At 36.5% G+C, this 144,179-nt stretch overlaps 2 protein-coding genes and 1 long non-coding RNA gene across 25 annotated transcripts in view; 1 reads left to right on the forward strand and 2 right to left on the reverse strand.

Moving 5' to 3' along the window:
- Positions 1–36,743: 36,743 nt before the first annotated feature.
- LOC136854587 (uncharacterized) lies at positions 36,744–54,185 on the reverse strand. Its single transcript, XR_010857739.1, has 3 exons — positions 53,958–54,185; positions 42,456–42,507; positions 36,744–36,874 (listed from the first exon to the last, which is right to left on the reverse strand). It is a non-coding gene; the product is annotated as an uncharacterized lncRNA (long non-coding RNA).
- Positions 54,186–63,921: 9,736 nt separating this feature from the next.
- Positions 63,922–116,416, forward strand: Zn72D (Zinc-finger protein 72D). Of its 23 annotated transcripts, none has more exons than XM_067130995.1 (15): positions 63,922–64,090; positions 73,152–73,477; positions 74,617–74,799; positions 77,437–77,804; positions 80,646–80,910; positions 81,143–81,333; positions 84,186–84,410; positions 85,831–86,042; positions 88,654–88,831; positions 98,106–98,253; positions 99,342–99,439; positions 100,694–100,789; positions 111,112–111,324; positions 113,721–113,877; positions 115,325–116,416. In XM_067130995.1, the coding sequence occupies exons 1-15, from the start codon at positions 64,071–64,073 to the stop codon at positions 115,393–115,395; spliced, it is 2,751 nt and encodes a 916-aa protein (XP_066987096.1). In that variant the 5' UTR covers positions 63,922–64,070; the 3' UTR covers positions 115,396–116,416. The 23 variants fall into 23 exon arrangements, with proteins under 23 accessions (XP_066987096.1, XP_066987102.1, XP_066987105.1 ...); XM_067131001.1 differs by having other exon boundaries at positions 63,924–64,090; positions 84,201–84,410; XM_067131004.1 differs by having other exon boundaries at positions 63,924–64,090; positions 84,201–84,410; positions 111,115–111,324.
- Positions 116,417–132,106: 15,690 nt separating this feature from the next.
- LOC136854590 (methylglutaconyl-CoA hydratase, mitochondrial) overlaps positions 132,107–144,179 on the reverse strand; it is a 50,285-nt gene continuing 38,212 nt past the window's right edge. Inside the window, exons 3-5 of the mRNA XM_067131023.1 lie at positions 142,533–142,622; positions 141,628–141,759; positions 132,107–132,926 (exon numbers count right to left, since the gene is read on the reverse strand). Coding sequence (XP_066987124.1) covers positions 132,772–132,926; positions 141,628–141,759; positions 142,533–142,622 — 377 coding nt within the window. The 3' untranslated portion in view covers positions 132,107–132,771. The remainder of the gene's footprint in view (positions 132,927–141,627; positions 141,760–142,532; positions 142,623–144,179) is intronic.

A 144,179-nucleotide genomic window follows, 5' to 3' on the forward strand; every position in this document is an offset into this window, starting at 1 on the left:
TCTCTCTTATTCTTCCTCTCGTTCATCTTTTTCAAAATGATGCATGCAATGTTAAGTGGCGCTAAGTGCATGCAAAGGGTTTAATTCCACGCATGTCACCTTGGCTTTAAGTATGAAATTCCAACCAGTGCCTTCCCAGATGGTCAAGAATTCCTAAGCGCATAATAAACGAGCACCTAAAAGATTACATGTACATTGGAATTTCTTTACATACACGACGCTTGGTTTAATAAAGGAATTTTTTTATTTTAACTTGCCAATTCGCAAAATTAAGTATTTTTCAGTCCTTAGCGAAGTATTCGCTATTCTCGGAAAATGAATTAACGGCTGTAATTCCATTGCTATGCAGAGGCCGATGGGACTGTCAATCAAATGAACTTCTGAAATAAACAGGGAGAAAGCTGAACATGAAACTCAATGGAGGTTGAGTTGAATCCGTATAATGCGAAAGATTGGAGACAAATGTCACAAGACGTCATGATCAGCTAATTATTTCAACTTAAGGTCTAATCCGTCGAAAAACTTCAAATGGCCGTAGAAGATTTCTTCACTATGCCTTCAGAAATTACCAAATTCAAATTGCAATTCTATACATACTTTTGTGTTCCTCCATTCCTACAATTTACTTCTTTTAAGAGGCGGATCTTTTGATCCTCATAAAGTTAAACTCGTTTATCGTTTTAAACTCCTTTTTCTTCAAGCCTAAGGAGATAAGGGTCATTGCTGAGATGGGTGACCACCTCTGAAGCCACTGGCGCATAAGCTAACGTGGCCTTGACCGGAGTTCTCCCCAGACCTAAGGGTCATAATGGATCCCAAAAAAAACCTTTCGTCAATTTGCCAAAATTAAGCAAAATAAAAGTGAAGAGAATAAGCGTATCATCACAATCAAGAGAAGTAATAAACAACAGACAAAACAACCTAAAAAAAGGAAGACACTTTTTAGTTGATTCTAACCTTATGCCAGGGAGAGATAGGTGGCCCACCTATGGACCTCCTCCGTGAACTAAAACCATTTGGTTCTATATTGATTTTAGATCTATTATAATATTAGGAAATGAAAGCCAGTAGGGAGGGGTAAGGTTAAGGGGGTGGTGAGGAGATGGGAGGGGGAGAGAGGGACTAAAGCGATTTTGGCGAGATACGAAACGTGTTCCCGAGATGGAGATTTCGGAATTTTTCGAGACCCGAGAAAGTTGTAACGACTTTCTTGGATTTTTTTTTTTCTTGATTTTTTCCCCCCCTCATTCTCGATCGATTTTACCTGATAAAGAAGAATGAACGAAGCTTTGTTCCCGGTTTCTTATCTTGTGGTTATTTTTTCATTATGGACCAGCTGCACCTGTTTCGGAAAACGGACGAAATGAACACAGTCTTGATGTTCGTTTTCCATTTTTCATTTTTCGTTTTTCATTCTCAATTCATTGTAAATAAGAAAATTAGAAAATTTTATCTCATTTTTTCTGTTTTTCGGTATTGTTATTTATGAACAGGAATTAACAAAGTCTTTTCTTGACTTCTAGATTTTCCATTCACGATCTAATATTTGCTGGGGAAAAACTAATGAATAAGACCTGTTCTTTATTTTTATTTCATTTACTTATTATTAAATTTTTGTACAATAAAAATTCGTCGGATAAGTCCTTATTAATTATACTTTTGATGGCGTTTTTAATGAGAATTAGAAAGCGTAAACTTTTTTCTGCTGATTTTCCATATGACAACATCATTACGATGAAACTTTTCTCCCATTTTCTGTAGTTTATCATTATCATTACCGTCATATTAATATTATGACCATCAGTATCATCATCATCATCTTCATCACATTATCCAGTGCATTATGAAATTACGGGAAATATCATTACTCAGATGGAATAATAAAAGGACAATAAATTTCTCAGACTGATTACTTGCAGAATTGCGTAGCACCTCAGACCAGGCGCGGGGCTCAACACCTTTAATGTTAAAAATCCCCATTATTTAAGAACACTAACGTCTCAGATGTACCTCTGACGTCACCCCATTGGCAGCGCATGCCTGGATGACGTCACATTATATTCTCTCCCGCTTCTCAGTCTCACGGTAGGAGGACTGTCACCGTATTTCAGTCTTGGTAATTGAAAGGGCGTCAGGATTTTGCTCTCTCAATCATTATTTACGAGGGCGGAATGGGTCTCGCTGAAGCTGTCAACCTCGATTCCACAGGGGTGTTGTATTTTATTTGCTGTCCTTTCACGTCTATCGATGTTGAAATGCATTTATTAAAGTCTCTGACTAAAACTGTTCGTCGTTATCCTGAAGATTAACTAAAAAACAGTTCCTTTCTGAAACTGTGCTTCGTTATTCCATAAAAGCTGATGCAGGTAATTCACGGCACCGCGCTAAAAATGTAATTCATAAAAAAAAAAAGTATATCTTAGTTTAACCAGACCACTGAGCTGATTAACAGCTCTCCTAGGGCTGGCCCGAAGGATTAGATTTATTTTACGTGGCTAAGAACCAACTGGTTACCTAGCAACGGGACCTAGAGCTTATTGTGGAATCCGAACCACTTTGTACCGAGAAATGAATTTCTATCACCAGAAATAAATTCCTCTAATTCTTCCTTGGCCGGCCGGAGAATCGAACGCCGGGCCAATAGCGCGCTAGCCGAAGGCTCTACCCACCCCTTCAATGAAGAACTGTGCTCATAACTCCCCTGATTTCCTCAGGTATATGCTTCCCGGGCGAACTGTTCAGGGATGAGGTTGAATATTTTTCTCTTCTCAAAATGGAGGAACGGGCATGAGGATGATCGCCATCACCGACCTCATGATGTTATAAATGGCATGATATGCTATTATGATTATTCTTTGCAACATAACACAAAGGATGCCGTCCACCTAGGGAGGAAGTATGAGGCCGTCATGCCAAAAATCAAGCAGCAACGCTCTCCCTATGCGATAGCCCGTGTCTTCTGTCGATGCGTGTATTAAATTGCCTTCACGAAATTTATGATTAATGACTACGAAAGTACATGACGGAAAAGAAATAAGTTCTTGAAAACCGTAACTAATTTTCGCCATATTCAGCATCAGTCAGAAAGTAGCTATTTTCCTGCTTCTGTCGACTTTGCAGCACAACTTTGACCTTAAAAACGATGTCCAAATTCATATTTGATATTTAAGATAGAAGAAAGTTGCCTAATTATGGGACGTGTATAATGCAATTGAAAACAGAAGTAGACATATTTACAGCACAAAAAAAAACCTACGTTTTCCCATTGGTGAAAACTATCGCCATAAAAATTAACACCTGTTATAACACTTAGAAAAAGAAATTATTGTAAGCCATAGGTTTAATATTATTAGATTTTTAAATACCCAGATACTGTTTTGAAAGCCCTCTAAAATGAGATCAGGTGGAAGATTTTTAGAGTAGTAGATGTTGTTTAAGTAGCTTACCATTGCATGTTGAAGCCTGAGATAAGTATCCTAAGTAATTATATGCACGAAGAAATTTAAATTAAAACCCGCAATAAAACTGGAATCCCACTAATATCTGAAGATTTTTAGATTTTTTGTAGTAAATGTTTTTTAAGTATCTTACTAATGCACGTTAAAGCCTGAGAGATGCATTCTAGGTAAATTAATGCACCGCAAAATTTAAACTAAAACCCGCTTTAAATCTGAAAGCAACGCCAGTATCTGGAAATCACGCATTAACTACAAGATCTGCGAAAAATGCAATTGGTCCCATTAGAATGATAACAATATACAGTCGCAATCCCGGATAAGGTGAGGCTGCTTCAACATACAGCTCAGGAGAGGCACAGAAAAGAGGCAGCTGAATTTAACAGTAATTGATCACAATCACTCCAAAAGCCGACACCGGTATCAGGTGCGCCGAACCTCTCGTCTCTCTCATTCAGTGAAGCTGAACAACACTGGACTTGGTCAGCACCGCTCGTCTCTTGATTAGTGGCATAAGCTACGTTGGGTCTGGTCAGTGCCTGGGTAGATTACTGAGAAAGACTTCCAGACCCGTTTAGCATACACCATCACCTTCCGATAGAGTGACTAAAAGTGGATCTTAGTCTTCGATGTGGGGAAAATAGAATGTATTGAGTCGCTAATTACGTTTTCATTGCAGAATTGCAATATATTGCAATCCGATTGCAATAATGTAATCAATGCCAATTTTGGATGAGGAGCGCTAGACCGTCGGAGCAACTGAGTTGGGAAGGCCGGTAGAAGTCGATGGGCCGGAAAAAAAAAAAAAATCGTATCTTCTTTTATCCCAATACTTATTCTTTTTATTCACAGTTGTAAAAAGTAACTCTAGCGTTCATCATGCTGCTAATAAATACTATCATGAAATATCTTTCCTCTGAAGAAAAAAATTTCCGCCTCATTGTCCTACTCAAAAATACTGTTATTGGAACTTACATCTCTGCTTTTGGCACCGATATTAATTCATCTTCATCCCCATATTACTTTGTCTTACACTTGCCAAAACGGGGTACTAATATAGAATATCTTGCACGCAGGTCACTTTCGCTTAGCGTCTACCCCCTTAAACCACGTTCTGATTCACTAATTCAACTTCGATATTAGTTTACCATCTCTCATTTGTACAGAAAGATCAAAGTTACGCAAATAAGCACTGATGAAATCCTATTATTATCAGTAATGTCGCTTTCATTTTTGTTTTATTATAGACCCGTTTAGATCGGTATATTAATGTTTTGTATTGCATGTTGATCACGCGTGAACCGATGCCACAATATAACGTTATCGTGCTATTCAATGGTATTACGTTTATCTTGTTAGTCGGAATCTTAGGAATACGATTGCTTAAGGTTTTCCTTAATTCCACTAAAGATAAGCTGCAAATTACCTTAAGGGGCATCCACTAGCGGCAGTTGCATAATCGTTTATTACACAGTCTAAATACAGAAGGTATTTCCATAATTTATCCATAACCGTATTACTAACAAAAACAGATCTAAACAACGTAAACATGATTTCTTTACTGTCATTAACAAATTTATATTCCAATCAAATGACTTTATCGTCCCCATGTAAATATTGCTTATATGAAAGCATTTTCCTATTATTATTATTATTATTATTATTATTATTATTATTATTATTATTATTATTATTATTATTATTATAAGCCATACATAATAATAAGTGCCAGGTAATCTGAAACCGTTGTTTTGTTGGCATTGTTCATTTATCAGGAGACTGTCGGGACCCATATTTAAATAACGTTATCTATCCAGACCGAAAAGAGAAAAGAAAGAAAAAGGAACGAATGAGGGATAAAACGACTGAGATAAAACTCTTAAAAAGAATTACCCGTAGAAATATGAGAATAAGTTAGGAGACAATCGTAGCCTGAGGGGTCAATGGGGACAATAGTGGCTGTACCGACTGATCTGGGCTTTATTGACCTTCAGTCTTGAATTCCAGTTTCCAAGTTTCAAATCTGCATAACTTTTAATCTTCAGTTTTCAGTGGTTTATACTGAATGCCAAGTTTTGAATGTCGAATCTTCTGATATCTGATTTTTCAACTCTGATTTCCAGCCCGCAACTTCCGGTCTCAGATTTTCAGCCTGTAACTTCCAGTCTCAGATTTTCATTCTGTAACTTCCAGTCTCAGATTTTCATTCTGTAACTTCCAGTCTCCTTCCAGTCTCAGATTTTCATTCTGTAACTTCCAGTCTCAGATTTTCAGCCTCCATTTTCTATCTGTGGTTTCTGTCTCTTCTCTTAATCTTAGACTTCCCATATATAGCTGAAATTCAAATTGTAATTTTTTTCCCTACAATTTTCAATGACCAATTTTCTGAAACTGACGATTATTATATATGTGTACTAGTGTAATCGCATAAACTCTATCTACTGGAGAAATTAATAAGCCAAATTAGTCTCCGACTGCTAATGATACCCTTCCTTTCACTATTTTTTACAGTAAAAAGTACCTGTTATGTGTCCTATATTTCTTCTCGAAAATCACTTCGGAAAATAAACATTTTGTACTTTTCTTGCTAAAATTTAATGCTTAGATTTTGTACACAAAACTAAAAATAAGTTCTTTTGATGTGATTTCCAATGTCAATAAAAAACTTTGGCTTAAAAATGCCCAATCCAGTAACACACTTAATCTTAATCTTGTTACAAAGTCTTGCATTTATATGTCATTTAAGGACAACTGGGGCTTGGAATCTGATCATTATATGACAAAAAAATAAATGAAAACTAAATATATTCTCTGACAGAACAGTACAGGAAAACAATAAAAAAAAAAACCACTAGTCCTAAAAAATACTGTAAATCACTCCATTGTTAACGCTTAAGTCGTCATCCAAAGATGCTCTAAGCGATCGAGAAATCCAGCAAATGTCAGAACAACAGAGATATTTTCCCACGTGAAAAATTGACGGCGGAATCCATCCCTGAAAAGTTGTCTAAATAACAAAGAGTTTGTCAGCATATCCGATTGAACTACTGTGACTCTCAGCATCCCGATGACGCGAAAACAAATAAATAATCAAGAGACCAATACAACTCTTCGTCAATATGTTACTTTTTCATTGTGACCTTTTCTCCGATTTTTTTTTCTTAGATTATTCTGTATTTCTATTGGTGTACTAATTTACTTACAGGAGACAAAGAGAAAAATTATGTCTTTCTAGATACATTTGCTTTGCGTATAAGTAACGGAAGGAATATTTGACTTGAAGGACATTCTATTGAAAAGTTATGCACCAGCGGTAGCTGTGATCAAGGAAAGACTTGCGGAGAACCAGTAGGTTCCATCATTCTATATATATATATATATATATATATATATATATATATATATATATATATATATATATATATATATATATATATATATATATATATATATAAAATGAGAATATCTTTAAGACCATGCCCAGCATTAATCAAACGATGCATCAGTGATTTGAAATAAATAAACGAAACACTTGCATTGAGTCAGGTTTCCAGTCAATAAAAATGTCACGTCATCAGATACATACACAATCATTTTTTATGCTCTCCTTTTCGATCGTATTTTCATTTTATTATCCTTTATTTCTATCATTTTTTCCAGTCCTGGCTATTCTTGGCCCATGAAATTTGTAAGTGAATTATTGGTGAGTTTTGAATAAACATTTGTCTATTAGAATTTCAAACGTCATATTTATAGCCCGTGATATTTCAGTGGGTAACATTTGTATAAAATGCATTCGTTATTTTTTTATTTATGTTATTGATTGGTTTTCTTGTTTTATTGTCTTTATTTTAAGATAGATAAAGTGAAACCTTCCAGCACCGATAAAAGGTCAGTAACTATTATTTTCGTCCCTTGAAAATTTAAAAGGCAAAATATACGTTCGGTTTTTATGAGACTCCATTTACTTTTAAATTATTACCCCCTTTCTTTGCATAAGTATGTCCTACAATGGTTGCAGAGCTTCTTGTAACTATATCTTCAAGAAAGAAATGAACCGAGGAACTTTAGCATTATTATTTTTATGCCACTTTCAGTCAATTAACGTAGTTGATTAGTTTCTTGTTGTCAAGTGGTAAAATTGAGGTAGAAATTAATATGAACAACAACAAGAATTTCAAGATCAATCTTTGTTTAGGAAACAGTCAGCAACTCCGCAGAGAAATGATGGAAGGCGCAGCAATAGTGATGCACGAATAATGACGATAAATAATTCGTGTGAATTACATGCTTGTAATATAATGCGTGTGCTTGCGTGCACTCAAATGGCAATCCGAGATTGAGACGATCTCGAAGTTCCGACGAAATTATCGAAATATGTATAACTAGATTGACGATAGCACTTTATGCGTAACTGCACGAATTTATCTATTACCATGAATTCCAAATACGATCAAATAATTGCCAGTTATAACACTATGGCTTCAGAAATGGTAAACAAGCCTCTTAATGCCTATCTGCAAGCCATGAATCGCTTCATGACCACGAAATTATCAGAAATAAAAATGCAAAATACACAAATTAAAAAACACTGGAAAAAATCTTTGAAAACTGCAGGATGATTCGCCCGGTCTTATATTCCCATCAGCAAATGACAAGATTCAATTTTGCTCTTGGTAACAATCTGAAATAAATTCCAGGAGAGACTGTAATTTGATAAGTTTCGACATGGCGAGCAAAAAATGCAGATATACCTATTTGATCAATCTCCTGCATCGAACCTGCGACAATTTTCCCAAAATTTGGATATTCGATGGTTCTCTCGCTCATCTGTTGGCCCCTCTGCGCGCATTTGCCCCAGTGAATGATTCATTAGATTTGGTATCAGCACTGGAATTGCTGAATCAGCGTAAAGACAATAGTTGCCATATATTTATCAAAATATCAACCATATGCATACATTATATTATTTCATATTTTGTCATTTATCTTTGTTTTACAGATCCTATATTCTACCGCCTCTTCAGTCCTACTCTTCTGTGAATTTTTTCTTTATTATCAATTATATAATCAATTATCAGTTATCAGCTATACAATGTCATTTCAGCGTTCCGTCCATTTAAATGTTCATTACTTATTAGATACCTTCTTCACGTCGATATTGTACTGTTGATTCTTTTATGGAAATGATCTTTTCATATGAGTTCTATATAATATAATGTCCCATATTTTAGTACGGACTTAAATATTCTCCATAGCTACTTCAGACATTAAATCTCGCGCCTTCCTAACGATACAAGATTTTAAAGAACTTTCTTTTGTGTTTCTCTATGTGACCAAATTTGTTATTGTAATTTTATGAGAACTGAAGCATCTCAATATGGCTTATGACGCATAAGTCAAAAATATTTATAATTCTTCTTCTGCAGAAGTCCCAAATAGTAACTTGCAACCCCTGATCTGCCAGGGACACAAACACCCTAAAATTTCCCTAGACTCTCCTTGCCCATCATTTGCTTCCCATGTGCTAGGGCTACGAAATTTCCCTAGCAATTTCTCTCATCCCTCCCTTGCCGTGGCTCTTATTCCATCATTTATGATTGTGCTGTTTTAACATTTCAACTCCAGGTGTCAACTGTGAGCTGACGACATTTCGAGATCAAATAACACCAAAGCCTGTCCTAATGTCACGGCCGATTTCAAAGATTTCTCTGGGAAATATTTGATCAGGTTTTCTCTATGCTGTTGTGTTCTCTCTCTCTCTCTCTCTCTCTCTCTCTCTCTCTCTCTCTCTCTCTCTCTCTCTCTCTCTCTCTCTCTCCCCAACCTAGAGATGACAAAAAGAACCAGATGTTTTTCTATTATTTTTATTTTGCTAAGCTCCGAGGTTCGTTCTCTCTCTCTCTCTCTCTCTCTCTCTCTCTCTCTCTTAGAGAATGACTGAATCAAGGAAGGTGGTTGCTCATATGATCGGTTCTTTACGATTCAGTACCACTCATAAAATATCTAAGAAACCGCCATCTGTGTACAATGAGCTACTTGAAAAAAGTATCAGTTTTTGTAGTCCTGTGGTTTTTAATCTAGGTCATGTTGAAAGTTTAACACAATCTGGTATAATGTAGCTTTCAAGATACTAATCCTAAATCTTACGACAAATCAACGAAAAACATTTCCATATTTTTTACAATTTCAGTGATATAGTAAATTTGGTCATAAGAATGACATCAACTCAACAACATAATATTATGCTGTTGATGCTCGATTATATTAAGAATAAGCAAGTTGAAGAGATTTCTAACAAGAGACAATTGAGCACTGATTATGACCGTTCAGACATTTGCTTAGTGCTACAATTTTTACACGAACATGAAAGCGAAGTTCATACACACAAGCACACACTCACATACATACACACACACACACACACACACACACACACACACATATATAATATATATATATATATATATATATATATATATATATATATATATATATATATATATATATATATATATATATATATATATACTATTGGAAATGCATCATCATTAAAATCCTAACTTTCTTTCATGCAGTAAATGTTAAATTTTTTATTTAAAATAATTTAACGAATTTTCCCCAGTCTTCGCTATTTCTGTTTCCTCTCTCGAATCATTCTTTGGTCTTCTGCAACCACCAGACACTCCACCGTCCATTTGCACTCTCTCATAGTTTCAGCTGTTTATGAGAGGTGAAGGGGCTTGAAGTAATTTAAAACTCCTCTAATTCATTCCATTACATTAGATATATTTTTACAAAGGTTTCCTGGTTAGTCACGACGGCCGTGCAGGTTTAGAGGAAAGCTGAGAATGTATGGAATCCTGGAGTCTAGTGAACACACGATATGAAAAACTGGTATTCGAGCGTACACTCTTGACACTGCTTATCGAAGCAGTTCTAACAGCATCGCAAAACTTAAGTCTGAACAAACAAAGACAGAAGCAATTAACGTTCGTAAGGAAAAGAAGCGACTCATGACTTGAAGTAACGATTATAATTATGACTTGCATTAAGTTCAAGCTTTTTAATTTCAAGAATAGTGTTAGGCGGAATACTGCCTCAGATAAGGAAACAATATTAGATAGACAAAGTATGGCAATACCGCAATGTAATAGGAAGCCATCGAGACAATTTAAAGTTTTTTTGGTGAGCAGGGGAGATGAAGTAGGGAATCCAGATATATATATATATATATATATATATATATATATATATATATATATATATATATATATATATATATGTATATATATATATATATATATATATATATAATATATACATATATATGTTTGTATATAAATATATATATATAGATGGAACATTGCTAATATAAACGTTAGCCCTGGTGTTCTTGTTTCTAATTAGAATTAAATTTATCGGGAGAGAGGCATTACCAACGTTTTAACCTTATATATATTTATATATATACATCACATATATATATATATATATATATATATATATATATATATATATATATATGTGTGTGTGTATGTTTGTCTTTATATATATATGAGTACATGAAAGCTCAGGTTAAGAATTAAATGAAAAGTAAAATTCCCATTAAAGTAGATATATATATATATATATATATATATATATATATATATATATATATATATATATATATAAAAAGAATTTTCTATGTCGCCCTGGGATCAGGTACATAAAATATACACGTAGGCGGTAGGTACAGCTGTCACACAACTTGTGTAGCACCGTGGTTCCGTGGCTCTTGTGATACAGGCGCTTAGGTACGTACATAAATTATTACAGTAATGTCCTATGAATCCCCGTGAGTATTATAGAGTAATACTTATCTTACCGAAATGTTGATAACGACAGGGCTGATTTTTTTTTTCACGCAGAAAAGTATTATTCGAAATACCAAAGAAAACTATTATTGCCATTTAGCACTCAAGTTCTTGTGATCAGAGAAATGTGTTTAAATGTAAGTGCAATTTACACGCGTATATACGTACATGCACACACACACATATATATGTATATATATATATACATAAATATATATATATAAATATGTATATGTATGTGTACATATATTACATTTTATATATATATATATATATATATATATATATAATTATACAATGTATGTATATATATATACATAATGTATGTATACACATACAAATAATATATATATATATATATATATAAATATATATTTCCACTAATCTTAGACGTGGTATTTGTCATCTTTAGACAATGTTAATTCGTATTAGAGTAGCGCAAATGATTTCCATTAAAATACCCTTTTAAATAAACGTGATATTTAGATGCAGCCTCCATAACAACCAACTTTCCACTACGTTAAAACCACATTTACATCAACAGATATGACTTCGTTATGATTTACCTGAATTCTGATTTGCTATATTTTTGGTTCCTCCAGATATGCGTTCGATGGCGATTATTATAATTATATACTTCAGATTAACAGTTCGATTCAGAGCTGAAATGTCCATGACGACCAGAATATTAATTTCTCATATAAAATATTTCATCAAAACCTATATTCGCTAATATATTTACATGTACACGCGCATATTTATCATATCGCTACAGCCATACAGATTTCTACTATTAATATGAATTAAAGCTTAGAAATTATTTTTTAAATGAAATATATGATTTTGACATTCAGGAAATGTGACGTACACATCTGCAGTCACATGCACACATACACACTCTCTCTTTCTCTCTCTCTCTCTCTCTCTCTCTCTCTCTCTCTCTCTCTCTCTCTCTCTCTCTCTCTATATATATATATATATATATATATATATATATATATATATATATATATATATATATATATATATATATATATATATATATATATATATATATATAATGTAATGTACACATTAAAACGGTCTGATTTAAACAGCCTGAGAAATAAGGTCGGGTTTGAAGGATGGAGGCTGCAGTGTTACCATGACAGTCTCTCCAGCCAACGTAGATGTGGCGGATGTGCCCCGTCCGAAAGGCCACATCGCCTCCACGGCAAACACAGACGTAAAATTATAGAAAAAAAACCGTTCTAATATTCCGCTCCAAAGGCAAGTGACGGACACCGGTCGTCGTAGGACGAAAATGAGCTATCTGGAAATTTCACTTCATTGCGAATTTAATTTACCTCATTCTCGGATACTCTATTAATCTCACGACGATAACCGCTGATAGTGAAGTGGAGGTCAGCCATATCTTCAGAGGATACACCTTTAAACTCTCTATCGTGGTGTCGTGTATGAGCGCGTGTCCGTGTGTCTGTCTGTGTGCGTCACAGAGAGAGAGAGAGAGAGAGAGAGAGAGAGAGAGAGAGAGAGTAGGCGGGCAAAGAGGCGGTTCCCTTCCAGGCCGGCGGCATTGGGACAGAGCACAGTACCTGGACCGGCGGCCGGCCGGCCGGCCAGCCAACCCATCCCCGACACCCTAAATTTCATCCACTTATAGGGTCCACCAGGAATCAATATATTGGGTTCGTGTAGGACTATGGCGGCTATTTCTTAGGGTACGGATCATTCTGCCACAATCGATTTCAGGATCGGTTGGGTTCAGCCCACATCGACTTTGGGTTTTTCTTCCTTTCTTCATGCGCGTCCTCCTCGCCCTCTCCTGCTTGCTCCTCACGGGCTCCTTTCTTGAAACCTGAACTTTCTCGCCTTGAGACTCTCTTCTAACCACTCCTTCTTGTCTTCTTCCGTTTCTCTATTGTTTCTCTTTGATCGCCCCTTTTCCTAAGCTTACTCTTCCTCCGTGTTCCTTTCTCTATCCGTTTATTTATTCATTCTCATAGTTCCTTTCTGTCACTTCTTCATCAGCCCCTTACCTTCCCCTTTCCCCTTTACTGCCATTCGCCTCCTTCATCTTTCTTCCCATTCTCATCCTCCCAATTACTCTTCACTCATTTTTTCTCCATTCTCCTACCATTCACTTCCTCTCCCTCCCCGCCCCCTTTTCATTTCTCCACTCTCCTCGTTGTAATCTGCTTCGTAATCCTTCTTAGCGCTGTATGCCATAACTCACGAGATCTACAGTGGCTAGGTTGTACAGGTTAACACTTTTCAGAGGGGACGCAAACTAGTCGCCGTCCCTTCTAAGGGAGATGTCGCTTACATTGTGGCTGTGCTTTGACTCGGAGGCCTGTCATTCCATTGAAGCTGTCATTCCACTCCCCATTTTTTTTATTTGATAGAAATGCTTCACATTTGATGAGAAATGTTATTCCTGAGTCTTGATACACAGCAGCATTGTTTCTATTTTTCTTTTATCGTAAGGATTTTTTATGTTTTGGTACATTTTTTAAGTACATCCGCCAGGTCATAGCTTTTGAAAACTGGTCATTATTCCGGTAAGATTAAAAATCGCGGTAGCTTATCAATGTTAGTTAAACAAATTTCAATGCTTTTCAGTAAAGGAGAAATTCCATACTTAAAATTCTCATAGTCACCGCCTTGAAAACTGGAAAGATTGCCTTTGCTCAATTTTCTCAAAAAAATAAAACAAGCAAATATCGGATGGCACGGAGAGTAGATTATAAATAACTGCACATTTGTGTTATGGAAGGAAACTATCATCCTTGTGTATGTATTTTCCTTGACCGTAGATACATGCGGACGTTCATGTGTTCGCAAGTGCATATACAGATAAATAAAGAGACAGACACCATCTCTCTTCCATATATCTAACCCCATAGAAATCAACTAGAATTGGTCATATAGAATTCGCAAGAACAAATGGATCTTTTTCTGGTGCGGCATTTGAATGCGGCCGTTCCTTCCTCGGAGCCCTCCGCTCTCTCTCTCTCTCTCTCTCTCTCTCTCTCTCTCTCTCTCTCCTCTCCCGTCCCAGGTAGCAGCCATTTTGCAAGCAGAAAGGCGAGAGCGGGAAGGAAGGCAGTCCATTTGCTTGAGACGTCAATGTTTGCAGACGTACCGAAGATGCATCGCGGAGACTAAAAATAGGGGAGGAGAGAAAGAGAGTTATTCTTATGGGGGATTTGAGAACTGAAGACATAAAACTATTTTAATACCCTCCGTGGAAAAGGGAAAAAAAAGCGTATTGAAATAGGGGGAGAAACAGTTTTTCTCTCGGAACTCCATGGGTATATAAGAGCTGTTTTCGACGTTAGGATAATTGTATTCCAATATCCTCTGTGATTTATCAATAGACAGATGATAACGGTGTTTGTTGCTGAAATAACTATCTAAAATCAACCAAAGTACAAAAATCGCATTTTTTTATATTTCTGATGAATTTCATAACCAGGCGAGGAATGTTGCCATATATAAGGTACGATGTTGCATTTCAACATCGTGTCTACTTATACTGAACAGAGTGACCTTCCTGGGTCATATCTGCGCCGAAATGACCTTTTGCGATCGTACATTGACCGAAATGACCTTTCAGGATCCTGCCGAACGGTACAGAATCCATTGAAGTAAATTTTTTACATTATTTTTCTGTCTACGCTAAAGAGCGACACCTATTGTCAAGAAAAAGAAATATTTTCGCTGCACATATGTAAATGAGACATCCCCCAGAAACACTTGCAAAAAAACAAGAGTGATTTCTCAATTTCACGTTTTGATGTAAACGAGCATTGTCGGAGATCAAAACAACAATGACCCCGACTATAACAAATCATTTAAAATCACAAACACTCGCGTGAGAGTTGGATCAAAAGTTTGTTCATTAACGTTTACGTTAAAAAGTGGATTTCAGGTGTTGGAAATCACCCTATTAATGAGAAAACAACGTAACCATCCCTTGATAAACGCCATAACGCACAGGGCGTTAATTGGCAGGCCAGGGAATTAATAACAATTCGATAAATACGAATTCCCATGTGGCAGAAAAGGAGAGAAGGAAAAATGATGGATCATTTGCATGCTAAATGCAAGGGATGCGTGGACACGCATAAATAGTGTATTGGGAGCTTACGGGTCTTGTATAAATGGTGTAAAGGGGGTTACATGTTCACCAATGAATACTGAAGAATGAGGTGACACAAAAATAATGTGGTAATGAATTTTACATAATTCTTCATAAACACCAACAACATAGATAAAAGGAGCATCTAAATTACGAGTAAAAAAGAACCCGAGTGCAACTTCTCGTAGGTATTTTCGATGTGCATAGCGAGGTTCTTTTGTCGAAAGCAAGTAGTGATTCATTGACTGACTGATTGACAACTCTGGTGTTGCAAGGTGACGCCATCAAAGCTAGAAATAGATTATTAGCTGTCACAGAATATCAGTTTAAGAATACTGCAGCTGCGATATCGGCCGTATTTTCGTATTCTAGTAAAGAAACTGGAGCCAAAACAAAATCAAAAAGCAACTTAGATGTAACGAACTCGCAGAATAGCGTCGTATTTTTGTCGCTTACCTCGAACCATCTTTTAAACTGCATGGAGACGGAGTCAGCAACTCAAAATTCCACCAACAGAATGCATTAAATGGCCGCGTTTCTGGAAAGCATCGCTTAATATTCAGTTTGTTTGTCTAGGATTTTAGGAAAGCTACCAGGAAACAACAGGCTACCGCTGATTTCACCCAGATGGAGGTTTGGGTTTTACTAAGAAATCCGATTTGAAGGATTATGAACGTAACTGGAGGAATCTGAAAATTTTACACAAAAATAACAGCAATTCTCGAAAATAAAAAGGTGAAGCATCAGATTTTTTAAAAATGCCTCCTAAAAAACAAATATCTTTTCCCATGACATTTCTCCACCGCTAGTTCTCGGGAAACAATCAAAATGTAAATAAAAATCTGCAATAAGGTCACATGATTTCTAAAAGCTTATGAAACTGAACTTGGATTTAGGTTATCTCTGCCCTGTACATTTCTACTTGTTGGTGTTTTCCGCGAATGCAGGCGACCCCTTGATTATCAAATTTAATGTCTAAAGTTTCTTTTCATATTAACGAGTTTCGCTTGCTGTAAAAACCCGCGGTTCTCTCAGTTATTCTCCTATTAAAAACCTTTCTGACCTGTAATATTTCGCCAAACAAGAGACATTATATTCCCTTCCTCTTTACTGGCGAATAGCCAGGGGAGAGAGAGAGAGAGAGAGAGAGAGAGAGAGAGAGAGAGAGAGAGAGAGAGAGAGAGAGAGAGAGAGAGAGAGAGAGAGAATGATGATGATGATGAAATGTGTTTACTAAGGGAAAAGAAACCCAAACAGTCATAACTTTGTGCGCAACAAGTTGTACCATTTAGAACCTGTTCTATTCCGTAGGCTTATGGCCAGCCCTAAGACCTATTGTAGCCTTGGGCCAAGCCACCGGTGTTAACTGACTTCTGGGTGGCTTTGTATATGTTAGTGTGTCCATTCGTGTGAGAATTCGTTTATGTTTGAATTTGTTTGATGGATTCGTATCAACTTTGTTCATAATCCATCTGAAGATGAGGACATTTAAAAATCACATCACGTAGAAATAGAAAACATGGTATGCAATTTTCTTGATTTGTGATTTTGTCACTAATATTTAAGATTACGGTGTTCAGCTGAAGTTATTCGATGTCTTACGGAGCCATCTTACAATGGCTATCCTCTTCTGGTATTTTGTATGGGAAAACGTAAATTTATTAGTCGATTGGCGATTTCTTTTTTCTGAATACTCATAGGCAATGTGGCACTCTGGCGCATTTCGCCGGAAATTAGTGTTAACAGGATTTAAAATTGTATTCGCTTTGATTAAAGAATAAAATGTTGGTTATATTGCTACCGCCATTATTACTTGTATAACCTGTGAGAGAGTCAGTTATTTTCAGAACTTGGTCATTTAAATGACAATTACAGCCCTGTAAGTAATAATTATGTTTCCGCCACAATGATTTATTCATAACCAATAGAGCAGTAATTCACTGTGCTGTAATTTTCACTTCTTTCGGCGCTACCGCAAACTTCTGGATTCTCTTTCAAATGCAACTGAAATATCAGTTCCACTACGCCTAAAAAATCATGGTTTTAATCAAATTGAAATTCCCTTTAAAAAGAGAATTTTAACTTGACTGTGGTAATGTGTATCTGCATTTCCGGTTACAGCTTTGGTCCTCAACTACCTTTGTTCATTTACCCTGATGGCATTAACTTTATGTGACATTTTTCGTATGATCAGTGAACCAAAATTGTGATTTTGGCAATGCAAACTTCCAATCTGGGGTTTGCAGCACCGCTTTAATTTTTCCTAATGGACAAAATTAATTATTTCCTTGGAGGGAAGAGGAAAGGGTCCTTGAAAATAATGATTAGAAATGGCGATGACGTGATCATTATCATCATTATTGTGATTATACTCATTAGTGATTTCGCCATTCCTGCCGCCAAACTACTGTTTCTTTGCTCTAATTTTTGTTGTTACTTTTGCTTGACAAGATCCAGAAAATTTATTAAACGGTCAATGACTTGGTAGGTATATTAAAATAACGATTTGATTTACTAAGCTAATAATGTTCTTCGATGGCCTTTCATTTATAAAACAGCGATTTTTAGCAGAGTGGAAACAGATAATTGTGCTTATTTAACGTTAAAAACCCACGGTAATAAACTATGAATAATACAGAATAAAAATTAATTAGGTGAATCAAAGATATGAAAGACCAATTTGGATCATAAAAACATTATCTAATACGAATTTGAGTCATAAAAATATTATCTGACATAAAGCAATTGAATCAAAACCAAAACTAAATATAACAAGATCAGAAATATTTCAGTTATGAAAAACCAAAAAATCTATTTTTTTTTTTTTTTTGTCTGTCTAAACTTCGTTCTGATACCCCTTGAGTACTTTTCATCTAAACGCGCGATTGATAAACAAAAAACTGAGCATAATGAAACATACCGTTAGACGTTGTTGAAATAAGTAATTAAAATCATAAGTGATTTAAAAAAATTAATGATGAACGGGATTATACATCTAGTTTTAATTACATGTAAATTCTAAAACATGAAAAACAAGAGAATCTGCTTAACCGCCGCAGTATTCCAATAAGTACATAAATATAAAAAAGAAAACAAAATGATAAAGAGCGCAGAGTTGTAGAATCCTTAGTGGGACATTGACAAGAAACCAGAAATCTAAAAGAGATGAAGTTAGGAGGAGGAGGAGGAGGAGGAGGAGGAGGAGGAGGAGGAGGAGGAGGAGGAGGGAGGAGGAGGAGGAGGAGGAGGAGGAGGAGGAGGGATAGTAGGAAGTAATGGATGAAGGTGGGAGGAAGAGCGAGGGGAGAGAACACTAAATGGAGAGGTCATCTCATGCCTCTGCTATCGGTCAGGTAAACGACTTGAAAAAAGAGAGAAAAAGAAAAACGACGACAGACCGACTATAATAAAGAATAAATAAAGAGAGAGGATTTGGAAACAGTGCCTTTTACCTGCAGTGTATCTTACTTATATATAAATATCGTCATTGCCTTATGAAGTACCAGGAAGCCGGTTTTATTCTATGGTGTATATGGTGCATGTATGGTGTATGGTCTCTAGTTTACAAATGTAGAATTATTTGAACGATAGCAAAAGTCTCTCTCTCTCTCTCTCTCTCTCTCTCTCTCTCTCTCTCTCTCTCTCTCTCTCTCTCTCTCTCTCTCTCCTGTGGTTATTACAATTACATATGTATCTGGTAAAAAGTGACAAGTAGATTCTAAATATATATATATATATATATATATATATATATATATATATATATAAATATATTTATATATATATATATAATATATGTATATTATATATATATATATACATACATACATACATACATATATATATACATACATATATATATATATATATATATACATACATATATATAAATGGACGCCTTCATAACTGGCTCTTGTATAACTTTCACATAAACGCATAGACTGTTGTAATATGTTAGTCTGTGTACACACGTACTTTTTCAAATTTATGTAAAAATAGTTTAGGAGCACCGGTGGCAACGCGCCCATGTAACCAGCATCAAATAACAATATATACCTATTTACAGATATGATCATGTTACGATGAATGTGGGTATTCTTTTATTGGGTTTGGCTTCCAAGAAATCTAATTTGAATGGCAGACTGGATATATATATATAATTATATATACTATATATATGATATATATAGGCATATATATATATATATATATATATATATATATATATATATATATATATATATATATATATATATATATATATGTATGTGTGTGTGTGTGTGTGTGTGTGTGTGTGTGTGTGTGTGTGTGTATCTGAAATTTGGTCACATACACCGTGACAGAAATATTATGCCAAAAATATCGTTTAATATCTAGTTCACTATACCTCGGGAATGACTTACACCAAAGGGGAATTATAATTGATAAGTGTTTCGTCACCAGTTGCATTAGAACCGCTGTTTCGTTTAGAATCAACGATGTACAGTGTCTTTGACCACCGAGCCGTCAAGAGAGACTCAGAGGTAAAACCACTGTTTAACGTCGTTTCTAAACCAGACAGCGATTCGAATCCCGCCGGTGACGAAGTATTTATCAGTTATAATTCCCCTTGGGTGTTAATTATTCCCGGGGTATAGTGAACTGGATTTACACGATATTTGTGGTTTCCTATTTATGAATATAAAATAGTTACGCGTGTATAAGTGACAAAAATATGTTATGTATACGGACATTGCTACGCAAATAGCGTTTCGAACTGCATTTCCATTTAGCAGTATTTAGTTTTGTCTCATATCATCTACCCAAATCCCATTAAACTTAAATGAATTTCCATAAGCAAATGACGATTATTCCAAGCAATCCTGCTTTGATTGCAATGTTATCGGCGTAGTTTATATGAGTCAAGAAAAACGAATTACTATGCAAAGAGCAAATAGTAAGCAGACCATTGTAAAGAGTTAAAAGCATTTACCAACAAAGAAAAAAATACTGATTCGTTGGCTTCCTGTAATCAAACGTTGCAACAAGGCAGATAATACCCTCAACGCAAATTGTAATTTTTTTCTGTATTGTTTAGAAATGTACCCAGATTTAAACAATGAATTCCTGCAAGGCGTATAAGGCTTGGAGATGTGTTACAGAATCGCAAATGAGCACTTAGACCGTGACTGCAATATGTAATTATTTTAGGAACTGTTTCGTTATTTTAAACAAATTACTTTTTTTTTGCATACCTTAACTGGTTAGCCAAGGTTGCTGTACTTAGAGAAAAGGTGTATCTTACCTAAGAACTCGAAGTATATCGTCAATTAAATAGATTAAATTATGGTTCGTGAGAGAAGTTCAATAGAACTACAAAGACATGACACGCGTTGATACCTGATATTTCTTTTGCGTCGATGAACATGACTAATAAATTTTCCAACGAAGTAATGTTTTATAGTTTCTGGAAAGGATGTAACTGAGGCATGTGCATCGCACAAAGTTCCCGATTAAAACAAATTGTAATTTGTGGTATACGAAAAAGAAAATGAAAATGACCTCGTACTTAGTGGACAGAATTTTCCCATAGACGTTGCGAAATTAAAAAAAGACCAATAAGCTTGAACAAGGCTGAAATAAGTACATAAAGTATATAAGTATATAAATAAGTATATAAAAGTAATCAATTTTCGTCTATCACCGACAGTTGGCGCCATCACAGGTTGCGAAAATTACGTTAAAGTGAGTTAAAATATCAAATATGATCAGGGAAAAGAGTACCTCCTAACAAGGCTCTTGAAATTAAATGTTCTTGCACTTGTAAACAAGAATTTCGATTGTTTATATCTTCAGCGAGAGGTCTTCAAATTCATCATACTGAAGGGAATTCGTTAGAGAAAGAACTACCTGACTAAAATGATATCTAGGAACGACTTCATCCAAAACTGGAAATCAAGAGGCTTCTAAATACAGAAAAAAAGTGTGTGGTGACACAAGTGCTTAGCAATTATATGAATATAATTACTGTTAAGACCAATATACATCAACTTTTCCTGTGAATGAAAAATCAAAAACAATGAAGATGACGCTTTTATCCGTGAGAGGAAGAGATGAAGTTAACAATCTTAATTTGTTTAAAAACTTCATATCCGGAGAGCCAAGATGAAAAAGTATACAGCGCCAGAGGCCAAGAGAGAGAAAGTACTATTAATTGCTTGAGACAAATAGGAAGAATTTTGCCTTTCAGCCATTCTGTCTCTACAACTTGAAATCATAAACAACACACTGCACATAAAAAACAGTAGTAAAAATAAGATGCACTAGGAAACCCGATGAATAAGTGAAGTTCATAAGAAATGTAGTGTGGTACTAATTGTTACTAAGTTCTAGGTCATAGCAGTTAATGGATTAAGCTGCAGACATTCTTTAGGTATTAAATATGTGTATATATATATATATATATATATATATATATATATATATATATATATGGTACATAAGTCACCTAACAGCAAAAAGAACAATTAAAATTTAATGTAACCCTAACATCAAAAGAATAATTAAAATTTAATGTATATATATATATATATATATATATATATATATATATATATATATATATATATATATATATATATATATATATATATATATATATATATATATACAGTATGTATGTATAAATATATACATGTGTATATATATATACAGTGGTACAAAAGTCGCCCTAACAGCAAGAGAACAATTAAAATTTAATGTAATATGTATCATATGGAAAACTGAAGCAGGTTATGTACAGAAGAGATATGAATAATGGTAAAAATTCAGGCGAATGATGCAGCGGTAAGTCTGTGAAAATTTTTACATTGATTTCCACCTTGGTTCAGTACCGAGTAGATCGAAGTGGTTGTGATAGGTTTCCGATGATAATAATTATAATAATTAATATTTTCATTACGGTATACAACATTTAATAACAAAGATCGAATTACTCATGCTGATCCGTTAGCATACAGTTATGTCATCAATCTAGCGCCGGTAACAAAGGTAAGATTGTGAAAAAAAATATTTGTCATTCATGAAGGCTTTCTAGGAATATTGTGGTGTACGCTTAACATTTTTTTTTAATTTACGTACCGTAAAACAAACAAAACTGAAATCAGCGTTAACAGAATATTAACAATAACATGACAGAGAAGATCGTCTTGTAATTACTTGATTTATCAACATGACAATCCTACCCATACTGAAAGTGTTATGAAGCAGCATCCTGGCAAATAAAATTTTCCTAAAACATCCTGTGTGAGGACATCATTCAGATTTTTTTTATATTATGACATAGAAAACATAAAAAAATATTTTCAACTATTACAATTACATGGAAAGGAACCATTCAGAAGTTGTCTAAACTAGCAGCACATGACAAAGGGAGCCGTTCTAAAATTGCCTGAACCAGCAACGTCATGACATCAAGAAAACTATTCCATAAGCATTTAAACTAGCAACTTCTTGACAAAGAAGACTTTTCTTGAATTATTTGAACTAGCAGTATCATAACAAAGGAAGCCATTCCAAATCTGTCTGAGGTAGCAGTATCATGGAAAAGAAAATTATTCTAGAATTATTTGAGCAAGAAACATCATGATCAAGGAAACCAAAATTGTCTGAATGAAGTAGCACCATTACAAAATAAATTTTGAAATAGTTTGAATTAGCAGCATCAAGAAGAAAATTTTTTAAGCTATGTAAACCAGCACCATCATGATAAAACAATTAATTAATTTCTTTTCAACTAGCATTGTCGTGACATAGAAAACCATTTTAAAATTGTCTGAAGTAGGAGCATTGTACAGGAATCTATTCTAAAAATGTTTGAACTGGTAGCATTAGGGCACAGGAAAGTATTCCAGATTGTTTGAACTAGCAACATCCAGATTTAATAAATTAAAAATAAAATTATTTGCACAAGCAGCACCACGACAAAAGACCCCCTTCAAAAATTATTTTAACTAGAAACGACCTAATGGTAGAAACCATTCTGAACTTGTCTGAACTACCAGCACTGTGGCAAAGGGAAAAGCTCTAAATTTTTTAACTGAAAGCACCACGCCCAAGGAACCTCTCTGAAGCAGTTTCACCTGACAGTGGTACGAAAAGGTAAATCATTCTGGATTTATCACCTTCCAGACATTTAAAACAGATGGCCTTAGAACTGGCTAAAAATATATGCTGAAATATTTGAGTTAAACCTCATGTCAAAGACTTCTCTTGAAGCACAGTTATGACATGTCACCATTTCTGAACACAGCTGACCCAGAAAAGCCAGTGAAAGGAGAAAGCGAATGAAAAATGAAAAGCAAAAGATGAAAATTAAGGTCAGAGCAAGGAAAGCCACTTACGCTAGAATATCAAACGATCTTGAATGAAAACGAACAGCACATTAGCCCTTGACGTTTACAGGAGTATTCCAAGTGATCTTTGTAGTATTCTGTGAGGTCACTGGAGTAATGTTGCTTTGACTTTGGTGTCATCAAACTGTGGAAAAAGTGAATTTAAAAACTGACATTCTGTACTTACACAGAGAAGTTAGTATCAGGCCTTACAGAGCATGGGTGGGTAACCCAACGAAAGCCAGATGCCAGTAACATATAATCCCAGTAGGTGATCTATGGGAGGTGTGAAAGGAGTTGATGGGGTGGGTAACCTCATCCATAGTATGTAATACTCGAATGCTTAATAACGGAAGGAAATTGATCTTCGGAAACATTTCCTCCAAGAAGAAAAGGCGTTATATATATATATATATATATATATATATATATATATATATATATATATATATATATATATATATATATATAAAATAAATATATATATATATATATATATATATATAATATATATATATATATATATATACATAATACAAACGATATATGTATGTACGTGCAGGTGTGACGGAGAGATTATGCTTTAAATATGCTTTCAACCTTTATATTTAAATGCATCTATACGTAGTGCATATGACATGTATAATACTCCTGAGCATATAATTTTCAGTGAATTTCTTTCTCCGTGTTTACAAGTACTCCCGGTTTAGTAAGTGCAGAACAGCGTTTCCTCCACATAAATTAGAGCTATTAAGCTATATATTTAACTATAATTCATCTTTAAAACAATTAGGCATAATTTTTCAATACAGCCTAAGAACTACACAAACTAACTTGATATGTGCTTCGCAAAAGTCGGTACTATTGATTATATCTTTTCCTATAAGGAATCATTTTTTTTTCAAACTAATAGAAAGAAATAAAGACAACACCAACGAATGACTGAAATTAGGAATAAATCAAAAACAGATTATATACTGAAAAACAGAACGAGTAGACGAAAAGTAGAACCGTTTAATTTGGGGGAAATAGATGAAAGAAGAATAAGGCTGAATAAGGCCTAGCCTAAAGAACAAAAGACGAAAAAAAGGACTGAATGAAAGAATGAACAAAAATTATAAAGAGCATCCGGGAGACAAAATGGGTTGAACAAAGAGACGATAAAAGAACGAACGGGTGAAGGAAAAACTAACGAAAAAGAAAAAAAAATGTTTAAGATGGAACAGAAGCGAGAGAGAGAAAAAGACTAAATAAGGAACAAACTCAAACAGGAATAGAAAGTAGACGGGGAAGACGAAAGCAAGAACAGAAATCAGAGAAACGGGACACGGGAAGGAAAAGATAAAAGGAGGAACAAGGCCCAAGAAGGAACAGATGAAAGAGGGAACAGACGGGAGATGTTTCTTTTAGCAATTTAAGCATCCGATTCTCCACCCATCGAACGGAGAGAGGGAGAGAGAGTGAAAGTGACAGAGAGAGAGAGAGAGAGAGAGAGAGAGAGAGAGAGAGAGAGAGAGAGAGAGCGAGAGAGAGGCTGACTGGCTGCTGCTACTCCAGCCTTCAACGGCGCGCGCTTTTTCTTCTTCTTCTTTCTTCTGACAAGGAATTTAGCGGTTGTGTAGCTCTTCTGTGTCGTTGTTTTCCTCCACTCGTCGTAAAATGTGAACTACTCTTGTTTATGGCTGTTACGAATGCAAACAACAGACCGGCCGATGGTTTCCGTCCTATGACAGCGAGAGCCATAAATCGGATCTCCGCCTGATCAGCGTCTTTTGCCTTAATTCTACGGCTGGTATATTTCATTTACACTAAAACATGTCAGTAATGGCACATTCATTCATGCACTGTACAAAACTAGTCGCGTAATGACCCTAGAAGCGTACACCATCACGAAATTTGATCCTCCCCCCAAAAAAAATCTATATTTATCACCACATTAAATGCCGCAAACAATCGAATACCCACGATAATGAGCGAGAATAAACGTGTCTTAAACACCCCCGAAGACACAGAACGATGTCAGCGACAACTAGAACGTCGCTTCCACAAAAAGGGAAGCGGCAGCGGGCGGGAGATGGCAACGGAATCGGAGAAAGGATAAAACTGGGCGGCGGCTGAACGGCAGTCGCCGCTGATGATTAACCAGCGCTGCTTCTTCTTCTTCCTTTTCCACGAATGGGTGTGGAGACTCTGCACTGGGGTCGGATCTATCTTCCAATGACACCAGAAATGATTTTAGAGCAGAGACGAACACAGGAATGGCCGTCATGCCTCGCTATCCATCAGAGAACTGCACCGCTGTTTCCATTTTTGCACAATGAACCGACAGATGAGGATATATACAATACTGGAAAGAATTTTAGAATGTCACAACGTCGCTTTTTATTCGTTCCTTTGACTAAAATACGTTGTGTCCGATTTCAATTTTTTCTCAATGCACCGCTGCAGATATGTCGAACTTTTATACACCACTCGTTCATATCTCATTTTCACCTGCATTTACTTCTTTCTCTGCAACACCCTGAGTGTTTTTCACACGAAACAGTGACTTCACCGTAACTCACATATCGGTATCCACTCGGCTGAAGGATCTCTTGAGCCTGCAGATTTGCAGCGACAGAATCGGCACAAGTCCATCGGAGACTCATTGTTCCAGGAATCACAACTGGAATTTGTTCTTCTTAATCTTCTTATATATTTTCACTTCATTTTGCAAGTATTCTGCAGGTCACCGGGCGCAACTATATAACTGATTCTTATCATACACAGGAATAAGAAAAGAAAGAAAATTAATTCATCATCATCTTCACTAGAATAATGATTAAAACAATAATAATGAGTATCCTCTAAAACAATCATTAAATGATAAGGAAGGTGAGATTTAAAATAAAGATGACTGTTGTCGGCACACAATTTCGCAGACTATATTTACGGATTATTTAGATAATCTATTTTTAGCCCACGAAAACAACAATATTAATAATCACTGTGATGAATATTTGGATAATAACGATATATATTTTCCTGTCATCAGTATAATGTTCCTGATAATAATTATATCTAATGGAGATGCTTTGCAATAATATTGGTTTCGTTTTATTATTTTTTTATGTTTTGTTGTGATCATTTTTGTAGATATGGATGTCGTCATTACAATTATTATTATCAAAAATTTCAGTAGCTATAATAATAACTGATAATAATGAGAATGGATCAACATCATTTTTAATTGCAAACGATATTTAAATTTTGCAATATTTTTCAAAATAACATATGATACATAGAGCAAACATTAAATCCTGTTCTACTTCTGTCGCTACTTAACTTCTTAATTTCCTACGACATTTGTAAGAAATTATCAAATAAAAATATTTCTCCAGACTTTAGGAAAACCAATAAAAGCAATCCTATTGTAGTTTATCACCAACCAAAGCCAAAAGAAATACACACAATACATTTACATATAGAACACAGTCAAAATAAAAGATGTAACAAATAAGGCGAAAAAAGGATTTTGGATGTTTAATAAAAATTCGTATAAATAGCATATACTAAAAATACTGGGTAAGCTTTGTACTATTGCTTAATCGAATAAGGATCTTATGCATAATTTTGGAGAAAAAAAATATGCAAAACTAACAGTGAAAATTTAACGGTCTAATCATTTGTTTTCGAAACAGTGACGTGAAGATTACGACGCAGGAACAGAAATCAATTTGACCGAATTCATACTCTCAAAAAGCAGCTGTTATGGAAAATTAATTATGATTACGAATACGAATCCGTTACACAATTCCGTTTTCGGGACGACACAAAATGCGCTCGAGAAAAGCAAGAAGGCGACTCCATTGCATCACTTCCATTTTCGAAAAGAAACGCAAACGCCTCGATGGAACGCGGCTCTGTTGCATAATTCCAAGTTTCGGAAAGCAATACAAACAGCTTCGAAAAATAAGTTTCTTCGAGTATCATGGGGGTGAGGTGGGGGGGTGGGGTGGGGAGTGGAGGTTGAGGAGGGAGGGAAGGAGGGGGGGAGGGGGTATGAGATAAGTTTATCCAAACAGAGCTGCAAGTAAATAATTCTCCTTGCCAAGTCAAGCGCTTTAATAAGTAAACAAACTGAGCGGCTTATTCCGGTAGCAATATTAATAACTTTTGGATGGCGATTGTCGATACTTCGTCAAATATTTATGAGTTGTGCCTCTGCGGCCACGACAAACTTCACCGAAAAGATCCGATAATCATCCTGATTAATTTGTTGCGTTTAATTTGTGTCATTGATTCCGACGGTTGTTTTATTTGTGTTTGGTTAAACTGCGATGGGAGATGAGATGGTGAAGTCGGCTGCAGTTTCTAGTGGTTCCGCTCCGTCCTTAAATTACTTTGCGATATTTTATTTATGAATGATAAGGTAATATGTGTAAGTAGGCAAATTCACGCATGCCGGGAGTATGCTTTTCTTATATAGATAATTATCCGTTTTGTAACTATGTATACACAGAATTTATTATGCTTCTATATATAAACATACATACATACGTCTATATATACATATAAATATATAGTATATATATGTGTGTATATATATACATATATATATTATATATATATCTGGGATTTATTATGCTGCTTCCCGATATTCAAACAAATTATCGAAGTATTTTTTCTTTGTTATTTTGTTCTTTTAAATAATTATAATTAATATTGTCACCTACATATTAACGACCTTTTCCCACGCTTGCCCGATTTTCACACCAAATAAACTCTTCATCCTCAATATCTGATGTTCAATAACAGCAGTATTTATAAGTTCAAAATCATGATACAAGTTTATCTTTCAACATAAGGCTTTCCTTTGCTTCCACTAGTTGCTTCCTTTCTTTTACATTCATTTCTCCGCTTCCTCTCCTACATTCAACTCTTCCTTCTTTACTCTTTCTCTCGCTCTCTCTCTCTCTCTCTTTCTCTCTCTCTCTGTCTCTCCTTCCCTCGTGACCTCACCATTTCTGTTTTCTCGTTAGGGATAATAAAATACAGAGCGACCTCTGACGGTTATGTTGATAGATCCGGCCTGGTCACTCTCCTGGTTCCGTCTTCTTCCTCTTCTTCTTCTTCTTCTTCTTAAATATCTTTAACGTATCGCTGCTCCATTTCTGAGTTTATCATGACCGGCCATTTCAATCTCCCTCTGATAACTCCTCCATAAAATAAAAATGAGTCAACTCAAAACAACTGGTCTTTATTTTCTCTTTATTTCAGTATCATCCTAAAGAGAGATGTGAAATCATAGGCATACCAGGAAATAAGGTGTAAGTAAGGAAATGAAACGAGGCGTTTTGTCATAGAAGAGAAGAACACACTTTGAGGAGGGCGTGCAAACAGCGTCACACTACACGGATTACATACACCACGTGTTAGGTCTGGTCGCAGTTTGTAAACGCGTTGCCTCTTGCTACCAAGTCAGAGAAAAGACAATGAAAAAAGTGATTGGCAGTGAAGGAAAACTAGTTATAACACATCAAACTGTACGAAGAAACATCCAGAACCCTCACATGAGCGACAAGAAGTGTTTAGAGAAAACAATTTTCATAGCAAAACCATAATTTCATTATCTACCGCACGGGAGGGGGAGGGGAAACATGCGAGAAAACTTGCCGGACTGACCTGGCAGCGAGGGTCGTGTGGCTCTGCCGGCGTCTTGACGCGCACTGAACCTCCCGCCATAAATAACAACATCACATCACAATGCGCATGGCCAGACCGCCACCGCGCGCCACAGCCACTAAGATAACTACGATAAATATGTTTTTTCTAATCCTAAATTAAAGATATTTTTACAAGATTTGTAATCAGGCGAAAATTATTGTACCATCGTCGATGGAAAAGTCCCCAAGATGAATGTAATAGTTTAATAAGGCAAATAAGATGGCGATGGTATAGGTGCTGGGATAAGAGTACCGGGCCACACTGGCACCTGGTCCTCCTGGTGTTAACTGGCAGACAAGAGAAACGCCAGTGGCACAAAGCTCTCTCAAGAACCTCGTTGACAACCACCGCGAATTATGGCGTACCTGTAATGACTAGTTTTGGTAAGCATCGCTGCTCTCATCTCCTCAATTACTTTGCTTTTATCGAGGATTTTTTTCTTTTTCTTTTTCTTTTTCCTCTTCTCAAAAAGTTCTCTAATTAATCTAATCTTATCCTCGTGCCTTAATGCCTTTCATATAATTGCCAATCGAAAAGGTTGTTCCAAGATTAAGCTGTTATCGGCCAATCACCAATCCGACTGAGAAACGAAGATCCTGTATCTTTCACTCATATCCATCAGAGGTAGTTGTACATAATTATGCTGAAAATAACCGACTGATGATGGCATTAGCATTTCCTCGTGTAGGACGGTCATTAAAATAAACATTTTCTTATATTTTTCCTAAGATAAAAACAATCGATGCAATTAATCTTCCGAGTTCTTTAAAGTTCAAATTTGGATGACGATCTCTGTGGAACATGTCTTTAGTTAGAAAAATACTTGCGTTTCATCTGTTGCCTTTCTTGTAGAAAAATGTCTGATAAAATTCATGGGCTGATAAATATTTTGCAGTAATTTGTATCATCAAATAAAAATAACCGTAAGAAAATACTAGTGTACGTAAGAGAGTTCCCGTACAAAAAAAGAATATTGCGAGCCAATAAATGAACTCTGGGTTGTATTGACCGTAGAGTTTCAAAGCACTCGTTACAAACCTAATAGATTTGCACGTAAAAAAATATAATGTGCATTGTATCAACTCCATTTAATTACTAATGCTTAAAATTCTTCTTTCAAATTTTAGGTGACATTAAATCTCGTTTTTCTTGGCAAACCTTAAAAGTGTACGCTAAAGCTCAAGATCTCTGGTACTTTTGATTACTTTACACACATATCAACTCCGGCTGTGCGTATGACCATTTAAGAAAATATTTATATAATATAATGTATGATGCGAAACAGGAACAGCAGAAAGCAATCCAAAGCCTTAAAATGCTGATCTCACTATATTCAATATGCTTTCGTTTTATTTCTAAAAGTATAGAACACGTACGAACAGATATCATAGAAACGAAGTCAAGAGGGAGTTTGATTTTAGTGTTGTATATTCTTTAATACCAAACTTACTGTTATTGGCTTAATATTTCTTTGGTTAAAAAAGTTGATTTACCTGAATTATTATAACAGCGATTTTATAAAGAGGCTTGAAACTAAAGTTAGGTTAGATCACATGGCTTTGTCTTGTTTATGACATCGAGTGACTTGATATAATTCAAACGAAGCAAGACACGTTACAGAATGAGTGATCTATTAAAAATAGTCAAGATAATAATTTTGTCCACTTTACTGAATAACGTACAATCCTGTACAGTGACTGTAACATTATTGCTGACTCGATTTCACCCTTTTAATAAAATTCACTGCTTTCATTATTATTATCAAAATTATTTTAAAATGGCTTCTTCCATATGCCATGGTCTCATGACCTTTAATCTTATAAAACGCGGTCTGTCGTTGTATTCTTGGCTTAGTCGTACATTTCACCCACCCGTACCTCCCCACCCCCTTTTTTTTCTTACTGGCTTAGGCTACTTGAAGGAATTCTATTTCATATATCGTCGACCTCATGATAAGTAAAATAGCCCATAAAATAACACACCCGCTTAAACCCTAATTAACTGTTTATGACGTAATTATCAACGGTATAAACATTAATTTATCTGTTATATACTGTTATGTTCAAGCACGTCATTTTTCTCAAGTTGGTAATTATGAATAGCCAGGAACTGTAAATTTCCGTTCATTTCGTTTTCATTTAAATTTCTTAAAACGGAACGATCTAGAAGTGATATTCCTTTGCTTTAATAAATTATATTCTCGCATAAGGTTGGATATAAGCACTGTACCGTTGTTCCTCTTCTGGACATGGTAGGAAGCCCCCGTGAAACAGAACCAGAGGAAAGCACACACAGAAGACAAGTTTCGATGCCAATAAAAACAAGTCAAAAATGGCTGAAGTTTCTTCGGCGCAATCGACTTTTCTGCCCGGTGGTGGCCTATGTTACTGGTACCTATAGCGCTGTCAGAAGTACGATTATGGCTAACTTTAACATTAAAAATAAAAAACTACTGAGACTAGAGGGCTGCAATTTGGTATGTTTGATGATTGGGGGGTGGTTGATCAACATACCAATTTACAGCCCTCTAGCCTCAGTAGTTTTTAAGATCTGAGGGCGGACGGACGGATAAACCCGGCGCAATAATTTTCTTTTACAGAAGACTCACTAGTTTCCTTGAGGAGGTGTCACCTAGGTTGGACACAGGTCAAATCATTTGCTATTGTAAACAGGCATTTACTCTCTTCAGGCAGTTTATCTGAGTCATACATTTGACACCATACATTTCCTAAATGGTTATCATTTCGAACGTCAGACAAAACGGACGATTGCTATTTTTTCCATGCATTTGGCTGCATCGCGTTAGTACAGTATACATGACTTAGTCCTAGCCTAATTCTAAAACTGTAAGTTGTCATACCACGGCAGTTGTTAGAATAAAACTCCGTTCACAGAATATGCTACATGAAATAAGCCTTCAAACGCATGTCAGTCATACACCACTGCTTGAATTTTATAGGTACTGCTTTCATTTGGGGAAGATTTGGGAGACCTTTCTCTTCCACTGCCAACGCGTAATCGAAGGTGATGATCGCGGGCGGCAAGACGAAGAATACGCCAAGTCTTTAGGTTTGTCGCCTTTGTTGGATGCTTCGTATATAAAATCTAAAAGCTGGATGCTATAAAGATGGGAGAAAATGTGCCGATGTGACTTCTCCTGTAAACTATAGGTTATGTACTTGAAACTTTTGACGTCCGTCTTGTCAATCTGATTTTCACTTATTCGACGAATATCTCTTACAAAAGTTTAGTCTGTGTTATTTCTTTATGGCGACTTGTGAACATAAAAATAGGTTATTTCAAAACACTGCCATCGATTGGCTAATAGATATAGTCAGTGAGCAGCGTGTCTAGACATGATTCTCTCTCTCTCTCTCTCTCTCTCTCAGGAAAGGGATCTGAGTGTACATTGATTTCCTTCGATGCTATCTATTCAATCTCTCTCCATTTCTCTTGCCCTTTTTTTCACTGTCTTCTGCTTGAGGATTGCTTGATGTCGATTTTTATCTATACAAACATATATATATATATATATATATATATATATATATATATATATATATATATATATATATATATATATATATATATATATATATATATATATATATATATATATATATATATATATATATATATATATATTATATATATATATATATATATATATATATATATATATATATATATAAGAGAGAGAGAGGGGGCGCGCGCACATGCATGTTTGTACAGTCCCGGACATTTACTTGCGCACCTGCACGCATGAACAGGTCTAGCATAGGTTTTCGAAATTAACGAAAAGTGAACAAATGTTGCTTTACTAATAAGATGTCAAATGGCATGAATAATCTTACCGTCGGGCAGACTGTGTTTAGCAAGGCCTTTGGTATTTCAGACATTTTTAAGATATATATATATATATATATATATATATATATATATATATATATATATATATACATACATACATATGTACATGCAGTTTTTTTCTACTGCAAACTTTTATCCATGGTTAGAGCCCCAACACACAGCATACAGTTTCACTTACAGACTTTCGTAAAGGGGTAAACAAAAAGATAAATAAGACCACTACTCATAAGCCTACTATGTTAAAGTATCCTTGTATGCATCTGAATGAACTAATTGGTTATTATATACAGGTTTTTCCATTTTCAAATTAATTGTTATGCCTACCTATTTCAAACTTGTTATATGTTGAAAATACAGTACTTTATCTCATCTCCCCACCTCCATTAATGGATATTTTACGGAAGTTCGTTGTCCCTTTACAAGTGATATTTATTGTAGATCTTTCTTATATCCAAGCCGTTTGTAAATTCGGCCGCTCATTCACCGACAGACTGCTTTCATAATCTAAAACAAACAAGTAAAAAATGCGCCGAAGTTTCTTCTGCGCAATCGAGTTTTATGTACATCGTATAATCAAGGCCAACAAAAATAGATCTATCTTTCCGTGGTCTCGATATAATGCTGTATGAGCCACGGCCCATGGAACTTTAACCAAGGCCCGGTGGTGGCCTGGCCTATATCGTTGCCAAACGCACGATTATGTCTAACTTTAACCTTAAATAAAATAGAAACTACTGAGGCTAGAGGGCTGCAATTTGGTATGTTTGATGATTGGAGGTTGGATGATCAACATGCCAATTTGCAGCCCTGTAGCGTCAGTAGGTTTTAAGATCTGAGGGAGGACAGAAAAAGTGCGGACAGAAAAAAGTGCGGACGGACAAACAAAGCCGGCACAATAGTTTTCTTTACAGAAAACCAAAACGTCAGTACCATGTTCTACGGTTGTGATAAAAATCAAAGATTTCTGGTGGCTGAAAATTGTGATATTTGACACCTAATCATAATAAGGATGGCAACACAACGAAACGAGTAAAGCGTATTAACTATAGGGCCTAAGGTATAGAATTAAAGTAATATACATATATATATATATATATATATATATATATATATATATATATATATATATATATATATATATAGTGTATGTGTGTGTGCCCATTCTTACTTCCACGCTATATTTCTAACCTTTCTCTCCTCGCCTGCGAAAACCTATAAAACCAGCTTTATGTTTTTCCTGCAATAATATTCAAACTAACCATAACACCACCAGGTATCCAATTTACAATCACCAGTGTCTTGGCTGCTCTTCTTGAACAAGGACTGAAATTATTATGACTTTATTTTTTTATTTCTTGCTCATGATGGCTGAAATAAGAGCACGACTCCTGCCGTGAACGAGCTTGGGGGAGGCCTTGTTGTTCTGCAACCATACCGAAAGCCCTTAATCCCTTAATATAATCGTAAGTGAGACAATGAGAAACGTTTGCGCCTTCCTCTAGAGGCAATACCAAAAGGGGCAATTATTTCACTGTCAGATAAGTAGTTTTCCTCTAATCGTTTCCATTACGACATCAAAACACAAAAACACGCTCATAGAACATCTTTTCAAGAACATTTTTGAAATTGCTGCGGGATTTTAAAAAAACTTCTGATTTCTTGAAACTCCCAGAGATTCAAGGGTAACTTCGGTCTGTAAAACCATCTTTTCAATTGTTCTCTTTCTTTCTAGATACTCCTCAGTTAAGAATCATAAAAGCATTATAGTTAATCAAATAAGATACAGCGCTAAAATCAATTTCGGCGGGTAGGATCTTATAGCGACTCTTCAGACTGGCCTAAATGTCACCAAGTGCATTAATATGAATTTCACAAATACTTAGTAAATATTTTCCTCTAAACAACCTGGCTGCCTAACCAGGGCATAAATTCCATGTTATCTTGTCTAGAAGGTGACCTTTTTCTGCAACTTTAAAGTCACATTCCTGAAGGACGGAAACTAACCTGCGGTTACTACGGTCCACACTTGTACCACCCTGTGGAACAGGTATAATACCAAATAATTTTCATTCAGTTGTGGTTCTATTTATCGAAACGAAATTTTTCAAAACGTTCCGAAAGTAATAGAAGGTAACAACATCTTTTTCGATAACAGGAAATCCCTATACAAATCTTCTCTCTCTGAATACTGTAGGTTGTCTAGGAATCTTAATAGTCCTACAACGAAAAGCGATATGGTGAGACGTAGCTCAGAATGGCAGGTTTCTGGAAGACGAAAATTAATTAAAGATCGTTCAGCCTCAAAGTGCTTTTGCGGTTGCTTTGCTTTGTCCTTGGTCAGTAATTTCTCATCATTTGCTAATGATGGTGGGTGGTGGATGTACTGAATCCAAAAATGGACGCTGCTACCGTAGTCCAATGTAACGTGAGGTTGAGTTGTTTCTATTCATTCAAGTTTAGTTTATAATTACACTCGTCAAACCAGAAAGATTAAAAGGGCTATTTTCCCTGAAAAGGGCGAGCGGATGATCAAGCTAATTTCCATACCTAGCCCATATACAAACTGAGAAAAAGTGGGTAAGGAAAAAAAGACCATAAAACCAAATAGAGCGATAGACCCGTATTTCTCAAAACGGAAAAAAAGGTAGAACTAACTGAACTACTCCCATTATCCTAACTAGCAGAATCTGACACATATGGCGTGAAAACCTGAGACGCAAAATTTTTCAAAAATTCCTTTTATTACATGGAACAAATAACTGGTACAGATAATAAAATGATGAAACTTATAAGATTCCCCTGTGTGTATATAGAAATCGCGTTTAACCTTGCGTAATTGGATATACTCTCGATGGTGTAATGTAGATATTTATGTATTCGTATTTTAAGTTATAATATTTCCTTCTACTTCGTCCTTTGCATTCTCTCTAATAATCGCAACATTCCCCCCCTTTTGCATTGCAAGTTTCAGGCTCCCTTTGAGATCAAGTCCCCCTCTTTTCCTTCACATTTATTCTTCTTCCCCCAGGCTTGATAAAGTCATTAAGTTCTCACACCTTATAAACTTAACAAAAGAAAAAAAAAACAGCCCGAAACGCGGAAGAGTGAGTGGCACTAATGAAATGCACCCATGGTTTTGGTCATGTTATTTGCTGACAGTTTATGCCAGAAATTAATGATAGCGGCAATCATTAAACAGTAGTGACATTTCACTTCACTCACCTGAACCCTCTCTCTCTCTCTCTCTCTCTCTCTCTCTCTCGCAATGGCAAATATAAAAAAAAGAAACTTTCTGAACTTACTTTCATGCCAGAGGTTAATGAAAGTTTGGCCGAGAGAATCACTATTGCATGAAGTGCAGTGTTGAGCAGAGTAACTTTTCCGTTTATTTTGCCATTGAATTCTTTATGGATGGATGTTCAGTGATGCCCCGTTCATTAAGTGCTTCCATTAATGCTTTCCGGATTCCTGAAAGATAGAAGAGTTTGAAGACCAATGTGATTCATTTTTAATTCTTTTCACTAATTTTAATCTTACTATATATATATATATATATATATATATATATATATATATATATATATATATATATATATATATATATACAATATATATACAATATATATATATATATTATATATATATATATATATATATATATATATATATATATATATATATATATATATATATATATATGTATGTATGTATGTCTCTCTCTCTCTCTCTCTCTCTCTCTCTCTCTCTCTCTCTCTCTCTCTCTCTCTCTCTCTCTATATATATATATATATATATATATATATATATATATATATATATATATATATATATATATATATATATATATATATATATATATATATATATATATAATGTTTTGCATCAACCGTTATTTCTTAACCTACTTTGACGCGGTTGTTTACCTGCAACTTGAAAAATAAAACCAGCTATATTCACAAGGTTCTATGATGTGACGACTGGATCGGCTATGACTGAGGATTTGCTCAGAATCCATTTTATAGATATGCAATAAGTTTTCTTAGAGCAGTGTTGGTAATTTTGCTGCGTGTATGTACAGGTAGTTTCTCGAAAGTATTTAAGCGTCAAGAGTCTTACTGATATGCTTTAGTCACAAATAATTGACTTTTGGCATTGTATGTAAATTTTCTCATTTCAGTTTCCCCATCATTAATATTTTTTTCAAGTTTGAAATAACGCTCTATTTTTATATATACACATATATAATATATACGTGTGTGTCTTTGTGTGCATATTGTATCAGCATCATGCACCATGTGTTTAGGAATATGAGAATTAGTTATGTATGTTTGCAAAAACGGAACTCTTTTGTATAAATTTATATATCGAGAGAAAGAGAGAGAGAGAGAGAGAGAGAGAGAGAGAGAGAGAGAGAGAGAGAGAGAGAGAGAGAGAGAGAGAGAGAGAGAGGTTGTAATGCTTTTAATAATTCTTTTGATTCGTAAATGAACTTTGGAGTTATCTTGAATTCTAAAATTTGTTAGACGAGTTTTCTCAACTTTAGTTGTTGAACATCTGATTCATATTAAACGCTTTCGGCAACTGACCGTTTTATTTTACCTTTCGATAATGTCTTTATGAATTAGGATTCTAACGTAAATCCCTCTTATTTAATAAAAGAGGAAATCCTTTGGATTCAATACAACATATTGAATAAAATAACGTAACCACAGTTTTATTCCAGTTTCCAGAGGTTTATTAACAGCAAACAATATTATGTGGGTCATTCCAATTTTAAGGTTAATTTAATTTGCCTGAGAGGTTTGGATTCCATGTCTTATATACCTCCTTATCAGGAAAGAAAATTTAAATTACTGTACAACCTATACGGCATTTCATAAACACTTAAAAAAAAGAGATCTCCATCATTTTGAGAATATTTCTGAACACATATACGAGTATAAGTTTTAAAAACGTTCCATTGCTGGAGTACACTTGCTTCAGTTCTAAACACTTAGTCATGCACACACACACACACACATACACACACATTGATTTAAGGAAAAATTGCCATCTCCGAATTTAGGGAAAAACCTGACATTTGTAAAACTAGACTTAACGAAATGTTAGCATCTGCACAAAACAGGCTAAATTAAAACAAGCTTCTCTCTGAGAGTTTACTTTAAGAATGATTAGAGTTCTACATATGTATCACACACCACCGAATACGGTAACTAAAAACATATCTTTTAAACTCTACTTTCTCTGTGAATTGAGGAAAATTATAATAAATTATAAGCTGTGTTAAAATTCAGTACAATTCTACACGAAGACGTATACGGAAATTAATTCATTAATAAAGGAGCCATGATTTGTATTGATAATAATTCATAATTGAATTCATCAGTCAAGTAATATATTTACTATTTTTGTAAATGCTCTAAATTCTAATATTCCGAAAGCCTCCATAGTTACCATGATAACTGAAGAGATCACAGCCATTTCTGCAAAAATTGTAGTGCCAAAAAATGCAGAAAAAAAGACCACTGAAATAAATGAGAATTCGTTTAATGAATCCTATGCCTAAGTTGTTGCGCTTATGATATTCCAATACGAATCAGGCGCATATTTCCATAGGTTTCACTCGTGTGTGTATGCTCACTAATCACTAACAAACTCCGCTGTGTTTGTCTTCGCATTACCCATTCCTTTTCTCCTCTTCCTCAAAAGTAGGTCCCAAACCTTGCGATCAAAGCCAATGACATAAAGAAAATGAAGAGTCGAAAGTATCTCCTAAATAATTTATGCGGCAGTTACTCATAAACCCGAAAGAAGAACAATGCGCGTTTTTTCCTTTCAATAGACATAATGAAAACTGTAAAAAGATCTGGGCAGCGTATTGTGACAAAGAATGTTAGTGTGTGCGCTGTTCCAAAGTGCTCATTTTTGTTGAGTCCTGAGAGACCGCTGTAACAAAGAGCGGCTCCAGGTGAAAGAAGGGGGACTGCAACAAAAGACAACACGGAGATGGCACGCGTTCACACTCCTCCAGATTTCGGAGAGAGAGAGAGAGAGAGAGAGAGAGAGAGAGAGAGAGAGGCTATTTCTCCCTGTATATAAAGGAAAGGAAGAGTGACTCTCTCTCTCTCTCCCCCGAAGTATTTACATCGTAAACTTTAAACCGCTTTCGACACAATGAGTGTTTAACGTTAAGGGAGTCAACTTAGCAGCAGTTGTGGCCCGGGTGCTAAAGCCAATTGTGCTGAAGAAACATTCAAGGGGCCTACGCACTTGACCCTTCCCTTGTCATTTGTAGTTGACTCAGAAGGGACATTGTTTCTTGTATTTGAGAACACACACACTCTGGAAGTACCGCTTTCTCTGCGACGTCACGACAGCTAAAAAAAAAAAAAGAAAAAAAAATCTCAAATTTCACTCTTTTGTAATTATGTGCTGTTACAGAGCGTTAATCTGCTTGTAATATCTACTGCGGTCACGAGATTATTCTTTCAATAAATGACATTGCACTTTATGTTTAAAAATTTATAGTTTGTCCAGCTCTGCTTGTCGTGTTTTAAGTGGGAAATATGCTAAACTGTAAGCATGGAGTACTCTACCCGAAGGTGGAAACAAATACTTTTATATATATATATATATATATATATATATATATATATATATATATATATATATATATATATATATATATATATATATATATATATATATATATATACAATGGAACCATAAGCTTTTATTTCCCACAAATGGAACTACAATAAACTACGGTACAAAATTATCTCCTGGAAGCAAAATTTTACTTTTTCTCCACCACATTGTCGGACTACATATGTCATTATGATCAATGAAAAAGATGTGAATTAATGTGACTCCGATAATTATTACTTATCATCAATGACCCTCATTACAGATTTGCTGTCTACCAGATTGTAGTCGAGATTATTGCTAGTCAAAAACACTTGTCCACAGGTTGTCAAATAAAGATTGCTAGTAGAACAATGTGGAGTAGCCCTGAATATTGTCCATGACAATTTATTTTTCTTAGGACGATATATACTTTAACTATAGATTTCGTTGCGACCGTTACTATATTTATTTACAAATGTTTTAATAATTCTTGGTTCTCAGAAATCAAGGGACTATTTTTAAGTGAGCATCTTCGGTTGCTCTTCTAAAGTTTACAAAATATTTAAGGTCGCAAATGTCATGATGAATTGCTTCATTTAGCTCCATGAGACTTAATGAATAACATTTAATGTGAATATTATCAAAATCGTTTCAAAAACTCTTTGGCAAGTACTACGTGTCTGCCCTGGAAACCAATATCAGTACTAACAACTATGAAAAAGAAACAGCCCGATACCTTGTGAAAAAGAATATGAGGCTCAAGGGGATGTGTGAGAACAAGAACAATGATTAAATGTACTGCTTTGTCTTCATGTTATTTAGGAGTACTCAGAAAATAAGTACAGTATTAAAATAAATGAGAGCAATATGCCAAAGAGAACGGAAGCATCAATAAGAAACCAAATTTTTTGGAAAGAAGGAAGGCGCTAAAGTCAACGAAAGGAAACCTGTTTTCTAAGATCAGACTGATTATTTTTAATTTTGGTTTTAATAAAGGTAATTCTGAATAAATTTCATTATCCAAAATTTTGATATAATAAAAAAAAAGTAATTTCATTTTCATAAGAAAAGATATAAGAAAAACATGAGGGAAAAGAATGAACTTTGCAGAAAATGCATTTTGAAGGGACTAAGATTCACTAAACAGAACACATGTGCTTTGAAGATCAAAGTCGGCAGAAAAAGAAAGAACAATTATATAGTGCCTAGGAGCGAACTCGTGCGGATGGCTGGGCTGTAAAAGTAGAGGATAAATAGGATGTTGAGTTATCAGCGAAGGTAAATAGATAAAGGAGTGAGAAACGCATTGATAAAGAAGAAAAAGAGGTAAGATAGAGAACAGAACCTTAATGAGTAAGCTAAAAATGAAAATGGAGATATTACAGATATCACGTCTTAAAGACATTGAAACTACTCCTAATGAAAACAGTAATAGATATTACAAATTTAGAATGCCATTCGAAATTAAAAACCATATTTCCTTCATTTTCACAGTAACATAATTTTCTTCAAATCTTTGAAAGTGTTGTGTTTAGCTGTCCTCAGTCCTTTGCATATTATTTTCTCAGTTAAAAAGTTAAGTAGACCTTAATTTTACCAGACCACTGAGCTGATTAACAGCTCTCCTAGGGCTGGCCCGAAGGATTAGACTTATTTTACGTGGCTAAGAACCAACTGGTGACTTAGCAACGGGACCTACAGCTTATTATATCAAAATAAATTACAGAGAACTTGAATCACCAGGTGGTACGAGAGTGACAACGTTATTTTCAGAACCAGCAGACTAACTTATAGGTGGTTGGGAATTCTTTTGCGCAGAAGATTTTAATATCATGCATTTCACTGGCGTTTAAGACTTCGTTAATCAAATATTTATGAATCACGTTCTGATCTTGCGACAAAAATGCCATAACTTTCAAGTTTAACAGATTCATGGCAGTGGTGCCGTGAGTTGTCCTTCAAAGTTTGCATCGCCCTCATTAATATTGTATCGAAGATGTTGCACAGGCTGCACCAGTTAAAGGTTACATCAGTGATGTAAATGCGAGCGGTATGCTCATGTGAAAAGGATGTCAAACATGACTATGATATTCATGTAACAAGAAGGTGCCAAATACGAATGGATCTCCCTCTCTCTCTCTCTGCTTATCGCCAATACTGATACCTCTCAGACTTTCGGGGTAATTCACAAAATTAGATACACTAAAATAAAACGAAGATTCCTTAGCTCTGCAAAACAGAAATCTCTCCACCCTGTCTCAATAGATTTTGTATATAAATGTTAGGATACAACAGTACCATTGGATTGGCCATCGCTTACAAAGAGCAAGAGCAAAAAATAACTCTAAAGCGACAAAGTGATACCAACGACAAAGATTATATTCTATAACTTTATGTTCTTCATTTACTGTTTACCACTTACCTTCTCCAGTGCGCATTTTCCCCGAGATGTAACAGAGTACCAGGACCTTCCCCTGAAAAAAAGCGGGACGCCATATATTAAAAATTAACCACAGAATTTTCTTGAAAATAATCTCATTATGTTTCCCACACCCCAATCACTCTTGTCATTCTAAACTAACCTAACCTATGGGCATGGCATAAAAACCGGGAAGGTGCAATACTAGCAAACATCTCAGGAACTTGCCTCCCGTGTACCTAGTCTCCCATCCTTGATTTTGTGACGACTCAACTCTCCATATTACTCTTCATTCACATCTCAGCCCTCTCCAGCTGAGTGCACTCAGTCTCGAACGGCCCTTTCCCCATCTATTAACTGGAGATTGTATGAATGGAGATTACGTAACTTGGTCAAATGCAAAGTTTTCTTGGTGTTATCCCACACCCATTGCTACAATCATCTTTTAAGAAATTTAACTGCATCTCACCACCATCAAAATTTTAGACGCCGGGGTTGTCTTAGACAGGCCACATTACTAAAGTTGCTAATCTGTCTCTAAAGTACCAGATCTATTGTTGAGATGGAGTAAATTCTTTTCTCCAACCAAGTGTTTAAAGTTTTATGTTGACGTTTTTCGTCCTCATTCGGAATATTGTTCTCGTTTTTAGGGTACTCTTTGTTCTGTTACCCATTTCGACGGATCGAATGTGAGTTAATTCGTTTCATCACCGATCCCACTCTGGCCCCATCTCTGAAACCTCTTCCTCCCCTTTCTGCGACTTTCGTCACGAACGCTTCCTGGGATTACTGTTGAGCTCAAGAGGGCCAATCATTTGTTTATCCTTACTCTTCTACCTTCTTTTCCTAATTCTCTTCGGGTCTGGGCTAGAAAAAGGGTTTATGATTATAAAAAGGAATCATTATAAGAAATCTACATTGTTCAAGCTAATGACCAATTGTCTCACATTTTCTGTGAAAATCAGCATTCCTGAAATTACGTTTTGGCAAAAATTTTCTGTCTCAATATTCTGATTTTTAACTGTTTTGATGGTGGTGAGATGTGATATCTTAGTTTTTATAATCATAAACCCTTTTTCTAGGATGTGAAGAATGAATAGAGTTTTACATTCTCTCAAGAAGTGTAACATACGTCAGGCCACCACAGGCTACTTTGTTTGGAAAGAGAAAGGGAGGAAGAGGTTTCAGAATTAGGTTCAACAACTGTTTCGAAGTTTAGTGCATCAATAATCCCACCCACTTCAAAACTTTAAACACTTGGATGAACTCCCTCCTGTTACTCCATTCCGGCATCAAAATTTTGATGGTGGTGAGACTTAAGATAAAATGTCACTTATTTTAAGAATGTAACATACGTCAGCCTTTGGATCAGGCAACTCCCACCCACTTCGACTTTGTTTTTTTTTTTTTTTTTTTAAGAATGGGCCCAGGCAGTTTTTTTTTTTCGGAATTATGCCTCATCCTTTTTCATGTCTTTATTGTTTTCCATTAACCTTTGACAGTTAGAAACTCGAGATAATCAAATTCCCCATTTCCCATCCGGAAGACTTTTTTTAATAAAGCGATACTATTTAGGGTTTTCTAACAACAAACAAAGCCTCTTTCTCCTCCACACGAAAGAGTATTGAAATCTTGGAAATAAGGGTTATTAAGAGAACCAGAAGCTGGGAAATAGAACATGAATGTCAGTAAGGTGGAAAAAACTGGACTTTGTTGGTTCGTCGAGATAATTATAAGCAAAAGATTATTTTAGAAGACAATTTGACTACAACAAAGGAAACCTACGATACTGTAAATAAACAAAAAAAAAAAGGCAGCAAGAACTTTGCAAAAAGTGTCACACAGCAGAAGAGCATCTAGTGAAGCAACAACTGGGACGTATCAGAGATTAGCTGAGCCAACTCTTCTAAACGAAAATGATGTTTTGCTATTGAATGTTAAAGAAAGTCGCGAAGTGAAAGCTGTTGAAATGAATTGCATATTTGAATATAATTAAGCACGGGTGACGCTGCGGTAAAAAAAAAATAAAAAAAGTTATCAGTAGATATAAAAAAAAAAGACTAATCCGGTAGGTTTTGGTCACGTAGCGAGGATGGGAGAGGATGGCTGATGAAAGGAGTGTTTATATCTAAAGAGTTTGGAGGATCAAGAAAAGGGAGTCCAGGAGAGTGAGTAGAAGAACGAGGTTGGTTGCAACCTATTTCACATTCCGGTTGTAAGCAGTAAGGGTGAAAATCAGGATGCTTTCGGAACAAGGCGCTCATCTTTGACCCAGTAGCTGGAAGACGATTGTATCTTGTCTTCCGCTGAAGCAACCCTCCGTTAAGAAAGAAAAAGCAGTAAATATTTCATTTATAATAACAAAAAGATGCATAAGTACAAAACTAAAGAGGTCTTCTGCTGAAAAGTTCAAGAGAAAAGGCAATGATCGTTGACGCAGGAGAGAGCGAAAAAATGACATGCCATTGAGCCAAGGTTAAAAAAGAAATAAAGGAGTGATAGCGTGTGTAGTTCTCGGTACGAGGTTCATTATGTGAGATGTACTGCCGTTGTTGAAGGTGACAATGAATCAGAGAGCGTGAGCATAAAGGTGCATAAAAATGCAAAGAATTATCGAAAGTTCGCCTTTCTCTTAATACAATATTCAAAGAAAAATTGCCTCTCTCTCTCCCCAGAGCACACACAAGCATATATGACATGAAATTGGTATGGTCAGAAGGTATCATTCAGAAAAAATTGACATATCTTCATTTTGACTTTAGATATGTTATAATATTCAAATTATCAAACAGATTACCATTCTGCACAATTAAGTCTAATTACAATTGTCTGTACACCCTCATATTTTCTATTTTCTTTCACTGACCGTTTTGGTACTGTGACCAAAGCTACCAATTTTTTTTCTGTATAAATTATAGTAATAACATCAAAGATTAGCTTAATCCTAATCTACCTTCATTTTATGCCGGAAAATAAATATCTCCTGACGGAACAGGACACTGACTTCTATGTAAATTCTAACAAATCGTTTTCCTTTAAAACTTCCTCTGTCGCTGAACTGAAAAGAAATTAACTGATTACGCTATAATTAGAGTCTATGCATAAAATGGAAACCTGATTTTCCCCTTTAACGACTGCATCCCATCTAGAGAGAGAGAGAGAGAGAGAGAGAGAGAGAGAGAGAGAGAGATGAAAATCATTGTTCTTGAAATACAACAAATCGTCGCGTCATTCTTTCTGGTGGCACTGAACGCTCCCCTCGTGCTGTTTCAGATGGATGTTCGACGGAGCTTCAAAAGAAGAGCAAGAAGGACGATAAAAAGAAACAGAAAAATCCCCTCTGAAAACTCTCGCAGGGGACAAAGCTCTTGTTCCTGATTGTTAACAAAAGTGTGAACTCTGCGTCGGGTTCATTATTGCTTAGAAGGCATCAACTGCAGCCAATTGTTGCCTGGCCGAGTTATTGTTGTGTTGAGAGTTTCATCACTCTGTCGTTCTTTATGAGCTGAGAGTCGACAAGTATTTGCCTTCAATTTAGCTCGGATGCCGGAACCCTATGTGTTTCTTTGTCGCGCGGGCACACACACACACACACACACAGACACACACACACACACACTCTCTCACACACACACACACACAGCAACGGGTAGCCAAAAGAGGTGGGAGGGTAGAAGGACTGAACGATGATTGAGGAAAGGATGGATTGTGGACATTTTTAGGGGATAGAAGAGGTTAAAGGGGAGAACTGATATGGAGAGAGAGATAGTCCTATGATAAAAGAAACAACAGAGAGACAAAGAGACGTACAGACAGACAGACGGGCATACGACAAAGACTGAGGATCGAATCAAACGTATAATTAGTCTTTTTAACATCATCTAACATTCTATACAAGAGAACAGTCATTCCGCAAATTAGTTTCACGTAAAGCCTTCCGCATTTAAATACGTTTCGAGAGAACAAGAAACTTAAGGATGCCGCTAGCTTCGTGTTGTAGGCCTATATCTGTTTTATCACATATAATTTCTTGATTCTGAATCAACTATATCCATTTCATGAAACCTTTATTAATATTTATGAAAAATTATCATCATCACTAACACATTCGCACATATAAAATGACGACTGATTTATGACTACTAAAACTGGCGTCACAATACCTAGGTTATTGACGCCGATACAACGACGAGAAGATTAAGTAATTTTAGTACCTTATGATATCTTTTTTTTTACATAGTAGCTGTTCCCGTACCCTTATCAACCTTTGCCATATCATATTTTATAACTTGATGGTTAAATTAATACCAGTAACAACATTGAATTTCCTCACAAAGTTACACACACACACACACACACACACACACACATATATATATATATATATATATATATATATATATATATATATATATATATATATATATATATATATATATATATATATATATATATATGTGTGTGTGTGTGTGTGTGTGTCTTCTAAAGAACTCTCCCGACAATACTAAAGGATGTGTTTATAAAATTCCATGTAAGTACTGTGATAACATTTACATTGGTTAAACTGGAAAAACACTGGAAAAGAACACAGAACAGCACAAGAAATGTGTAAGATAGGCACAGGTGAACAGTGGAATTTTGTGCATATTAGTGAAAAAAAAATCATACAAGCAACTTAGCAGGGGTAAAAATATATTGTTTATTTTAATACTGAGCTGAAAAAGGATATCATTGAGTCTAGTATTACATAAGAAAGTTTCGGTCAGAACATGAATATCATTCAAGGCAAGTATAAGCTTGATCCTATTATTTCAAAAGAAATTTGTGAAATATTTAAATTTTAAGGAAGGTAGTAAACATATATGGATAATTGTAATCATAGCACCTGGCCCTAGCACTAATGAGTTTAGTCCCATCTCCCCCCTTCGACACCTGTCGGGTGTGGAGGCTTAATCAAAGAGTATAGAGAAGTAAAGAGAGGACACTAGTGCCTTCAACTTTGTAACTGCGGGCGACGGTGGCGCCTCTACCGGCGGGCGTGTGATTGGAGTTCGAAGATATCAACAACATGGCAAGGGACACACTTCTGTGCTGCAGTTAATTGCCGTAATTCAAGAAAGAAAAGGCCGAAGTTATCATTTTTTCGATTCCCCAAAGACAAAGAAAGGTGAGTGATATGTTTTCAGTTACATTTTATCAAAACTAAGTTCAGCATATCTCATAGAGATATGTTGATGGTTATTTTCTCGTTGTTCCTTTAACCAAAGAGTACACTGTATTCTAAACTCTCTGCTTTTGTTGTTTCATTCACCATGTTTTGGCTAGACATTACAATGGTTACCGAGTGTTGTAGCGAATCAGGCATTCTCTTACTGCTCAAGCTATTTCATATAGCAGTGTTTGTTTGTTTAATTGGGTTTCCCCGGAAAACTCTCAGAGTCATAATCGCTGAGATTTCTTCTTTCTTGATTCTTCTTTGGGTGGTCTTCTTTCTTGTCTTTCTTTCTTGCATTGTTACACTATTCTTCTTCTGCTTCTTTTGTCACGCAAACTTTCCTGTAAAAATTGAATACTGGTGGTGTAGTGTGGTATGAGGAGAAATGTGCTAAGTAAAAGTTTTTATAAATTATTCAATTATTATATATTTAATTAATTTGGTTGATATGACACCCTTTCACAAACTGTCAAATGCTCATGCTGAGGAATGCATTGTCTGTTTATTTAAGAGTACACAGACTGTTGAGAAGATGGACCAAGTGTTCAACTGTTTCAACAGTGGAACTCGTACCAGTAATGAAGACATGCCATGAGTCTGAAAATCAGGTCACAAGGTTGGATGGTATCAAATCACTTGGTCCACGAAAGCTGGCCTGCCTCTCTGGATGGCAGATGGCAATCAAAGACCTGTTACAGTTGTGGGATGAGTTACATTCAAAGTACAAGCTGTCTTACCTATTAACCATTGTAAGGGACTGCATGGTGGTCCTAGGCCACACGTGCCTGTGAGTCAGCCAACAGACAAAGCATCCTGCTCTCCCCCCGTCCCATGTCAGCAGCGATCGCTCAAAGGAACGCAACTTCTTCCATAGGACATTCTTGTATATTTCTCTTGACCATTGTTGTCTCGGTTCATTTACAATCTCCACTTCTTGCATTGCCATGCAAGCATTCTGATCATGTACTCATAATGTTCTACTGAATCTTCTGTATCAAACTGTATTTGTTGGTGAAGACGCCAAACGCCTATTTCACATTATTGCGCTACTGCATTGTATTCATTAATCTGTCTCGAATCTCATGCAAATGTCCATATGTGGAATTTCCTGGCCTTTCTATTCATATATGTTTTATCATTGTATGTTTATTATGTCTCTCACAATCGCCATCTGTTTGTCTGTCGACAAGTACAGATGTCCAAACATAATCTCTGTCTTGTCTTGTCTGTGTGTAGAAACTACATTGCGGCTCACACCAGCCAATAACAGCCTCGAAGAATCTGTACATTCATAGTCAAGCTGCTAAACAATATCAACAAAGCAACACACCTCCAAGGAGGAAGGCTAGACCTAAGCTTCATATCCAAAAATCTACAGGAAAACTGCACATGGAAATTGCACCCAATATTAGCCAGCAATCACTTTGCAACAGAAACTGACATAAGGAAAACAAAAATACCTCCACCACCTCCAGCAGGTTGGAGACCACATGACCATTTGGGCAACACAATACATACAAGACCCGGCCCAAAACATGAACCAACTGCAAGAGGACTTTGTAAAGAGTCTAGACAATGCAGCAAATGCCTCCATGCCAAAAGAGAACCTTTGGTACAAACAAAACTCCCAACAAAGACAGCTGGTACTACAACTAGAGAATCAAAGAAATGAATTCGAGAGTTAACAGAACAAGGAAGCTCTTCAGGAAACAACCCACAGATGAACTATATGCTGTCTTAAGAGATGTAATAACCCATGCAACCCAAACATTCAGAGAAGTAAAGCAGGAAACCTGGCTATGTGGTGCTCTCAGATGACCCATCTAACTCCAATTGCAAAAATATGGTGGTGGTTCCACAAGGTATCAGGAAAGATCAGGCCAGCACAAGCACATCATCCCAACCCACAGGCAGAAGCAAACAGACTTGCGCAACATTTCGCCAACAGGACCAAAACAGCACGTCTGCCGCCAGCCACAAGGGAAAGGTAGGTGACACTAGATTCAGGGAGATGGCTAACTATCAATACAGTGTGCAATGAGCCTGACAACACTGACACCCCATTCATAATGAATGAGCTTAACAAAGCCCTCCAAAAAGGAAAGAACACAGCCCCAGGATCAGACATGATCACATACAGCATGCTGAAAAATATGGGCACAGCAGCCAAGGAAGTACATCTCCACATAATCAACAGAACATACACTGAGCAAGTCAGACCCACACAATGGAATCAACAAAACACACAGCCAATTCCCAAACCCAAGGAACCAAACTCCTACAGGCCCATCTCTCTCATCAGCTGCACAGAAAAGACTGCAGAGAGAATGGTACTAAACAGACTCCTATGGAAAACAGGACCGCTACATCATCAACTATATGGCTACAAAGAAGGTAATGGCACACAAGAATGCCTAGCAGATGTAATGTCAACAATTAACAACAGAAAAGCAATTGTAGTTTTCCTCAACCTAGAAAAAGCCTATGAACTAGCTAGCACAGCTGTCATCCTTGCAACCTTGGTGGACAAAAGAGTTAAGGGTAACCTGTTAGCATGGCCCAAAGGATACATGCAAAACAGACAAGCCAGAGTCACCTTCCAAGGAGCAAGCTCAGACTTTCTCAGTTTAGAAAACGGAACACCACAGGGAGGAATACTTAGCCCCTTCCTCTTCAATGTACTGATGGAAAATGTAGCACAATCACCCTTCCAAAGACAGTTGAAATTTTCATATATGCATACGATGTTTGCTTAGCGAGCACAGACAGATACAGATTCTACCAAATTCAATACTGCAAAAACCAATGATGATTAAACACGATCTAAAACCCAAACGAAATACAACTCATGGCTGAACCCATTGAACAGGTAGAAAACTTTGTGTGTGCCAAATGCAGGCAAAATGCCATAAATTATCAACAAACAACTCTTTTGCTCCACATAAAGAAATAGAAATACTCAAAGTGTTTCTTTTTCTCGGTATCAAAAAACTCAAATGCAGGCAAAATGCCATGAGAAGAATCACCTCTCTAAAACAAAACAAGCATACCATGCCCTCAGAACTTTCTACATACAGACAACAAGGTCAACTGTTGAGTATGTGGCACCTGTCCTTACTCGCCTCACAAACACAGAACAAAAAAGCTTCGAGGTAATCCCAGAACAATGCCCTAAGACTCATCACAGGTGCACCCATGTGGACTAACTTGTGTGCCTTGAGAAACAAGACAAATTTGCAGAGAAACGTATTCATACTGCTAAAAACCTTGAAATGTAATAGGAACTGCCCACTCAAAAGAGAAATCAAGAAAAACATTAAGCTTCACGAGGAACTGGACCCCCCCAAGACATATGCTGGTGACCTCCTAGCAGCTTTAAGGAGAGTAGACATGCAAAGTCACACTGCCGCAATCAAGGAAGACACGCATATCAAAGAGTACAAGGAACAAGCACCCTGGGAGCCTGAACTATTCAAAATAAACTTTACAATCCTCCCTGCAAGCAAAGAAGCATGCACTGCTCAGCAGCTAAGGCTAGCAGCCCAAGAGGCAATCAGGAAAACTGCAGCCACAAATGAATATTTCACGGATGGATCAGTAGATCTCAGCATCCCGGCAGCAGCAGCTGGGGTCCACTCAGCAACCCTTAAAGGATGCTGGAGGCTCTCTGACAATGCCTCCACTCTACAAACTGAGCTAATTGCCATTGCAAAAGCTCTGGAAGACTCTCAGCACAGGCAGGGAAACACAACAATTTATACTGACCTGAAAGGAGCAATACAAGCCATAACAAAAGAAAAAGCAAAAGAAAACATCAGAATCTATTGAGCATATGGGCAATCACAAGCCTCCATCAGAACAAAACAGGCAAATAACACTAAACTGGATTCCGAGCCATGTGGGAATCCAAGGAAATGAAGAAGCAGATTCTTTAGCAAAAAGTGGGTTACTACACAGCAACATTAGCATCAAAATCACCCCCTTGCTCACACAACTGAAAAACAAAGCAGTAGGATACTGCCAACTGCAGGAAGAAAGCAAAGTTAGAAGAGCTGTTTTCGGTGGCTCAAAAACCACCAAATGGTACACAGACACCGCAAAACCTAAAACCACACAATATAACCAAAGACATGTCATGGGCCCTAGCAGTCATAACCCATCAGCTAAGGCTAGGATACCAATGCACATGGCAAAGAATAGGAGACAACCCCCAACCATGCAAGCACTGTGAAACAATCCCTGAAGAACCCCTGGAACACTACCTTCTTGACTGTACAGAAACAGAACAGTTAACAAGATATGAAGGAAATGAAAGAACAGCTACCCAAATAACACAGCACATACTGGCAAACATTCACAAACTTGCAGGCTTCCTATGCTCCTACCCACCACCACGGCAACTCTAAAGAATCCTTACCTTTACCTACCCACTCTCCTTCCCAACCAATCACCTTAAAACAGACATGACCCCTACTTTAAACCAGACAACAAATCAAAAACCACTCCATCACATCTCTAACTACTACAACAAAGGCTGACTCTTTAGAAATCACTCTCTCCCCTATCAAAATCACCTTTTATCCACCACAATCAACACCCAACACATGCAAAAAACACACACACACAAGAAATAGGACTGGATAAGGAATATGGCTTTAGACCATCATGAGCTAGCATACTAGCTACCTGTGCCTACTACTCAAATTCTTTTTCTGTTGGCCTCTCCCACTAGCCAACACTCACTGCTATCATGCTTTTGTTCACATCTGATGGGTACCTTAGGGTTCAAAGAGGTTGCAACCTTGCCTGTTAAATCTTTTCATTTCAAAATCACCCACACCAAAATTACTTTCATGCATCATAATAAAGTTCTCATGTAACCTAACCATCTCACAGACTCTTCAACATAATGCTATGTGCTGCTCTAGGAGCAAGAGTCCGTGCTGGCACAAGGCCAGCTAAATCTGAAACAACAACAACAACAGTGTACATTCATTCAGTACGGAACCAATAACAAACTAGACAACACCCAGTCTGTATGCCACTTCCTACCTTCCTTACACCATCAGACTCAATCAAGGTTTGTTTGAATTTATTTTCAATGGGAAAGTAATTTTAATTTATTGGGAATAAAATTATTCTTCAAAGAAAGACAAAAAATAAAAATATCTGCTGAAACAGTAGGCATAGGCATAGCATCTGCTCGGTCAAGATACTTAGAATTGTTAAATAATGACTACCATGAGAAAGTAATTTTGGCTTATTTGGGATAAACTTGTTCTTCAAAAGACAAAACAATAAAAATGCTTGCCAAATCAGGGCGATAAGCCTAGCGTTTGCTTGGCCAAGATTCTTAGAGAGAACTGTTAAATAAGGACTACCACAAGAACGTAATTTTGCTTTATTTGGAATAAAATCGTTCTTCAAAGGACAACAAAATTTAAATTGCCGAATCAACAAGCGTAGGCCTAGCGCTTGCTTAACCAGGCTGCTTTTCCTTGTTGTTGCCATCCTTAAATGTTATTTTCCTTTGACATGATGATTCGATAGCTTTTGCCATAGAGAAATCACTTTAATATACTCGAAATTAAGCTGTACTTAGAATAAAGTTTAGATGATATGTCATTTTTCCAAACGAGTATTGTCTTTTGTTTAAGGGCACAGGTGTAGCCCAGGGCTGTCAAACTTTATTTTCTTGCTATCACCAATCTATGAGACATATCCATAGTGAACATAGGTCTGATGAAAACATTAATTAAACAAGGATTTATGAAAAATACAAATATATTCACTTTACATCGAATCATAAACGTTGTTTTCTGTGGTTTGTTTACGTCGTCCAGAAATACTCTCTCAGGTGTGACGTTTCGAATTGGTGGAGAAACCACGTTTGGTTAAAGCATATTGTTAAATAATTCTGACGCTGCCTTAACATGTCTAAAACTGAAAACTTGATGGTGTAGACAGTGTCCTGCAGGCCTACCTACTGTAAAGAATTCTTAATGACTGACAAAATACAGATTGTCCTTCTGCATCACAGTAACGTGTTTGAAAAGACTTGTCGACACAAGTAACCTGTAGTCCTAGGTTTACTTACCAATTTTCTTATATATAGCATAAACAAAATTAATGATAATCTGATTTCAAAATTAAAACCGCCACTGCTTTTATGTGCCGTAATAATATGTTAAAAATATAAAGCTTTATTAGCTGAGACAGCCTATCCACTGCTACAAGACATTGACTAGCACAAAATTGAGGGTAAATAAAATTCAGAATGCTTTGCTTACCTGTGAAATGGTATTCCACTTTCTCTTGAAGAATTCCTGTCCCACTTTCAGCAATTGTAAGCTGCAAAACGTACTATTTTGAAAATAATTAACGAGAAAAATTAGACACACCAAACACTTCGTCAATTTCCTCGTTTACCGGGTGTTTGAAGGATGAAATGGACAGTGGAGAACGTCGGGTTCCGGTGCTGCAAGCAGCGCCGCCCTGGTGGCGAGACCCTAAACTGCATATCAGTCGTATCAGGGACCTTGCATATGTCCCTCATACTTTATGTTACACCTCTTATGATTGACCCTGTATGGAAGAAACTAAAGGATGACAGCAGGCAAAGTTTAGCATCACAAATAAAACAGGAATATGAATCAAGACGGTTAAAAAACCTAAACGTTCAACAGTAAACAAAACCTGTCTTGGTATCACATAGCAGTTTATAATATAAAGATAATAATAAGAAGACGGATTATAGAAATATAGTGTTCTTAATAATAAAGACGGATTTTGAGTGGTAGAGTAAGAAAGATGGCAGAAGGTTTAATAGCGAAGTAGCAGCATGGGTTTTGACAAAGATGGTGAGTATTTGCAGTGAAGCTGAGTGTGACATTAATGGGTCAGAAAAAACTTTGATAGAATTGACATTCATGATGGGGAGTGTTGAGGATGCATGGTTTATATTATGATGACAGTAAAGCTATATGTGAAGGTATCATCCGTGAGTGGCGAGTTTGAAAGCGTGTCTCAGATAATGATGTAACCTCAGTAGCAGTTTTGATTACCTCTGAAAGCGTGTGGAGAAGTCACGGAAAGAACTGAAGGTGATATAAGACTGTGGTGTGGGAAATGGTTTGAAAAGTGTCTTATATTTATGGATATCGCCTATGGAATTGGGTGATAACAGTGAAAAGTTGGGGAAACAAGTAAAAGAGTTTGGAAGACTTTGTAAGGGGAGGAAGTGACAGTTAATATCAACAAGAGCAAAGCAGTCATACAGGTGAGTGAAGTGAAGGTACGGGTGGTTGAAAGTGGCAAATATTTACGAAAATGTGGGTTTCTGGAAACATGAATTACATAAGGTAACAAATGAGTGAAGAGTTGAATCACAGAATTGTTTAACAAGACCGCTCTAAAAAACTGTGGAAAAGTGAAGTGCTTGGGGAACCAATCTGAATGCAAGAGGGTCTTGGTGCTCAAACTTTGATTAAGGGAAGTGGATTGTGGTCGTTAAACGTGATATGTAAAAAGGAAAGATTGGTGCTGATGTGAAAAATTGTTATTGCAGTATAGGAATAAAAAAAAACGCTATGGTAAAATTGTTAAAACGTTCACAAAAGTTAAAAATGCAGTTACCATTGTTAGTTTAGTACGAGTGAAGAAGAATAGATTAGCCTAAATTTTTCATAATTCGAAAGAGTTGGGGTGGAAGATCTAGGAATTGCTTTGTTGACATGAGAGCAGAATTATTGCAACGAACATTTTAGTTCAAGGTTTTCTGTATATTTTTTTGTCATTTTACTGAGCAGTAGTCTTGGACAATGTAGATAAAGCTGTGCTGAATGCAATTATTCTCTCAATTCTGTTACGAAATTAAGTAGACACAGGCTTTAACATAAATCTGCAACACTTTGCCAATTAGATAATTTACTCTGCTTTGGTAAAACTGAGTTTAAGCTTTTAAAAATTGGCAATAATCAGTGCTACCTTTGACTCATAACGACACTTAAAAGCTATCATTCACTCTGCAACACTTGAAAACTAAGCATTATTTTGTTCGGTCTGTTTCCTTTGTTTACAGAAATGAAAGTATTAACCCATTGTGTTTCAGTCTTCTGTTCTACGAAAGTTGGAAAAATTTCCTCCTGTGTAGATGATAGCATCACAGGGCTTTTATCTCCAAACCAGATTGACATGGACAGTTTCTGTTACAACACGTGTGTGTGTGTGTGTGTGTGTGTGCGTGTTAGCAAATGAGTACTTCTAGAGATAGTGGAACCCACCTTTATATCCTATGATTCTGGGACCACAATGGGAAAAAGGAGGTTGTTGGGTGGGGGAGAACACAAAACTAGTTAAATACAAGGGCATTAATACTACTGATAGTTGTTATTCATATTAATGTAATTTTATGGAATTTTTTCAAATTAATATCAAGGACATGATACCTTAGGTAAGGTTACATTAGATGTAATTGGTTAGGTCATTTGCTAACAAGATAAATGTCAGAAACGTTCAAAGCACACATTAAAACATATATAAATAATATTTTCAAGTTCAAAAGCAATAATTGTTTAAATTAAAATCTTACAATTAGGGTTAAGGGGCGCAAATGAGCAGGAGGTGGTTGATCTCGACTCATCTAGGTTAGCTTGAGAAAGAAATATGTCAAAATGTGTGTTTTGTGTGGTCTCATCTAGGCTATAAAATTTTATGGCATCTTTTTATGTATAATAACTATGATAATATAAACTACAAAACCTCGGGGACTATTTCAAAGGAGGGGTGATGTGTAGAAAGTAAACGATAGCCAATTTAATTTAGTTTATCATAAAATTTCTCATTTTCTGTGTAATAAAATTGATGTTAGGGATGACTTAACTAGTTTTCAGCTTCCAATTTGCCTACTGTCTGATAAAAGTTTGGCAAACACTGTGGGGGTATTGCATCTGTGGAATTATGAAACAATTTTTGTTTAATTTACTGTTAATTATACTTTTTGATGGTTATGTTTTTAAGTTACTACTTTAGTTTGTATGTGTGAAATTAAGTAGGTAATTACAGTGATACTTAAGTTTGGTCATTAATTATGGACATGGATGTGCTAAACCAATAACAATCATATCCAGACCACCAAAGGCCAAAATAATGTTTTAAGACGTAATTTATCTCTATGCAATGAAAAGATAGTTGTTTCCACGGAAATCAGGTCATCATAGCCTATTAAATAGAACAGCACAAGTGCTGTTCTATTCAATAAGTGTTGTTTCCAACGTCCTTATGGCCCCCATATGCATTGCCGCCTGCATTTTATTTCTCTGTCTTTCATTTTGGTGTCGTTCCACCTAGATGACCAGTTTCTTTTGAAATTTACCTTATTCCAGTATTCATCTCTCATTTAAAGAACAAATCCTGTGCTCGACCTTGCAAGGGTGTTTAAATTTAACTCAGTGGCTCGAAACAACCACTCAATGCTATCGATAAAAATTCCCTCTGGAATCTTGTACTGTATTTGTTGTTGACTGGAAGTTAGGACGAAATGAAGAGAATAATGTGTCCCTTTAATTTTCATGTGTATGTTCAAATGTTGAAGTGATAAATTTGTACAGGATTATGGGGCAATTACAGTCGAAAGTTCTAAATAGAACACAAGACTGCAGGGTATGTTATGCTAACATTTTAGCCATTACAGTCTTCTTCCTTAAAGTAACAACCCATTCAGAAAGCCCTGACTTAGCTGCATTTCTTCAGGATTCAAATAGGTTGAAAAACTAGAACTAAGTGAGATAGTTGTGAAATCAGCTAAATTGGGGAAATGGTATAATATACTTTTATAACTTTTTCAGTACTGTGTTATTCTCTGGAACTCTTGAAATTTGGGAGTTTTCTTCTTGCTCCTTGTGATGTGCCTCTCTCTGTTTATTTCATTATTACTGTAGTTATGTATGTATGTAAGTATGTATGTATATATGTATGTATATATATATATATATATATATATATATATATATATATGTATGTATGTATATATGACAGAAGTACATATAATAAAAGGAGCCCATAAAAACGCCAAAATGTAGAAAGTTAATGCTATATTTCAGAGAGCAACTGTCTCCCTCTTCAGGCAAGTAATGCCTGAAGAGGAAGACAGTTGTTCTCTGAAATATGGCATTAACTTTCTACATTTTGGCGGACAGCCGAACCCCATTACAAAGGAGCACACGTCTTTTGCAGCAGAACCTGTCTTTTTATCCGCCATCGCATATGTGTGCACGTAGCGTTGTGGTAGTTGTCTAAAAATGTCTACGGCAGCGAGACAGAATTACATTTGGAATAAAAAGGTAATTATTAAACATAGTTCAAGGATTTAACCTTTATTAATTATGATAACTAATTTCGAACAATGAATACTAACTCTTAGTATCTAAGGCATTGGACCCCTAAACCCTCGTGAACGACAAACCAACAATGATTGCAGTCATTTTATAAACGTCACAAGGAATTAAAAAAAAATATGGAGTGCCGTATGGTAAAGATTTTCTATATTACAATAGCGATTTTGAATACATTATCAATATCACTTTAACACTTACGCTAAACAGTCCACTCCCAAAAAAGTCATTTCTCGCCGTATAGGTACCTTCCTGGCTCTCAAAAACTCCCACCTTGGGTCGAACTTCAGCAAAAATCCAGCCATGGCTTTTCGCGTGACCTTGGTAACAAACCGGCATATAACAAACAAACAGAAGCTACAACATAACCTTACGTCGGAGGTGAAAAGATGATTTTTAAACACTTGCTGACTAACAATCGAACAGTCGGTATCGTTATCAGAAAAGTTTCACGGCAAACATAATTCATTCCTTAAATAAATGTTACCTCTCAGACTTTAAAGTCATAACTCATAGCGCGTTCCATCCCAAGATAAGAGAGAAAATTAGACTTATTATCGACTTTGACTTGATGATCAACCGGATGCTCATACCTAATAAGCACAGAATATGACGACTACCAAACCACTGCTGAAAGTCTCCGCAAAGCAAATCCACTTAATAGATTTGCCAATTAAAATCATAACCTTAATTTGAAAATCAGGCTGAAAGAAATAAATCCTCAGCATGTTTGGCAGCCCAAGTTAAAAATAACCATCTTTGGATTGAGTCTACTCATCACTCAAACTCTTTTTAAGGATAAGAAGCTAATAAACAACCCTTAGTATAAAGAGCTCATTCAGCAGGCCTTTCGGGTTCAATAGTCTCATGCTTACGTTCTTCCTGATTCCTGGTATATTGACCCAGCTCGCAATAAGTTTGTTTTCTTGCGGAAGAGACATTAGCCTAGCCTGGTTGAGTAGAGAGGATCCCGATAAAGTTCTTCCGTTATCTTTAGGCGTCTGGAGTACTTTATCCTATTCTCAGTACTAATTTTTATTCTCATTTTGAAAGATATCTGTTTTTAGACGAGCATAGATTATATAATACTGATCTCACGAAAAAGGTCGTCAGTACCAAGGTCTAGAGAGTATACTCTCTAGACCTTGGTCAGTACTTTCAGCATTTATGCCCGTAACAAAAGATGGACGATGTTCATTAGCTGGCACTCGATCAGCAATCTGTATTTTATTACATATACATATGTAGCGTAAAGAAGCTAACACTTTTCCCCTTGTCACAAAGTCGTTCAAGGATAATGAAATTTAGGTTTCCCTGGCCAGGGAAGAGCTGAAAAATTTAAAAAGCTGCAAGTGCATAAAAACAACTTTTCTCATGAAACTGTAACTGCCACTGTGAGTGTGTAAAATTGCTTAAGGAGGGATAACTGTCAGCGGAAGATCTGACTGCGTTAGAAAGCAAAAATTATAATCACTTCCAGTTGTAAATCTAGGTTTTTTGTTTTCTGTTTTGAAATAAGTTTTCTTTTGTAGACTGCATGATTAGGGGTTATAAAAGACATCATATCGTGAAATTGTTATTTGCTGTGTTTCATAAGATTGATTAAAGCTGTCCTCATATGGTGTCACTGTTACAATAAGATATAATGAGGCTATATGAAATCATGTTATGACCATGTTAAGAAAATGAAAATATTCCTCATTTAAACAGCAAGTAGTATGTCATTTCGTTTTTCATGTTTCCACATCATAGAATTCCAAAAACACAAGATTTCTGGGGAAAATGGTGAAAAGAATTAGTGTAATCAATGTACGGCTTTTGTTCCAACCATATTCGATAGAAATTAGTATATTTTCTTTATTTTCATTGTTATGGTGAAATGAATACTATTTACGCAGTGAGACATCATTGAAACTACCTCCTTGCGATAAGCAAACTTATGATTTTTTTATGCATTATGTTGCACGTCATATAATGTACGACACTTAAATAAGGCTTCTGGGGTTGAACTGTCGCAATTGCTATGCGGGCCAGTTTCAGACGTGGCACCCAAATAGATATAGTAAACTCCAGGCGATCGACTGTTCCCTGCCTATGAGTCATTCATTAACTATCCATTGAATTACAATATCAATATCCATCATGAGTTTATATAAAGGCTAGTACCACTTCATTTCGTATCAGTGATAACACTAACCATATCTATAGCGTTTTATGAATGAATCACTGCACTGGCTTGCTGTATTTCGATAGAGAAACATGCGTATACAATCATTAATATTTGCCTACTAACCAACCTTAGTGATCCACCCAGCCCATATTTTTATCAGAGCCATATCTGGCGTTAGGGCGATGGACGCTTCCTTTGGTCTTTAAATCTATCAGCCAACGGTGAACTAAAGCATTTGCTTCGTCTGTATCAAAATATGATTCAGCATTTCACACATTTACTGTTAAATGATTTGTCTATCAGTAATTCTTTATCTGTGTCATGTCTATAATCATATGATCCTTTTTTTTCTTATCGTTCATGAACCTCAGTGGCGATGCTTCAAGTGACTTGCCCTAATGACTCGAAGAGGTCTCAAATGCAAAGTACGTGAAATAGTTATCAAATATTCATAATAAGACTGCCCACTTTCAACAATTTTTAACATTTGTAATATAAGCCCTGAACTTACTAATCATAATTTTCTTATGTGGCGTTCCTTCTGCAACAATGATAAAAAGTGCAATAATATCCTGAGGAACAATGAAGGGGCTTAAAGTTGATACCAAAATCCGATAGATTTCCCACGGATAAATTGTTTCTTCGGTACTTAATTATCATTACTGCATGCATGACATCCGGTGAGCAAATATGAGGTTTCTTTCCTTAAATCCTTCACCTTTAGATTCGAAGCGAAAATGTTGAATACATTTTCTAGATCTTGAAAATTATTTTAAAATAAATACATCAAGATCTTCATCCTCTGACCAGAGGTGTCTTCCAGAAGGAAGTCTATGTTAATCTAACAAGCATAAGCCTAAAGAAAGACTTCAGCTCCGTAACGCTTGGAACAAAACCGGTTTTATTAAAAAAAAAAAAAAAAAACTGTAGCATAACAAACCCTCCACCTGACAGTACGTTAACATGAGCACAGGGATATACTTAGTTTCAAGTATATCGTCATTTATTTCAAGTTATATCCGCTAGTTTTTCCTCGTTGTTTTTACCTTAATTGACTACTTCAAACGTAGCTCAGATCCCCAAAGCTTTCTCTGTATCACCGATGATGACTTTTGTGCAATAGTCTGATCGAACAGCATCAAACTGGATAATATCCCTTCACCCCAATGCCCTCATATGAGAACATTCAACGTATCATCAGTTTTAATAACATTTACTTTTGCAATTAACTTCATATATGAATTATGCTAACATTATTATTTATAATGCAGGCATCGTCACTAGTAATATTCGATGGAAAAGAACATCATGCACGAATTTATTATATTTTGAATCTTTACATGTTTCAGGAATTATTTTTCCTAAGATTTTGTTTGTAAATAAATTTCATGCATTTAACGCTTGTAAACGAAATTTTCCTGTCGATTTACAGTGTGATGCATCCTTCACAAAATAGTTTTGTACGACTAATAGTCACAAGGGAAATATTTGAATTCTCCTTAAGTGGGGACACTCGGGAGTACTAATTAGAAATCAACAAATTAGAAAGAATTTCACAATAGGTGACAGAAAGTCATATAAAAGAAGAGACGAGTATCATACCAATCCTTAAATTCAGAGAGAGTTAAAGATCAGTTTTCACTAGTCTCCAATGCTGAAAGCCTTAGTATATTATTAATTCAATATTTTAGCGTGAAAGCCGTCAGTGGGAGTGTTACTAGAAGTATTCATACAGTTTACATTAAGACGTAGGGACTCCTGAGAGGATATCTATTCCCAGAACATAAACACAGTAGCCTACAGTAGTCTAAAGTAGACTGATTTGCCTGATGATGAATATATTGAACAGGAAATGAGTAACCATCTCATCTAATTCTTGAAAGGTTATTATTCTCGAAAGTGTGGAGAGGAAACTCTCGAAAGAGACTTTAAACCAGAACTATCTAAATTTTGTGTTTGAGTAGTTCTGGGGAAGTCGAGATGCATCACGTTTTGCCGAGAGTGTACATCATTATTTGGCCATGACGAAGCTGATAAACAAATAAATAAATAAACAAAAACTGGGAAGCACAAACCTATCACTTATAGCTAACTATAACATACTGTCGGTACAACAGCGATGTTCATCAAAGCAGACATAACATGAAAGTCGTTATGATGTGTTTGATGTTTACAGCTCAACAGAACATGAGAGAAATGGGTGGCATAAAAGCAGTTTGCTAGAATTTTTTTTTTTTTTATGTTGTGGAGATGCCGTGGTTTACAAAATACAAATCTTTTTATAGGACATTTTCAACTGTTGTTCAAGTATAGATTTTTCTGTTTATTTGTTTACACCTCAAGGTAAAATCTTGAAAATGTATTTGAGCAAATTATGCAAAACTAAGCCTGTAGCTCACACTGATAGAAAAAAACTCGGCCTGTAGCTTACACTGATAGAAAAATATTTAAAAAAAACACTAATGTACTATTTGGAACCCAAGGCATTTCTTATAAAAAAGAATCTTGATTTTTTTAGATGTTGCAATGAGCCTTTGAAATTCTGAAGCGAATTTAAAAAGATATCCTTAAAATACATCAGAGATCTGATTTCTATAGTTCAAGGTCACTGTATAAAGAGCAGCTGTGTAAGATTAGACATTATTATGTAGGTTCACAACTGTGAATAAAGAAACGGCTAAACTGTGAGACCAAAACTGGACAGTTTGGCTTCTTTTCTTGAAATAATGAATAAAATGACCTCAAAATTTTCATTAACGCCTCCGACTCATATAATTATGAGCAAGATGATCCTGCAGTACAGATAGTCAAACCGAGAATGTGTAAGTAATGGTATTTTCTTTTAGTTGAAAGGTTTGGTGGGTGTGGTAACTGATACTCATCTCACAAGGGATTTAAGGGGTAAGTTAGTAGTACAACTGTTAAATGCATAACTATAAAGAATCCGATAGGGAAGATTCGCACTAACATAAACCGATTTTGACTTAATTTTTGTAAGCATCGTATAGGAAGGGGCGCACGAGCCAGATTCCACAAATTTTGATCATATGTCGTGGCATGAAATACACTGGCCGTGAAACTGGTGAATAAATGAACTTATATTTAAAAGACACGGCACTAACATCGCTCCGTGTTCCACATGGCATCTATTAAACGCACACATGAGCTTTTCTCGAACATAGCAGACGAAAATAGCCAACTCGATTAGACACCGCCCTCTTATATGACTATATTGGTTTACAGGAACTCAACATCGAGTTTGCATTCCTTAGCTTGATATTCTATTGTCTTACTAAAGTTTTACCAGAGAAAACGTTTAGAGAAGACAGACTAGATCCATAGAAATGTTGATTAGCATATTCTTCCGCTAATGAAACCTAATTCACTGAATGATCGGCAAGAACAAGTAGAGCACCATAAAGACTTGATTAGGTGGTGGGGAAGAATATCTATTCCCCGTGACAAACTTATAACTACAATGAAGAAAGACATTTCATAAGCTTTTTATTATCGACGTGAAGGGGGATGAGGTGAAACACCCATGGTCACGGATAAATGATTTTCGTTAAAACAACTCAAATGAATATGCATGTTGTTGCACCATTTATAAATCATGCATAAAGTGGGAGAGTGACGGTTGAATTAAAGATATTTAAACATTTTTTATAAAATTCCTTGGAACTACTTTGCGACGCGGAAGAGCAAGAACCACGCTGAAGGGGTGCGACGGTTCCTTCTTCCCCGGCTTCTGCTCGTCTCTCTTTGAGGCTTAAATAGCATTAGAAGTTTGAGGATTTAAACCAACGTTTATTTTATAGTTTTGTCTCGGAGTAGTCTCCAAGATGTATTGGAGTGGCCTCAGGTACGTACTGATCACGTTAATGGTTGATTAGGGGTTTCTGTGACGCTATTTACACTGAAAATTAATGGTTAGTATAATGCGCATCCCATCTCCGCGCATGGTAACTTGTAATGCTTATTAGCAAACAGAAAGCGGCTCTTTTATGTTGAATTCGCAATGCTTCAGGTTCATTGTGCTGTTCATTTGCATATGGCCTACCATTTTTAGACGCAAACGTTTAATGGCGACAGTAAATCGGCATTCCGTATGGCAACGGTGTTTTGGAGGTAACTGTCCTCTGATGACCATTGCTGGCCTATTGATTGTTCGCTGGAATTTCCCTCACGTTACATGATTATGCCTTTTCTCTTTGGAGTTTTATTCTCGTTATGCATATGACGGCAAGCCCCATCATTTTTGACTGAAGTTCCGCGGGTGGCCTTAGAATTTTGGCTAATTTGACTGTAGGCTGTCCTAGGCTGCTTTGCTCTGTACGCATTCTTGGCTTGGTCCCAGCCTGTAGCCAAGTAGCTGTGGGCAGTGTATGGAATTCCAGCCTGTTATTTTACTCCTGATAACCTAACGTGAGGAGTGTAAGCATTTATGGGCTTAATTTACCGATATTGTTGGACCATAGTAGGAAACCTTGTTTTTTGGGCAGGACTCTAGGGTAGGGTTACGTAGGGTTACCAATAGCCTAACCTAGCCAAAGCTATGGCTAAAAAATCCTACAGCTTAGTCCATTGTCTCAGATGATTAGTGTTACTTGACGTTGGGGGGGGTTCATGGGGAGCGAGGCCCGCTCCCCCAGCCAGGTCAGGGTATGGCGCCCTTAATGAGGGTAGGAAGGTAAAGTCTGGTTAGGTCAGGGCTTGGCATTCTGTGAAAGGTTAGTTTGTTTTTGTTTGCAGAACCTGTTCCATTCTTCTTACGCTACCCCCCCCCCTCTCACCTTGTAGGGGCTTTTTCTTTTAGTTCACAATTGGTGCAGTATGATGGCGACAGATTTGGAGGTTATTAAACGAAACTCTGAGTTTCCTTAACCTATTTATTGCATTAAAGTACAGAATGGAAACTTAACCAATAGAACTATATAGTTGCTCCGCGTCAGCGACTGCCTTCTAACTTAACTTTTTCTACAGTTTTTTGGTTGCTAATTATGAATTTACCTTTAATTTTTGGCGGTCAAGTGTAATTAACCCCTGAAGTCCATCCAACAAGGGGTTTCCATACGTGATCTTCACAAGACAGAGCACGGGTACGTCTGTTTCAAACGGTTCATATCCTGTCCGGCAAGTGCAATAACTTGTAAACGGATCGGTACCCAACCCCCCTGGGCCAGTACTAAACACAGCGAAGGGACATTCCATTTGGCTGACAACAAACATGCACTGCCAGTATCAGAACCCATAAAAGTGTAGAAATAACCAGTTGAAAACGTAAAAACAGGCGCGGAGCTAATATATAGAATTACCACTTAACCTAAGCACTATAGTTTTTCAAAAAATAATATCTTTTGTCTGAATACTATAGTTTTCCCCCCCCAAGTATCAAAAGAACCTCAACCTAATTAAAGAACCCTAATCTAACCCTCAGCCTTAATGTACAATCCTCCCACAACTATCAACAGAACCCCAATACTACAGTTTTCCCCCAACTATGGTCTTGGAGACTTCATCAGATTGGAAGTCACCTTGCTCAACATCAACCCAGTATTAGTTCGTCGATATCCTTCTTCCTGTTTGAGAGATCAACACTTGAGTTTTCTTCCTTTCCAACTGCTGTTGAATTTTCTTTGCTGAGTGTCGAGATCGGCACCTTTTAGGATTTAGCATTGTGTGTGGAAGAAAGGGGAGAAGATGACCAGACCAAATGTTTTTGTTTCTGCAGTCTGGCAACCTCATGTTCTTTCTCTCCCTTACCACTTCTCTGCTCTATCCCTTCCTCTGTTTTCCACTGCTCTTCTAATTGTCTCTCTTTTTTATTTCTTTCTTTTTATCAGATAGGTGAAGGGGAGTTCATCACTCTGTGCTAATGCACTCAACCAGACCAAGTAATAAAAGAAAAATGAAGATTAATAATCAAATAATTATACACTAGCAAACACTCAAAAATTAGATATAAAAAACAAAAAATTCAGTCACACAAACCCATTTTTCATACTACCACCACAACCACACCAGATCCCCTACTTGACTTTGTAAAGAGTAGAATGATTTTTGCGCAACTATCCAGCAACATTTTCCCCTTCTCTTCCTTTTCCGTATGGGGATGATACTGGCAGTACACCTCATTTGATGCACTGTAGGCATTAGCCTACATAAGGTTCTTTACAGTGTCCCTTCGGCCCTTAGCTGCAACCTCTTTCATTCCTTTTACGGCACCTCCACTCATATTGCCTTTCATCCATTGTACTTTCCACCCTCTCTTAACAATAGTTCAAAAGCGCAGCTGCCTGTTACACCTTGAAAACCTTTTTTAAAACTTTTTACGCTCAAGTTCCCATAGCACTGAAGGACCTGTTAGGTTCTAGTGCATTTTTGGCCTAAATTTTATATTCCATTCCAATCCACTCGTCTACAAGACCTTGCTTTTGGACTTTGCATGTACTTTTACTGCATAATTCAGTTAGACTTAGGCATCATCAGGCTATTGGTAATAAGGGCAAAAAATATAAGGCTCTTGTATTTTTTGAGAAATTAGGATATACCATTGCCCTGCTAACTGCCCACTGTAAGGTGTAGGTAGTTAAGCAATTTGCTAGCCCTTGGAGTTGAATATACTGTAGGGTAATTCTAAGGAAGAGCTCTGCACAGAAGTATTGTTGATTAATAAAATTTTTTTACAATTATACATTATGTAGTACAGGTGAGGTAATTTGAGAAATAGAAATAATTACTGAGTACAGTATATTGACAATGAAGTAGGCATCTTGTATGGATGCTCTGGAAAATTTTCAAAGTTCTTTACGTTAACACTGTCAAAACACCAGGAGCCTCTGATGGGGTTTGTTTTTGCGAGTGCATTGTGGGTAAGCATGGATTACATGTCGGGAACATCTCTTGGAACTGTATGTAATAAATTGCTCTTGGGACACTATTATTTCTGGTGTGTACAAGCAGTATGGTGGTTGGCCTTGAAAACAAGATGGTTCAGTATACAGATAATGCAACACTTGAAGAATATAGTAAAGTCTCCACTTATGAGAAATGAAGCTGCCCTCAGTCTCAATCGGGATGTGGACCGGATCAGTGAATGGTGTAGTTGGTGGGGTATGAGGTTGAACTCCAGTAAAACAAAAACTATTGATTAGCAGATCTTGTACCAATTTTCCACCTCATTCTTCCCTTTCAGGTGGATGGGACTTTGCTGAATGAGTCTAAAGCTTTAATTATTCTAGATGTAACTTTTGATTCACATCTTACTCTTGAGAAACACACAATGAAAGTTTCAGCAGATGCCGCACGAAAAGTTAGGTATTGTTTGTAAGGCATTGTGAATTTATTTATAAGTGATAAAACCAGTGCAACCTGTTGTAGGTCATTTATTATTCCCATTACTAGAATACTGTTCTCCAGTGTGGATGTCAGCTTCTGCCAGAGATTTATCTCTTTTAGATAGAATTGTTCTGTTTCCTAATATTAGCGGTTAGGATGGTCTCGTGTTTACCACTTTTTTATAAGTTGTATTTTAATAGAACTCTTTCATATTCATAATTTATCCCTGATCCTCTTTTCCTGCCGAGAGCAACTAGATTTGCTGAACAGCATCATAAATTTATAAGTGATAAAATCAGTGCAACCTGTTTTAGGTCATTTGTGGTTCCCATTACTAGTGGTAGAGTTGTTCGTGGTAGTAGGTTTCTGTTTCCTAAATATGCCTCGCTGTCAAACTTCGCAGTTCCAAAGGTCCTTTATTCATCACACCATTGGACTGTGGAACAGTCACCCAGAGGATGTTGTGCAACTGGAACTTCAGAAGTTGAAGTGAAGATGCAATGCATTACTACCCTAATACTATTCTCCTTGCATTTTAATACATTTTTATCTATTAATAAATTAATATTTTTCTTTTTTTTAATAAGTGAGATATCCTCACTGTATTTCCCTTTACCATCTCTTATTTCCTAATGAACACCATATTGTTTGGAGGCTTGAATTTCAAGTGAGAGGCCCTTGTGGGCTAAATGAACAGTGTTCATTTTCTGAAAATATTAATTTCTTCCATCCAACTTTTCCACCTTCACAGTGCAACTGCAAGATTTTCCTCCTGTTACACCTTTCAAACCATCTTACTGTCAGTTTCTCTTTCAGCACTGAATGATCTCATAAGTCCCAGCACTTGGCCTTTAGCCTAAGTTCTATACTCAGTTTTTCCCTAGCTACAGCCCCTTTCATTTCTTTTACTGTACCTCTGTTCATATTCTCTCTCTTCCATCTTACTTCCCCTCTCTCCTAACAGTTGTTTCAAAGTGCAACTGCGAGGTTTTTCTCCTGTTACACATTTAAAACCTTTTTACTCTTGTTTACCTTTCAACGCCAAATAACTTCATGGGTCTTAGTGCTTGGCCTTTGGCCTAAATTTTATTTTCCATTCCATTCTGGAATATTTTGGATGTGTTTCTAAATCCATGCCAAATTTCGTTGTTCTCCCACACACAAACGCTCATTACCCTTTGGGAACATGTTTTAACCTAATTCTTTACAGTGTCCCAAGTGTAATTCTTCCTTGAATTATAGGGATGTAGATAACGTTCATTAGGCTGATGACATTGTTTGACTGGACAATGTAGGAAAGCTTGTAAATATTGCAGTAATGGTGAGATAATTTGAAAAATTTGCCATCTTTAGTTTGAACTTAAGTTCATCCCCTTGTGGTTGGTACTGAACATGGTGCCCCTTGGGGTTTTTGGTAACGTAAAAACATAAAGGAAACACAGTCAGTTTCTCAAATTCTGTAATTTCGTGAAATTATCTCCCCTGTACTGCATTATATACACCCTTTTCTATATTGTTCTGTCAAAACGTTTCATTAATAAATGTCTTCATGCAGAGCTCTTCCTTAGAGTTATTGAGTCTTGGATATACCAAGATGAGTCTAAACTTGAAATACTGTATATTTGACAACTTAAAAATGAAAAATGACAATGGCAGATTCCATAATTGTCCTTTTGTAAGGGCAGTTAGTCTCTCTCCTCCAATTTATGGTGTTGCCAGTATCCGTCATATGAATGAAAATCCCAGGAATCTCTTATCCACATATTACTGATCATTCATGTTTTACTGTTCTTTATGAAACGGGTCAACCAGTCACCCCAACTTAAATTTCATTACAGATAGCACATTGCCTAGGGTTTTATTAATGCTGGCATCATGTTTTTTATTTGAGTTTATATTGAGTGAACTACTGATGGATTGAGGATGATGAAATAAAAGGATTGTTAGATTCAAGGTGTTCAATTACCCTTTTGACATTGTTTTTGTTGTTAGACTTGTTGAGGTGTAATAGCTGCAAAATTTATTTCAAAATCATTGTAAAGGTTGGTTAATAAATTTTTTACGTCTTATCAATGCCAAGGGGAAAATGTTCTCTGTGTGGTTGTAATTTTCTGCTTCAAAAAGACAACACATTGGTGGTAATCGAGACATTAGTGAATGATATTTCAGGTCCAGGCCAAGTATTGTTATTGAAGGGGAAGTTTAAGCTATTAAGGGGCTCGCTGATTGCCAAATTTTGAGGAGTTGTCAAGTTTTAGTTTTTTACAGTTTTGGACTGGTATGTCTAAATAACATTTCCTGAAATATTATTGCTAAAAAATTTTAAGTGGGTTTTTTAGGTCTTTGTCCACCACATTTACTGACATTTGAGCAGCACCAAGTAAAAAAATGTAAAATTTCTGTAGGACTTTTTAGGTGGAAGTGAGAAATATACTTTACTTTCCTACTTACACATTATCTATGATAAAAACTGGCTCGCTCTCCCAAAAAGTATATCAGAGTAAAAATGTGTATGTATCTTGATATTGCCCTGTGAGTGACATTGAGCGACAAATTTTTGCACAATGTCTATATGGCTTGTCAATTCTAGATAGAAGAAAGTGAAAAATTTACTTCAGTATCCTACTAAAACTACCAATTTTTTCTACAATAAGAGCTGGTTTGTTCTCTAAGAAAGATATTTGTGTAAAATGTTTTTTTTTTTTTATTTATTGCATATTTTTGAGCAGTTTTAAAATCTTTTTATCAAATGGAAAAAAAACTTAAAAAGTTGAATTTGTAAATTTCCCACATTGAAAATTTTCATTATTAGTTGAAGAATAAGTGGTGAAAATTTGAAGCAAATCCTTTCATTCATAAGGTAGTTATAAGCACTTACTTAATAATGGGGCCTTATGGAGGCAGTGCTCCCCTTAAGGTATGGAATTTTCTTTTTGTATTACTTGGAAGGTTCTTGAGAAGGGGGTTAAATAAATCTGCCAGCCATTTGGATAAACAAATTTGCCAGAGAAATTTTTTCCAATATAGTTTTGTTGGTTCGTTGAATGATTCAGGCCTTTATTTCTTATTTTAAACTGCAGTACTTGTTCATGTTTTGCTACCCACATTTCCGTCCTCCAAAATTCAGCACACGAAGTCTGTGCTCTGGATTTTCAGGGGAAAAGTCAGTATGAAAAATCTTCAAAGATGAACTACAGTGCACAAGAAAAACTTTGAGCAGGATCTGTCGTAACTTAAGCTGGATCATTCAAGTATGAATTGGCATATATCCCTTGAAAGGGTCCTTAATATATGTTCCATTACTGATAAATAAAAAATTTCATGGTGGGTACAAATGAAATAATGAAATTTAACCCAAGTCTGATGATATTGACCTGTTTCATCCTGGGGTCCCTTCCAAATTAACATACAGTACTGTTTACTATATATGGGTAGGGTAAAACACCAAGCAGAATGTTGTACCAAATTAGAGATCAGTTTGCAACAGGTGAAGAACATTGTTTCAACCCTTCATATATCTTCGAAGCCAAGTGTTGTGTAATTACTAGTTACATGTATTTATAGTTATGGAACTATATATAGGTACCAAGTTCAGAATGCCCACCAGGCTTCACCGACTTAATTAGTGGTGGTTAGCTCAGAAAACAGTCATATAGAAACATATGGTTTTTTATGTTGTATTGGTGCTCATGTGCAATTTCTGTGGGAGTTGTAAAAGTTATAAATGTGTTCTAAGTAGTTTTTTTATAATATGAAAAATTCTATTCCAAAATCAATCATCTGAATCAGTCATGAGATGAGAAGTCTTAAAAAATCAGTTAAAATTAGCCATATATTTTTGCCAAGGAGAATAACTTCTTTTTAAGACTTATATTCTTTGTATCTCATCTGGAAACACTAAAGACAATTTACTGTTAAATGTGTGTGAAATGTTAGCACATGCACATGATTAACTATAATTGATGTGTCAAATGTATCAATATAAACATCAAAGTAAGCCTGTAGTAAAGTTACTTGTATATTTTTTTTAATTCATATTTAATTTTTTTTTTGACTTTAAAGTGTTACCCATTATGTAACTTGATTGACTTCGTTGCCAGTTTTGTTTTATGTACCTCGGTAGTTTATATATATAACCAATATTATTAGATTAAGTTTTCAGGGGAAGCATCTTTATGTTTTATTTGTTCCACAAAAAGATGAAAATGATGAGTATTGTGTTGTGATAGTGATTCAAAATAGCATAAGGTATCTTGAAGTAAACTTTTGAATTGTTAAGAAAATGCTTTGTCAAATTTGGTAACTTAAGAGTGTATGAGATTCTACGACTTTTAGAATATTTTACACTGTTTAATCCAAAAACTCAGTACCATTTACTGGTTATTTCCACATTTTCTTGTTGGCACAAAACTGCTCTTTTCATTATTTGGGAATTTTGGGTGATGGGGTAGTGAACAAGGAATGAAATACAGCCATTTTAAAATGTATCAAAAAACTTTCCCCACTTGATGGTATATGAAGATCATGGTATTTGAAGATCAATTAGGTCACATTCTAAGAAACTGGCAGAAGAGGGAGCTGGCCTCCCTCTTTGCCAGTGACAGGAAATATAAAAGCTTTAGAGATGTGATTAGCTCATGACCTACAAATTTTACTGTATTACCAAAGAAAGGTTGAAGTCTTAACCAGACAGAGGTACAGGCATATTCTCACAAGTACATTTTGGATGTTAGTGTTGCATAAACATTTGCCGATTGTTGAGCATTTTCTTGTGTGCTGCTTCCAATTTATGAGCAGCTTTTGCAGAGGGGTGTGGTAGTAGTCTTCAGTTTTACTGAATTTACCAATAAAAGTTCATTCATAACTTCACCTCCTTGTTGGTGATGAATTGCCTTCTGTCCTCAGCCCTGGCCTAGTGGCCCAAATTTTGTACGTTCGTTCTAAATAACCATGACACTTGGTTCGTTTCTACCCTCACCCCCATTTGCAGTCCTCAGAGATGGGAGTGCTTATCAATTTTCATACTCATTCACTCTGTAATATTAGGAAAAATGTAAATAAGCACTTGTTATTTTGATGAGTTGGGGGTTTTCCTTTCTAAATTTCTTGATCATGAGATGAAATTCATTTACATAGTTCATAGACAATATAGATGTATTAAAAAACCAGTATTGCAGATTCATCAAATACACATTACCCCTATCTGCTTTCATTACAGTTTTTTGTCTTCTGTAATCAAAAAGCAGTGACCCTGGATAGTATGGAGGTCTTGTGGCCTCCCAGTAAGTAATGAAAACCCATTAGTATATCCACTAAAATTGTAATAAATATTTCATCCAAATATTTGTGTGCGCAGGGCTTATTGAAGATCTGTTACAATATTTTTTTTTAAGATCTAATTTTTTTGCGGGGAGGGTGGGCATGGCATGTAAAAATATATGAATTCTTTACATCATCCAAAACATGTGAATGTGCCTAGTTTGTTGTATGTCATTGATTGAACCCTTGCATAAATGTCAGGCACTATGTTTACTGATGAATATAACGTCTTCACTCAGTGTTAATGTATCCCTATTGTTTTTCAGTGCTGCTGCAAATGCTGCAGCAGCATACCAGACAGGGCAGACTGGTTATCCTGTGGGTCATACCCCAACTGGTACTTACGCCACGCAACGAGCTGCGGGGTCAACGTATGATACTAGTTATCAAACAGCTGCAGCAGCTGCAACTCATTCAACAGCTGCAGCAACCTACCCAAGTGCAGCAGCATCAACAACTTATGACTATGGGTATGGGAGAACTACCCAGACAGCAGCAGCTGCTGCTGCCGCCGCCTATGATTCGTCAAAAACGTATTATGCGCAGCCTTCTTCAGCAACTGCTTACACTGCAGCTGATACACACTATCAGAGTAAGAAAATTTCCACTTCGTTGTTGTAGTTGGAATGTCTGGAATGAATTGACATACTAGTGTGGAACAAATCATTGGAATTTCTTTAGTTACCATCATTTGGGTTTACCTGACTTTTAGTTTGGTATACTGTACAAGGGCTTGGGTACATTTAGTTTGGTATACTGCACAAGGACTTGGATGGAAAGGTTTTGTTACAGGTGCTGTGGAGGCATGTCTAAATGTGTTGTTTCATAAAAATTTATTGCTTTCACCCTGAAACAATTTATATCTTGTTCATTTCTAATGAGCACTCTGCTCAAAATTACAGGAGAGACCCTGTTAGTAGTAGGAATGTTGAAGTAAATAATGTCATGGGTAATTCAGTTACCATTATAGATGTATACACAATAGTCTGGTACCCCGTACATACAGCAGAGTTCCATGCTGCATCCTTTGTCTTAGGTGCATTGTATTCTGACTTGTATTTGCATGTGTCCCGTTTAGTCCTATCCCACCTTACCATCCAGTTCCCAACATACCATGCTCGTTTTAATTCCTTTGGGGTAGCCCTGTTAAAGCTAGAAATGTGATTTACTGTAGTCTTGTTGAACTAATTTATAATAAATGGAGCTCAATTTTTGAGCATGGATGTGCTATTTATTAAAAAAAAATCATGGTGCGCATAGTATAAAGATCTGAGGGTAAGCAATCTTGAGATTGTAATCACCTAGGCAAACTTGATGAGAAAGTGTGCTGTTTGAGTCTTGGAGTGGTAAAACGAATATTTTAGGTTGTTGTTTGCAGATAGCTTGAAATATAGTATGTTTTTCTTAGATAGATAGGAACATGAGGTCAGTGTAATGTCTTGGAGTTGGTTGCTAATGTAAATGAGTGATCAGTCAGTTTTACGGTATAAGGATTATTCACATGCATATGTCCCCTTCTAGAGGAGTAGATTTTTTTTTTTTTTTTTTTTTTTTTTTGAAAGTTTTTTATGGATGTACAGTATCCAGTTCTTATGAAAAGAATGTTTGTGTGATGTCACTTTTAACACCTTTTAAACATTGAAATATGAAAGTCTGTAGATGAAAATACTGTAAATATTTGCAATTGAAATTGTTCACTTTTAGTAATGTTGTGATTATGAAAAACCTTAGATGTTCTCTCGACAGACAAGGCTGCCTATACCAATGCAAGTGCGTATACGACCACTTCGCGTCAGACTACCCCTGTCGTAACGCCAAAGACAAGTTATGCAGGAGCATATCCTGGTGCTGCAGCAGCCACAGCAACTTACAATACATCTGCATATGCAGCACAAACTACAACAGGTAATAAAGGTGAGTGATAAGTACATTGACAGTCATTGATACTTAATCACTACTCTTATGTTGTTGTTATTAGTGGACTTAGTAATTTTTTTACCTGGGTATTTATGGTTCAGTTTTTTATGAATGTAATGTCTTTTAGACATTAGTAATCCCTCTAATTAGGAATTTTTGTGGCCTGGTACATTTTAAAGAATGTTGATCTGCCACCAGGGTGGTACAGTTAGTTAAGCCAAGGCACTGAATATGTATTTGTTTACTTTGTAATCTGCCTTAGGATAACCTTTTAGAGTGTCATCCAAGAGAATAGTAATATATAACAGAAATATTATCAGAACCATCTGTGAAATGAGCCAACGAGTAGAGGCTGGTTTGCGAATTGTGTTTGTTCCTGTGGGAATGCAAACAGCTGCCTTTAATAGGGAGTCTTTAGTGGCATGTGTACCTGCACAAAACCAGTTGTTGAACTTGGAAACATGTATGCCATGGTGGGGATGGGGTGGGAGAATAACCCCACTTTACCATACGCATTCTGTCTAATTACATTTTATTTTTGGCTGCCATAAAGAGCAGATGTACCACCCCTTTCACTTTTGTGTGGAAGTTGAATTTGGATGAATAGCCTACTACTTGTCTTAATTGTACTTAAGGATTTGTGTTTTGTCTGTAGGTGTATTTTCAACAATGGAGAAGAAATGTTAACGGTGTGAGAAACATGTATGGGTCGTTTCATATCTCCCACTTATGTAGACCCACATAAGCGGTCTTCTTTTTGCAAGGGGAAGTTTATTTATTCCTCCCCTTATGAGGAATGTGCTGATTGGCCCTCTCTTCAGTGGGAGAAGTTTGGTTAACTTAGTAAGAAGGACGAAAATTTTGTTTGCGTCACCGGGAGGGTATGGCCCACTGGGAAACACAGCTGGATCCCTCTAGGTCTTGCCATCCACTGGTTTCCACTCTTTTTCATAATTTTTATTTCAAAGATCTTTCACATTCACAATTTATCCCTGATCCCTTTTATCTGCCGAGAGCAACCAGATTCGCTGAACAGTAGCACCAATATGCAGTAAATGTGCCTCACTGTTGAACTTATCAGTTCCAGAGGTCCTTTATTCCTTGTAGTGTTGGAATGTGGAACAGCCTCCCAGACTATGTCGTGCAACTGGAACTTCAGAAGCTGAAGTGAAGATGCAATGTATTACTACCCTAATACTATTCTCATTGCATTTTAATACATTTTTTTTATTTATTTTTTTTTTTATTTTATTTTTTTTTTTTTTTGTGGGATCTCTTCTTTATGTATTTACCTTTACCACCTCTTACTTTTTCCAAATGAACACCATATTCTTTAGAAGCTTGAATTTCAAGTCAGTGGCCCCTGTACTATTGACAAGGAGCACAGCATTTTGAGATTGAAATTCTACTTTCCAATCTGTTGAGAAAGTATCATCCCACCTGTAGAGTGAGTTTTGTACATAAATGGGGATAATTTGTATTGTTATTGGAACAAATCACAAATATTTTGTTCCTCTAGGGAGGTAGTGCCATGTGGGCACCTCATGTGGTGCACTGTAGGCATTACTTAGGTTCTTTGCAGCATCCCTTCAGCCCTAGCTGCAACCCCTTTCATTCCTTTTACTGTACCTCTGTTCATATTCTCTTTCTTCCATCTTCATTTCCACCCTCTCCTAACAGTGATTTGTAGTGCAACTGTGAGGTTCTCTTGTTACACCTTTCAAACCCTTTTTTCTGCCAATTTCCGTTTCAGCGCTGAATGACCTCATAGGTCCCGTCTCCTAAATCCTACATTCTACCATTTTTTTTTATTTCCCAGGTATGTAAGCTGGAGCCTTTTATCATAATCCCACCTCAACCACCTGCTTAGTCCTGATGCCAAAAAAAATGTACTTTATGACAGCAGTTGAGAGGGGTTTTCTCACCACTCACTCATTTAACATCAGTTACTACCTGTTACCAAATTTCAGTGTCTGATTTAAGCGTGCTCTGAGGAATATTTCTGTTAAAGGTTCTGGTTTGTATACCTATGAAAAGTACAAAATGCTTGAAAAATTATGCTTATCCTTTAGTATACTGTTATGTGCGTGTTTTATCTGTTACATTCAGTCATAAGCTATTTAATATTCCTTGAGGTTTACATAGAGTGTTCCCTTGGGGTGTTAAAGGTAAATATAATGTAGTCTGACAAAGGCCAGGTCCTCAGGTGGCCAGGTTACAGATGGTCAACCCATACTTTGTGTTTGTGAGGTTTTTCCCTTGAACTTTTGAAAGTATTCATTATTCAGATGCCTTTTTGTTAATATTTATGATACCATGTAGTGCATTATTCAGAGGGATCAGTATTTTTACCAGTGTACAGTGTCAGAATGCTAGAAAGTAAGTTTGTGATGTCTGTAAATCAATGAGTTTGTGGTACTGGAACTCCATGTTACGTTGAATGACGAAAAATGTAAGTATGTAAATAAATTTTTGTAACGGTATTAATAAATTGTATCTGAATTGCTATTATAACTACAATTATTGGTGCAAGGTATGGTAGTGTTTGGGAAATCTAACAGTTTCAGCAATTTCTATTTTAGTAGGCAATGGGATGTAACATCACTGTTTGTCATATTTATTTTTATCTTTCAGCTGCTACTTTATATGTTCCACAAGCTTCACAACCAGCTGCTGCAGCAGCAGCAGCTGTAAAAACAACTGCAAACACTTGGCAAACCTTCAAGAAGGCAGGCCCAGTGCAGGGGAAAACTCAAAAGCCTAAAGCTCCACCAAAACCACAACAGTTACATTACTGTGATGTTTGTAAGATTAGCTGCGCAGGTCCTCAGACATACCGAGAGCATTTAGAAGGCCAGAAGCATAAGAAAAAGGAAGCAGCAGCAAAAGCAGGACCTGCTCCCTCAAGGCATGGGGCCTCTCTTCGTTGTGAGCTGTGTGATGTTACCTGTACAGGAGCAGATGCCTATGCTGCTCATATCCGTGGTGCTAAGCATCAAAAGGTGAGCATTATATTTATAAATGAGCAGATGAATGAACATGTATGTACGTTATATTGATAAACTTTTTTCATTAGAGAACTTGTATGCCAGGGTAAGGGTCAGCTTGTTTTGGATTGTGTGTGGTGATAATATTCCATATCTCTGTGCATATGGTTGTCATCCAAATCCTGTTTAGTTTTGTTCATTACAACTCCCTTTTATCATAGCTCTGTGCAAAGGAACCCAGTTACATTAACTTATACCTATCAAGACCAAAGTACTCTCTCTGCACTTTTGTCACTCTTTTGGCACTCCCACTACCCAGCAGTCTTATGTCTGACACCTTATGGGTTAGTGTCATTGGTGCACCTAGCTTGGTAAATCAGACCTTACTGAAGGTATTTGCAATTTTCCTTCGGCCCTTAGCTGACCCCACTTTTTAGCTTTTTACTTTAGTTCCATTCCTGCATTCTTTGACCCATCGTGCTGTCCAACCTCTCTTAACAGCTTCTCTAGTGTAACTAGGGTTTTCTTCCATTTTCACCTTTAGAGAATTGTACTTCAGTTCATTTTCAGGGTCTTTGCTATGCAGTCCAACCCCTCGGACTCCTTCAGTTTTCACTGCCGTAGCACTGAACACTTCAGTTTTCACTGGCTATAGCACTGAATACTTGAATGTGCCTCTTCACTGGCTATAGCACTGAATACTTGAATGTGCCTCATTGAATTCAAATCTTGAATATCAAGGCTCATGAGGTTTGTGCTCTCATACTTTGTTGGCCACTGTAATAAAACTTGAAGCTCTTGTGCTGTCCTTGGAGCAGATACATGGAAATGCCACTTAATCTTTACAAGATTGTCGTTTGTGATGTTACTCTTTAAATTTATGGATGTTTTCTTGGAGTCAGTTGTTGGGCAGGCCATGTTCTGTTGATTCTCTTGTTCACCTTCATATTGTTAACCCATGAGGTTTGGCACATTATATTCTTGGCTGCTCTTGGGGTATCTGTCATCACAGTTAATGTTTTTGTCAGTTCCTTGGGATCAACCTTTTAACATTTAGTAGTATAAGAAGCTTATGATGCAAGTGGACTGCCTGTTAACGTAGCCACCTATGCCCTTCACGAGGAGAGGTTTGAGATGATGTCTTACCTCTCAGCCCCCCTTGTCATCTTGATGTTTGATTTTGTCATCCTTCCTAAATTATGAATTGGTTGATGCATGATTAATAAGTTTGTGAGAATCAAGCGTTATTTAATACAATGATGAATCAAGCATTATTTAATACAAAATACATATTTCATACAAAACTTAATCATTTGGGAGTGCCGTCCTCCCTTCCTCTCATTCATCCATGTTTCACGGTAGACACAGATTGACTGGTATCAGGTGCATCGTAGGTGGCCTGAGCATGCTCACCAAGACTATTTGGGTCTTGATTATTATAAGTCATGTGATGTGCTCAGTTGCCTTGAGGGAAATCAGCATGGGTTAATAAGTTTGAATGATAAAGAATATTTTTTTTTATAAAAACTTTCTATTTTTTCAAATGTAACGTGAAGGGTTTCTCACCACGATCTCAGTATTCTTGAGAATTTGGAGGTCACTTTAGTACAAGCTAGCATTAGCCTTTGTAAGGGATATACTTGGACCTCAGGGTAAGATATTAGCAGGTCTGGCTTCCTGATAAGCAGTGTGATCTGTATAGCAATGCAGACAGTTTGTATACCCTAAACAATACCCTATATTCAGTGTAGCAGTAGTGAAATTCCCCATTTAATTTTTTTCCTTCATCATTATTCCATTGTAAGGTTTGAGAAGGGTCTTGTGAGCTGTTGAATTCAGTAATTAATGCAGCAGTACTTGTAGGCATAATAAAATAAAAAAAAAAGTAGCAAAGGTACAGCATGTGAGAATGTCTACTGATTTTGTATTTAACAAGCATTTTATCCAAGTTGGTGTATGCATGTAGAACATGGCAGGTGTATTAGAGCAAAATTTTCTGTTTGGTGTGACATACGAAAATTGTGATCATTAAAAAGTCTGAAACACAGTGTAAACTGTCAGAGCTTAGGCTCTTGTATATCATTGGTTGAAACCTTGGATGATTTACGGTTAAGCAAAATTATATACATTACATTTCATTAAGTTGTGTTAAGTTCATCGAAACATGGTGAAAATAAGTATTCAAAACACAAAAGATTAAACAGACAGAAACATTCATGGAGCATACTTTTCAAAGGCAATTGCCAAACGAACTGAGGACATGTACATGTCAATATGATCATACTGTATATTTGAACAAAAAATTATAGAAAGATGGGAATGTAAAGTACAAGGGGCAAACTATAGAATTAGAGAAAAGATTAAAGTTTTAAAGCAAGGTGGAATAGAACTGAAAATAGATAATGGCAAAGAAAAACTTGTGGCAGCTGAAAAAAAAAAAAAGTTTGTGCAGGAATAAGTAGGGCTTTGAATTCATTACTGTGCAGAATGTAACAGATAATGTCCCAAGAGGTGGTCAGGACTACAGAATGTACAGATTTTTTGTAGAAATACATTGTGAACCCAAATGTGTGAGACTTTCGGGTAACTGAAAACTGATTAATGGCACTTGAATTTAGACTTAGTTTGTTGCAGTTGCATTGCAGTTTTATAGAAAGATGGAAAGGTAACATATAGACATAGATTTTTTTATAAAATGTGAGAGGGTTGTAATTTGCACTTCAGCAATTAGGTGATGTACTATTTGGTTGCTCAGGAGTCAAGGAAATCAGGCTGTATTTGGGTAATGGCTTAATTATAGAAAAAATGATTATTTATTGAAAAACTTCTATAATTTTTTTTTTTATATAATTACAGGTAGTCAAGTTGCACCAGAAGCTAGGAAAACCTATTCCCTCAACGGATCCTGTAATAGTTGGTGGTACTACGAAGACATCAACAACATCCTCAGGCTCCAGCACAGGGGCTAAGACCACCACAGCTGGAGGAGCTACTGCTAATGCAGGTGTTCCTGCCACTGATGGTAAAAAGGAAGACATAAAGGAGGAGTTACTAGACTTGAAAGAAAAGGATGTAGAACCTGTAGGGCAAGAGTACATAGAAGAAATTAAGAATGAAGAAGGTATGTTTGTTGTTTGTATATTGCTATTGCTAATTAATCATTTGAAATTACTTGTTTTATTTTTCTCACAAAGGAATGATTTTAATTAGCTCTTGTTATAGAACATATAGTCTTGTAGCAATCTGTAGTTTTAAATCTGATTTGCTATATCATGAGAATGTACAAACTGTATGATAAGGGGTTTTGGAGGTAAGAGATGATGGTGGTAATTATGTATTCGTTTCTTTATAAGGTAAAGTTGTGAGTTTTAACTGCAAGTTGTGTGAATGTCGATTTAATGATCCTAACGCAAAGGAAATGCATATGAAGGGAAGGAGGCATCGATTACAATATAAGAAAAAGGTTAATCCTGAATTAGTTGTTGAAGTTAAACCATCGTTACGTCAGCGCAAGTTGCAAGAAGAAAAGTTACGTCGGCAGCAGGTATGTACAGTATGTTATTGATAATTTATATACACACAAGAGAAACTTCTCACAGGTGGATAATTCTTTGCATTAAGTTCAACCAGTTCATACATATTCATTATGCGGTTTTTTATATGGTGATAATTGACAATGGAGAACATGCATGTTTTATTTTTATACATTGAGAAGTAAGATTACTAAATTGCTTTATTTTGGTGTTTGCATCTTATTTTGGTATCATTATTAGATGAGTGTGCATGCTCTCTCTCTCTCTCTCTCTCTCTCTCTCTCTCTCTCTCTCTCTCTCTCTCTCTCTCTCTCTCTCTCTCTCTCTCTCTCTCTCTCTCTCTCTCTCTCTCTCTCTCTCTCTCTCTCTGTGAGTGGGTACATTCTCTCTCTCTCTCTCTCTCTCTCTCATGTGAGTGGGTACATCACTTTCTTTCTTCTCTGTGATGTCTATGTGAGTGGGTGCATCACTTTCTTTCTTCTCTGTGATGTCTTATGTGAGTGGGTGCATATTGCATATTGTAAGAGCTGTTGTTATGGTGTGGAGACTATTAGGTGCTCTCTTAATTTTTAGCAGTGTAGTTTAACATGTTGAATTCTTATTGGTTGACATTTTGTCTGTCTCTTGTATAGTTCTTGCATCTTTGGGGTTGTCCACATATACATATGTGTTTAACTGTTCTTAACTTGTTGCTTAGTTGGACATTTATGCTGTTCACTGTTGTCTCACCATTTAAAATTTTAAAACATCTTCCTCCTGTCATTTACAATACTGGAGAAATATATTAAAGAAAATTGTTACAATACTGGAGAAATATATTAAAGAAAATTGGAAGAGAAGTGTCTGTGCCTTTCCATACTGTCAGTACATGTTTTTTATTAAAGTGTTTTATTCAAATTCCTCTTTAATGCCGTTAGACACGGAAGCAACCGACTTAATATGTTTCTGGTTCAGGTCTCATCTATGCCTATTCTCCATGTCTGCTCCTCCTCATTGTTCAGCATCTCAGTACTCCCACATCTATTACTGGTTTGACTTAACTGCTCCCCAGTCCTTTAAGATCTTGCTATTTTTCTCCCTGGTTTTGAACAATACATCTTGGTGACCAAATTTGAGTTCTAATAGTAAATTTCAATCATTTATAGTTGCACTTTGAAGATGGTTGTAAATTTCAATATTTTAGTTTAACTTGAAGATGGCCATTTTCATGATAATGATTGATATCCATATTTCCACTGCACAAAAAGTGCATTTATGATACATGTATCAGATTTTTTGTGCACTGGTTTCAGCTAGGTTTCAGTATGTTGTCTGTCTTGTGCAAAATATGGTGTTATGTCTGTCCACTGTCATGGATAATCCTCAGTATCATGTCATGGAAGGGCATTAAGAAATTAGCAATAGCCAGGTTGAAGGGGACAGATTGCTGGACTGCTGGTGAATGATAGCATATTTAAGCAGAGCATGGACGCAACAAAGAAAATCCAAGAGTTTTTGGAAAGTTTAAACTGTAAAGTTTGGTAGAGATATAGTCTCCAGAAGTTGTAATATAGACTTGAGATATGAAAAGGGTTGAGGGACAAGTATTTTGAAACTATCAGTTTGAGGACCTGTGAGAAGGTTGGCGAGCACAACAAATCACACACTTAATTCGACACAATAAATCAGTTTACTGTGTCCATTCATGAAGGAAAAACCCAACATGAAGATATAAAATTAATGATTCTGCATTTATGCCCTTTCCATGGCTACTGTACTGAAATGTTTGTAGTTCTTTTCAAAGACATAATAGAGTTGTTGTATAGATTGTAAATAATGGACAGATGAAACCTTTTTCCTTGAGTTGACTAAAGTACTTAGGTTAAGGTTAATTGAGTTTTTGGAAAATAAAAACATTAACTTTTGCAATTTAGATTATCTCAAGAGAGTTAAATTCACAGGTTAAGGTTAATTGAGTTTTTGGAAAATAAAAACATTAACTTTTGCAATTTAGATTATCTCAAGAGAGTTAAATTCACAGAGTAATATATATTTTCAAATAAAAAAATACTTGGCCCACTACCTTGAATTGGCTGATGATAAGTTATCTGATAGCTGTCATGAAAGGGAGGTAGATTTCTGTGGGAAAGGTGTGTATGATTACCTTGGATTTCTGAGTCATTTTGAAGATGGGAGTTGAAAACGAAAAATTTTTGGCAACAGAAACATTCAAATACACTAAGGAGTAATGATGTGTGAAAAGGGGGTGCAAATATCCTGGTGAGGGTGAAAGATATTGTAAAGTAGGTCTGTCATAGAAATTTAGGCACGTTATGCGCAAAGTCATGTATAAAGTTTGTGGCTGCTATGCTGTGCTAATGTACCTGTTGCTCTGTTTTATATTTATTTTTCAAAAAAATTTTGTATTGATGTATCGCCAACTTTTATAAAGATACACTGCATGGTTGAATTTTTTTTTACTGTAAACTTGATTTTCTCGTAAATCAGTAGGATATATTTTTTATCTGTTAAATTGTCAGCTTATGAATGTGTGTTTTGGAATTGATGAGCGTTACATTTGTTTTAGCCGGTGACTTGAAAAACATTTCAATGTAAGCTGTAGACATGTTTGTTATTTTCTCCCATAAGTAGCTTAAAGCACTAGGTATTTAATCTGATGCATGTTTGGCATTTTGCTGAATACAATGTAATATTTTTTATTTTCATTGAATTTTTATTTTTAGCCATTTTTTGTATTATATCTTTTGTTTATTATTTGGTATGATCTTGAACCATATGTTGGAGAGGGAGAATTTGTCATTTCATAAGTTGTGGATTAGAATGAAGTTTTACACTTTTAAGTGTAAGCGTTGCTTGTAAATAGCCTGGTTTGCATCAGCTGCGCGAGGAAATGTGGCGACGACGTGAGGAGGAACGATTGTTAGAGGAAGAAGAGAGATGGTATTGGGAAGAGCGAAGAAGGTATGAGGAAGAGTGCGAGTATTTGGACTGGTGCAGAAGGTATCCTCGTGGACCACCTGGCCCCCCACCTATGATGCCTCCTGGTATGCCAAGACCACCCTTCATGCCTGGGATGCCACCAATGATGGTAGGGAATTTATCTCTAAAATATTAACTAAATATTTTTAAACATTGACTAATTCTGAATTTTAGTTGACCTTAAATATATATATATGATAATATGGAGCTTAAACTATAAATAGAAGAAAACATTTCTGTAAATGTAAAATTGCTATTGTCCATTCTTACTTTTAGTTTTATTTTCATTACCACTGGTAGAATCATTGTCCTTAGTGTTAAAAGAATTTTTTTTTTCCCAACATTGGAATAAACATTGTAAAGGTCCACAGACAGAAAGCTCTTGAAATATTCGTTCCTGCAGGGATACAAACCATTGCCTTTTATGTAGGAGTATCTTCAGCATAAGTGCTGGAGTGCAGTCACTGAAACGAGGAGACAAGGGTAGAAGTTTAAATAACCCTAACTCGCCCCACACCATCTGGTCACTTTTTTCTACACCTGCCATTTAGAGCACATCTGTTATCCTTTGTGTGATCACTAAATCTGGATAATTTGCCTCTTATTTTTTCTTTACTTTTTATTTTATATCTTTTCTGTGTTGCATTTTTTATAACTGTAGAAGAAAAATCAGTGACGCCTGTCTGAGGGACTTTACATTCTTGTGGTCGTTTCATTTTTGCCCTTAGGAGACCTACATTAAGTTTTGTTCATTTTGTAAGGGAAAGGCTTGATTTCATTCTTCTCCTTATGGGGAATGTGCTGATTGGTCCTCTCCTCAGTGCTTATTCTGAATCCATTACTTAGTAGTAACTTACCTGTAGTTTAGGTTGTTTTTCGCCTTGAAATCTCTTACGGGAGATGTCATGGTTCTCCAGATTATTTTCCTTGCTAAAGCACCCTCTCGAGCAAAGGGCATTCTGGCCCAGGGCCCTACTACTCTGGCTAACCTTTATTTTGCCATACAGGAGTCTTGACATCCCAATTGCATTCTGAATGGAATTCAACTCCAGTCAGTTGTGGTGATGGTTTGCATACACATTAAAACTAAGACATTTTAAAGCAGTTTGTATTTTTTATAATTATGCAAATCAAAACCTTTTTATAATTTTATCCATTTCAACTGCCCCACTTTGTGTAGTGTCTGAAGAAAAAATGACCTGATGGCATGGGGCAAGTAAGGGTATTTCCCCACTAACCCTCCATCTTCATGGAGCTACCCTTGTTTCCAAGATTTAATGACCACACTAGTGCATGCACTGAAAATACTCCTGTATAAAATGCTTTTGTTTAAGTGCTTATGTACTTCATGATAGTACAGATAGGTTTTAAGTTATGTTAATATTTTTGTATTGAAAATTGTTGCTTTGATTTTTTCATATCTGCAAATCACATTATATATTTAAAAATTTTCTTGGAATTCTATGAATATGAACAGTTTGAAGTAGCAATTATGTTTATGTTGTCTTTATTTTGTCTGTTTACTGCAGCCAATTCGCCGACCAGACTCCAGTGATGATCGACATGTATTGGCTAAGCATGCTGAAATTTATCCTAAAGAGGAAGAGTTAGGTGCTATACAGAAGATAGTTTCTAACACAGAGAAAAGTTTGAAAATGGTCAGCGATTACCTAGCCGAAGTTGATGCTCCAACTAGAGTGAAAAAAGAGGAAGAATCTAAAGATGATGATAAAAAGGAAGGGTTAGTGTTTTATGTTAAATTAAATTTAGTAATCCATTTTTTAAGATGTGTCCTGTAGTTACTGAGAGAGATGTTGATTCCTATAATCCACCCATTTCCAAGATCAGAATAGATTTCTATAATCCACCCGTTTCCCAGACCAGAATAGTTGTTAACAGTGGTTGTGCGCTTCATAATACTAAGTTTGCTAGATGACTAGGTTACTCTTTAGCCTTAGAATTAAAATAATGATTGGATTCATGTAGGAGTTGTAAATCTGCATATGAACATTGTAAAGTACATCCCTTTAGCGAAGTCCAAGTTGACATACTGTACTTAATATTGTAAATGATCATTAGAAAAGAGAATGAAATAGAAAACATGAAGGCAAAGTTCTGAGATTAAAACTTAGCAAACCTAAACTTTTTAAAATTTAATACTGTATAGCCCTACAAGTGTTGTAATTAATAGACTTTATTTCAGCTCCTTTGAAACTATAGGAGAAGACTAAAAGATTCAAGGAAGGATAAGTATTTGTCAAAACATAAATTATATAGGTTAGACCCCAAAAGAGGTTGTGCCGTCAGTGCTCTTACACGATGCACTGTAGGCATTACTTGAAGGTCTTTGCAGTGTCCTTTTGGCCCTTAGCTGCAACCTCTTTCATTCCTTTTACTATACCTCCGTTCATATTCTCTCTCTTCCATCTTACTTTCCTTCCTCTCCTAACAATTATTTCAATATTACTTCCGCGCTGAATGACCTTGTCGGTCCCACTGCTTGCCCTTAGGCCCTAAATGTATATGAAAAGAAATATTTATTTAGATATATAGGTAAAATGTTAGGACAAAAGAGTAATCAAGTAATATATAAGATATAAAGTAAGAATAGGGCACAAAAGGGTGCAAAGATTTCCCCCATAGTCAAAGCTGTTCTGAAAAATCACAGACCTGTTTTTGTGAACGGTGTGGGTAGAACCTTAGAAAGTACCCCTTTATCCCCTTAGGAAGTTTAAAAATTCCCTTGGCTTTTCAAATGCAAGTAGAATAGTGAGAGAGTAGTAAGGAGTCTGATTGAATGCTGTGTGTAATATGAAATATGTGCATGAATTTCCCTTGCATCAATTCCCATTTTATGAGTAACAGCCCCCTAACTTCGTAAAATAGGGGAAAACATTTCCAGCGTCTTTGTAAAGTGAACATTTTATGGCAGATATAAAAATATAAGTATATAGATATATAATTGGGAAAATTAACTCTTGAAAATATCAGTTTTGTTGAAATTTTAATCCTAAACTTTATGCATTATATCTTAATGATAATTTGTATATTGCCAGTTTTTATTGAAATGTGTTTATGAAACCAAATTTTAAAATTTAGTCACATTTACATAATATACATATAGCCATTTGTATAAAATATTGTATAAAATATTTGGTGTTTAATATCACTAAATAATTGGGATATATTTGAATATTTTGGTAATCATAGGGTACAATAGATCTTTTAGTATGAATAATGACCCATATACAGTAGAACAAGCTTCTATGTTGATATGAAAGTTATTGGTGATAAATTTTAAAGTTTTTTTTGTAAATTAAGAGATCTTGATATTGAAATATTACGACTTCCATAGCCTTTTATTAGAACATACGGTTTAATAGGACTTGCGGAAATATTTACTCACAGTTCTGTAGATTTGCGAACACTTGTGTGGAAAGTGGAGACCGCATTATTGAATTATTTACTTTTTAAACTGCTTCATGATGAATTTCCCATAAATTACTTGAAAAATCATGTGAAAATTTAATGAAGGCATATCTTGTAAATGTAGCTTTGCATAGGAACAAAAACTTTTAATTGTAATTCATAGCTTTCTGTTAGGAAATTATAATTTTCCTCTATCTCCTAATCTCCTAATACTTGTAGTGTTTCATTCCATTTTTCTTGTTATGTTAATATAGATATAAAAGATATCTAGTGTACTTTAGTGTATAGCAAGTTATTTGAAGTTGACAAGGGGATACTGTGGTGGTGTAGGAGCCAGTGTACTGTATGCACTGTTGTATTGGTATATTCCCTAGTTATTGGCTGTCACCCATAATGTGAGAATGATGGAAGGGTAATTGCATGGATAAATTTCTCATTACCTCTGGTACTTTGTCTTGCTGTCCTATTTGTGTGCGAGAAGCTTGAAGAAAGTGTTTTCATGTATGCGTGTATTCATAAATGTCTTGACAGCTTTCCCCCTTCCTGTTTTTGTACATTTGAATTCATTTGTTGTGTGTGCTTTAGTGAATTATTGTTTTTAGCCCCCCCCTTTTTTTTAACCATTTTCACTGTGTCCCCTTGGTTCCTTTCTCAAATTTTTTGACTTATTGTTTACTCTTTGGCCTCTTTATGTTGTTGATGTTTTTCCAATTTGAGGTATTTTATGTAATGGTTCCTGAAATTTTTGTGGTCATAATTTTATGTTGAATTTTGTTAAATTCATGTTTAATTACTTCTGTTCACAAATTATGTGGCATTGCAGCAGTTTTATTAAGATATCCAAATATTAAGCATGCTTTAATGACTTAGAAATGTATTGGCTGTTATTGATTATGATCATCTACCTATTTTTCTCTCTCCAGTGAAAAAAAAGATGATGGGCCACCGCGCATGTTGAAAGGAGTTATGCGAGTAGGTATTTTAGCTAAAGGTCTCTTGCTTAGAGGGGATACTAGTGTCCAGCTTGTTGTATTATGTGGTGATAAACCCACCAGAACACTGTTGGATAGAGTGGCTGACAATCTTCCTAAACAGCTTGCGGTAAGTTTTTTTTTTGTTTTTATGTTATTTTAGAAAAAGGTGAAGAAAGAGAATTTTGGTATATGAAAAGTCTCAAAGTCTCTCTCTCTCTCTCTCTCTCTCTCTCTCTCTCTCTCTCTCTCTCTCTCTCTCTCTCTCTCTCTCTCTCTCTCTCTGGTAGACAATGGTAAAGAAGTATATCAAAAATCTCTCTCTCTCTCTCTCTCTCTCTCTCTCTCTCTCTCTCTCTCTCTCTCTCTCTCTCTCTCTCTCTCTCTCTCATAGAAAGAGTTTTCCTGATAAATGATATGTGCAGTGAAAAATCATAATTTGTTCGGTATCAGAGGGTTTGGGTATCATATTAGGCATAACAAACTTTAGTTTTTTTCATATATTTGGAACTGCTAAGTGGGAAGAGCTAATAAGTTTGGGAGGCAACAACTTGCTCATGTACTGGAAATTGTGATTCAACTAGTATAGCTGGCTTATGAATTTCAAGGCATTTGTTGTGAAGGTGTGGTGTTACAAGAACCTTGTGAATGTAAATATGAACTGTATAAACATCTTGTATTATGCATGTCTTGAGGACAAATATCCTTAGCAGAAAATATAGATTACCAGCTAAATGTACTGCATTGTACTCCTTGTGAGGGTAAAGACTGTTGGTTCATTCAATCAGATTTTCAGAGCTATTGTGTTGTTAACTGTGTAAGAAGTTTGTCTACTACTGAAATCCATTATAATTAATAATTGGAATATTGGGCTTGATAGTAACAAATTAAAAACAGAGCAAGCCCAGTGTTGGAATGGAATTCATTAAATCAAAAGGAATTTGAAAGACTTGCCTAGAAACTAATCGTGTGTTTTACCTTGGAATATACAAATGTTAAGTTTTGGAAATTATTAATTAAATAAACCTTTCATTTTGATAGATAACCATATTGTATGGCCTCTAAGATGCACCCTACTTCTGACTAGTAAAATTTGGGGAAAAAGAAAAAAAATGATGTAAAAATAAGCTTGAGAATCCTTTCCTGTGGCTGGAGTCAGGTCAGTGCATTCCTTAGAACTTCCACCCTTGGAGGGTCCTTTCCTTCCAAAGCCCATAATGACTGAAAAAGAACAGCATTTTTAGGAGGTTATTGTGCCCATTTGTGTATGTATAGTAAAGCCCCATATTCGCAGTATCACGATTCGTGGACTCTCCTATTTGTGGATTTCTCTGTGGAAAGTATATGTGCATTCGCTGAAAATCTGCCCATTCACAGTATTTTTCACTGAGGAATATTGACTAATTACTGTATTTTCATCTCATTTTCATGAATAAATGTACTTTTTGTTATAAAACTTAAAATAGACAGGTAGTGCTTGAGTTACGATAGTTCACCTTACGATAATTCGATTTTGCCTTGGGGTAAACAGTTAATACTGATACGACAATATTTATAAAATATTTTTAAATTTTGTGCGGGCGCAGGCTGCAGCATACAACCAGGCAGCGAGAGAGACCAAATTACCATAGACAAGCTTCTTTTCCTCCAACTCTTTATCCCATCATATAGGTAAAAAAGTAACAGAGAATGATAAAAGTATTGTTAGTAACGTTAAACTCTTGCGTAAATGCTTACAGCCATAAACAACCGACCAAGAAACTGTTTTGTTTTTCACCAAATCTGATAACAACAGCCCTTTTGCTTTTATTTCAACCAGCATATGGTAATACATAATTACCGTAGGTTATAATACATATAACATTAGTAGATAGAACAGGACTGATATATTTTTACATTATACCCTTATTCGCTATGGATAAAAGATCGGCAAGGAAATGTATTGCTAAATTTATGCTGCAAGTTGTAGCTGAAGCTGAGAAAACATTGTTCAAGCTGCTAATGAGTAAAAATTATCGTGCATCGGCAACATGGATGAAACTGGACCGTAATTAAAATTGGAAAGAAAGTATTCTAACTACTGGGCATGAAAGAACACATTTCTGCTATTTTTACGCCGATAAACGATAAATACGTAAAGCTCGTATTATGATGAAATCATGTGAAAAAAGCAAATGGAATCTTGATTTTTCACACAAAACAAACATGCCCCCAAACGGCCAACGTCATCTATTAACGAAAAAAATAGCTAAATTGATTTCACAGCGAGACATATTTAAGTAATATTTTGACTTAAAAACACATCTTACAGTATAATGAAAAATAACCTCACTCCATATATAAATAAAGTATCTAGAGATTCATTTACGCTAACTAGAAGCAAGAAAAGTGCTCTGAAATGAGTTTCCACTAAGATGGCGAAGTAAACATAGCATAAACGATTTCCAAACCAGAACATTGATCACTATGATCACAATTTATAATACAAAAGCAATATAAGAATATATACAATATTATTGGATACAGTGAATTAAGGCATAACATTATAAAAGATCCATGGAAAAGATGCATATTCATTATGTTGATGTTTGTATAATACGATATGTGAATATAGAGTACAGTATAATGTAGGCTAGGCTACCGTATATGTATACAATATACCATAGTGTAGGTTAAGCTAATTCTTGTTTGTTATTCAATTTCTCTTTGTATTGGATTATCATAAGTCACTGCATGAACCTCCAGATTGGATTATCATAAGTCATTGCATGAACCTCCAGCATTAGCTGATATTAATAATTACTATACTGTGTATGTATGGAGTATACTTTATAGTGTAGGCTAGGCTACCATATATGTATACATTTTATCGAATACCCTAGTGAAGGCTAGGCTATATTCAAGATATGTTTTTTCAAACAAACGATAGGTTTTTTGGAACGTGTTTGAACTATCAAAATAGGCAGTTCTAAGTGTCTTTAGAAGGGTTCTAAGCATTCGTTGGTTCTAGCTATTCTCAGGGGGTGGGGCTACGCATCCCCCGCGAATACGGGGTTTTACTGTAATCATTTGGGGAAGGATCTCTGCTGTGTGCTGGTCTACAGTCTTGTTTACGGAGTTGGCCATGGGTGGCCCTCTGATGTTTTGGAGGAGAACAACTTGAATTGGATATTTTGTTGTTCTTTTGCCCTCAGCAAATGTATAAACCTCTTCTGTTAGAATCATCAGTTTGTCAACTGACTTGTGACCTGCCCTTGAAAGACTCCAACAAGTAGCATGATCAACAAGTAGCATGAAGGCTGGATCTGTGTATAGGAGGTTATGAGTGTCTGGGTATGAAAATATACAAAATCATGATAGTGTGCAATCATAATTCATTGGGTGTAACCCAGCTTAAATTTGGAATGTATATTTACTGGTAAACACAATTCTGTTACAGTGTAGTGTTCACTTTATTAAGGGATATTAACCCCATCAAATGTGAAAAGGGAGTAAACAGACAAACATTCTTGAATGCGTATGGAAGTTGCAACATACAGGTAATCAACAAATTGAGAACATTTATACAAAAACTCAATGATTTCACAACAGTATTAATGACTGCAAATGTCATTAATACCATTATGAAAGTAATTGAATTTAAATATTCTAATTTTGTCTCTTGGCATCATCAATCTGTTCCAAGTTTTGATCCAATTAATAAGTGAGTACAATCCATTGAAATAATTGTGTAATAGTAAATACAAAGCTTTACATTGCCACAAGTTTCCAAGCAACTTGAGATGTGTTTTAGACAGTGTAAGATTAGGTAAGTTTTGTAATACCAAATGAATAGCAAACGATATTGCTGTATACATATCTTACCAAACTCCCAGGCAGTATGTTGTTGTCCTACTGTCGTATAAAATAAGAATTTTAGCTTATGGTTGAAGGGATAAGCTTCAAATTTTTGCAGGGTTTTATGCAAATAATTCTAAATATTTTTCAAGTAAGGAAACCAAAAGAATTCAAGCCCTAAGTTTGTGTAATTTATATATGGAAAATTTTTCAGACTTTAAATATCCGAGTCAAAAAAGTTCCTTAAACGACAAACGTCATCTCTTTCTTGAGTATTAATTTCAATAGATACTATGCACAGTCCAAAATTTAATTGCGTTATACTCTCTATAAGTTTGAGAAACATTTTCTTAATTAAAAATTTTCAGACAAAGGGAAATAGAAAGGGGAGGGGTCATTGTTAACTACTCATAACTGCGATAGGTAGGAAGTTGATTTTGTGTGTGTAACCGTAATTATTAGGAAGTTATTCAGACTATTTTGTAATGATAAAAGTGTGTGCTTTCATTTTGAAAATTATAAAAAAATTATTAAAAGTCCAGAAAAAGAGTGCGTTTGCATGCACGCTGTCAGTTATATTGTATATTCATTTATGTTAATCTTTACAGAGTAGGGGTAATGCCATCAGTGCATGCACATGGGCTCAAACACCTTTTCACTATCTAAATGAGTGAATGGCTGAAAGTGCCCTAGTCGTTGGCTTTGTAGCTGAATTTTCATAACTGAATCATGGTCATTGTTAACTAGTTACTGCTATGAAATTATTCATTTACATATAAAAAATGGGATGTTTGATAGCCATGCCTCAAAAATATCAGTCTTACATTTTCTGTGATCTGGTTACAGTTACCTCAAAGAAAACCCTATAGAGTGGAGGATCCCATAGGGGGTAGTGCCGTCAGCGTTTCTTATGTGGTGCACTGTAGGCATTACTTAAGTTCTTTGCAGCATCCCTTTGGCCCCCAGCTGCAACCTCTTTCATTCCTTTTACCCTACCTCCATTCATATTCTCTTTCTTCCAGCTGACTTTCCACCCTCTCAAACAGTTGTTTCATAGCGCAACTGCCAGGTTTTCTCCTGTAACATCTTTCGAACCTTGTTACTGTCAATTTCCCCTTTCAGCACTGAATGACATAGGTCCCAGAGCTTGGCCGTTGGCCTAAAGTCAATATTCAATTGAATGGTAACTGGTGTGAAACTGTTGGCTACAGTGATGCTTGCTACTGAAGTGGTGATGGAAGCCCATGAAATTAAGCTCGCATATTCTTTTTATAAAACTTGTAAAAGAATTTTATTTGAGTTATAATACTGTTGGATGGTTTATTTAGCCTTAATATGTTGGATGATTACTTATGTTAATGCATCTAAAAATGTTAACTCTTAGGGGCCTGTCTTGATACTTGCCTGTCATTGTACAGTGTATTGATTTTTGTTTGTCTGCTTTATTGGTGCAGGAAAGTAGTTTTAACTAATTTATTGAGCTGTGAAATTAGCTTTATTTATTATGCTATGATTAGTGGCAAATCAATTTCAGTAATCATATATTACCTTATTTGGATGCATAGAATCGCAATTGAGCTGTGAAATTAGGTTTGTTAATTATGCTAGAATTGCGGCTAATCAACTTCATTAATCATGTATTGCCTGATTTGGATGCTGAGAATTCCAGTCTCATCAGACTTGTAATAGTTGATCCAGAAATAACCAGTCCTATAAGAGTTAAATAAGTAGTTCTGTGGTCTCATTAAACCAGTTAATAAGTTCCAAAAGTTTTCATTGGGCATTCTGTCTGGGCTTCAGTTACTGTCTTACTGCCTGCCCTTCATCTTCCAATATTGGGCTTATTACAGTGAAAAGTACTAGCTTTCCAGAATTGCCTTTCCTACAGCAGTGCTTATTTCTCATTTACACTCAATGTTCATTGTATTTCCATTTCACTAATTTTCTGTTAACTAGTGTGACTAATTTTTGTCTGCTGGGGTTGGTTTATTGCCCTTTCTGGCTACTGTAGTACAGTAAACCCCCCGTATTCGCGTTCTCACGATTCGCGAATGCACGTATTCATGGATTTCTCTATGGAACATATATACACATTATTTGCGGTATTTTTCACTGAGAAATATTCACTAATTACTGTATTTTCATATAATTTTCATGACTAAATGCACTTTTTGTGATAAAACTATTGAAATACTTGGGTATAAGCATTTTTAGAGTTTTTTTTTTTTATATATATGAATTGTCAAAATAGGCAGTTCTAAGTGTTTTTAAGAGGGGTTTTAAGTATTCGCGAGAATTTAGCTATTCAGAGGGGGTGGGGGTGTGGTACGCATCCCCAGCAAATACGGGGTTTTACTGTAGTCTATTTACTTTTTTTATCAGTTTGTTCATATCTGGATGTTCACTCAGGTTGTTTTTATTTTTATTTTAGTAATATTTATTGTAGTTTTTTTTTTTTATCACAAACCATAATCATAAATAGCCTGCCTTTGGAATAAACAACCCACCAGACCTGTTATGCTCTGGAAGACAAAGGCCTACTGTGCATGCCTAGAGCCCCCTCCAGTATCACCCAAGGTGTCATTTATTGTTACTCCATTTTTCTCAGACATTCAGAGTTGCTCTTTCAAGATTGGGAATAATAAGCATTTTTATAAACACTATTCTTTTTAATTGACAATTTTTTAGTTTAAGTGGATTTTATTTTATTTTGTGAACTACAGTATTTTATTATATATACCTCCAGGCCTGGTGGCATCATTTGCCACTGAATTTTACTGTGCATACTGGTCCTGTTTCAGTAGATAAATAACTTCCTTTATTCCTGTGCATTTTTAGGATTGCTTCACTTTTGATGTGTGTTAACTATAGGTAATGGGATAACTTTCAGCAGTAGTTTGGCTAATTTTCAGTTGACTTTCTCGCCTGATCCACAGTAACAGATTGCCTTTAGGCCTCCTTTTTCTTTTCTCAGCATTAATATTTATGCAGTAGTTTTACTTTAATTTTCATGCATTAATTATATGTTTGTTTATGTTTTCATTACTGCATAATGAGTGGTTTCTTTTATTTACATTTTTAGTAGTGCCCCTTTTCCCTATGCTTTAGCTTGCTTGTTTTGGGAGCAGAAGAGTGGCACTGCAGTTATGTTCTCACTGGATAAGGACCTACATTTACAGTGACCTTTGTTGTGGCCAGTAGGTGTGAATTGATATGTTGACCAGTGGTTTTCTTATTGCCAAAGGAAAACCTGCAAATGTCATACTCCCATGACTACGGTAGCTGTGTATGATGCTCTTTTGTTGAGGTGTGCTGTCACTCTTGCATTCTTGACCAGAGTTTCTTTGGATGATGCCTCCCCTTTGATTCTGTCTCTCTCACAGTTTCTACTATTGAAGACACTTTCCTTAGAAGTCCCCTTCATCTGGGAATTGCTGAGGAGAGAGATTCCTGCATCCTCATTTGCCTCACCTGCCCATCTTTCTACTTTGACAATGACTGTGCCTTCCACCTTATGCCTCAGAGAAGATTTTTATTGAACAGCTGAAGCCACAATCACTTATAAGAGTTTTTGGAAAGAGAAGTTGCAGTTGCTGCACCAAGCATGACAACAATTAACTTCTGTCAAGAGTGGAAAAAATATGTGTTTACTGTAACTAGGAAATACTTACATTTAATGCCTATATTCCAGTAGTAGTGGACTTTTGCTTTTTGTTCTCAAAGAAGCTATTTGTGACCTCATTCACTAGGAATTGGATTTGAGTTCCAGGCAGAACTTTTCAATCTTCATTTATCACCTAGCCAATTAGTCACCATGCCTTTGATAGAACCTCCCAGCTGTTACAAAATTGATCCTAAGAAATTTAACAAAGATGCCCAGCAAGCCTCTTCATGAGCCTACAGTAATTAGACTGTAAAGACTATGGTCTTTGTGACATTGCTTCTTGAAGCAATTCAGCAATTTCTTTGCCCTATCAAATTAGTTACTCTCTCAAAGAACTGGTCGTCTGTTGGTTTATCTTATTCCCTAAAATTTTGGGTTAAACAACTCGCAGGAATGTGAAGCTAGACATTCTCTTCACCATCAAGTCATGCCTGCATCATTGGAGGATGGCTTTATCTACAACAAAGGAGTTGTCCTGAATCTTCCAAACATTTCAATATAGGATTTAGGAAATTTTTAATACAGTGCTCTCTGGTTCTGCTAGGTTATATATAGAGTATAATCTGGTGCCACAGAGAGTGATTTGTCACATGTATGGATTAAAGCCTTCAAACAGTTATGAAGCCCACAGGCATCCGTAAAGCTGGAACTTGGAGAAGTTACTTGACATTATTCCCATTTTACCTCGAGATGTGATGTAATTAAAATAATTTGGTGGTACCGATAGTCTTGGCAGGCTATTTTCTACTGATTGGAGGGCTGGGGAGAGTTTCTTCCTGCCACTTTCCAGTCCTGGCTTTTGACCTTTTCTGACACTACTTTGGTGGTTATATCATGGCCCATAATCGAGGCAAGTATTTGGGTTTATGGATCCACTTAATGGACTGGGTTCTATGATTTCCACACCTTCACATGCCCATGCACCCACAGGACTAGCAAAGATTGACTTCTGATCTTGTTTTTTCATTCCTTATTACATTATGGATGGCTGAGAAGTTGAATGCCTTCATCCTTCCACCTAAATGGCAGTTCAGGCATATGATTAATGGTGTTGTAGTGGATAAACAGTGATTTTATAACCCACAATTTTTTGTTTTTACAAGCCCATTAAATATGAAATAGCTTTGGTAGATTGCATCCAGGTGCACAGAGTGAAGTATCAAAAAAATTCTTCCAGCCCACTTGCTTAATTAGCTCAAGATTCCTTGTGTTTGCAGTCCTGTGTTGATACTGTGCATCTTTGTTGTGTTTGGACGTGCTTCCATTTTCTCCAGGACTTACCAGTGTTCCTCCTGTGTTTAATGATGTGTTGTTGACAAGATTTTATTTTCTGTCTTATTTATTCGATGATCATCTTACATATATAGGAAATGTCAAGGGAAAATGCATATCTAAACCACACTAATTATTCTGGGCTTATATCTTTACTGCTGTGTTCTTGTAAACCATTGTGTTAAAAGGGATATTAAAAAGAGTTTATGTCTTAAAAATCCATGTATTGAATTGCACAAACTTCTGTTTATTTATTTATTTATTTATTTTTTGTTTGTATGAACAAGCATTAGTAAGTGCCTGTACAGTGAGATTTTGGGATAGCTGCTATTCACCCATCATAGATGGACATAACTAGACTGTATGTTAACCTGTCATATAAATGCATATACAGTTTTTAGAATGATTTAATACCTGAATGTAATCTAGCCGAAAGTGAATTCAGCATTAACCAACTTGTTCAAGGAAGATCTCTTGGTAACTTAAACTTTTTAAAGAACTTGAAAATTCAGTTATAGGTAATTTACAAATACAGCATTGAAGTTATCGAAATTGAGTGAATAGCTAATTTAGGGTAGCTCAGTGTCATAAATTGTTGGATGTGAATGATTATTTATTAATAATATTTTAGGTTGTTGCTCCAGAGGATAAGTATGAAATACAGAGAGTTGTCGAAGAAGCTGCATTAGTTGTTCAAAATGTTGGTAGTGACCAACGTATATCGGTGAATGTAACGTTAACATCGCCGATAATGAGAGAACAACTGCTGCATGAAGGAGGTATGTTTTTAAAGTTTTCTCAGCTTGAATGTCTACAGTGACAGGTTTAAAAAAGGAAGCCTTTGTATGGATTGAGTCTTTTATTCTGTCTGATTTTCTAACTTGTATTTTGTTTTCTTTTCCTTTTTTATGTTCAAGCTAATTCTATGACTCTCTCCCTATCAACTTTGTTTTATTAATTATTCTATTGTTATTCAGCAGAATATTACTCTGTATCCATTGAAAGACTTTTCTCTATAGGGGAAGTCCAGGTTTTCATCACATTCTACTCAATATTCTTACATAAGCTCTTTATGTTGGCGTAGTCAAGTAATTGAAAGAAATTGTGATGAAAATGCTAAAAAGACTGGCCTCTTTACTGCTTAACATGGAGACCAGGGGACACAGTGGAGAACTAAAGAAAAGTCTGTTTTCGTCTTATTTTATATAGGCCCTATATTGTGACCAAAGTGGATAATTAATTAACAGTTTATAATTTATGCATTGCTGGCCCCTGGTTCACTAAGTTAATAACTTTCCCCTCTGTTTAGATAATGATGGTCATTAAGAAAGCAATGGAAAAAGGGCCATTAGAGGAAAATAAGTAAAAACATACCGGACAGCAGCAGATATTCTTTCCTAAAAAGTTCTTTTGCAGCCAGTTTTAATCTCATTGTAAACTGTGCTATACTTTTTCAGTCTCAAGTGCCTTCACTGTCAAGGCATGATGCATTGTGGCTCTCTTTGTACTGCAGAGGGGAAGAGTTGCCCATTGGCCACACCTGACCCAATCTCAACCAACCTTTGAACACATAAACCATTGCAGTCACTTATTATTGTCACTGTAGTTATAAAAATTAATCTTGATTTTGTTGTGTCAGTGTTGTAGTTTAATCATGTTATAATTCATTGTTCTGAAATATCTAAGACCAGATCAGCTGAAAGAAATAAATGTTTTTTATGTTGATGTGTATATGAACCTGTAATAAAATTCAGTTAGGCTGCTCTGAGGTTTATGTGCAAGCAGAGGTGGTGGGTGGTGAGAGGAAGATGGCGGGTGGGTGGGTGTGGCGCGGGTGTGTGACGGACGCTGTGTTGTTGTATTTTAGACTCCCAGGTGACCGCCGCCAAGGATCCTCCAGATGTGCTCGACAAGCAGAAATGTCTGGATGCTCTAGCCGCCCTCAGACATGCCAAGTGGTTCCAGGTTTGCAACCTATTCATCTGAGGGTTAAACCCAAGAAGGCTGCTCCTTCCTTATTTTGGGTACTGTGTGAGAAGGAGCAGGCTTACTTGGGCTCCCCTCAAACTTTTCAGCCTTATGGTAATGTGTGGGTGGGTTGGGATTCAGTTTTGTGGTAGGTTAGCAATAGGTCATTTTGGGTTCTTTCCTTTACTGTGCAACTCTAGCTAATTGTCATTTGTCATTTGAAAATATGGCACACTTTGGTAATCACCATGGATGGAGACCTAGCAAGGTGTTACAGTGTTTTAACTTAGTAGATATGGCACTTTTTTGTGCAAGTTATGTAGTTGGTAAATATGATGACCTTTCTGTGTTTGCCATTTTCATGATGATTTTCAGAGTGAAATCTGCCCTCACGAATGGCAGTTTACAGAGCATTTGGATAGTAATGGAAAGAACTCTAGTCATTCATCTCATGACTGATTTTGTTTGATTTTATTTTTATTCCTTTTCAATTTCATAATCAGTCTTTTTTAGTGAGGTTTAAGTAACAGTTGCCCCTTCTCTCTGTTATGTTCCGTGCGTTTGGTAAGGGCACAGCAGTGGATGGAGGAGGACAAGCACAGACTACTCCCTGTTGTACATAGTGGTAAGGGAGTCATTTTGTTCTTATCCTCCAACCCACCAAACCCAAGCATGTCTCTCACCAACTCACGGAAATGTCCCTATGTGAGCTTAGCCTGCGAGAAAAAGCATGAGGCTGGAAAGTACAGAGGACTCTGCTTCGTATTGGAAAGGGGCTGTACTTAGTTCCAGTAATGGTGTGTCTTGCGCCTTTGTAGATTTTGCTCTCAGTATAACAGCAGTGGAGCCTTTGTTTTGTTTGGAGTATCCAAGCAGAGTTCAAGCAAGAACCTGGTTCAACATAAGATTAAGGCTACTGGAAGAAGAATATAGTTTATATTTTGTGCTGGCTGTTGTGGGTGCATGGAATGAAAGGAGTTTACAGTGTCTCTTGCTGTTTCATCTCTATGCACTTGTGTTGTACAAGATGGACAATACCTTTTAAGATGATTGAAGACCAATATTGTAATTTTTCAGATAGTATCATAGTAAAACCAATATGAAATATAATGGAATTATTAAAATAATCTTTTGCCAATTGTTAGATACCTTTTAACTGTTAGTATATAATTAAATTATTGCTTCCCATCTTGTACCAACCAGCACTGTAACATGAATGCTAGAAAGTAACAGAGAATTGCATTTTATCAGGCTAGAGCTAATGGTCTACAAAGCTGTGTGATGGTCATCCGAATTCTTCGTGATCTCTGCCAGAGAGTACCCACATGGGCACCATTAAATAATTGGGTAAGTACGTTCAACTGATAATTTGTCTTCAATTTGAGTATTTTGGGTTCCTTTAGAAGATGACTTACCAACAATTTAAAATCAGTATAACAAATGTTAATGGTTTCTAATGAAATACAAACTACTAGAGGCATGCAGTCTAGACTAGTAGTCTTTACGTCTTTGATGGGGAATGATGGTTCAAGCTTTCAGAATCACCAGTGATTAACTTGCTTGTCACACAACTAACAGGGATCCCTTGGTGTACTGCACTCCAATACCATATACATGGTCAGCTCTGGGTGATGCCTCATAGTACTCCTGGTACATTCTGAACTTCTACAATTTTCCCCCCCCACTCACTGTCCCATTTCCGAACTTCTCTACAATTTTCCCTCCCACTCACTGTCCCATTGGGTGGCCTATCACCTGTTGATCACTCCATGAGTCAGGCACCCTGGTAGCTCCTTGTGCATCCCAAGCTGAGTGAGTTTTTCCCAATCTGCTGGATCTTGCTAGTCTCCCAGAGAGATTCCCTGTGGCCCACTTTCACACAGTGCAAGTGGACAGTCTTCTTTTATAACACAGAGGGCAGTCTCTCCGACTGGAGAGTCCTTTCAGTGGATTGCCTACCTTCCTGGTTGAGCTAGAGTCTTGATGGCCAAGTTGGTAGAGCAGCAGCTTTGGACTTCATAGAGGTCTGTGGGGCGGGTTCAAATCCACAGCCGACCGGTCAGAGAGGCAGACACTTTGCTATCCGTGTAGACACCCCGGGAATATGTATGTAATCAACGGATAGGTTTGCTTAAACGCAAATAGGTGTTACATACTAATATGCACACAAACAAAGCCATTCCAACACCTCCTAAAAACATAACAGACACCTCACGTCTCTAAAAACATAAGACACCTCACATGTCTCGAACTGTCGACCTAACCGCTCAACTCTCCTCGCTGCTGGGAGAAAGGGAGCTGGTGCCGCTCAACTCTCCTCGCTGCTGGGAGAAAGGGGCTGGTGATTGGTACGATACCTGTACATGCGCTACTGGGGTCTAAGCGATGACAGGCAGGGCAGCCGATCGAGACTACGGTCTACCCCAAAGCCAAATCAAAATCCCTCAAAAGAAGGCATTGTGCTCACCCCATACAAAAAATGGGAAAAAAGCACGTTAAGAAGAAGAAGAAGAATTGGTTGTGGTTGAGCTGCCTGTGCCAAATTGGAGTCTTGAAGACAGGCCTTGGACTGAGACCTTATTGGCGAGTTTGATGGCCTTCTTGTCTGTTACTTGAGTTGTTGGCATTGCTTTCATGCTTATTAATACCTGGGTTTGTGGCAGAATCTAATAATAACAAATAATGGAATAAATAAATTTGGCTTGATGTGTTCTCAGTTCCAAGAAGGCCAGCACTATGAAGATTCAAGTATCTAGACTTATTGGTCTGGTTTTACTACACAATGATAATGATTCCAAAAATTCGGTTATGTCTTCAAATTGGTCACTCACGTGACTTTCGCTTAGTTGTTGAATAACTCAATCTTTGAATGCAGCAAATGCAAGGCAACACTTGATGCCAAACATATTTTGAGTAATTGTTCAACTTTCTGTCAACTATGTATAGCAAGTATCAGAAATCTCTAAAAGAAATTTTGTTAGTTGGCAACATTTGCAGTTAATTCAACGATTAAGCTTTTAATGAATTGCAGTGTATTAGGTTTAATATGGCTCATCAAGAACAATCCCTTCAGGCCAGCATTGTGCAAGTGAAGAATGTTAACTTAGTGGTGTGGTCAAGCTTTATTAATACTGCAATCCATGTCAGTGTCGATTTCTGCTGCATAGCTTAGGTAATACAGACCTTATGTACCCATTGTAAGTCTACCATCTCTTTGTAATAAGACATTATTTACCAGTAGTCTGTCTGTCTCTCTCTCTCTCTCTGTCATGTCATGATCAATGTCTGCTTCAGATCTTTTCTGACTGTGGTTTCACTGAAGCGCATCCAGTATGATTTACCTTTATAATCCCATTTTTAGTAATTGCTTGTCTTCAAACATATCCTTACTGCTTCCATCACAGCAAGATCCTGTAGTACTAAATTGGTACTGTGATATCATCTAACAGTTCAAAAGGCTTCACACAGTCTGCCAGCTTTAGTTCGTGAAAACAGATCCTGAAACTGCTAAAGAGAACCAAATTCTCCAGCAAAACCAGTCTCTTGGCTACTAATGTGTTAAGTATTGGCAGACGGGAAAGGAGCCCAGCTATATACCTCTCACATTTCATCCAAGCTACAACTACCATGTGTTTTATTGTTCTCTCAACTCCTGGTTCACAGTCCAGTGGTTCCCCACATGACCGAGATCTGTATGCTTATGTTGCATCTAAACACTTATATTTAAACATTTCATGACCTGTTCATTCGGTTATAATATCCAAGAATCATTTAGTAAGTAAAATTAAAATTTTTGTTTTTTAATGTAAAGGTACCATAGAAACACTTCAAAACTATTATCCTAAAAATTTCCTTATGCAACAATTTAAAATTTTTATCTGTAAATTTTTGGAGTACAGTATGTGAAGTTGGTAGTAACTATAAATATTTTGGATCCCTGCTCTCATGGACATAAAAGAAATGAAGATGCTGACAAAGTAGCCCAAGCTATAGCTACTATGACCATGTCAATTTAACCATTCATCTCATTCCTAGAACTCATTAATTCTACATACAGGTGGTACATTCTGGTGAAAAATTTTATGAAACCTGAATAAGTGAGTCTGTAATTTAAATTGATAATTACAAAATACTGGTTAGGATGGGTTGTTGAGTACTTAACCCTTAAGGGACGGGCTAAATATATATATCATGCACACCCCCAGGCCAGCAAACTTTAAGGTTCGCCAATTTAAGGGAAAAAAAAAATCAATGGAAAGAGTAGGGTATGCAAATGCACATGGTGTAAGAAAAAAATTTTAAAATTTTCCCTACCTTCCACAGGCAGTTGAAAGTGACTATTTACTAGACACCTGTAAAAATATGTTAATTTTACCAAGTTATGCATGTTTTTTCTAATAATTTGTAAAATTATAACAGCTCACGCAGTGTCATAACAGATAAGAACTAAAATCAGTAACAAATTCTGAGTATATTTGTAAAATATTTATGAGATTTACTGAGGTGGAGAGATGTTGTAACTTTTTTTGAGGTATACATGTTTTTTGTAATATTCCTTAGCACTTTTCTTTGCAAAATTACAATTATAGCTGACTTACTATCGTAAAAGATAAGAACTAAAACCAACAGCAATACTTGGGTAATATTTATGAGCAAAAATAAAAAGATATCGTGGGATAGAAAGGGCAGTACATTTCCTAATCAAGTGTCAAGGCTTACTATAGTTGCCATAAGTCATTTATGGACCATTGAAGTGCTATGAACATCTTTACTGCTAAATTCATCCAAATAGTTTGGCGCAAAATACGAGTACTCTTGAGGATTCCCATCCATCACCCAAAACCTGTTACAGATACGCATATGAGGATTCCCATCCATTAAGGGTTAAGCTATGTGAGTTGGCCTTGAGCCACCCTAGCATGTAGGTTATATGCCAGTCTTCATTACTGGGTATATTTCATTACTTAATGGAAGGAGCAAACCCCTGAGTTGTCTATCTAGGTGCCACTGTATGTGTGTCACGCTTGATCGTTGTTTGTTCCCTTACCCATACTATGCTCATTATTGACCATTGCCTAGTGCAACCATGTATGTGTACTAGATCACACTAAGTGGTAAGGTGCAAACTGCAGAGCACGTGGAGTTGTCGGTATGTACTAGAGAGATTCTGGTGTGGTACAATCACTTAGGTTTTTTGTTATTCTAGGATACATTATACACATGCAAACAGTACAGGAAATGCAATTGTATAATGGCATTGCTGTAAACCATATGTATTGTACTGTACTGTACATAGAAAATGGGATCCATAGAAAGTGTGACTAACAGAAGGCTAGTGAACATAAAGTGCACAAGTATTGCTCTTATATGTGCACTAAAGCTTAACTTCAGTGGTAATTGTTCACTGTGTTTTAATATTGTTACTCTTCCATACAAAATATTCATTATACAGGCACATACATTACAAACAATGCTTCAATTCATTTAGTTGGGTGTCTTGTTCCAATTCCAGACCCTTTGCTCCACTGTGGTTTGTGCAGTGTCCCTCTAGTCATTTAAGAGAATTTTAGTTTGGCTATCATCTCAATTCCACTGTCTGGATGATTGGTTAGTGCTTGTAGATTTGTCAGCCCATGGGTTTTTAGGGCAGTGGGTCACATTCAGACCTGTCACTCTCACCTCAGAAGGTCTGCATGCGTGTCAGTAATTACTGTGATGTTATTGACCCATCCTTTGAAGGATAGGCTGGGTTGTGCAAGCAGTAGGAAAACGTTTGAAGAGGGGTTCCCCCTAGTTCTTCTGGACCTTTGGGGTCACAACAGATGCATCTACTCATATATTAGGTGGCCAACTTCTGGACCTTGAGGCAGGAGGCTTTTATTCATAAGGAGAACAGTGCCTCCACACAAATCTGTTTGAGTTGATGGTCCTTTTCTGTACCTCTGAGTTTCTGTAGTGTTTCACATTGTGGGTTTGCCAGATAGTACAAGCCATAGCCTGTCTTGGGAATTGATGTGCTGGCTAGTTCTGGAGATCTTCATTGGAGTAGAACATGATTGTGATACACCATCATTCTCAGTTAGAACCCTGGGTTGTGAAGTCAAGCCACTGACTCCCTGAGTACGAAATTACTAAACCTGCTTTTGGAGTGGGTGCAAGCTACAGTGTGAAATGGGCTAGACATCAGAAACTCCCCCCACTTGTTTTTGGTCATCTAAGGCAAATTCTTTCACATACATACATCCTCATAGCAGGAACGATTTCTGGATTTAGCCCCACAGTCATCCTAATCCTTGTAACACTGGAGGAAACTTCTTGAGCATTTTTATTTTCACAGATTTCACAATTATCTGGTCTTACACTGTTATGCATGATGCCACCCAGCATATACTCTTGATAGAGGACTTTTTGGAAATTACACCGTCCACAGCTGTACAATGCAGGACAATTGACAGCTAACCTCCATCCGAGCAAGAGACCCAAGGTTTGCATGGTGTACAAATTAAATCCTCGAGCATTTGGTGTATTTACACACTTAATTGTATATTGTTCAATGTATGCTGGACTGTCTGCTCTGTTCCTAAGTCATCCATGAAACCTCCTAGCTTGGATTTATCCGTGGACCTTAGGAGGTAGACTAAACTTGACTACAAGTCTTCAAGAGGATGTAAATGGATTTGACCCTATACATGTACATGTAACAAAACCCCATGACTGGGCAAACATTAAGGCCTGCCAATTTTAAAAACACAAGGACATAGATGGAAAGAGGAAGATGTCCTGATACTCCTGGTATTAAAAAAGAAATTAAGCTTTTGTACCTGCCACAGGAAGTTGAAAGTGAATATTTTCTCTGAGATGCTCTGAAAAATATGCTAATTTAGCAAGTTATACATGTACTTTCTGATATCTTTTTTTGTACTTTATATTGCAAAACTACAATTACAGCTCTCAAATATCAAAAGATAAGAACTAGAACCATCAACAATCCCCAGATATATTTATGGACAAATATATATCCAGATGTACAATTAACTCCCTTATTTGCGTTCTCACGATTCGCGGATTTCTCTATGGAACATATATACACATTATTTGCGGAAACTTCGCCCATTTGTGGTATTTTTCATTGAGAAATATTCACTGATTACTGTATTTTCATATAATTTTCATGACTAAATGCACTTTTTGTGATAAAACTTAAAATACTCGGGTACCCAAGTACTGCTTGAGTTAAGATTATTCTATTTTGCGATGGGGTAGGTAGTTAATACCGATACGACAATATTTATAAAATACTTTTACATTTGACGCGGACACAGGCAGCAGCATACAATCAGGCAGTGAGAGACCAAATTACAATAGACCATCTTCTTTTCCTCCATCTCTCTATCCCACCTAGTTAAAAAAAAGTAAAAGAGAATGATAAAAGTATTGTTAGTAACGTTATACTCTTGCGTAAATGCTTACAGCTATGGAAAGTGTTGGTTTGCTTATAACCGAATCGGATAACAACAGATGCTTTGCTTGTATTTCAATCATTGTACGGTAGTAAACAATTACCGTAGTTATGTTACAAATGATGTTAGGTAGAATAGGACTGCTATATTTTTACATTATACCCTTATTCGCTATGGATAAAAGATTGGCAAGGAATATACTGCTAAATTTAAGCTGCAAGTTGTAGCTGAAGCTGAGAAAACAATGTTCAAGCTGCTAATGACTACTAAATTATCGTGCTTCAGCAACATGGATGAAACTCGACCATAAATAAAATTGGAGAGAGTATTAATCAAAACTACGGGCATGAAAGAACACGTTACTGCTATTTTCACACCGATAAAAGATAAATATGTAAAGCTTGTATTATGATGAAGTCAAGTGAAAATAGTGAATGGAATCTTGATTTTTTTACACAAAACAAATATGCCCCCAAATGGCCAATGTCATCTATTAATGAAAAAATAGCTAAATTAATTTCACAACAAGATGTATTTAAGTTATATTTCGACTTACAAACACTTCTTACTGTATAACAAAAAATAACCTTGCCCCATATAAATAGAGTATCTAGAGATTCATTTATGCTAACTAGAAGCAAGAAAAGCTCCCTGAACCAAGTTGAATACAGCGAAATAAACTTACCGCATAATTGACTTCCAAACCAAAACATTGATCACTATAATTGCAACTTATAATACAAAAGCAATATAAGAATATATACAATATTGGATACAGTGAAGTAAAGCATAACATTTTAAAGATGCATATTCGTTATGTTGATGTTTGTATAATATATTAATATGTGAATATAGAGTACAGTATAAAGTAGGCTGGGCTACCATGTATGTATACGATATACCGTAGTGTAGGCTAAGCCAATTCTTGTTTGTTATTCAATTTCTCTCTGTATTGAATTATCATAAGCCAATCTCCATGAACCTCAGAATTAGCTGATATTAATAATTACTATACTGTATATGTATATAGTATACTTTATAGTGTAGACTATGCTACCATGTCTACATGGTATTGAATACCCTAGTGTAGGCTAGGATATATTCAAGATATGTTTTTTCCAACAAACGATTTTTTTTTTTTTTTTTTTTTTTTTTTTTAAACTATCAAATTAGGCAGTTTTAACTGATTTTAGAAGGATTTTAGGTATTCGTTGGGGGTTTACTATACTTGGATGGGGAGATGTAGTACCTTTTACCAAGACATGTTCTTTCTAATATTTTGTGTTTTTATTTTGCAAAATTACAATTCATTCCTTGTGTATATATATATATATGGACAAAGGGGAGATGTAGTACCTTCCCTCATGAAATCTCAGGGTTTTGTGTTGCCGTAAGGGTTGCCGTAAAGTCATTTATGCTATATTCAAGTGATTTGAATTCTTTCCTCCAAAATTTGCTCAAATGTCATAGCATGAAGTAAGGATTATTTTGTGATATGCTCCAGAGTTTTTCATATGCAATTATTGGATATAAGATATGCCCTGTCCCAAGGGGATTAAAGGAAATAATGCTGCTGAATCACCAGCTTCACTCCCTTTAATTTTTACACAAGAAGGGATCAAACACATTTCAACACATGTATCAGCATTGTATAATTTGTAAAACGAAGATATTCTGTTGGAATAAAGGATTTTTAGGTCAAATAAAGACTCCTGGAAAGGACAGAGATTATAATGTTGAGACGGATTATGGGAGTGTCATTGCTGGAAAGAATTGAAAGTTGGCAATAAGAAAAGGATTTTGTAAAATACAGATAAAACCAGGGAAAGTAGGGTGTGATGAAATGGTCATGTAATTCACAGGGAGGAGGAAACTTGGGTTAAGAGAGCACATGATACAGCCTTATTGGAAGTAGAAATAAGCACAGAATTGGAGTATGATAATATAGGGAGACAATTCTTCCTTTTTGTTTAATATTGTATATTGGTCGCATGACCATACATTACCAGGCTGTGGAATGGCAAAGGGATTAATCCTTTTCTTAAAATTAACCCTAATGGCCTATGTTGTAATGCAGTGTTTGCCGAGTCTTTAAAGAAGGGAAGAAAATTGAACATAGCTTAGTGCCAGCTAAGTGGATTGACATTATATATATATATATATATATAAATATAATGACATATATATATATATATATATATATATATATATATATATATATATATATATATATATATATATATATATATATATATATATATATATATATATATATATATATATATATGTGTGTGTGTGTATATGTATATGTATATATATATATATACACATACACATACATACTGCTGCTACTACCATCCCATGAAGTTCATCCTACTCTCATAGATGGTAGGAGTGTTTCAGCCTGTCAAGTTTGTTTGGCTTTCACCCCTTAAGCTTGTGTTGTTAATGAAAGGAAAGGAAAACAAGACCATAAAGAGTGCGATAAGTTAATGTTGCAAGACCTTGATGGTTGAAATGTGGTATTTGCCTACTACACAGTAGTATTGAAATGCACAGTAGCATTAGCTCTGGAGTGAAGACCACAATGAAAAAGATGGTAAAAGGGACAAAAGAATATTAGGTGGGAACTTCTGAATCTGTAAAATGAGAAACGGAGAAAAAAAGAATGATCAATACCCATGCCTTTCAGACTATTAATACCTCACAAGAGGGCCTGCTGGAAGTTAATGTGACAAACATTATTAAGTAATAAAATAGTTAAATTCTCTCATGGTTTTTGAAGGTGGTCACCTTTTAGGGGGGGGGGGGGAATGGATTTTCTGGAAAATGTGCATACACTTTACTTCAAATTTTAGTACCTTTATATGAGAACATTTCGGTAAATTATAAGTAAAAGTTATGGATTCCTACATTTCTAAAAGTATAGTGGCTTGACCCTTCATTGGCAGGCAGCTATGATTTTCCATGTATTGCAGAAAACCTTTCATTTAGAATTGTTGCCATGCCCCCCTCCCCCTCACAACTTTCTTCCATAGGCATCAAGGGCACATTGGGGCAATCAACATGATACTAATTCACTTCTAAAAAATATTCTTAGAAAAATGCCTGATTGAAATTAGTTCATTTTAGGAACTTGAGATCTTTTGCCATTTTAGTTATTGTGAATGAATGTTATTTCTATTATATGTGAAGTAACATTGGTAGAATATTAAAAAAAAATCCTTGAGAATAATTTTTTATAGGGGAAGAGTAGAAAAAACGTTTTTGCCTCGAGCTAATCTTCACCAGTGCATGCCACCAATACATAATTTTGAATTTTATCAGAAAAATATGAAAATCCTTCGAGCCACCCGTTGTGAGTTGGGTTAAATTTAGCCTAGTGGACTGGTTGAGCTACTGAATAATAATAATAATGAGGAACGTTATTTTATCAAGATTGTCTCTCTCTCTCTAAAAACACTTTGGGTGTTAGTTGGTTAATTTAGCAAATATAGGCTTAGAAACAATCCTCCATGATGCTCAGATATAAAACCAGCCAAGTGCTTGTGTACAATGTACAGGGTATGACTGTTTTACAGTGATGTTTAGAATACCATTGGTGTCCCATCCTTTTCTTGAAATTAGAGGTGGCCTCAGTTGTCATGCGTAGTGGTTTAGGACATACATTAAAAAAAAATGCATACAAATAACTTTCAACATCCATACCCTTTCCATGTGTACATGCCACTGGCCTGACTTTGTATAAACCATATTGTGGATTTTTTTTTTTATACTTATAATACTTTCTTAACCAACTCTTGCACTGGTTGAAACCCCTCACAATACTTTTCTTAACCAACTCTTATACTGGTTGAAACCCTTATAAAGCTGAATTAACAAAACTGGTAACATTTATTTTGTATGTAATTGAGTTTTAGTCCTCCAAATTGTAGACTGAAAATATGAGTTATGTTTAGTAATTGGTATTACACTTGATTTAAAGTTTAAAAGTCTGTTAAACTTTTTAAATACATATTTGACATTTTAATACTTTTGGGGCACAACCCATTACCCAATAATAAAGTTTTAAAGGTAGATACTGTTGTTTATAAAGTTGTACATATTCTAGGCTAAATATAGAAGTGAAATTCATTTTGACAAAATTGTTTGAACAAAATTTCAAATGTGTATTGAGTCTATCCATTTTAACCAGTAAATTTTTAACAGCAGGCCATGGAGTTAATGTGTGAGAAAGTTATAGCATCAGCTGGTCAACATTTAAGTCCTGGGGATGCTCTCAGAAGAGTATTTGAAGCATTAGCATCAGGACTATTGCTTCCAGGTTCTCCAGGCCTACTTGATCCTTGTGAAAAGGATCCAGTTGATGCAGCCTCATCACTTACAGCACAAGAACGAGAAGATATTACTGCTTCTGCACAGGTAGGAATCATTTAGTTGCCTTATTTTGTTTGTGTCATTTTAAAACTTTGGTTAGTAATTCCACATAGATGAGGCATTGTAACATCTAATCTACAACATCATAATTATCAAATTGTGTTGGGTATGGAGCAAAGTGGATTGCAAAGTGGAAGTCCGAAAATATACCAATTAGATATTTTTGTTCCTCGTTCACACAGAGTTCATTTACCATGTTCTAAAATGTTTTTATTATACAGGAACTTGTCATTAGATATGTGATGAACAAACATCTTTATATCTTGACTCAGGTGAAACATCTTTATATTTTACTGTGTCTTTTTCTTGATATCCAGTGATCATGTCTTGAGTTCCTGTGCATGATCTATAATTAAAGTCCTAAAGTAAGGGATGGCATTATGCAAGTTATGTCGTTAAAAGATGGCTGAATTTTTGGAACATTATGGCTTACTATGTTTCTTTTCTGCTAATCCCATAGCAGGGTAGTGCTGTCAGTGCACTATAGGCATCACTTAAGATTCTTTGCAGCATCCCTGTGCCCCTTAGCCGGAACCTCTTTCATTCCTGTTACTGCACCTCCATTCGTATTTTCTTCCACCTTATTTTCCACCCTCTCCTAGCAATCTTTTCATGTTATAACTGCGAGGTTTTCCTCCTGTTACACCTTTTAGACCTTTATACTCTCATTTACTCTTTCAGTGCTGAATGACCTCACAGGCCCTAGCACTTTCATACCTTGAAGATGTATTGTGTTCTCTCCGTGCATTATTTTTTCATGGTCAGTTGTGTTTTTATTTTTTGGGGTCTGATTTTTACCATATGCATAATCACCACTATTTTGTAATTTCTGAAAAACCAAAATCACATAATTTTATATTGTCATTTTAGGAGCCTGTGCCTCACAGGCAGTCACCACATTGCTCCCCAAGATCTGTCACAACTTGTGCCCTTTGAGTTGGGAAGCCAGGGGTGGCATAGTGGCTAGACAACAAACATCTTAAGAGAGAATTCAGTTGAGCTCACTTTCCCCTCCAGAAATGCTTTTGCTTACAGATGCATTGAAGATGCACACATGAGGTGAGACTTCATTTCAGGTTGTGAACAGAGGACACACCTCATTTGCACATAAACGTCTTGGGGAAAAGCACGTAGCGTGGTTATTGTGGCATTTGATTCAAGATTGTTTGAAGAGGCACTCTGTGGTGTCAGTAAGTGACAGCACAACCATCAGCCTAAATCAACAAATGGTAACATTTTTTCAAACTGTCTTTGTTGAGTTGTCATTTGGATGAATTCCAGGCAGTGGGAATAGTGGTCGCTACACCATGATTAATGAAGACTGGTTGTGATATGGGGTTCCCCAGTGATCAGTCTGTTGTGATATGGGGTTCCCCAGTGGTCAGTCTATCTACAGCCAGGTTGAACAGAAATCTACCAGTCTGTTGCTCCTCAGTCACAGACCTATGGGCAGGGATGGAGGATGCTTTCCAACATTGTTGGGACAATTTAGTGTATACATGTTCCTGTCTTCAATCTCCTCTGCAGGGTGATTGACAGACTGTTCATCAACCTGGGTCTTTGGATGACTGGTGGCCCCTTGTTGACTGCTGATCTGACTGACTACGTCTAGGTGCCAAGAGTGTTGCTCCTGTTTCAACTCTGTTCACAGGCATCATCAGGTAGTTCACATTCAACTGTTAGAAGTGGAGGTTATCCAGCTTATCCCGTAAGAGAGGGCTGAGGTATGTTGGGGTATCTACGTCATTACTCCGCAAATGTGTACCAAGGAAATTGGGCCATCTGTGATTGGTGTTATTGAACGGGTCTTTCTCCAGTCAGAGCTTCTGTTTCTTGGATCACAGACTGACCACAAGACCAGCTCCCCTCAATTGCTGGAATACAAGGCTGTTGCTCAGCCTTATCTCAAGTCTTCAAACTTAGGGGTTGGATAATTCCCTTCAAGTTACACGTGCTGATGAGAAGCCTCGAAAAGTCTTGTCCTTCGTGAGATCTTTGGCCCCTGGAGTGGGACGTCTCACTAATGTTATGGAGCTTTACTAGGTCTCTCTTGGTTTCTGCTCCGTGCTTCAGACAAAGACGTAACGCTTAAGACTATTTCTTGAAGCTTTGGCCTTATTAAGGATGGTGGAGAAGTTGCATGGCCTTGCCTGTCTTGTCTGGCAATTGGAGGAAAGGGGATCTCTCCTTTACTCGTAAGTTTGTAGCAAAATAGTACTGCCAAGATTTTTAATTGAAATTCATACTTTCATAAAGAATACATAGCCACTAGTAACTGGATGATATTGGTTAGTTTAATTATATTTTTATTTTAGATAATAAGACTGTATGTTTCACATTTTTAAAATTTGATTTATTCTTACCTGGTTGATTTATTTCAGCATGCTCTCCGGTTGATAGCTTTCCGCCAAATACACAAGGTGCTAGGTATGGATCCAATTCCACCCCCAAAATTTCAGAGAGGTGGCAGATTCACCCGAAAGAGACGAAGAGATAATTCCTCAGGTGAAGGCAATGACTCAGAGGGAGAATTAGAAGGTAAATTGAAGTTATGTTGTTGGTTATCAATAACAAAGCAGGTCAGCTTTCAAATTACAGGTATAAGCATGGTCTTAATATAGTTCAGAGCATCTGTTGGCCATAATAAATACAACTGGTTACAGTGTGTTAAACTAGCAGTTCTTTGAAATAGCTCAGGATTTTATAGGTGAAATATGTGAATCTCAAAAAGTGATGCTTTGTAGCCCACAATAGCTCCTAGTATTATCCTCAGGTGATCTTTGTTAAAACCTCCATGTGGTCTTCATTAGTTGATTGCCAGTGTTCAGTCTGAGAATTTTCAGATTACCAATGTAACATTGTGATTAGATCCAGTAGGTGGGACAGATAACTTAGAAGCAAGTTTAGGCTGTATTTAGGCTGCTTAGTGTTTTGTTTCTAGAAACACTACCATGCGCAGCAAATTTAGAAGTGCCTTGTTAATTGTTTTTTCTCCAAATTTTCTCTTTAAAGTTCATCCCATTTATATTGCAGTTGTACATTGCTTTTATCTTGTATGTTTATTGCTCATTCGTGTTCCTTTCTGAGCAGTGTCAAATTTCTCCAAGTTTCCCCCACGTGGGAAATCTCACAACCCCCCACAGAATGCTGTGTGCTTATGTACTACTATTGTTTCTGGGTATTTTCTAGTAACTTGATAGTTTATCAGAAGGGTGAAATCATATTAGTATTTTTTTATTTGTCTTTTTTTTTTTTTTCTGCTACCACAGAAAATTTGTCTGTTCTTAATCTCTCTTATTCTTGTTATGCCAGTTCCATGGAACTATATATCTTTGGGTAATGTAATAATTTCATCTAATGGGTCTTGAATGTATTTCGTGTGTTTACCATCATTTAATTTATTGCATTAGAAAATAAGTGACTTGTGGCAAGGTCAGGAGAACAGATTAATTGCATTTGTGAGTGATGCTACTCTTCTAGCTGTTTGTTCATTCTCCATGCCTTAGGTCTGTAGTTGCAGAGTTCTTGACTAGAGATGTGGCATGCGTGGAGTTTGGCTTCGGGGCATGAGGCTTAACCCCTCAAAAACTTGGTGGATGATAGTTGGTCAATCTATAATACTTTTGCCTTTACATTAAATATATTTCCCCACAATTATTCATGACCTTTCTTATAACACTTTTCAGCCTGATTTCCTTTTGGAACCCTCTTGGGTTTATGACTGACCATAAGCGTTGTCAGCTGAAGATTTAAACTATTTTCTACATGTTAAGGATTATGCAGCTGTAATTTTGTCAAATTAGATTACCTGTTTAGGTACATGAAAGGGACGAGTTTTTGTGTGCTTTTTGCAACTTGCAAAACATTACCCAAGAACAGTTTTGGTAGTTTTTTTTTTTTTAGAAAATAGAAACCTGCAATCTTAATTTTATCAACATTTTGAGATTTTAATCTGATTCCATTTGTCATTTTCTGATATTTTCAGGAGGAGATGGTAAAAAGGATAAGAAGGAAGATGAAGAGTTGAAGATGGACATGGACAAAGAGACCAAGTAATGGTGCTGGATCAAGCCAAGATATAAATATTGTATTATGAAGGGTTGTGTACCCTTGTTATCCATTTTGTTATAGAAGAATGTACTTTATATAATATTTTTTGAATCTGTTGCATAGATACCTTGAATGTATAATTGTTTTTTCTTATAGAAAAATGCAACATAGCCGCTTCCTTTAATCTGAACCAATTTGTTGCATAGGGATGTAACATGTATCAATAAAAACTGTTTTTCAAAGGTCTAAATTTGAGAACTAGAACTTAACTATTTTATGTTGTAACAGGTTTTTGTATTGGAATTTTGTGTTCAATTGATGTGCTAACATTATTTTAATGAGATTTTTAGTTAAATTTGAGAACTTTCAGTCTGTAGCCAAAAGAAAGTTTCTGTATTGAGTAATGTCCATTTGTAATTTTTTTATTATTTTTTTTGTCTAGAATTTGAGCACCAGTTACTGAAATGAGTCTCAATGGAATAGGATACATGAATAATCCCAATGATTGTTTACTGATGAACTAGTCCTCTGTACTGTATTTGATCTTTCAACATTCTGCCCTCCTTTTTTCTTTTGGATGCTTGACGAGCAGTGCAAGTTGTGTGAATGCCCTTTTTGTATTAGTATTTTTTTATTTAACAATTTTCGTAAAATAAGCTGTTAGAATCTATTTAATGAAAGTGTTGAGTCCGAAACGTGAAATATATTTGGGTGCAGTTTTAAGTATTAAGAGAAAGGAGACCATATATTTTGATCCGTGGTAAGATATCCTACAGGACGATTTTAAAGCTAGTCCATTTGGAATATGGTCCATGCAGGTCAAGATAATTTATGTAGCATTATATGGTAGATAAGTAATACTTTCATTTCTCCCAATAGTAAATTTAATGAGGGCTTTTGAGTTTTCCTGGTTATGTCAAAGTATAGTGTGCATGTAGCTCAGTTCCTGTGGACTACTGGAAAAACTAAAGATTTTCCTGTTGGTTATTGTGTCACATAGATTATAATAATAAAGTAATATAGATTCTATTTTGTTTTGGAGAATTTTTAAACCTTTAACCACAGAATAATTTTCTGAATTTCTAGTTGAAACTATACATAGAAAGTGACAGAAAATTTTACTGCATAATCTGAAAGTGAAAGTAAAGCTGAAAGGCATAATAGCAACATCCATTAACAGTATATTTCCACTGTACTATATATGTTGTTTCAAGAGAATCATACTTGGTCAAGAAGAAAGTATTTATTAAAGAATATAGTATCAGAGCTGTCAACAACTACACAAAACTAACTTCTGTCAGCTCCCAATGACTCATGGTCTGGAGGCTCTAACAATGACTGGGACTGTTGCAGAAAGCTTCAGCAACTCTTGGAAATCTTAACTCATGATAAGCTCCCATGTCTAGATTAGGAACCTTTACGATGCTAGGACCTGGAGAAAGTGATCATGAACATACCACTATGTCCACAAGTGGGAATAGAGGAAAGCTCATATCCAAATATCATGACTCCTTTCCCAGGGAAAACCTTGTACAGCTTCCCAACAACTTAGGAAAAACTGGCCTTAGGAAGTCTTCCTGGGATTGTTAATTGGCAGTCTTCTTCAAGCACAATAGTGTTAACTATGACAGAAAAAACCTGATCAGGAGTCTCCCATAGGGAGGTAGTGCCATTGGTGAACTGTAGGCAGTACTTGGCATTCTTTGGAGTGTCCCTTGGCTACAACCCCTTTCATCCCTTATACTGTACTTCCATTCATGTTCTCTCATCCATCAATCTTTCTGCCCTTGCCTTACAATAGTTTCACAGTGCACCTATGAGATTTTCCTCCTGATACACCTTTAAGAACTTTTACTATTTCCCTTCCCAGCCCGAGAAGAACCCTAAAAGAGTTCAGAGGTCTGGTTAAACAAATCATTTATAACTAACTAACTCTATTTCCCTTTTGGTGCTGAATGACATCAGTCACACCATTTGGCCTAAATTTTATATTTCATTCCATTCCTGATCACAAGTCAATCTGGTCAGGGATGGAAATTCCAAAACGAGCAATGCCTACTAGCAGAGCATGCAGGTACCCCCACAGCAACTGAGTTAACAGTCCATTCTATTCCACATTAAACGAGATACACTGGGAAAAGCAAAACACAGAATGCTCTAAGGAGCCTACCAGGCAGGAAAAGGGTCCCGCAGGCCTGGGTTGAACCCCTACAGAAAAATTACCAATACCGTGTGAACAAGTATGATATTTTTCAGATGTTTACTGCCCACAAAAAGACTAGTCTATAAATTTTCATGGCTATGCTGTACACAAGGACAATTACAAGGATTCCCAACAGCATTCATGCCTAATACAATTTGTACCAAAACTTCGTTAAGGATTGTGCATTACGCTTGCAACCCTATCTGTATTTGTCGCCTCAACAAAGGTGTGCTGGTACATATCCATTCGGTTTACTGCCTGGTAGTAGTAGGGATTTCACTGTGGTTGAAACTTTACATACAGCCAATGCTTTTGAGTGAACTCACTAATTAGAAGCACTATGCCCCAGGGGAAGCAGAGACTTGCCCCTAAAAGGAGGACTTGTCAATTTGCAGACAACTCCCTTTGGAACAACTTTTGAGCAGAAGGAATCTCCTCCTCATTTGTGGAAGCAAGAGCTATGGAGGCATAATTAATGTGGCCTCTTTCTAAGTGTCATCATGGTTACAGCTGTGGCTTGGAATAGAGACAGACTTTGCCCTCTTTGATGCAGCTTCCAAGGAAGGTAAGGCAAAGGTCAGAATGATGATGGTGTTAGATGGAAAAACACTGACTTTCCTCTCACATCAGTCAGTAAACCTTGTGGTGAACCTGGTCTTAAAGTGATGCAATGCCATTCGCAGTCTGTTCTAAAAGAAGGCTTCTGGCCTTGAGGAAGATTACCAGGTATTGGTTGGGCAGTGGCGAGGTCTGCCTCATTTGTAAACCTCAAGGAGACCTTTAAGGACCTTGCATGATAGATACGGACGACCAGAGTATTAGAAGGATATTTCACTTTTGCCGCTTCGGCTTCAAACAGTTTTTTGACCAAAAGTGGTCTCTCTTAACAAAATAGGTCAGTGTTGGGTTCTAATTTCTTACTCTTTCTGAAGACTGGAGCCGAAGCGGCAAAAGTGAAATATCCTTCTAATACTCTGGTCGTCCGTATCTATCATGCAAGGTCCTTAAAGGTCTCCTTGAGGTTTACAAATGAGCCAGACCTCGCCACTGCCCAACCAATACCTGGTAATCTTCCTCAAGGCCAGAAGCCTTCTTTTGCTCCAGTGCTTGGCATGTACTGTATGCCTAAAATCCATAAATCAGTCAGGAGCCTTCTTGGCCCTTTTAGTCTACTCAGACTTTGGTCTGAAAGGGAATGAAGGGGTACACTGAGGCTGGCAGTCCTCCTCTCCCAATGCTGCAAGCCAGGAAATCCCTATCACTGTGTGTGTGGCAGGGAGCAGAGCTCTGTGTAGTGTCCCACAAGACTTTTCATCAATCTCTAAGTGAATAATACTGTTCTTCAGATTGTTCAGTATGAAACCACAACTTTCAGAGGGCAACTTCATTCTTTTAATTGACCTAAAATGCCCAGTTAAAGACAGTGTTTTGGACTGCCAACTGCCCTACGGACTTCCAAGCGCCCTATCCTTCTGTTACCATATCAAAACAATTTTTGATCCTTATGTCCTCTGGGGCTCGGTTGTTCCAGAATTTTCTCTTGACTGTTATCACTCTGTCACAATCTGTGGATTGTGAAAAATGATAAAAGTAAGACCTTGAGTCCCACCAGCAGATGAAATCCCTGGACAAGCTGATCAACAGGATAGAGGCAAGACGTTTCTACTCTCCTCTCTACCTGTTTTGAAGGATGAGAAATCCCGGGAATCTTTCTTGATGAAGTTTTTTCGCCTCTCTCGCTCTTTTCATCATCATATGCTGTATTGCAGTTTCTCTGTCTACTTTCCTACCTTTCAAAAGACAATGGATGGAAGAATACATAGTGACTGGAGAAAGACGACTCACCTTCAGAGTGGAGCGACAGCCAACAAACCAAGTTCAGCCAGTCGATTTTGGTTTGGGTGTGTGTGCGCTTCATTCCTGGGTTCATAGATTCAAGAGCTGCTTCATTCCCCTTGCTTTTGACGTTGGATTTGCAGAAGTTGGCCTTCTCCTTCGTCGTTTGCATCAGGCCACAACTGCGTCTTCCCGGACATACTTCCCCGTCCATGGGTCTGCCATCAGTGCTGCTTCCACCTAGATCACCTTTTTCCTGTTCCTTCTGTTGTCCTTCGCGACACAGACGAGCATATCTTCAGTGCCAGAGTAGTTCCTAGCATACGTAGACTTCTCTTGCCTGCTTGTTTCCTTCGAGAACAGTTCCTGGTTGCTGTTTTCATCAATGCCACCACAGTTTTCTGGACAACTAAGCTGAAGATACGCTCTCCAAGGAAGGAAGAATTCACAGCCGTGCAATGTTGCATGACCATGGTTTTTGTTTCATGTTGTATGAGGAGGAAGAGAGGGGCCCTGGGTAGGTAGATGTAGCCTTGCCCTTGCCCCAAAGTTGCACGGCCATGACTTTTTTGACATTTACCAAATGTCCTTAGCTGAAGATTTGCTCACCAAACACGAAGATGCACGATCGTGCAGATGTTGCACTACCGTGTCCTTTCTACAATTTTTGCATGACCGAGATACAACTCTCTTTGGTTGTTTTAGCTGTTTTCATCCCTCCTCTATGGACATAGACATGGAAATTCTTCTATTAGTTGAGTGAGTGTCAAGGTATATGGATGTTTCTTCATTCCTTCACATTCCCACTCGGTAACGTTGCCACAGCAAGGCACGTCCAGGGCCGCGCCCCCATCCATGTTTACGTGGAGGTTTAGAGAACAATGAGACGGCTCTTCTGAGTTTTTTCCCTTGTTCATGTGAAGGTTTCTTAGTGGATGGATAGCTTTTCAGAAAACGTTTTCCACCACAATGATTGTAAGGACGGTTGGCTCACATCCATGGGATGTCTGTCACAAGCTGTCCCACCTCCCCATGTTCACAAGGTTCTGATCAAGATCATCAACATCTCCATGGCACCGCGGGGCAGCATCTCCGCTCTACCTTTCAAGAAAGGTACCCTGGCGAACCATGTTCATGTGGAATAGTGGGCATGTCTTGCTGTCCCTGTCCCGCTCACATCTGTGATTTTGCTGCAATCACATCCAAGTGAAGCCATGTTCAACCAAAGGGACTTCAACAGCAATCTTCCTAGAGCGGCCAACGTCCATTTCCGGTAACGACCATGTCTGAATGACCTGGATCGTTCTCCCAGACCCTTATGACCATCATCAAAAGAGTGACATCCTTTCACGACTGTGTTTATCCACGGGTACTTCGACATTATATACAAGTAGGATAGGAAATTTAAATTATTCGTTCCTATTCAACTCTATATATGTACAAATCCTCAGTTTTTACATATGGGAAAATAATCACATATGTAAAACTCCCAGTAGGGGGGGTAGTGCTATCAGTGCACCTCACAGGGTGCAAAGGTTCTTTGCACCATCCCTTCGGCCCTGAGTTGCAACTCTTTTCATTCCTTTTACTGTCCCTCCTTTCATATTATCTTTCTTCCATCTTGTTATCCACCCTCTCCTAACAATTGTTTCAAAGTGCAACCGCAAGGTTTTCCTCCTGTTACACCATTCAAACCTACCTACTCTCAATTTCCTTTCCAGCACTGAATGACCTCGTAGGTCCCAGTGCTTGGCCTTTGGCCTAAATTCTATATTCAATCAATCAATCATACATAAAGGTCTAATTGTTTCTACTCAACACTGGTATTAGAATCTCTTCTGGAGTCAGGATGATTCCAGTCTCAACAGCATGGGTGTCTTCGGATCCCTGTACGTTTCCAACTTCCTCGAGCAGGCAGTCACAGGTCTTATTCGAGTGCTTTTCATAGGATGAAGACGTAGGCTACGGCCACCAGAAGATGAGCTGGTGGCTGTAGAGGAGATGTTGTATCTGAGGGACAGCTTCAGCCTCCCTCACCTGACCAAGACCGTTCCCGATGTACAAGGGATGACCACCGGCCCAGTTCACACAGTCGGGACCACTTCCCTCACAGCAGCTTTTTTCACGGTCGTATTATATAAATGTTCTTCGGGACCTGTACAAGTACAACTCCCATCGTTCTGCCTGGTTCACCGGGTGATCAATGATGTATAAACATTCGGTTTTAAGACCCTTGAGGCTACCAAGTACACAAAGGCCTTTTGCATTATCACTTATGGACTTCACCTACAAACTAGGTGCCAACAACTTGTTATTAGTTCTGGCTAGCTGCAGAAGTGGTGTCCAAGAGCTCCATTTCTTTTGACTTTATGTAATGACCAAATGGATGTACTCCACAGCTGGCATGGTGGACAACAATATGTTCTAGGCGAGATTTCATGAGGTCAGGGGCATTGGTCTGGCCCTAGCATTCAGGAAGAACCTATCGGACAGGTACTAAGGACAGGAATGCAGTCACAACAGACCACATTTGCCTTCTTTTTACCTTAGGGACGTTGCCTATAGATCCTCGGACTCTTTTTCCTTGGGTTCTGTGCTGGCTGCTCAAAAGTCATGTAGCTTACCCAACTCTTGAGGACAGGTGGCATCTTGCCTAAGGTGTACGGCTGCAAAAGGGGCATGTGTGGGACCAGCCTCCTACCTTCTCTTTTATACCATTATAAGGGGCGATTAGCAAGCTGTCATGTACTGCATGGGCATGCATGCAGGTGTTCTAGATGATTGAGTATCCTGTCTATAATTTGGACCTTTCTGGATTAAAAGATTCAACTCCTACCCTCTCTAGAGCAAGGGGAGAGAGGGACTGACAATGAACAGACCCGTTGGTTATCTTTAGCTTTATTGTCCCTGACAATATGGGTTCATCCAAGCCTATCTTTGAATCAATGACGTTACCTTCCATTTATTCGAAAGGCCCAGAAGTCTGGCAGTTGAACATCACTCATGTTCAACAGATCACAGGCATGGGTTTCCTTCCTTTATTCTTACTTGACCAGGAAAGAGCCCCCCCTCCCATCAAGAAGTAAGTCTCCACTATGTAAAGACCAAAGGTTTGTATACATGCAGGAACAAATGACAAAATTTAAGTAATTTGTATTTTTCATAACACGCAAACCTAAGGTCTTTACATAAATGGCCCACCTCTAGCCATCCCTCATTCTGCTTCATGGGCCAAAAGATAAAGTGAATGCATACCGGCTGAAAGGAGGGGATTCCTCCATTACCATCGGTAGCCAATATTATTTTTAGTTAAACAGCAGGCTCCAGCTTGCAATGAAAGTAAATCCCCTATGTAATGACCTCAGGTTTTTATGTTGGGAAAAATACAAATTACTTAAAAATTTGTCATGTTAGACCACCTCCGTACACAGTCGAATGCTGGCGAGTTGGACTGGTCCCAACAGGTCAAGCTCCAGGCAGGAAGATGTCTTCCTGCCACCTTAAGTATTGGTGAGAAGAACAAGCATGATCTATGGCTGTTTACTTATTAGTTTGTACTACCAGGTTCAAAAAGGTGCCCAACAACATATTTCATTCTGGCTTTTTGTTAAATCATAATATGGGCATAAAATTATTATCATTAGTAAGTAGTTTAACCAGACCACTGAGTCCACTTACATTTAGCTCTGATAACATTGGCCCAAAGGATATATCCTTAATAACAAAAAGGTTAGATCCTATTCATTACAGTTTTATACAAAATTTATTGCATTAGTTGAAAATTATGGAGATTCTGATTCACTGATTTACAGATTTTACAAAAACATACTAAGTACTGGGGCAACTAAGGACATAATGCTTTGAATCTAATATGTACTGTAAATTTAACTAAATTTCATGGAAAACTATGTTATGATAAAAATTAAATATATACAATAGTCTAAAAAAATCAAATCACATAATCAAAAGTTTGTTAAAAAAATAAACTAAAAAAATTACATTAGGATAAAACAAAGTTTTATATATACTTACCAAGCAATTACATAGCTACTAGCTTTCAACACGTCAGTCTAGCAAAATTCAAATTTTTGCTTGTGTAGGTGACAGGGTCCCGCCCACCTTTGGGACTGGTAGGTACAACTCAGCAGAGAGCTTCAATTCGTTTGATGCCCAATGTCCACTGAGGGGAGGAATGCGGGCTCCAATTATGTAATTGCTTGGTAATTATATATAAAAATTACATTTTATAATAAACTAAAGTTTGATATATACTTGCCCAGTAATTGCATGGCTATTAGTTTCACTTATCCGGCAGCTAAAATTTTGAAATTCGCGCTGGTTTGTTTTGTGGTAGGTGGCTTGCCACACCCACTTTCAGGGGAAAGAGAGGAACAACTAGCAAAGAGCTTCAATTTGTTATGCCCTTGTGTCCATGCAAGGGGAGAAGGGAGGGCTCCGATCATGTAATTATTGGGTAAGTATATATAAAACTTTAGATTATTATAAAAATGTCATTTTTATGTAAGTAACTTACCCAGTAATTACATAGCTGATTCCCACATTGATAGGAGGTGGGATTTGTGGACACAACTACCCAAAAACATTAAGCATGGTAATGAATTTGAGAATAGAAAAAACTGCTTACATTAATAAAATGTTTGTTGTTCACTTACCTGATAAGGGAGCTGTTGCAGGTAGTTACTGCCTCTGGCTGGCACTCATCTTATCTTGTAGAGGCAAGGCGGTGCAGCCTGAGGCACCTACTACATCAGTGGTTATTTGCAGCAATGGAGTAAATCCGATGGCTAGCAAAGAATATAATTTGCCAATGCCCAAGGCGCAGTACCATAAAAAACAACCAAAACAAGAAAACCGTCACCTATACCACTAAAAAAGTTAAGAACATCACTACCTAACCATTTAAAAAGGAACTGGGGGTACTCCAAACACACAGTACTCCCAGGCTCCCCTAGGACTCAACACCCTATGCAAGGCAAAGAGATAAAGGGAAGGAACATTGCTCCCTATATTTCCTCTCCAACACCACGCCAGCCACAGAAAACAGACTCAAGGTACTGCAATCACCATAAACCATTTCAACATCATGCAGATAATGTGAGCCAAATACAGACTTACATTTCCAAAAAGTCGACTGTAAGATCGTTGAGAGTGACAAATTCTTTTTAAATGCCAACGAGGTGGCAACTGCCCTTATGTCATGGGCCTTTACTTTAAAAGCAGGAAGAACTTCTTCCCCAGTTAAGGAATGAGTCTCTGATAAGAGATCCCTGAGGAAGAATGCCAGGGCATTTTTAGAGGTCATGAGGGATCTTTAACCCAACGCCAAAGACTGTTCGAAGATCCATGAATATCTTTCATTTTATGTAGGTAAAATTTAAGAGCTCTCACCGGACAGAGAGACCTCTCCTCTGCATCTGGACCCAATAAATCAGTTAAACTTTTAATCACAAAAGAACAGGGCCAGGGTTTAGACGGTGTTTTGTTCTTTGCCAGGAATCCCAAGGAAAAGGAACACACTGCATTTCCTTGAGAAAAACCCACTCTCTTGTCTAAGGCATGAATTTCACTAGGTTTTTTTCACAGTTGCAACTAGGAAAAGGGTCTTTTTGTTAGATCTCTCAAGGAGATAGACTGCATGGGTGCAAAGCGAGACCCAGATAGCATCTGAGTACAATAACAAGATTCCAAGAAACCAAGGGAGTTGTCTTTTGCTTAGCAGTATTAAAAGACTTAATCAGGTCTGACAAATCTTGGCTGGAAGATAAGTCCGTTCCTCTGTGTCGTAAGACGGAATTTAGCACTGCTCTATAGCCTTTTACAGTGGAAGTGGCAAGACTAACTGTTTTCAGATATAGCAGAAAATCTGCTATCTCTGCTATAGAGGTTTGAGTAGAGGAGACATTTTGTCTCCGACACCATGACCTAAAGATAGTCCACTTTGCTTGGTAAACTTTGTCTGAAGAGAGTCTCCAGCATTTGACAATAGACTTTGTAGCTTGCTTTGAAAAACATTTCTTTCGGAGTAATCTCCTGACAGTTTGTAGCCTGTCAGGACCAGAGTAGACAGGTTTCGATGAAACTGCCTGAAGTGTGGTTGTCTGAGTAACTGTTGTTTTTGAGGCAACAGCCTCGCATAATCCGACAGGAGTTCGAGCAGGTCTGGGAACCACTCCATTGCTGGCCAAAATGGAACTATCAGGATTAACGAGCATTTTGATGAGACCAAAATTTGTTCAACACTTGTCTCACCATACTGAATAGAGGAAAAGCGTAAAGTTCCTTGTTTGACCAGTCTTGTAGCATGGCATCTGTTGCCCATGCTAGAGGATCCAGGGCTGGTGAACAAAACAACGGGAGACAATGGTTTCTGGATGTAGCAAAGAGGCCTAGTACTGGTTTCCCCCACAACTTCCAGAGATCTAGACATACCAAGGTATCTAGAGTTCACTCCATTGGGAGGACTTGTCTCTGTCGGCTCAGCTTGTCCACCAGGACATTGAATTTCCCTTGAGTAAAGCGAGTCACTACTTGCGCGTCATTTTGATTCATCCACAGGAGGAGGTCCCTCGCCGTCTCATATAGGGAGAATGAGCAAGTCCCTCCCTGCATTTTTATGCATGACAGCAGTCATGCTGTCTGAATGAACTGCAACTGTCCTGCTGTGTACTTCCGGGGTAAAGAATTGAAGACCCAGGTGGGTCGCTTTTAATGTTTTGATGTTTATATGCCATGCTCTCTGCTCCCTTGACCATGTTCCAGAGACTTTTTTGCTTCCTAGAAGAGCTCCCCAACCTAGATCCGATGCATCTGAGAAGAATTCTAGGTTGGGGTTCAGAGGGAGAAGAGACTTCCCTTCCACAAGTCTTCTTTCGCAGTTCCACCACTGCAGGTCCTCCTTTATTTCTGGAGTCACTGGAAACTCGAATGTGTCCAGAATCTTCTTCCTGTTCCAGCTGAGCTTTAGATAGTACTATATAGGGCTCACATGTAGCCTGCCTAAGGATATGAACTGCTCCATGGACAACAATGTGCCCAATAGGCTCATCCATCTGTTGGCTGGGCATTCGTTGACATTCAGGGTGCTGGCATCTAATACAGGCCTCCAGCCTCCTGATGACTTTGGAACTACAAACAGTCAGTTGCCGAAACCTAGAGAAGTGTCCTTTACCACTTCCATAGCCTCTTTTCTAATGAAGGATGAGACCTCCCTTGATAAGGATACAAACCTATCTGAACCCGGCGAGTAAGCTGTCAATGCGACAGGCATCATCTTCTGCACCTAGCAATAGCTTCTGCAGCTTGCCTCGAAAAGCCTTTCGCTCAGATGAGGCTCCTGACAGTCTGAAGCCTGTCAAGGCCAGAGTGGACAATCCTTGATGGAAGAGACAGGGGATAAGGTGGTGTCCTTGCTCTTGGAAACGACAGTCTTCTTCTTTAAAAAACCAATGAGTTCCTCAAGCTGACACTCAATTGGGGTTCGAGCAGAATCTTCCTGAGCTGCTGAAGAAGGAAGAGGCGCCGAGCGCCCAAATGTTGGTGCCGAACGCTCCACAGTTGGCACCGAGCAGTCAGGCATGGAAGACTGAAGTGGCGAAGCGGGCACCAAGCGAGTCGAAGGAAAGGGGTGCTCCCAGCAGAGAGAGCGCTTAACAGATGGTGAAGGGCGCTTACTCGAAGTATCATGTCGCTTTGAGACCAAAATATGGCGCTTGCGACTCAGGAGAGGTTCCGGACTATCCCATGATGGTTGATGACGAGCAGAAGCGGTAGCAGGCAGAACAACAAAACAGTCTTATTCCAGAGGTGTGACCAAAGTCGAGCTTGATCAACCATATCCAGGAGTGGAGCTAAAAAGAAACCCACCCCCCTCATATTATTATATTCATGACTGTACAAAATAATCTCTTGAAAATGTTTCTCCAGCTTGGCATGTTGAAGCTCTAGAGGAATGGGAATGTCTGAATCTAAAAGATTCTCAAGGGAAGGAGCTCTCTCCCCCCCACCCGTGACTCTGTTCCTTGGCTCGTTCCTGATCTAACAAAAAGGAGCTCTTTCCTTTCCCGTGAGTCTGTTCCTTGGCTCGTTCCTGATCTAACAACGTCTGCTCAAAATTTCCCTGTGATGCCTGACAGCCACCATCTGAACCTGTTTGATCTAGCACCTTCCCTATACTTGCTTGAGGCTGAGCTGGTGAAAGGCGCAAGGGAAATGAGCAGATGCACTGCCTTTCATATGCACCTCCCAAGCATGCTGCAAACCACCAAACCACACACAAGAGGTGGGAGGGCTCAGAGGAGACTTATTCCTAGAGTTTGAGTGCTCAGCACTTGCCTGATCCAAAGACTGTGCAAGTATTGAGCGAGAATGCTGGCTTATTAGTGTGTCCCTAAGGAGGCACAAGGAAGAAAGGCTAATGCATTGCCTGTATGCAAATGGTCCACAGACCTCAAACATGCAGAGCAAACAAGTTGCAGGTGCTCCTCCCAGTGTGCCTCCATTGAGACATAAGGGGAGGAGCTGTCCTGAGACCAAGCACGTGCAGACTAAGCCACAGTATTCTTGTTTAAGTGGGTTGCTGCAGGATGGCAAGTACCTGCCCAGCCAGAGGCTAAAAATCTCCTGTACGTAAGCATGAGCTCCCCACTTTCCCTCAAGAAGGAAAGGCACTCATGTGAAACATGCTGGGACATCTTATGGGGGGATTAGACTTCCCCTTCTTCTTCCTCCTCCCAGGAGGAGGGGTGGGAGGGAAGACAAGGATGAAGAGGAAGGCAAAGCTTGATGAGTGGGCCTGAAGAGGATGAGAAAGAATGTCAAGAACACTTCTCTTTCCTACCTCAAGTCTACTGGTCTTAAGACACTCAAAACATGGTAGAGACTGGAGCTGGAAATGGTTCTGATGAAACAGCAACTGGTGGAAGGAGGAAATTGTCTTTCCAATGCTATGAAATTAATTTATATTCGAGCCATGTGTGATACCACAAAGAACACATACATAACCATACATCTACACCTAACAATGACCAAAGAAAAAGTACTCGCTTAATTTAAGTTAGTGGGGTGACTCCTCAGACTAACTCACCTCCCACCAAGCCAATTAACCAACTTCTTGCAAAGCTTCGACAGCCATTTCCAGCTTGTGCTGAAAATACCCATAAAAAATTACATAGCCTAGTTTATATTCCTCTAGGAACAAACAACCTTCATATGCCAAACCTACATTTGATAAGAAATCAATTTATCTGACTCGACTATACCCCTAACCTATTTTTGGTATTATTTCACTTTAATACAACTTGACATTTAAGTTTTTATGCTCTGCTTTTAAGTCTCATGTTCAATATGAAAACCGTACTAAATAGGGCTATATCGCAAAATTAAACAAATTTATAATGTTTTAAATTTAATTCACGTGGGGTGGTACTAAACACGGCGCTCAAGAGTGGGGCTGTGGTATCAATGTAAAATTTTACCTCATTTCTACAACAATCATCTCTAGGCTTAGTGTTCGGTTAGCAGTCAGCTTCAGTATAGCCTAACGAATTAATTACCTATAGTAACTAGCTGAATTAAAATAAAAATCAAAAGTAGCCTGGCTTACCTTTATCAAATGGATGACGTAATGGATATAACAGAACAGGCTGAATCCAACCCAGAAGTCAAAACTCCGTACACTCGTCAGAGAAACAAAAGGCTATTTGCAGCAATATCCTACATACCAATACCATTTTACAGTAAAAATCAGGGCTTAGTTGTTAATTAAAAACTAATGAGAGATCCTATGGTCAAATTCAAGGCTCACAGCAGAGAGAGCTAGGGTACGTCAGTTGTCTGGGACACTGAATGGCAAGCTAACTTGATGAAACTTCTTTGGTTTTAATTTTTTAAAGGAACGTTCTCTGAGCACTTAAGAAAACTGTAATGGTTCTGTGGAATTCGCTGTCATCCATTTTCTGTTTTCTGGCAGGCCAGATTCAAATTAAGATCTTATAGGCTGAGGCCATTAGTCACAATACAAAAAGTTCATAAAATTCAAAGTTAAAATAAGCTTTGATCTGTGTTACGTGGAGTTTCCACCAAGACAAGTTGGGGTAACATAATCATAAATATACGTTATCACCTTTTCCCTTCCGGTTTGAATATCTTTTCTTTCCCAAAACCAACATCCATAATACCACAAACTTGCACTTATCTTATTTACACTTTCTGTTTCCTACATAAACAGTAAACATCACAGAAACAAAACTGGCGCAACCAAACACTTTCGCAACAGTCATCTAGATGCTGTCATAGAAGTTTCTCTCACTCTGAAAGAATATTCATTTGCTATCAAGAGACTACCATTCCTATGATTTAGGCTATCCATATAAACTTTCATAGAGTTCTATGTTACTCACAGGCTTAGTTCTACACTCACAGGCATAATCTCCACTTTATGGTTTTTCAGACATTTTCATATCACAACCTTTACAAACATCCTGGACTTGACTGAACGTTTTGCCTGTGACACTTCCATTCTCCTCCAAGCAGGGTTATGCAACCCAAATGACAATCTCCCCTCTTTCACCATCGCCTGTTTCATTGGAGGACTCTTAAATTACATTTCCTTTTGTCAAGTTGCCATAAAAACAGTGTATCTTGTTAAAATTATTATCATGTTAGCTCTTCGTGCCTTCCACTAACCCATCTCTTCTTTACATTTTTCTCTTATGCTACTAACTTCAGTTATTTACTTCAAATGCTCCTTGTTCTGCTGTCTTCAAACAACACTGAAAGCAAGACTTAGTGTCATTTCTGTCACGCTAGAACTACAGCCAACTGTAAATATATATATATATATCCATATGCGGCTAGGGCACCTCACTAATCTTTTTTTTTTAACTTCCATTCTTTAAAGAGTTTCTTAGCTTCCTGAAATCTCTATTTGCATCCTTTTTAAATAGCTGGTAAAACTCAAGATGTCTGGACCGCTATCTACTACTACTACTACTACTACTACTACTACTACTACTACTAATAATAATAATAATAATAATAATAATAATAATAATAATAATAATAAATAATAATAATAATAATAAATGGCCAATGAAAAAGAACTTGAGACAACATAATGGATATAACATACATAAATACAAATGTCAAAATATGTTTGTGTGTGGAAGAGAGAGAGAGAGAGAGAGAGAGAGAGAGAGAGAGAGAGAGAGAGAGAGAGAGAGAGATTGGTTGCCTCTTGAGAAAAAACTAATAGAATTAATAGCCAGACAACTAGAACATCAGACACCATGAGCGATTTGAAAAAAAAAAATTTGACTGTCCAATTTACATTAAGCGCCAGGCTTGTAATTTCATACTCATACTCCTTTAAAGATAATATTTGGCAAGCTAAAATTACCTTTAAATCTACTTAGTACGACGTGTATATTAAGCATTACCTGAAATATCCATCGATATCTTATTTACTTTGTATTCTTTAGCTATAGGATGTGAAGGAATACATTTCTTTCTTTCCAAACTTCTTCCAAACAGCAGCATTTTCTATACTTGTATCGGTAAGAATGAGAAAAACAGAAATCCATAAAAGTAAAACTTTTACTTACACGAGTATTTGACAACATCGTACTAAAAATATAAGCAACATCTATTTCCATAGAACCATTAACACTGATAACGTGACATTTGTGACCAATATATGTATGATTCAGATCATGATTATCTCTTGTATTGTACCTGAAAGAATCATTGTTCCAGCAACGTGAATATATATCTATAATCTTAAGTATTATTTCATATATTTATAATATTAGTATGATTGGTAACACAGATAATGGTCAAGGAAAACAGCGGGAAAGCAAGTGACGCGTGAAACAGCTGCCACTAGGCACTTCTTTGGTTTACTGATAACCGTTTCCTGAATAGCCTCTGAAGTTGAGATTCAGTAATTAACCAGAAATCGAGCACGAAATCGAGTCAAAATTTGGTGCAGGCTGGAGCAACTCTCAAGGACTATTTCAAATAGATTTTTCGCTTTCTGTTTAAATCACTACATTTTTTTTTACGCATCATTACATTAAAATAGGTCACGAAAAACCAAAGATATACAAATAAACCTAACATCTTAACGTAACGGTAAGCTTGTGTTCCGCTTATTTTTTATAACGAAAACTACACAAATTTAATTTCCAAACTCTAGGTAGTATTTTCATACGCAACAATCAGCAACTCGTAAACGACATGGAAAAGGTAACTAAGGATTTGAAAAATCAAATCTACTAGCGACTAACTCGATCAAAGACAGCACAGTATAATGTCCTCAAAACTTTTGATGTTCGGTTTATTTCACTCTGCTTTGCTCCCTGCCAAATTTTCCTTTAACATTACCTGTGTTGGAGAGGTGATAACAATATCACTAATGATTGTTTCAGTAAACTTTTTGTATCTTGTATAACAATGAGAGAATATATATATATATATATATATGTATATATATATATATATATATATATATATATATATATATATATATATATATATATATATATATATATATATGTGTGTGTGTGTGTGTGTAAGAAAGCAACAAATGTAATTACATCTTATCAGTAAAACAACTAACGAGTGGTGATTTTCGTCTTTTTATAATTTCATTTGATTCTGTTTATTATTGAAAAAATATATAGTTTTCTTAAACTAGGATGCAGTATCTGTAAACAAACAGTTACAGAATATTGAGTAGTGATATTGTTCATTGCAGAATAGAGGAATAGCATAATGCATGACTTACCTTGTCCTTAAAGTATAATAACTGCCCTTTTCTTAAATTATGATTCCTGCCTTCTAAACATAACTGAAGATATTTTCATTTAAGTATAACTATTTACTATTTTTATGAAAGCATTACTAATTATAGTTTTATACCATAACTGGCAATCTTTTCATGAAAGTATAGTTAATGGTCATTCCTACATTACAATTATCATTAAGAGAATTTTCCTGAAAGAAAGAGTACCTGCCCTATTTATTCTTGAAATGTCTGATAACAAATCTTTACATTATCTAATATAATTTACGACACTAAAATACCATTAACAGTGCCTCATAAAATAAATATACTATGATAATTCCTTACGGTTTAAGTTAAGTTATTCGTCTTTTCCTGAATATGAACTTAACACTCAACATTTTTCCTGAACGTACAATTAGCTACCGTACTTGCTACTCATGCTGCTACTCCCACAACCATTTAGGTGAGCCCTAAACGGCAGGTGGTTACCATTTCAGGACATGCCCTCTTATGGTTTTCATTTTAGGACAGCGTCCTTTTATGGAGCGACCTTGGTGCAAAGACCACACAGCTGGTGAACGTGGCTGTCGTCGGTAAGGCAAGTCACCAGAAAATGTCCCAAGTCGTGTTTGGAAATGGTGCGTCCTGGTCCTCGGCCATGTTCCACAGTGTAGTCGCGTGTACCAGGCTCTTCTGTGGGCAAAAAATCGGAGAGATCTGAGTTGTGTTTACAGAACAACGACAAAACAATAATAAATACAGTTTACTATTACTTTTAGCGCAACGCACACAGCAGCACAGAGACTGGTAAAGGGAAGTCAAGACTGTTACGTTCTCGTAGCACAGCCGCCATATGGGAATATACAGGCTATTTTTCGATGCTTATAATAATGAATATATATGCGCATATTGTAATTCACTTTTAAATATGAAATATGCGCTTCTGATGCCATTAGCAGTCATGAACTTAGAACACTTCAGTAACTACGGTAATTAAGCAACACTCTGCACGAAAGCCAACTACGGCGTGCGAGAAATCTTTCGTATGGGAAGTTGCTTCATTTCAGAGCCTCATTTACTCCATTTGCCTATAAAAGTTTAATTAGCAGTGCATTAACACTACCAACTCACTAGTTCTAATGTTATGGAATATTTCTTTTCTCGGCCACCCTCTCCTCGTCCTTCATCTCAAAACTTCCAATTTCTACTTATTTTTCATAACATTTTCATCCATTTTCGTCTCTCTGTGACCAAATTACCTCAAACACTCTGTCCATGTTTCCACCTAAGCTTACTATTCTTGGTGTTGTACACCATTTCAAGCATTCTTAGTTTTCTATATGCTATACAAACTATAATTTAAATCAGTTCTTGCCTATTCTTTATCCTGTAAATATGTCAGTGCTTCAAAATTATATATATATATATATATATATATATATATATATATATATATATATATATATATATATATATATTCTGGCATTAAGTTTATATATTCTGGCATTTACACTTCATGAGGACGCGATTTAATTTTGGATTACAGAACTTATTTGCTTACGTTAAACTCAACACTCTTCTATATATACAGAAGTTTCGTGCCAAGTCAGTGCTATGAATGGGAAAGTAATGTCAAAATTATTCGGTAAAACGTAGCTGCTATCACTGAAGCATGCAACAAAATCTTCACCACAGGGGTTACCAGAGAAATCTCCAGAGAGCCTTCCCTGTTTATATTTATTTAGATGATTAATTGTCCGCTGCTTGAATTTCTTCGCAAAAAACCGATGTTGGCGGTTGAAACTGATTGATTGCTTCCGGAATCCCTTACGGAATAGCATCATGTTCAACATTTCCGCTCACGTACACCCATGCCTAGAGACTTCCGTTAAAGTGTACATTTATTAGGTTAGGTTATTGTAAGCGTAATTTATTTCGATATTTTTACTTACAGCGATATAAGTTTAAGAGCGTAAATTTAACTCTGTCTGTGTCTAGAGAAATTTATTGATTGATTTAGTCTTATTTCGCATCATAATTTAAGGGTTATTGATTCCAGTGAAAGGAGATAGAAGAGGCGGCATTTTTGGACCCACAGCATCTGGTCAAGATTATGTAGAGCACATATTTATCAAAACCAGCACATCGAAAGAAATGCTGAACGGTTTAAGTGGATCTACTACGAGGTTAAAATATATCTTTAAATAAAAACATCGTCCAAATTTTTGTAAGAGAGAAACTAAATGGATGGCTTTGGAAATTAAACATAACTATCTAGTTCTAATGCTAACGAATGATATGATCCATGACAATATGTTTGAGAATAAAACACACACAAATATATATATATATATATATATATATATATATATATATATATATATATATATATATATGTATATATACATACAACTATGTGTGTATATACATATATACATGAATATATATATATATATATATATATATATATATATATATATATATATATATATATTATTAGCTGAAGCCCGAAGATGCGTTAAATACACGAAAGCACTCGGCACTCTGTCGTTTCTTTTCAAGCTTTTCCTGTGGCTTCAGCTAATAAACAAAATGACGTGCATATTTTTGTGATTTCTTAGTAACATATATATATATATATATATATATATATATATATATATATATATATATATATATATATATATATATATATATATATATATGTGTGTGTGTGTGTGTGTTATATATGTATATATATTCTCAAATACTTTTTTATGAATCATATTATTCCTTAGCATTATAACTAGAAAGTTATGTTTAATTTTCAAAACAATCTATATATATATATATATATATATATATATATATATATATATATATATATATGTGTGTGTGTGTGTGTGTGTGTGTGTGTGTGCGTAGGTGTATGTGAAAAACACCAGAGTAATTTCATTACAAGGGAAATACTGCGGAACAACAGAGATAGTGTTTGGGTGGCTATCCAGGGTTCGTAAAGAATGTGTTGACGAGGAAAAATTTCCATATAAATGGAACGCAGGATAAAGGACCAATGAATGTTATTTGGTTGGCGGCAGAATGGAAGTGGTTAATTTGTATTTGGGACTAAATATGTATAATGGATGACGGCAGGATGACAGAGGGGAAGTCATAGAACAGGTATGCAAAAGGGGGTACGTAAAAGATTGGAAAGGGACCGCAGTTGAAATGCGTGAAGGGATTGGTGAACCAACTCTCTTTTTATAGAAGTGAAGTGTCGATGTAGAAACTAAATTTTAAAAAGGCATGAACCTTTTATATACATGTGCAGTGTAAGAAGAATCCATAGTATGGGCAATATAGAGGTATACAGAAGTGGCAAATAAGATTAGCGTAGATCAAATGCAGGATCAGAATATTTTGAAATGGTCCGGTCATGTGAAAAGAATGAACAGAGTAAGGTGGGTAAATGTATAACTCGTAAGTGTTGAGGGTAATGAGGAGATACCACCAAGAAGGTGTGATAAAAATATTGTACATGAAAGGTCTCAGTATCCTGGAAGCAAATGTGATTGCAAGATAGAAATGTGTGTTGTGGCGTTCGACAAATTGTTAATGAGCCTTCTGTGTGGGAAGATGAAGTTTAATGCTGTGGAACAGCGGGCTCATCCACGATTCTTAAAGTATGAATGTTGGATTAACTATTGTGTTTTTTTTCGGTACCTAACCCTTAGTTAGGTACAATGGCTGTGTTAATTGAGATTATATATATATATATATATATATATATATATATATATATATATATATATATATATGTGTGTGTGTGTGTGTGTGTGTGTGTGTGTATGTGTAAATTTCTATCACTTATACACGCGTAACATATTTATATATATAAATATTAAGCTGCAAATAACTTTTTATACCCAGGGAATAACTTACATCCAAAGGGAATCATAACTGATGAGTGTTTCTGCCCAAGCCATGAAACTGATGAACAGTCGACTTTGACCGTTCGGCTATCAAGTGGGTCAGAAGCGCATATCAATTATAATTCCATCTGGGTGTACGTTATTCCTCAAGGTATAAAGAATTTGATATTAAATATATTTGGCGTTTTAATATATATATTTATATGTGTTTGTGCGTGTATGTGTGTGTATCTATCTATCTATCAATCTATCTGTATGTATATATATATATACAATGTATACACACATATATATATATATATATATATATTTATGTCTATATATATATATATATATATATATATATATATATATATATATATATATATATATTTATGTCTACTCCGTTTCCTTTTTCGCACGAATCCTATTCCTTTCAAGGTTATGGAGAAAGCTCACGGCATTCCGGCATGTTGTATTATGATAAAAGCGTTTTTAAATGACCTTACATCAGACTAAATCCAGTGGGTGTTGTTTTTCGGGTTCTACGCGTTGCGAGATCTTGCTGAAATAGCAGAGGAAAAATGAGGAGTGGCAAACTATTTTTCATAGAAGTATACAAATGATTTATGACTTCTATGCTGTTCTTGTCTTAAGAGAATGCTCGTACATTCTTCTTCCTTAAGCCTTTTAAAACCCGTAAACCGTTACTGGGGACGCGAGGACCGGCGAACAAGCAAAATATACGAGAGGTTTATGGAAGGAAAAGAGTTACCGTATTCGCAAACCATGTTTTTAAAATGAATTACGAAAAACACAAAAACGGTGAATCGTTCAGGATTAAAACATGTAAATAATGTGCCGAATTCTTCGGTTCAATCGAGTTTTCTGTACAGCCGCTACAGTGTATACTCAAGGCCACCGAAAATAGATATGTTTTCGGTGGTCTCTGTAATAATGCTGTATGAGCCGCGACCCATGAACTTTAACAACGGCTCGGTGGTGGCTTATCCTATATCGTTGCCAAAAGCACGTTTATGGCTAACTTTAACCTTAAATAAAATAAAAATTAATGAGGCTAGAGGGCTGCAATTTGGTATGTTTGATGACTGGAGGGTGGATGATAAACACACCAATTTGCAGCCCTCTAGCCTCAGTAGCATTTAAGATCTGACGGCGGACAGAAAAAGTGCGGACAGAATGAAGTGCGGACGGACAAACAAAGTCGGCACATTAGTTTTCTTTACAGAAAACTAAAAATACTCCCTAAGAACCCCAGAATATCTACCACTGATGACTTACTCTTACCACACGTCGCTACTCTGCTCGAGTCAGCAATCACAATTGTATCGTCTCACACGGGAGATTTCGCAAGTTGATGATGGTATGTTTGGATTATGTCGCCGTGACGTCATGTTACGAAGAAAGGAAAGGACGGCCGAAGAGTCGCATGAAATTTTGGGTTAGAATGTGGTAGAGGCAATCATCTTCAAGTACAAGATTGCTTTTTAAGTGGACTGGTGCAGTGATGACAACGATATCGAGGACGCACACACATACAAGCACACACGTACGTACGGTAATCGAGAAAGCTTGCATGTATTACACACACACACACACACACACACACACACACAATCGTCTGTGTATACGAGTCCATCTGACTGTCTGTATGCGACTGTGTGTTTTGTAGGCATAACAAAGTGATAAAACTACGACTGAAGATACATCATTTGTATGTTTTGGAACTTTTAGAAAACACGCAGTTTTATATATGTATATATATATATATATATATATATATATATATATATATATATATATATATATATATATATATATATATATATATATATATATATATATATATATATATATATATATTATATATATATATATATATATATATATATATATATATACGCATACACACATATATGTAAATATATACAGTATATACATATATATATATATATATATATATATATATGTGTGTGTGTGTGTGTGTGTGTGTGTGTGTGTGTGTGTGTGTGAATCTACTGATCCTTTTACCAGATACATATGCAGGCTAATTGTAATAGCCACGATGCCCTCTTAACTTCTCGAAATCTTCGCGGTTTTTTTTTTGATACGCTTGTCACTACAAAGCCTTAAGATCCAAGAGCAAGAACTATGAAGAAAACGGTAGTGGAAAACGAACCCGCGCCCCATAATCAGAACGAGGACATCATAATTTCTTCATATTTCTTGCACTTGGATCTTAAGGCATCCCTTTTCAGGCAGTTATCTACAGCACACAAATAATATTAACATTAACCACCTTAACATGGTCTACAGTGATTAAAACAGGAATCGCACTGAACTATAATCTATTTCAAGCTATGATCCCAAAACCGAAGTATTTCTGAGAAAGGAGGAAAGCTCAGAGCAATTCCTGTGTAATGACCATTTCCTGTTGGGATTATTTACGGATTATGGACACGGAACTACTGCCGTTTAAACAGGCACAATGCCCACATGTACACGTATAGTGTGCGCATGTGGGTGTTTACTCATACAAACACAGACACATATTTAATACATATGTATGCACACACACACACGCACACACACGTGTATATATATATATATATATATATATATATATATATATATATATATATATATATATATATATATATATATATATATATATATAGTTTGTGTGTGTGTGTGTACGTGTGTTGCCCTTTATATTGCAAAGGCCACTATGACTTTGTCCCTGTAAGTTCGTCGGTTAATTTAGACTGATTTGCTCTGCAATTGTGGTAAGGTGTTCCAGCGGCCAAGATCAATATTTACAAACATTTTTGGATATAATTTCCAAGTAATAATACACAAAAGGATATATAAAGCATAAACAGGATTCAAGAGATGTTTATCTTTTTTTTTTTTTATTTTCAACAATTTTTAAAAAGATAATGCCACATTCAGATGGAAATTTAATTGCACTGATGATCGTAACGGTTGGACAGTACTAAGGAATAGGGTAACTTTCGAAAGTCATTTTCATAAAGACAGAGGAGGGGTCCCTTTACCCAGACGTTACATTCCCATCTCTCCCAAAATGTAACCAAATGTTGTCAATCAGAAGGCGCACTTTTTCCTAAAGATTTCATAGAATACTGCACCTAACCTATTACGTATTCCTGCCATAGACAAAAACAAACAAAAGAAATCCAAACTGAATCATCCTCCCTAATAATAATAATAATAATAATAATAATAATAATAATAATAATAATAATAATAATAATAATAATAATAATAATAATAATGAAGCGGCTACTGCTGCGAAATTTTTCATCTGAGGAGTTCATTTTTAGTTTAGAATCACAAGACGAATGTGGAAATGAATATAGCTATGTTTTTTCTCTATAACAATCACTGTTAAGGTGAAAACTTATCCTTGAAATAACAACAACAACAACAACAACAATAATAATAATAATAATAATAATAATAATAATAATGAATAGTGCCTGAATTTCTCATGACATCATTAATTCACTATTTGATACCCACATGAAAACGACACACAAGTCAGTCATTGAAAATTCCGTTTCCCAGATTCTCATCAACTAAAACTAATACTTGTTTCCGATACGCTTAAGCTAGTTGGAGTTATTAAGTAGCCCGGCTCAAGAACCCTCGCAATATAGAAAATACAATACAAATTATCCTGTAAGATAGTCTTTCATTAAAATTACCACGGGCCGAGAAGCAACGGTCGCACGGTAGCGCATCCCGATCACTCCATTAATCCCGCTAACTTGTTCGAAAGGCGGAAGTCGTCGAACCTTATCAGCATGGAAGAGGCCCAGCTGCCGCGGCTAACAGCATCAGCCGAGTTAGTCAGCCACGCAAATTGCTATTATTCATGCTCTCATTCCTCTCATAACTGCATCAATCTCAACTGACAGGCAATCCCAACTTTGCGAGAGACTCTTTCTCCCTCTCCAGTCCTCGGTTTCTCGTCGTTTTGCGTTCGAAGGTGATACACTAGATCGCGCATGAAAGGAAATTGAATTGTGCTTTAGGACGGTACAAAAGATCACGCGTGAAATTAAATATCAGGCTAATAAAGCAAAAGAATATGCGCTCTCTCTCTCTCTCTCTCTCTCTCTCTCTCTCTCTCTCTCTCTCTCTCTCTCTCGCCGTATGCACACGCTTTTGTCAGTCTTTTTAGATGTAAAGCGTCATTTAAACGCTCTCTCTCTCTCTCTCTCTCTCTCTCTCTCTCTCTCACACACACACACAATTTAATTTCATTGTGCCTTAGGATACTACAGAAGATCTCGCTTGAAATTAAATATCAAACACTTAAAGTATAAGAATAAGCTCTCTCTCTCTCTCTCTCTCTCTCTCTCTCTCTCTCTCTCTCTCTCTCTCTCTCTCTAAACCAACAAGTCAACCCCCTTTTTCTGAGGTGTCTCTAGAGCAGGTCCTCTCGTTCTTCTCGTGGGTTAACCATAAGTTTCTATGTTACTTTTTTATTTTTCTTTATAAATCTTTGAAGTCACACGTTGAACTTATACCCAACCCTTTAACTCGTCATAACAAATAAGAGAGTACCCTGCACGTGCATATGCTGCGTGCTACGTTTGTTCCAAATATGCTAATTACTGATAACTTCATAGAGGTTGCTCAGAAAAAAATGTCTATGCTGACGCAAGGCAAACAACATAACCCTGTATCATGTGACAACAGTCAGTGGAAGTATTCTAGGAAAATATTATATTTCACATTTCCCTTAAGGAGCTTAACGCGTAAATATTCACACCTTTCTACGAATGGTTTAATATTTCAAGGATATATACGTCACCTAAAACTAAAGGTGGGGTCATGAAGTAATTGAAAATTACTGTTACGTCAAGAGATGACGAGGACTGAAATTAAAAATCGGGCTGAAGTGAAGATGAAGATAAGAAGTTAAAAGTATGGTGATGATATATCTAAAAAGAAGCAAATATGATGGACACCCAGTACTTTCACCTACTCAAAGGTTGAAGATAAATCGATATACCATTCTTTATGTTTTATATATATATATATATATATATATATATATATATATATATATATATATATATATATATATATATATATATATATATATATATATATATATACATACATACATACATATATATGTATGTACATATATAGATAGACAGATAGAGAGATATATATACGCTTCACAAGTACCTCTTTTATTTCTTCAAAATGGCTAGGCTAGAACTGAACTGATGTGTTTTATTGCTTTTTCTCTTCACCAAAATCAAGAAAGCTAGTAAGCAAATAAGAAAATATTAAATACATAAACACAAATTTCAACCTATTGCTTAAAACAATCACCCATACAAAACATTCAAATTAAGCAAAAAAAAAAATAAATAAATAAATAAATAAATAAATAATCCACCATCTTTTCATCACAGCTGTGCTCAAAAAATTAACTTTACCTGTGATGTGCGGAGGCAATACACCAACCCACTCGACACTGCTTGCTTTCAAGGCCTCAATCATCCTTTCGTGGTCAGCCAGGATTTCGAGAAAACGCTCAGGAACCTTGGAACGCTCCCAGAAGTTAAAAGCTGGAAAAGAAAGCCATGCACAGAGATTATTATAGCATTAGTATTTTTTTTTATCTATATTTATTCTTTTGTAAGATAAAACGTTTGGTTTGTCACGTCATAAAACGAATATGATTTGACACCATGTTAGAACAGGGAATAAGAGCTCTTCCTTTCTTTAGACGAACAATGTTCTTTTCTGTTTTAAATGGAAAAATGGGCTATTTTTACTTGGTATTTTGAAGGAACCAGTTTCCATTAAAGTAATGGGCAGTGATTTTGTCTTAGAATAAGAAAAATAAGACTGCTTATAAAACTGATATTTTTGTTTTCAATTTAAGGGTGGGAATAAGGTTTTTTATTCAAAAGGGATAAAGGGTAGTTTTAATTTCATATCTGAATTTTTTATACTAGGGAAAATCTTTGATTCTTATACTCTTGAAAGATCTTCCTTTCTGGCATGGGACCAAATTCTTTTCCCTTTCAAAAACTGAAAAGGTCTCTCCTGCTTCATAATCAAGTCTGCTTTGAATAAGAACACTATCTTTTCAATCTCATTTAAACGCTTACTTTTCCTTATTGGAAAAGTCAGCCTCTATGCATTAGGATAGAATCGTTTCCATTAAAAATAAAAAGAAAAATACCTTTCATGGGCCAATCTATTTTCAAACAAATTCAACAGGTTTTTATTATATTTTACACGGAAAAAATTACATTCTATATTCTTTACCGTTCCAGGAGAATCGATTCTTTCCATGCACCGTTCAAATGGTCAACAAGTTCGAAAATCTCACCGGACATGCAAGCAGACACTCTCCTGACCCCGTGGGCGTCCATGGCACCAAGAATATTTTTCGTTCCCTCCGACATCATTGTTGTGGGACCTGCGAAATATCAGTCATTAATCACCCACTCCATTTGGTTCTCAATCCTCATTGCAGTTCCTGCCAGACTTCTCAGATTTATTGGAATTGGAATTGGAATATAAAATTTTGGCCAAAGACCAAGTGCTGGGGTATATGAAGTTATTCAGCGCCAAAAGGGAAGTTGGGAGTAAAATGGTTTTAAAGGTGCAACGGGAGGAAAACCTCGCAGTTGCACTACGAAACAATTGTTAGAAGGTGAAAAGTAAGATGGACGAAAGAGAATATGAACAGAGTAACAGTAAAAGGAATAAAAGGGGTTGCAGGTAGGGGCCGAATGGACGCTGCAAAGAACTCTACAGAAAGTAATGCCCACAGTGCAGATTTATTGTAATTTTTATTGTTTTTTTTTATTTATTTTTTTTTTGCTTGTTTACAAGCAAAGGCGGTAAAGCAAGGTGAAAGGAGGACCACCCTTATGCACGTCCTCACATATAAAGTTACTTCTCAAGCCTTGACTAGTTTTATTTTCCCGACCCCGGGGATGACTCGAGCTGGCGTCCCTAGTTCAGTCCGTCAAAGTGTGAAGTACACAACTTAACCTTTTATAATACTCGGATATCAGACTGCATCTCTGGTATTGTTTAAATGGGATGGAACAGAACCGAACTGTCGACTGAACCGAGGGAAGTAAGTTGTATTAGCTCAAAAGTGGTAAGAGGAGAGGAAGAGAGAACAGTGAAGAACATTACTATTATTATTTGATTTTACAAATTCAGTACGTAAATTACTTCCCCGCTACAACTGTAAGTTAAAAGTTACTCCTTCATGAAATACAGAGTAAACTAAATTTTTTAAAAAAGGAGCTTCTTTCACTTGCAAAGGCCTATAACAAAAAGAAACACGGGGGGGGGGTGTCTAAAACACCCGAAGAAATCGAAAGACCGCCCCATAAAAAAATCAAAGACTTAGTTGTCTAAGACTTTGGCACTTACCAAAAACAACATTCTTAATTTCTCTTAATCTGAATACTTAACGCGTACTTTTCTCAATCATCATCTGTCACTTTATTGCCATTTAAAAATGAGTGAGTTATATGATCTCCTAAAACTAAGTATCTCAGCATCCAGCAAAACTAAGCATCCAGAATGTCTAAGTTTCTACTTGACATAGTTTAGTTAACACAGAAGTTAAACATTTATTGGCCTGTTATCTTGCAGGCCATTATTTTTTTTTTCACTGTATCACTTTGCTCCTTGGGCTTAGATTCAACTACAGTTATAAGATATGGACTTTAAATAGGCATAACGATGTCACGTTATCAATACGCGCCCGCCAAGGTGATTACACTGATATCTCTATTGAATTTTGATATATAATTACTGAAAGCCCGTTCTTAAAATGTAGAATAGTTTGCTTGAAAACATTGATGACAAAGCCTCCTTTTGTGCCTGAAATCAATATAGAGGGGCAACATATTTATCTATTAATGTTTAAAATTGTAAATATAAAGCCTGAAAACTGTATCTGAAATGCCACCATTTCTGTGAAACCTAAGTTTAAGCGGGTTATTTCACA

This window comes from Macrobrachium rosenbergii, chromosome 29 (genome assembly GCF_040412425.1).
Source record: "Macrobrachium rosenbergii isolate ZJJX-2024 chromosome 29, ASM4041242v1, whole genome shotgun sequence".
NCBI classification, from domain to species: Eukaryota; Metazoa; Arthropoda; class Malacostraca; order Decapoda; family Palaemonidae; genus Macrobrachium; species Macrobrachium rosenbergii.

Excerpts from the sequence above, each read along its gene's own strand:
- Zn72D (XM_067130995.1), top strand. The coding sequence starts at position 64,071 with ATGTATTGGAGTGGCCTCAG. Across the intron at positions 81,334-84,185 it reads AAAAGTTACGTCGGCAGCAG|CCTGGTTTGCATCAGCTGCG; the intron begins GTATGTACAGTA and ends GCTTGTAAATAG. Across the intron at positions 86,043-88,653 it reads GATGATGATAAAAAGGAAGG|TGAAAAAAAAGATGATGGGC; the intron begins GTTAGTGTTTTA and ends TTCTCTCTCCAG.